The sequence below is a fragment of the Atractosteus spatula genome, chromosome 7 (assembly GCF_055471065.1).
Source record: "Atractosteus spatula isolate fAtrSpa1 chromosome 7, fAtrSpa1.hap1, whole genome shotgun sequence".
Taxonomy (NCBI): Eukaryota; Metazoa; Chordata; class Actinopteri; order Semionotiformes; family Lepisosteidae; genus Atractosteus; species Atractosteus spatula.
This window is the reverse complement of record NC_142712.1, coordinates 33,102,185-33,245,108: the sequence shown is the minus strand read 5'-3', so window position 1 is coordinate 33,245,108 and position 142,924 is coordinate 33,102,185. Positions and strand designations below refer to the sequence as shown.

Here is a 142,924-nt window from a genome sequence, read left to right as displayed (position 1 = left end):
GAAATGATCTTTTCGCATACCCCAGCTTGCTCTCCATGAGACACACAGACAGGGAGAGAAGCTTGGGGTCAGAGCGCAGGGTCAGCCATTTATACAGCACTCCTGGAACAGTTGGGGTTAAGGGTCTTGCTCAGGGGCCCAACGGAGTAGGATTCCTCTGCCAGCTGCGGGATTTGAACAGGCAACCTTCCAGTCACAGATCCTTAGCCACAGAGCCACTGCTCTGCCCCGAATGATAATAGGTTTGAAGAGTTAGTAGAATTCATCTGATGTGAAATGAGGAAAGGGATTGGAAAATCATCCTGCTTTTGAAGATCTTAACATATTAATGCAAAAGTATCTGTAAATTATCTGCAGGAGTGCTGAGTTTTCTGGTTTTTAAGCCCGGATCTAAATTACTTGATTACGAAGACAGTTTACCTTAATTAATCAAGGTTATTACAATCTGGGTGAGGTCTGTAAAACCATTTTAAAATGACTCTGTTTTACAACAGTATGGTATCGAGACTGTTTGTACTAGCTAAAAAAAAGTGCACACTATTGCTTGTGAATTAAAAATTGGAAAAGGGTTGTTTATTTAAGAATGAACTCAAAAATATTCAAAATAAAAAGACACACTTATCGCTCATCTGAAGAGCAGCGCCTACCTGGGTGACACACAGCAGACATTCAGCGCCAGCAGCCCCACTACCCAGCAGATCAGGCAGAAGAGTAAGACACTCCTTCACCAACTGAAGCAAGACTGGAATTTAGCCAGGTGAGCGCTCCAGCTCATACTGACCTTGACCTTACCCATGCTCACATTAAGAAAGTGTTTTGGTGCCTCGGCGGTAGACACTTATACCATTTACTTTGAGTTCTTGCGGAGAGGAAGGTGAAGATATATCAGAAAAGTAAACCTTAAAAAATAAAACCAAAGAAACAAACTTTCTCACCTGCTAGTAGACAGACCATCAGAAACGCAGCTCTCATTTTCCGTTGCACTTGGACACGTACAATTTCACTGAGACTCGTCCTATCCAGGCTCCGTTTTGCTTTGTGAAAGGAAGTGACGCTGCTGCTTTTTATAAATTGAGTTTTGGTAGAGCTGCCTCGTCGAGAATAATTAGGGAAACGAGCAAATGCAAACTCTACCTTAGCATGCTTAGTTTCGGTCATCAAAAAAACTTCTTCGAACTCAAGAGGAGCTAAATCATATTTTAGGTTTTCAGATTTTTAATTTATGTTCGTAACCCAAGTTATCTTGTTAGATTATGTCTTGAAAATGTGCATAACTGTCATTAAAACACAGAGTCAATATTGTTCTGATACAAATATATAATATTATATATAATAAATAAATCACTATGCAATTTCATATCACAAAGCATTTACTAATGTTTGGCGTTTCCCAGTAGCTGAATTGGGGTGTACAGCTCGGAATGATAGAAAATAAATCACACTGCAGCAATATATAACAGCTGAAGTTGTCATAGTGCCAGTATTTGACATTTTAATTTAATTAAAATTTTAATTTAATTTTCTAGATGTCTCGACAGTTCAACCTTTTTCTGTTTTCCCTTTACACGATGCCCCAAATAGAGCGGTTAAGGGGATGTCCCGGCTGTCATGATTGACCCTACCCACTAGAGGGCGCCGTGAAAAGGCGCAGTCTGCTGTACACAATTGGAAGGTAATTGATGCGCATGACGAGATCTTCGAGAAATTCCGTGCCGAACCAGTAGGAGAGCAGTATTCGCCGAGGAAGACGTCGCTGAGTTATATGAAGTCGTGTAAAACACCTCGGTTAGGGTCTGCTGCAGAGAGAAGCAAGACTGCTTGTGGGTTTGCTTCACACTGTAGCCAGACTTCCAAGGAATGATCAATTATAAAGAGGCTAACCCCATCCAGAGGGAGCTAAGTAGGAGCGGAATGAGCAAATGTCCTGGGCAACACTGCCACCTACATCTACTCCTACACCTTTCACAACACAGACTGAGCAGGTGCAATTTCTGAAAACCCACTGCTGGTTTATGGCACGGGCTCTGATCTCAGGAGCTCAGCAATCCAGCAGGTCCTCCCATCTGAAAATCTTTGACAGCTGAAGGCTGAGGAAAGGAATACATCCATCCTGTTAAGGCTTAATTGGATCAGTTATTCACCCTTCTCCCAGGTGAAGAAGAGCTGTTTATAAATCAGCCAGCAGCTACAGTATGCAACTCACAACTGAAGCTCAGCTGGTGTGAGCCTGGCCACTACCTCGATGGGAGACCTCCTAGTAAAGCTAAGGTAGAGTCACGCAGGCTGGTGATCCTAATACACTGATAGTGCTGTTAACAGTATAGTGCCCATCCACGTGGCACCACAGTGGGTTTTGTTGTAGGATATGGTCACACTTTGAGTATGTGTGGGAGTCTCTGTTGTTTTTTAATTGTACCATGAATCTATCTGGGTCTGGCTCAGGGCTGAAGCAAACTGGGGTGCTTGCCCATAACCCTGCTTACCATATGGGTGTTACCCATAACCCTGCCACATTGAGATCATTCAATAGGTACAAAGTCCTTTTAAATGGAAAGGAGGCTGAAAGAAAATGAAACCAATTCTTAGATTGTTTGTTCTCTCTGTATTCACAAGGGTTTCCTCTCACAGTCCAAAGATACTGGTAGGTGAAAAGACATCAGGGAAAACTGGCCCTGGTGTCAGTGTGCGTGTATCTGTACTGAATGAAGTGTTTAGAAAATGGATGGAAGAGAGCATCTGAAAATCCGAAATTGTAGGCAGAGGAAGCAGAATGTGCTATAGCCTGAGCAATAGTGGCTTATTGGCCCATTTCTATCTACTTTTCACCTTAGATAACATTTTGTATTTTTTTTGTTCCATAATGAAAATAAACTATTTTTAAAATGACAGTACACGGTCTTATTTTAGGTCAAATTATTGAATGCGAAATATTAAATTAAAATATTGGATATTTTAAAATATCAGAATATAGGAACAAGTAATAGGTTTATTCCATGCTGAAAAGAGAAGAAAGAAAACAGCCTTCTTCAGGTCGAAATGTTGTTAAAAGGCCTCCTATAAGGAAAAAGACAAGATCCTCAAGTCAGGATATAGCAGTTGAAGGCCAGCTTGTCACAAACATGCACAGCACACCAGCAGGAGTAATAATGTGAATGAATGAGCCTTGACACACATGACTGATGATTCACTTAGAGACTGCAAATGTATTTGAGCCCTGATGGTATTAATACATTAACTATAACACTTGTAATGTAAATAGGTCTCCTATAATTAAGTAATGTCCGTTACTAGTCTCCTTGAAGACTAGTAAATATGGAGTTATAGATATGAGCTGAACTTTATCAATAATAGTTTAAATCTTGAGATTTCTAATGTGAACATTGAATTAATCCAAAGCAATGTGCTGGCCAGGCTGTTCCATGGAGAGTTGATAGCCCCATGGAGACCAAGAGGGAATAGACTGACTGATCCTCTTCCACTGGCTTAGCACCAAAAGACGTCCTGTCTGTGACTGAGATGGTTCCCCCTTTCAGGGCTGCAGACAGACGTAGTGAGTGTTGGGCACTCCATCACTGGAGGTGTCCCGATGGACCTAATTTTTGATGTCTTGCTTTGTGTTGCTGCTTATTAGTGAGGCCCATCTCACATTCCTGCAGGCGATTACAGCAGAGAAGTTGTACCAGGGTGATTGTCTATTCAAGGCAACAGTAAGAGACTCTTGAAAAGGTTTTTCACTAAACTCTAAGAAGAATGAAAAGCTTTGCTGCTACATCTTATTTAGACCCCAATAACTGCTGTGTGGAAGGACCCCAGTACACTGGTCAGTTTACACTGGTGTAAGCCGCAAACAAAGAACAGTGTGTATCCATGCTGGCAACTGCACTCTGAACTCTGGGATCACCGACCTATAAAAGAGAAAACCAGGGCTGAACCAACTGGGAGCCTGGAAATGAGGTGAGCAGAGCCCTGAGGTACATTTCACCAAGAGACAGAACTGGACAGACCAAAGCTAAACAAAAAGCAAATGTGTACTCTCTGCAGGAGGGGGTGGAGAAGCAGTATTTAAGTACATAACTGCTTTTCCACCAATGGTCAACCCAGGCAATGGCAGAGGCACCTCCACAACCACCACAATCACATTGCTGGGATTGCATGGAACAATGTCAAAACATGCAAAGATTCAGATTGAAGTCAATTATTGCAAGGTTTTTTTTGTGCAGCTTGTTATCAAAATGGGCTGGATCCTCACTGAAATTTGCTTGGGGCAAAAGCTCGCCCGCACTCCCTGAAATTGACCTTTGACGTTTGATGTTTGACCAAGACCAGACCTCCTTTCAAGTGTAAAACATTTGGTCAATAAAATATTTTGTAAATGTTGCTACAGCCCCATTGGGTAAGCCCATGTGTTATACTATGACTTAGGGCTGGCTGTTACTTTACTGCTGTACTTCTGTGAAATAGCTCCAGTAGATATAACTGAAAATGTAACTTTTCTACAGTCAAACGTGGTTTAGCTTTGCTCTGTCTAACGAAAGTACTCTTTCAGGACCCTATGCAGACGAAACAATCCGGGGAAGAGTGAGGAAAACATGGGGGGAAAAAAGCATGCAGGAGTCAGGAATGAAAACAGGGGACGTGTCCATGGTGCGCTGGTGTTCAGGGGAGGTGTGACCGAGGCAAACAGTCCAAAACTGAGTCCAAAGGGGAATCCGAGACAAGGCAAAAGTCCAGAGCCGGGCGGTCCAGCCGAGACGAAGACTAAAGGGGATTAAAAACGGGAACCGGGGCGGAACTGGCACAGAAACAGGAACTAAAAACTTGACGGGACCAGGCGCTCCAGGTCCCGGACTTGCCTGGTACAGGAACCAATGCAGAGCCCGGAACAGAGTGGGCGTCTGGCTTTTATAGGACAGGGGGGCAGGAACCGGAGGCAGGTGCAGGGAATGAGTACAGAACAAAGAAGGACTGGAGCATCCCTAAGAGGAGGGGTTTGCGATCGTGACACTCTGCTTGTTTTACCACTCTGAGACGTCAACTTCTTTCCTAAGAATCAAAGAGAGAACCGGTATAATTTAGATTGATGTATTAGTCACCAGGTGTACAAAGTTTGATTGATCATGAAACATTCATCTAAAATATGACCAAGTCTGTGTCTCCTACGATGACCCAGATCAGGAATTCCTCACTCCAGTCCTCAGGTTCTAGAATCCAGTGGGTTTTCTGGGATCTTTAAATCCTATGCAGTTTAAGGTGGCTCTGTACTCATATGTGAGGGGAATCCTTGTCCTTTTTTTCTAAAACATTTTTTTTCATTTCACGCTTCAATTGTAAACAAGTAACGCTGTTCTACCTGAAAAACATTGGCACCCTTCAAGATCCCATCAAAAACAATCAAACACATCTGAAAAATAACATTTATACTTTTTTTAGTTTAATTTTGTCTTAAGGAACTAATGTGTGTACTTTAGTGACTTCCTGTTTCCCTAGGGTATAAAAATGACCAAACACGCACAGAAGAACCTTTTGTCATCCATCAGCATGGGGAAGGTCAAAGAACTAACAAGAGAAATGAGGCGAACCATTGTTGATCTTCACAAAGCAAATGATGGGTACAAAAAATAAGTGAAACCTTAAAAACACCAATATCGACTTGTCGGAGCAACAATTTAAAAATTCTACACCGCTGCAACAGTGGTTAATTTGCCAGGAAAAGGACCCAAGCTCCATCTTGTCCCCATGCACAGTGAGAAGGATGGTGAGGGTGGCAAAGAAAAACAAGGACTGGTTGCATCGTGGGGTCATCCCATCTCAAAAATGTCTGTTAGATGACACCTCCATGCCAACAAGCTATTTGGAAGGGTTGCCAGAAGATAGCCCCTACTGTTGCAGAGGAACAAATTGAAGTGCAAATTGAAGTTTACCAAACGCTATTGGCACTTTGACTGGGAGCGGGTGCTGTGGTCAGGTGAGACCAGAATTGAACTTTTTGGCCATAGTCATCACAGGTTTGTTTGGCGTAAGCAGAGGAATGCGTATACCGAAAAGAACTTGTACCTACTGTAAAATATGGTGGGGGATCCTTGATGGTCTGGGCCTGCTTTGCTGCCAGTGGTCCTGGGGCCCTTGTTAAGATTGATGGCACCATGAATTCTCAAAATTACCAGGGTATTTTGGCCAAAAACCTAGTTGCCTCTGCCAGAAGGCTGCGTCTTGGCCGAAGATGGATCTTTCAACATGACAATGAACCAAAACACACTTCAAAATCAACAAAGCAATTGTTGACAGAAAAGACAAACAGTCTTTTGCCATGGCCGTCTCAGTCCCCTGACTTGAACCCTGTGGTCGGAGCCTGAAGAGGGCTGTCCATAAGCTCACACCTACAATACAAACCTCAAGGATCTGGAAAGGTTCTGCATGGAGGGATGGTCTAGGATTCCTCCCAATGTGTTCCCCAACCTGATAAAGCATTACAGGAAAAGACTTACTGCCATTATCCTTGCCCAGGGAGGCTCTACCAAGTACTAAAAACAGAGGTGCCAATAGTTGCGTTTCTTTTATTGTGGGGAAAATAATTTATAATGTGATAGTTTTTTGTCTTGGTAGATTCCATCGAATCACTAATTCAGGATAATGAATTCCTTATGTTGGAAATATATTTCAGTGCTTAATGAACTAAGTATTTGTTTTATACTTTTTTTTTTCTTCATATTTATCAAGGGGTGCCAACAATACCGGAGTCCACTGTTTATTTCAAATGAGCAATAACTATTTTCTGTGTTGTCTTGCTAAAGATTTTGAGTTCACCAAATGTATGACAAGTAAACTTAAATTTGTGGAAAAATGCACATATTAAATTCAAAACATTATAATACCCTGGTAATTATGAACATATTTTATAATTTAAAGTATTTTATACCATATATGAAATATTGATTGAACTATGGAATGAGATTTAGATTCTAATGTTTCATCTCTCCACCCTCCACTGTTCAAAGCAATTTTTTCAACCTCTGTCTTAATGTTTAAGAGGGAGACTCTTAGGGCACAACAGTAGGAAGTCAGGCTGAAGGCAGGTTTGCATTCAATGAGATGGAGGCTAGTGTTCCTGAAGGATCTGGTCCATCTCCTGCTCTTTAGGTTTGTTAAGTCTCTTACCTGGCCTTCTGATGCAGAGAACAACAGCTGCCAGCACAAAGATGCACACAACGACCGCAAGGCTTACTCCAAACACAACCTGTCCTGCAATAGAACAAGATATTATATAAGATATATTTTATATATAAGATATATAAAAAGGGATTATTTGTTTTTATTTATTTGGTATGGTTACAGAAATGGTGACATTTGCAGTGTCTTGAGGAATCTAGATACAATGTGTAACACCTGGCTAATATCAACATTATATCAGAACTTCTGGAGGAGATGTTTGCTGAGAATCAGCGATCAAAGCAATCGTCAAGAATACATTGATTTACCTTTATGTAGTTGAACCAAAGTTCAAAATTAAAGTTAATTAGGTTCCTGGTAAATGATGGAGAGTGTCATCAATATTCTAGAACACAGCATAAAAACACTCCAAAGCAGTTACAGAGAAAAAGACAGAAATGTCCTGAGATAGGAGGACACGGAGAATCAGGTGTGTGCCACATAAGAGGGCCTTGTCCAGATCAGCCAGGAAAACTATATTGGAGATAAATATTTGAAGCTTTTTAGAAGAGCTTGCCATTCTGTTGTTTTTAGGAAGCCTGGATTCCTGTTTAGAGAATCCCTCAGTTAAAAATCCAGAGTTGTAGAGAGAGATTTAACTATAGGTTGTATTCTGTTGGCTTGGAATGCATCTTTATCTTGTTTTGGCCTTTGAAAGTGGATTTGAGGTATGGTTGCAGTGTGGAGTTCTTGTGGGTGATCACGACATTGGCCAGTGGGACGCCTAATTGGTAGCGTACCTTGTGTGTTGTATGCTTATGTGGCATGTTGTTTAGTGGGTGTATTGTCATTAATTAATTTATTGAACTCAATGAGTCTGATTTATTACTCTTTTCGCCAAAGCTGTGCCAGAGAACAAAGAAGAAACATTACAAGTTGGGGGTAATGATTATTTAATTGACTAGCCGATATGGCCTATTCCTGATATTCTCTATTTTTGTAACCCTGTGTTTGTAACTATTTTTAAATTGTTTGCTGCTGTTTGGAGAATCCTGGTCCTGCTATAGCTTAAACCACACCTGGATAGCACTCACCGTGAACACTGCTACTGGCTGAGACACTGAGTCAGAAGCCTTCCATAAGGTTAAAATATATTTCACTCATTGTACTGCTGAGCAGCATTTTAACAGCCCAGATTAGAGGAACTGAGTCTCTTTAGTCATGGACAGAGGAGATCACAAGACAAAATTTTTAAAAGTCCTAAAATGTACTTGCAGGAGCATCTCAATGGACCTAACAGGAAACACAGACATAATGATGACTGAGAACAGGAGAATTTGTCTTTACACAAAGCATTGTGGGAGTAGGGAACAATACTTTGTACCGAGTCATTTTCTAAAACTTGCATTCAAATATTGCATTTTAAAGAGTGCATGAATAAGAATTATGCTGTTGCCATTATATTTCTCTGTCTTTGTGTATCAGATCTGCCACAGAAATGTCACACACTTGGGTGAGAGGATCTGAGAACTTCCTCAGTAGGCACTAACTAAAGGGAGTGTTTTTTGTGGTTACTGTTTTTGTTGCGTTTAATCAGTTTGTTTCCATTGTGTGCCAATCCTAGCCTTAGGGTGAGCACACGATTGGTAAGTGGATGTACAGTATGAACTTTACTAACAGATACACCCATGAGTGTTATACGCAAGCTTTATTTCCACTGTCAGAGGGACGCTTGAAACGAACTGAATACTCTAACTTTTTCCAGGAAGTGGTAATCGAGTGTTTGTTGTAAGTGGCAGCATTTTCCTTCAGCTGCTATTGTCCAAAAGATCTTTAACCTGATGATTAAACTACATGAGTAAGTAAATTATACTAGCTCTAAGTAAAAGTAAAGCATCTTTATAAGTTATGGTGACCCAGCCCAGAATGAGTATGAGTATTTCTTTCTGTATTCAAGTGTTTTTTTTCACTATAGATCCGATAGATGTTCTGTTTTATTAATACAGAAATCACAGCAATGTGAGTGCTGTTTAAAAAATGAGCCAAAATCAGTATTCATTTATTTTTCTGTTCTTAATTTTAATTTTTACACCATATTAACTTTTTGATAATAGTGGCACAGTGGTGGGACCCTGGGTTCAATTCCTGGGGTGCTATCTGGGGGGAGTTTGTATGTTCTCCCTGAGTTCACAAGAATTTCCTCCCAAAGACATATTGGTAGGTTAATTGGCTTCTGGGAAATTGGCCATGGTGTGTGTGTGCATTTATGTACTTTGCTATGAACTTGCTTCCCAACCAGAGTGTACATGGATAGGCTCTAGTCTCTGAACCAGTTAGAAAATGGGTGGATATTCATAACTAGGCAAAGGCTTAAATGAGTGATGCATGGTTGCTGAGCACTGACTTCAGGTCCTCAGTGCAGCAAAGACTCCCAGGTAGATCAGAGACCTGTACAGATTAACCCAGGTCACAGTGTGACAGGTGTGGTCCTGTACCTTTGCTGTCCCAGTTGGTCTGGTGCCCAGGTACACGTGATTTCACATTAGAGCCTGCAATACAGGATGAAGAGTTGGAAAATGTCAGAAATAAGACCCAGGAACTGTTGTAAGCAGATCTGAAGCTCAAATCAGGCGGCCCATCAGCACACAGTCCTGTGGCTTCATTATTCCAAAAAACTGTTTCCACAGGTTACACTGTTCCTTGATTTTAAGTCTCTCAGGACTATAATCACCAAAATACACGACTTCCAAAAAGTACCTCTTTACTTCAAGGGGTATAATTGTTTTCCCACAAGGGGGCAAAAAACAAGGTATCAATCAGCTTCGGAAGTGTTTTAGCAGGTCGACTCTTGATGCTGTGGTTCTGACTGCAGATGTCACATGACATCACTGGCCAGATGTTCAGATGCTATGAGGCAGCAGCAGTTACCAAGTCATTGCACTTATTTTAGTTTGATTAAAGTCATTAATGAAAGCTCTCATGCTAGGAAAGTTCACATTGTGATGCGAGAACCCTCGTGTCAGTCTCAGCGCTTGACAGGACAGATGTGACTATTCCAGGCCATTCTGGGGTGAGAACATGTTCCTCAGGGTGAGGTGTAGGAATCGAGCTGAGGTGTACAGTCACACACTCCCTGTGTCCATTTCAGGCAGAAAAGCCAGTGCTGTCACTCAAGATGGCAAAGAAGAAAAAAGAAAATCAGTATTTTTGGCCAGCAAGGTTGAAACTGCTTTTGTCTTATTTTCCAGAACAATCCTGCATTTTGGTGTAGCAATATACTGTAGACAGTCTAGACATCCGGTAAGTGAGTGTAGTGAAGACGTCTGAAGAGTTTAAGGTTTTCTGAAGGGGGTCAAAGTGCCGTTTGCAAGAGGTGTAACAATACGGTTCTTGGAGCCGCGGCAAACACCGATTCAGTCGATGTCTTTCTGAGACAGGAGTAAAGGGCTGCTCTGAAATGCGCTCAGGAGAGAGCAAGTTACAAAACATTACAAAAAATGCATTGAGAACGAAGAAGAAAAAAATAAAAATAAAGATGCGTTTGAAAGCGCGTGTATGAGCAGACGGTCAGAAAGTAAAGAGAAAAAGAAAAGCAAAAGTAAGGCAAAATAATGCGCTCCGGGGACGGAAAGAAAAAAGTTAAAAGCACTGTGTAAGCGAGGAGAAAAAAAGTGCGCTTTTTGTATTTTGTGAGTTTTTGTATTTTAGAGCGAAATAATGCTCTCGGGGGTGCGAGAAAGGCGCTTTGGCTCTAAGACTCTTGACAAGGTTCTGACTGAACACCAGTGCAGTCACATGAGGAGCAGTTGTAGCTGAGCCGAGACTGGTACCACATTCTCAGGCGGCGGAAAGGTAGAAAAAAATTGATAGTGGTCTACAGTGGGAGTTTTAGAAAAAAGAAAATCCGTTGTGCCACAGTGTTAAAGTAACAGCTGTAATTTTTTGTCTGTTTCTATATATGTGTACAAAAAATTAAAATATATATACTGTTATTCAATGTGCACAGCAAGCAGAAGACCCATTGATGTAGAATTTTATGAACTTTCAGCAATGAAGTTACAAGTGTCTGTTTGCTGTCTTGCGGCTGGCTGAACAGTTTTAAACGTGACACACCCCCACTTGGACTTTTTCACCTTTTATTGTGTTACAGCATGGAACCATGATGTATATAACTGAGAATTTTTGCCACTCATCAACACAAAATACTCTATAATGTCAAAGTGAAAAAAAAATCCAGACATTTTGCTAAATTTAATTAAAAATAAAAAACAGAAAATAATTGAATGCATAAGTATTCGCCAACCCCAGCGTTAATACTTGGTAGGACCACCTTTGGCAGCAATTACAGCTGTGTCTCTTTGGGTAAATCTCTGTCAGCGTTGCACATCTTGACACTGGAATTTTTGCCCATTCTTCTGGGTAAAATTTGGATCAAGTTGGATGGAGACCGTCTGTGAACAGCAATTTTTAAGTCATTCCAAAGATGCTCAATTGGATTGAGGTCTGGGCTTTAACTGGGCCACTCCAGGACATTTTTGGTTCAAAGCTACTCCAGTGTGGCTTTTGCTGTATGTTTCAGGTCATTGTCCTGCTGGAAAATGAATAGTCTTCCAAGTCCCAGTGCTCTTGCGGATTGCAGCATGTTTTCCTCCAGGATTTCTCTGTGCTTAGCTCCATCCATTTTTCCTTCAATCGTCATGAGTTTTCCAGTCCCTGCTGCAGAGAAGCATCCCCAAAGCATGATGCTGCTATCACCATGCTTCACTGTAGGGATGGTGTTCTCGGTGTGATGTGCTGTGTTAGGTTTGCGCCAAACATAAAGTTCAATTTTGGTCTCATCAGACCATAGAATCTTCCTCCAAATTGTTGAGTCTCTCACATGTCTTTGGGCAAACTCCAGCTGAGATGTGATATGATTTTTTTTCAACAAAGGCTTTCTTCTTGCCCTCCTTACGTACAAGCCAGGTTTATGAAGTGTGCGTGCTATTGATGTCTCACGCACAGTTTCTCCCATCACTGTCATGGAGGACTGTAACTCCTTTAGAGTTGGCGTAGGCCTCTTGGTGGCCTCCCTTACTAGAGCTCTTCTTGCCCTGACACTCAGTTTTGGAGGATGGCCAGTTCTGGGCAGATTCACAGTTGTTACATAATTTCTCACCTTTTTAATGATGGACTTCACTTTGAGGTATATTCAATGCCTTGGAAATTTTCTTAAATCTTTGCCCGGTATTTTTCAAGAACTTTGACTCGGATCTGCTTGGAATGTTCCTTGGTCTTTCTTTTCCTTGGAATGCACTCACTAAGTGGGGAAGCTCCCAGACACAGGTGTATTACTTCTGAAATAATGTGAAACACCTCAACTGCACTCCAGTCAAATAATTATGTGACTTGGAGAAGAAAGTTGGTTACTTCAGAGGTAATTTAGGTGTGTCAAAGCAAGGGGGTGAATACTTATGGATTCAATTATTTTCTGTTTTTTATTTTTAATTAATGTAGTAAAAAGTCTGGATTTTTTTTCACTTTAACATTATAGAGTACTTTGTGTTGATGAGTGGCAAAAATTCTCGGTTAAATACATCATGGTTCCATGCTGTAACACAATAAAATGTGAAAATGTCCATAGGGGTTGAATACTTTTGCAAGGCACTGTAGACTTTATCTTCTCTACTGGACTGGATCCAGACAGTAAGATCAACAACAGTTTTATGAGAGTAAAGCCCCACAGCGTGTCTTGGGCTGGTGCACAATACACACACAACACAGAGAAGGAACTGTGGGCCTGTACCTCTGACAAACTGCCCTCTCTTCTGCAGATCCTTACAGACACCTCTATCCACTCACCTCCGGCCAACTGGGTGGAACTGTCCATGGGTGCTGTCTCAGTAATGTCCATCAGTACAGACACAGGCATGGAGGTGGACAGGTTGGACACTGTCATTGCTGGACAGACAAAGACACATCAGTATTGAGGTCTGAGCTGGGAAGCAAGTCACAGAACAATTCAGTGTAGTTTTGAAACAGCTAATAATGTATCTTGGAAAGGGAAGAGGGACTGTCTGAAGAAACCCTAAAGCAGTGATGTTATCTGGCTTGTTCTGTAAGCATATTTGTTGGTAGATGCCAAGACACGAGAAAACTGAGTATCAAGGAACTAATACTATATACAATCAAGTTCTTAACATACTCCAGAAACTGATATGACATTTAGAATTTCTTGGTCCCCTTAAATCCTGAGCCTGAGGAGCCATATTTGCTGGGAATCAGACAGCAGTGGGTCTGTGTATTCATATTCCTCATTTGGTTTTACATTCAATCCACACATCAAATCACAAACTGGTCATTTAAAAGACAGGGCAAAATCTTACATTGATTTATACCTTGTGTATGTTTCCTGACCCTCAGATGTATTTCTGAGAGTCTGTCAGTCCCCCATTGCTCCAGTCCACAGTAATACACCCCAGTGTCCTGCAGGGTCAGTCTGCTCATGGTCACAGTGAAGGTCCTGATTGAGACGTTGTCATAGAGAGAGAATCTCCCCACAGAGACCACAGTGTCCGTCTTGCCAGTTTTAATGAGAACATCCTTATTCCCACAGGGATGCCGACACCAGTACTTCTTCTTGTACTGATACCCATCTGGATAGTCGCACTGAATCTCTACACTTCCTCCTTCAGATCCACTCACTCTCCTCTCTGCTGACGTTACACAGCCTAGAACTTCAGAGAAAGAAAGTGTCAGGAAAAGACAACAGCAGACCAGAGCCACAGTCTCCCAGGAGAGAGTCAGATTTTCAGAGTTCAACAAAAGTACCAGGAGGAGAGCAAAAAGCCGATATATGAAATATCCAGCCATCTTCGAACTGTTTCTTCCACTACAGGGTCGTGGGGCAGCCAGAGCGTATCCTGGCATTCAACAGGCGCAAGGTGGGATACACCCTGGACAGGATGCCAGTCCATCACATGGCCAACTTATACAAACACTGAAATGCACAACCCACACCACGACCACTTTTTCTCAAAATCCAATTAACCGATCAGTATGTTTTTGGACTGTAGGAGGAAAACCGGAGCACCCAGAAACCCACACAAGTATGGGCAGAACATACAAACTCCACACAGATAGCACCCCAGGTCCACAATTGAACCCAGGGCTCCAGCGCTGTTAGACAGCAATGCTAACCATTGCACCAATGTACAGCCATCTATATAGAAATAAGAGTATTTAAAATTCTATATTTAACAATATTTTTCTTTTCCATTATGGTTCTTATAGAATTGATTTTCTTTCTAATATTCCCTTTTATATTACATTTTTCTAACTGTACCACTCTCTATGTTTAACTGTAGAAAAGCTGCACATACTGTATACTACGTTTCTAGACAATATACCATTGTTAGCCCCAAGCTTTTCAAGGCAGTGGCAGAGAAGACAAAGGCTGCTGATGATTTCAAGCACTCAAGAACTGGAGATGCCCACCACTCATATACAGAAGTATGTGCACGTTTTAAATGAAAACTTGGTTTTCAGAACAGAACAGAACAGATACAGAGCTCAGGAAATTCACTGCGCACACAGATCAGGCTAAAGATCACCCAGCAGACATGGTTTTGAAGAGTACTTTCTGTAAAATAACCTCTAGGCACCTGGGGTGCTCAGTAAGTAATTTTCAAGGAGATCTTCAATATTTTTTAAGCATACCATGAGATCGAGGATCCTTTGTGATTCTCTCATCTCTTAGTCTGTTGCACAAACTACTTGATTTCACAGTTCAACTCTTTCACCAGGTCTGGAGTAGGAGCTTCTTGAAGGAGCCCCATGAACAACCCCTGGACTGGGGCGCTGGGGCATCAGAGTGGAGGAACAGGGGCGCAGATCTACAGTGGCAGGAGAGAGCAGCACGTGGAACAGAGACACAAACATGGCACTTCTCTTCTTGGCAATGGGTTTGAAGAGTTAGTTGTTCATTTGAAGCTCATCCTGTTTTTGAAGATCTTAAATTAACGTTTTGAGGTGAGTCTGTAAATTATCCCCAGGAGAGCTGAGTCTTCAAGTTTTTAATCCCGGATCTAAATTACTTTATTCCGAAGACAGTTTTGCATTAAGTATTCAAGGTTATTACAGACTGAGGTCTGTAAAATAATTTTAGAAGGGTATTGTTTAACAACAGTATGGCATTGAGACTGTAATAGCTAAAAAAAGTGTACACTATTGCTTGTGTATTAAAATAAGAAAAGGATTGTTTTACAAATGTATATAAAATAAGACACTCTTCGCACAATTGAAGAGCAGCGCCTACCTGGGTGACACACAGCAGATCAGGCAGAAGAGTAAGACACTCCTTCACCAACTGAAGCAAGACTGGAATTTAACCAGGTGAGCGCTCCAGCTCATACTGACCTTGACCTTACCGATGCTAACATTAAGAAAGTGTTTTGGTGCCTCGGTTAGACACTTCTGCCATTTACTTTGAGCTCTTGCGGAGAGGTCGGTGAAGATATAGCGGAAAAATAAACCTTAAAAAATAAAACCAAAGAAACAAACCCTCTCACCTGTCAGGAGACAGACCGTAGAAACCGTAACTCTCATTTCCCACTGCATTGGATATCTTACATTTCCACTGAGTCTCGTCCCAGTCAGGCTTCCTCTTCCTTTGTGAAAGCAAGTGACGCTGCAGCTTTTTATAAATTGAGCTGTGGCATAATTGCCGCACCGAGATAAATTAGAGAAACGAACATACTGTATGCAATCTGTACCTCGCCATGCTTAGATCAGCCCACCCAAAAATGTTTTCACTTCTTTGAGCTCAAGAGGAACTAAATCATGTTTTAGGTTTCAAGATTATTAATTTATGTCTCGTAACCCGTGTTGTTAGATTATGTTTTGAACAACCACCATTAAAAACGCAGAGCCAATGTTGCTCTGAAACAAAAAAAAACGTTTTGGAAAATTCTGCTTGTGCGCAGCAATGAGTCTGAAGGAAGAATAACTAATAATTATATTTAATGATAATTATATTTGTATACTCTAACCTTGTTTACGAAAACTGGGGGCATTGAGATTGCACATTTTTGCACACACACGGTTTATGTTGTACATTTCTAATGAGAATAAGAACTGGTGCAGTTCACAGCATGCTGGCGCTTTGGGTGGTGTCTCTAGAAAATCGCTCTTCTAATAAAGGAAACGATGAAAACCGGACTGGAGATGAGAACCCCGGGTTTATAGGAATATTAAAATTCTCAATGGTTAAAGTTGGATAATGTCTTTTAGACCAATTACATTCCCACATCCAATGAGGAATGAGGGTGAGTGTATTACCACAGCTCTGCTGTGTCGCCTACACTTCCCTGTTTTCTGACTACTTCACCCTGACAATCACTGAAACCAACGGAAACCCCCAAACATATCGCCCGTAATTCAATTTACAATTATGTATGAGTCGAATCCTTTTCTGGCATTTTTACGTACTGTGTTTTCCCCTTTAGCAACCTTTTGTTCTTCTAATGCTGCCAATTGCAACGACTTTTACACAGATCGCTTGCTCGCCACAGTTCGATTTTCAACTTGGCGAAAGCCGAGACGGGTATCAGCGGTTTCCGTTTCAAATATGGGTTAGGTTTAACCTTGAGGTAATTTGGTAAACCATTTTGTCGGAATGTGGTGACTTTAGTTTTCAAGACATCAGCAATGTTAAAGATGCCTTAGCAAAAACACTCCGGTATTGTAGGTATAGGTTTTGTTTCTCGTAAGCACATTTCATTCACTCCTTCAATTCGTCTCCATGCGTGGCACCTGATCCGCATGTCCGTGGTGTTTAAGAGCCTTTCTTTCGAAATGTGTGCGGGATGGTATCAGGTGGACTGGCTGGTGATTCGAGCTGCCGAGTGCGAAACTGTGCCACCGGCTGGACTCTGCTCATATGGTCACTGGAGACCCGGGGCAGCGCCGGCCGTCAGTCACTAATCTCAGTGGAGCGCTGTCGCCCTTTAGTGGTCATTGACCAGACTGAGGTCTTCCACCTGTGGTGGCAGAGGGAGAGTTCAGTACAATTCTCTAGACACGACAGACTTTCCAAGTAAAACTGCTACTTCTAATGACAAGGACCATTGTAAAACTATAATGAAATCTGTTTTTAAAACTTCAAGTGCATTGGGATTTTGGAAGTGTATCGCAAAGCCAGGGCAAATTTTTTGCACTGTAGCAGGTTAAGGCAATACGCCGTCCAGAGCTGGGCTAAGCCAGGCAGGGACGAGATGGATGTTGGAGTGACCTCTGCTGGTAGGAAGAGGAACCGCACCTACGAGAACTGTAATGCTGTATTAGCAAGACGCAACTTCTCAGTCACAACTGGCGAATTGTCACAAAAGGCTTTAATTGAAGACCACAGAGATCCGTTCTCCAAGCCCTCATTTTTACCTTTGAAGCTGCTCAAGAGTTCACTCAAAAGTCTCTTTCACCTGTGGACTGTAGCAGTTGTCATTCTCTGTACTGTATAATGGCAGAAATCCATGTCTTTGTCTTGATCCTATCCTGCCTGTCCCAGCACCTCCTCTGCCTCTACACCTGTGGGGCTCCTAGATTTAAATCAACATGTTGACTCACAGTTCCCTGATCACCCGATCCCAGCAGGTGTCCTGTCTGTCCAGTGACAGCTTCACTGCAGCAGCTCACAGTCACAGAGGAGGGGTCAGTCACAGGCTACTGAGTCTGGAGAGAGCAGCTCTGCTGCAGCTCTGTCCAGCACAGCCCGGCCCTGGGCAGCAGTGCTCTGCTGAGCTTCACTGATGGGCCTGCTGGAGGAGACTTACCCAGGGAACATGTGGCTCTCTTCTGTCTCTGTCTCACAAGAATGAAAATGGCCACCAGGAGCAAAAGTGCCATTTCCAAGTGTTGCTTCTAAAACAGCATGAGCAAACTGGGTTGCTGTCTTCCTGCTACAGATCATTCATTGTTTATGAACTTATTTTAAATATAAAGGAGGTTGAAACAAAACGAGGAAGAATTTGAGCATTTACCTTTTTTTAAAGTGTATAAGATAGTGACAAGTTGGCTTTGAAAAATGCCTTTTACCTAGCAACAGTATGAGAGAACAATTGCAAGTATATTAGTTGATGGTTTGATGCTAATGCTAGAAATGCAGAATGTCTAGCTAAATTTTACACCTTTTATTTATATACTTCCTTTTGTCTGTAGACAAGGTGAAATGGCTTCTTAAGAATAATGTGGTCAATTACAAGGAAATGTTTGTAGAGGGAAAAATAAGTCCTAATTTAGAATGAGCTTTCCTGTGTGAATTTGCTGTATAAACCTTTGCATTTACCATCTCGTTGGAGAGGTTACTCCCAGATCTGTATGAGAGACCGAGAGACCTGCATGATTATATCCTCCCCAAGCGCATGAATAGAGGACTCTGCTTGACCACACCTCACCTGAGTGAAGAGTTTTCTTCGACAATAATTAAATGGATTTTTCCAGATTGTTATTCTCTATGAAGTTCAAACACCAGAATATGCATTTGCAGATTTGCGTGTGCGTGCATGCGTGCATGTGTGTGCTCCCAGCAGTGAACTGGCATCTACCGTGCAAAACACTACTGACTTAAATAAAAAAAATAAAAGCCTTTTTATTTATTTCTTTTTTAAATGTTATACTTATACTGATAGTGCCAAATCATTTATGTTATGAAGTCATGGCAAAGCCAATACCATCAGAAAATAAAGAGTGATGTTTGTGCTTTTATAATAATAATAATAATAATAATAATAATTGCTTACACTTATATAGCGCTTTTCTGGACACTCCACTCAAAGCGCTTTACAGGTAATGAGGACTCCCCTCCACCACCACCAATGTGCAGCCCCACCTGGATGATGCGACAGCAGCCATAGTGTGCCAGAACACTCACCACACATCAGCTATCAGTGGGGAGGAGAGCAGAGTAATGAAGCCAGTTCAGAGATGGGGATTATTAGGAGAACATGATTGGTAAGGGCCAATGGGAAATTTGGCCAGGACGTTATTGAGTCTATGTTTTTTATTTTCCTGTCTGCAGCCCAGTTAAGCTCCTGTAAATGGTTTCATTAGCATGAAGGAGCCACGTCCCTGGTGTGGCTCCTTAGAATATGAGCAGAAACTATCAAGAGATACAGTTACAGCAAAACATTGTTTCAGTTTCTTTTATTTTGAATAGGTATCAAACGCACAGTATTTTGACAGGTGCATTCAAATCCAACATGACAAAAACTTAATTAATCCATTTTGCTGCATTATACAAAAAGACACCATATTTATTCAAAACACTTAAGTGTGTTATTGATTCCTATAGGTATTTACTATAAGTGCCCAACTGATATGAACAGATGGTCCACTGGTTAATTATAAATGTAATGATGAAATGTATCATGTTAAATAGAAAGAGGATATGATGCCTCATACCTCTAACTATTTTGATTGTCTTTGCACCACACTGGTACTTTTTATTTTAATCACAGCATCACAATGCAAATGTAAAAATGGTGCAATATAAGAGATAAGATAAGATCAGATCACTTTATTGGCCATATACAATTTCTGGTATTAGGAATTTATCTTTTTCAAATACCCCAACTTGCTCTCCATGACACACACAGACAGGGAGAGAAGCCTGGGGTCAGAGCTCAGGGTCAGTCATTTATACGGCACCCCAATATCATCTTGTTACAAAAAACACTTCTGTTCTGTAATCAGTCCAAAGAAAGGAGAGTGACAACGTGTACTCTCAGGTTTAATTAGTGTCTCCTGCTGAGAAATAGAAAAAAAACACATCTCATGAGAACAAAAAAAGAAAAGATTAGGAAAATCCCCAAAGGTGTAGCCAAAGACAGCCCAGTGGGTCTTGTGGCGATGTGATGGTTTGGATTTGCTAGAACAATCAGAACTCAGATCAGTGAATTGTGAGAGTAAGTTTATTACTGACAGGACTCAATTAGAGAATTTAAAAACCAGCATCTGCACAGTGATTCAAAATAAACAATACACAACTTATTAACAGAACAACGTTTTGACGAGGTGGACCGATACTTTCACCAGAAGCCACAAGAGAGAGCCCATGTCCTCTTAATTCCAACCTTAAATCCTTTACCTTTATATAATCCGCGAGAGAGTGATGGACTCACATGGATATTCTAAGCTGATCTCTATTTTCTAACGAATTAAAAAGGACAGCTGTAGAGCAGAAGGCGAGTTACTTTTGAGACTTTAGCAGAAGCAGTTGTATTGCTTAAAAACAGAGGAGAAGAGCATATAGAGTAAATCATTTCTTACTTGTTGTTTTGGATCAGGCATCTGAACAACCAAGAGAAAAGAGTGGGAGGGTGGGACCTTTTGTATGTTGTGGGTACAGTATGTGCGTAAGCCAGTTAAAAGGTCTCTCATAATGTCTTGTAAGATCCTCAAGTCAGGATATAGCAGTTGAAGGCCATTTTGTCACAAACATGCACAGCAAAGCAGCAAGAGTAATAATGTGAATGAATGAGCCTTGACACACATGACTGATGATTCACTTAGAGACTGCAAAGATATTAATACAGTACCAATAGGGCTCAGACACATTAACTGCAACACTTGTAATTTAAATAGATCTCCTATTATTAAGTAATATCAGTTGCTGGTCTTCTTGAAAACTAGTAAATATGGACATATAGGCATGAGCCGAACTTTATCAATAATAGTTTATTAATTCTTGAGACTTCTAACATGAACAATTAATTAATCTAAAGCAACACGCTGGCCAGGCTGTTCCATGGAGAGTTGATAACCCCATGGAGAGAGAGAGAGAATAGATCCTCAAGTCACACTCTCATCCTGGTGGTTCTTAAACTGACGTTTAAGAAGCTCAGACAGAGTGGCCGCAGTCAGGAGGTTGATTATCTTGTCCGAGTGCCAGGGTTCAACTGAGAGAGCAAGCCGGTTGTGCTCTACCTTTCAAGTCCAATAATCGCACATAATTAATAATAATAATTGCTTACATTTATATAGCGCTTTTTTTCTGGACACTTCACTCAAAGCGCTTTACAGGTAATGGGGACTCCCCTCCACCACCACCAATGGATGATGCGACTGCAGTCATAGTGCGCCAGAACACTCACCACACATCAGCTATTAGTGATTAGTGATTGTAATTTAAATAGATCTCCTATTATTAAGTAATATCAGTTGCTGGTCTAGTTAGTGGGGAGGAGAGCTGAGTAATGAAGCCAATTCATAGACAGGGATTATTAGGAGGCCATGATTGGTAAGGGCCAATGGGAAATTTTGGCCAGGACGCCGGGGTTACACCCCTACTCTTCTCGAGAAACGCCCTGGGATTTTTAATGACCACAGAGAGCCAGGACCTCGGTTTTATGTCTCATCCGAAGGACGGCACCTGTTTACAGTATAGTGTCCCCGTCACTATACTGGGGCATTAGGACCCACATAGACCGCAGGATGAGCGCCCCCTGCTGGCCCCACTAACACCTCTTCCAGCAGCAACCTTAGTTTTTCCCAAGAGGTCTCCCATCCAGGTACTGACCAGGCTCACACCTGCTGAGCTTCAGTGGGCTGCCAGTTGTGAGTTGCAGGGTGATATGGCTGCTGGCATGTGATTGCGATTGACTGGCTTCAGGTGTCGGGTCTTTCCCCAGCCTTCAGGTTCCTCATTGGCTGGTCATCTTTGGGTCAGTAATAGGTGACCTCCAGCTAGTGTCACCCTCCAGATCGCTTCGCTCATTCAGGGCTGCAGACAGAGGTACTGAGTGTTGAGCACTTCATCCCTGGAGACATCGCAAGAGACCTAGTTTTTGATGTCTTGCTTTGTGTTGCTTTGTGAGGACTTGCTGCTTATTAGAGTGGCCCATCTCAATTCCATTCCTCAGGCGAGTACAGCAGAAATAACCTGTACTAGGGTGATTGTCTATTCAAGGCAGCAGTAAGAGATTCCTGAAAAAGTTTTTCACTAAACACTAAACTCTAAGAGGAATAATAGTTTTGCTGCATCAGCCTTTATGAACCTCAACAGCTGCTGTGTGGAAGGACCCCAGTACACTGGTCAGTTTATATTGGCGTAAACTGGAAACAAGGAGCTGGGTGGATCCATGAAACTGTGTACTCTCTGTGGGGAAAAAAGTCATATTAATATTGGTCAACAGCAGAACCTGCCACAGTACTCATGTTCTAGATTTCAGTTTGCACCTGCGCTGTGGAGAGTTTTTTTAAGGTCTCTGTCAGACTGACGCCACTGCCAGTTAGTTTGTGGGCAGCACTTCTCGCCAACAGGGCTGTGGTGCAGGTCACAGCTAGAGCTGACATCTTCACCACTGGGCAACCCAGGCACCGAGAAGTATTGACAACCTACTGATTGATCGGCTCATCACATTGCTGGGATTGCATGGAAGCACCAAAACAGTCTCTAAATATGCGGATAACCGATCCACATTTCCGATGCTAAAAAGTGACCACAATAAAGAGCAAAAGTCCTAGAAAGTCCAAGATTCCAATAGAGTCCACTGTTGTAATGTTCACTGGGGGGCTTGTTATCAATATGGCTGGCTTCTCGTGGAACTTCACCTGGGGCTCGAGGATCACTAAAAACACACCTGGGTCAGGTAGAGAGCAGCCTGAGACATGCCCAGTATGTCCTGCGCTGACTGCAAGCTGACCAGCTTGAGTTTGAGCGCTGTGGACTCTCCAGAAGTGTCAGGACATAAAATGAGAAGCCTTCATTGCAAGATGTGGGCATGGATATTCTTTCTGTAAACCATGCTACTGGCTTCACCAGGGATAACAAAAGTGAAATTGGTGCTTCCCCAAACAGAACTTTGAACTTGGACCTTCGACCTGTACCAGAACTCCTTTCGAATGTCTTTGTAGACTGAAACACAGATATTTTATTGACCACAAAACAATTTTGCCGCAGTTGACATAGCTTACCTTTGCTGTGCTTGTGTTCTCAGCCAGAGAAGTCAACTTCTTTCCTAGGAATCAAAGTGAGTACTTGTATAATTCAGAAAGATATATTAGTCACAAGGGGTTAATTTCAATGGCCTTTTGGATTTTGCATGTACCTGCACACTAAGTTGTGGATTAGTTGATATGGTGCTATTTGGAGAGCATCTCCAGCTTTGAGCTCAAGTGCAACAAAAAACATGCTGAACAAAGTTGGAGAACAGCTGAACTTGTGCTTAGTGCTCAGTTCAGCTCAGTGCTGAGGGCTCAGAAATGCTGTTGTTCTAATTAGAACAAACTGCAGGGTCTCTGGATCAAAACATTTCAATTAATCTGATCAGTAAGGATTAGTATGGTGCTGAGGACTAATTTTAGAGGCCACATTTGCTGCAACTGGTCTTCGGGTAGTGCCCTAGTTTAGCACAGGGCTGTGTGCTAACCATAGGTTGAGCTCCAGATAGTACCCTGCTTTCAGTTCGTTGCAATTGACTCAAGGTGTACAGTTCAAAATCATACAAAATATAAGAAACACTGTTTCTTCTACAATGATCCAGACCAGGAATCCCCCTCTCCAGTTCTGTTTCTAGAACCCAGCTGGCTTTCTGGGCTCTTTAAGTCCTCAGCAGCTGAAGACTGTAAAGACTTGGTTCAGTTGAACCCTTCTCACAGGTGAAGAGTTGTTTGTAACTGAGGAGACACAGAAAGCCTGGCATCTGAATCGTGAGTACCAGTGCTGGGAACCTCTGCCACAAACACTAGACACCTTCTGTCTGAACAGAAATGCACTTCATATACAGAGTTGAAAGACTTGGGCTGTACGGACTGAGCACCTAACCTTGAACTCGCAGAAGCTCAGGACACTTACAAGCAAGGGACAGACTTACTAACAAGGAGCACATGAGATGCACAGGAAGGGAAAAACAAAGGAGTATAATCAGGAGGCAGAGTACAGAATGTAATTGACTTGGTTCCTGATATAAAGGATAGGAAACACATCTATTGGAATTAACAGTCTTTTGGAAAATGAAGAGCTTTGTGATGCACATAAGGTGTACATAAGCAGCTGTGTCTGCACCAGATTTTCGAGATTGTTCATATGATGGCGGACTTTGTCACTGTACAATCTCCCTTCCTGCAGATCCAATAAAGGCAGATCTATTGAACTCCTTCTCTCACGTTGCTGATTCTTGGTTTGGATTCAAACAGAGCAAATATATTTCAAATGAGCAACAACTATTTCTTGTCTTGTACAGTGCTCAGGGTTACGGGTTCTGTACACCAAATGCATGAGCAAACTTAACTTTGGGGGAAAATGTAAATATTAAATACATAAATATAATATTTTATATTCAATTATTTTCATAATTATTAGGATATTTTCTACCACGAAAGAATATTAAATATTCATTAAACTTTTAAATTACATTCTAATGTTTTATTATTCCATCCTCAACAGTTCAAACATTTTTTTTTTCAGTTTCTGTCCTAATGTTTAAGAGGGAAGAAGTCAGGCTGAAGGCAGGTTTGCATTCAATGAGATGGAGGTCAGTATCCCTGAAGGATCTGGTCCATCTCCTGCTCTTTAGGTTTGTTATGTCTCTTACCTGGCCTTTTGATCCAGAGAATGACAGCTGCCAGCACAAAGACACACAAAACCACTGCAAGGCTTACTCCAAACACAACCTGTCCTGCAATAGAACAAGATATTATATAAGATATATTTTATATATAAGAGATATAAAAAGGGATTATTTGTTTTTGTTTATTTGGTATGGTTACAGCTATGGTGACATTTGCAGTGTCTTGAGGAATCTAGACACAATGTGTAACACCTGGCCTGTGTCAACATTTCCAGTTCTCTGGAGCTTCAAAGTTTGCTGAGAATCAGTGATCAAAGATTACCTTGGTTTACCCTTGGTAGTAGTTAATTAAGATCTAGGTAATGTTAGGGGTTCGGTAATAGGGACCGAACCAGTGAATGAACCCACTTGCAGGAGCGAACAAATCCAAGTCGTAATCCGAAAGCAAACCGTAATCGTAGGAACGAGCCGAGAGTCCAGGGGAAGCAAGATATCCGAAGGGAACGAGTACCGAAGCCGAAGCGTGATCCGAAGTCGTAGTCCGTAAAGCAATCCGAGAATCCAGAGGTAGCCAGTGATCCAAAATAGGGCGAAAGTACCAATCCAAGCCTAGATCCGAAAAGCCGAAGTCCGAAGGGAAAAACCGCAAACCGAAATCCAAGACAAACACAGAGTAGATGAAGCGCAACCAGGAAGCTCGAAAGGGAAAACCAATACTGAGCAACGAGGTAGGGAAGGACAGGTGTTTAAGTAGGATGAGACGGGGGTGTGGTGGTGAATGGGAAAACTGATAGGTGAACTGATGGATAGGGGCTACGCCTACTTCTGCCTCCTCCGTTGCCGAGAGGCAGGGATCGTAACATTACCCCCCCCTCTACGGGCGGCTCCTGACGCCCTAACTGGACGATCCGGGAAGTTAAGGTGGAAGTCTTGGATGAGGTTGGGATCCAGAATATCCTTCTCCGAAACCCACGAGCGCTCCTCCGGACCGTAGCCTTCCCAATCGACGAGATATTGTAGGGCTCCACGAGACCATCGGGAATCCAGGATTTTATTGACCGTGAAAGCTGGGAGTCCATCAATTACTCGAGGCGGTGGGGGTTTTTGTTGCGGTTTAGACAGGGTGGATCTTCGAAAGGGTTTAAGGAGGGAAACATGGAAAGTAGGATGGATCCGAAGGGTAGGAGGCAAGGCCAGTCTGTAAGTTACAGGGGTGATCTGGGCGAGGACACGAAAAGGACCAATGTACCTGGGAGCAAGCTTGCCAGATGGTTGCTTAAGAGGGAGGTTACGAGTAGATAACCAAACAAACTGACCACGTCGAAGTCTGGGTGGGATACGACGGCACCGATCAGTCACCTTCTTCTGCTGAGCGGAGGTGCGAAGAAGGGTGGCTTTGGCCTTCCTCCAGAAGGTCTTCAGGTTAGAGATGTAGTCCTGAACCGAAGGTACCTCTGTGTTGGGATGGGAGTCAGGGATAAGAGGAGGCTGATAACCTAAAGCACACTTAAAGGGAGACATGCCAGTAGATGTGGTATACAAAGAATTGTGTGCATACTCTGCCCATGGGAGCAAGGACAGGTGTTTAAGTAGGATGAGACGGGGGTGTGGTGGTGAATGGGAAAACTGATAGGTGAACTGATGGATAGGGGCTACGCCTACTTCTGCCTCCTCCGTTGCCGAGAGGCAGGGATCGTAACAGGTAAATGATGAAGAGTGTCATCAACAGTCTAGGACGCTGCAAAAAATCTCTCAAAAGCAGGTAAAAGAAAAACAGACAGAAATGCACAGAGGAGATGGGAGGACACAGAAAATAAAACGTGTGCCAGGTAAGAGGTCCTTGTCAAGTTCATCTAGAAAGACCAGAAAGGAGTTATATACAGTATTTGAACCTCGTTAAGAGAGCTTGCCATTCTTATGTTTTTATTAAACTCGGGTTCCTGTTTATACAATCTCTTGGTTAAAAATAGCCTCTCCTCTCTGCATCTTGATTTATAGAGAAATTTAACAGTAGGTTTTTCTGTTGGTTTAGAAGGCAGCTTTACATTAATTTGGCCTTCGCAGGTGTAATGGAGCATTTGAACACTCGGGAGCAGTCTAGGGCTTTCCTAGGTGTGTTCAGGACATAGACCTCTGAGATGCTCTGTCTGTAGGTTTGTACATTGTGTAGCTCGTATGTTGTATGTTTATGTTTGTTATGTGTTGTTTAGTGTGTGCATTGTCATTATTAAAAAATATTTGTTTAACCCAGCGTGCCTTAATTAGTCCTCTTTTCACCAAAGCTGTGCCAGAGAACAAAGAACTCAGGTGCCTCCAATTATACCAACCACTTGGGCATACTCATGACATACAGTATCTTTACATGGTTATTTAATTGACTTATTGACTAACCCACTTGGCCTTTTTCTGATATTCTCTATTTTTGCAACTCTATCCGTAACTATTTTGAAATTGTGTGCTTTTGTTTGGAGAATCCTGGCCCGTCTATAGCTTAAGCCACACCTGGACAACAGGACTGAAATCATTCACTGTGAGAGCTGCTACTGGCTGCGACACTGAGCCAGAAGCCTTCCGTAACATTCAAATATATTTCAATTATTGTGCTGCTGAGCAGCATTTCAACAGCCCAGATTAGAGGAACTGAATCTCTTTAGTAATGGATAGCAGAGATCACAAGACAACATATTTAAAAGTATTTGCAGGGGCATCCCAATAGATCTAATAGGAAACACAGACCTAAGGAATTGTTGAGACTGAGAGCAGGAGGATTTGTCTTAACACAAAGAATTGTATGAGTAGAGAAAAAAGACTTTCTTTAAATTGAGGCATTGAGTCAATTTCTAAACCTTGCATTCAAATATTGCACTTTAAAGAGTACATGAATAACTATTCATGGGGCGGAGCAGTGGCACTGTGGCTAAGGATCTGCACCTGTGGCTGGAAGGTTGCCAGTTCAAATCCTGTGGCCAGCAGAGGAATCCTACTCTGTTGGACGCCTGAGAAAGGCCCTTAACCCCAACTGCTCCAGGAGTACCATATAAATGGCTGACCCTGTGCTCTGACCCCAAGCTTCTCTCCCTGTCCGTGTGTCTCATGGAGAGCAAGTTGGGGTATGTGAAAAGACAAATTCCTAAGGCATGAAATTGTATATGGCCAATAAAGTGATCTTATTATGCTTTTGCTATTACTGTATGTCTGTCTCAAGGTGTCAGATTTGCCACAGAAGTGTCACACACTTGAGTGAGAGGATCTGAGAACATCTTCTGTAAGCATCTTGTTGCAGTTTAGATCAGTTACTAAAGGGAGTGTTTTTTGTGGTTATTGTTTTTGTGTTTAATTGCACTGTTTCCATTGTGTGCCAATCCTAGCCTTAGGGTGAGCACACGATGGGTAAAGTGGATGTATGACCTTTACTAATACTAATATCCAGGTACACCTATGAGTGTTATATGCAAGCTTTATTTACACTGTCAGAGGGACCCTTGAAAACAACTGAATACTCTGTAACCAGGATGTGGTTATGGGTGTTTGTTGTAAGTGGCACTGTCTTCCTTCAGCTTCTGTTTTACAAAAGATCTTTATTAAACTACATGAGTAAGTCTTCTAGCTCTAAGTAAAAGTGAAGGATCCTTATAAGTTATGGTGACCCAGCCTGCTATTGATGAGTATGAGTAGTTCTTTCTTTATTCAATTGATTTATTCACTATAGATATATCAGTTGTTTTTTTTTAATTAATACAGAAATCACAGCAATGTAAATGCAGTTCAAAAATGTTCCAAAATCAGAAATCATTTGTTTTCCTGTTCTTCATTTTCACACCATATTAGCTCTTTGATATTTAATGGTAGGTAGCAGCATGTTGGCACTGTGGTGGCACCCTGGGTTCAATGCCTGGGGTGCTGTCTGTGTGAGGTTTGTATGTTCTCCCCAAGTTCATATGGGTTTCCTCTGGGTGCTCTGGTTTCCTCCCACAGTCCAAAGACATACTGGGAGGTTAATTGGCTTCTGGGAGAACTGGCCCTTATGGGAATGTGTGCTTGTTTGTGTCTGCGTGTGCCCTGCCATGGACTAGTGCACCAGGATAGGCTCTGGGCCCCCTGAGACCTTGAACCGGTTAGAAGATGGATGGATATTTGTAACTAGGTTAAGGGTTAAATGAGTGATGCATGGCTTTTGAGCACCGACTCCAGGTCCTCAGTGCAGCGATGACTCCCAGGTAGATCAGAGGACTGAGCAGATAAACCCAGGTCACAGTGTGACAGGTGTGGTCCTGTACCTTTGCTGTCCTGGCTGATCTGGACCTCCGGTACAAGTGATGTGGCATTTGAGCCTGCAATACAGGATGAAGAGTTTGACAATGTCAGAAATAAAACCGATGAACTGCTGATGGCACAGCATGCACTGAATATACCGTTCTTAGATTTTAGTCTCACAAGACTGAAAACACCAAAATACACATGATTTCCCATAAGTGTCTCTCCATTTTATGGGGTATAATTGTGTTTTTCACAAGGGGGCAAAAACAGCATTAATCACTCACGATGGCAGAGAAAAAAAACAACCAAAATCGTTATTTCTTTCCAGCAAGGATGAAATAGTTTTTGTCTCCATTTCCAGATTCTAATCATTAGGTAAAATAAGATGAGATAAGATCACTTTATTGGCCATATACAATTTCATGCCTTAGGAATTTGTCTTTTCACATACCCCAACTTGCTCTCCATGAGACACACAGACAGGGAGAGAAGCTTGGGGTCAGAGCGCAGGGTCAGTCATTTATAGGGCACCCCTGGAGCAGTTGGGGTTAAGGGCCTTGCCCAGGGGCCCAACGGAGTGTGTAAACCTATTCTTTAGTGAAGACGTCTGGAGAGTTTAAGGTTTCCTAAAGGGAATGAAATTGCAGTTTGCAAGCTGCAATTTGTGAGAGCTGTTAAGGAAACAGCTGTCAAATTTTTCTGTGTCTTCTATACATAAATGTGTACAGGAAGCAGAAGACACATTGAGATGGACTTTGATGAACTGTCAGTAATGTATTTAGAAGCAGTGTCTGCTTGCTGCCTTGTGGCTGATAAAACAGTTTTAAAAATGACAGAAACTTTCTGTTCTTTTTATTCCTTTGTGCTCTGGCTGATACTTCCCTGCAGCTGAAGTATTGTGCTTCTCAGACTGTTTGTTTTTCTGCCCTCTGTCAGTAAAGTCTTAAATCTGGATTCTCTCTCTTTCATTTCTGAGGCTGAATCTAGACTTTATCTTCTCTACTGGACTGGATCCAGACAGTAAGATCAACAGCAGTTTTATGAGAGTAAAGCCCCACAGCGTATCTTGGGCTGGTGCACAATACACGCACAACACAGAGAAGGAACTCTGGCCCTGTACCTCTGACAAACCCCCCTCTCTTCTGCAGATCCTCACAGACACCTCTTTCCACTCACCTCCGGCCAACTGGGTGGAACTGTCCATGGCTGCTTTCTCAGTAATGTCCATCAGTACAGTCACAGGCATGGAGGTGGACAAGATGGACACTGTCATTGCTGGACAGACAAAGACACATCAGTATTGAGGTCTGATCCGGGATGCAAGTCACAGAACAATTCAGTGTAGTTTTGAATCAAGTTTATGATGACAGGCCTTCCTGAGAGACCAGCATGCTCCCTTTCCCTGAGCTCTAAACCACAGGAACGTCTGAGTGCTGTTACAGCTCAGACACAGCCTGAAGAGCCTCCTGAGATACCATGAGTGTCATGTTAGGTAGAAGCACACACTGGAGTGAATGTATTTAAACCTCAACACAGAGTTGAAATCCCACACAATGACTGTCCCTGGTAGCGTACATAAAGACTCTTCACTACCACAGAGCCACACAGTAGGCAGACTGTCTGCTTTCTGAAACATGAAAGGAAGTAAATTTATACTGATCTACATCTCAACAAGAGCATCTGTTTCACTGCTGAAGTGTGTAACAACTACAGTAGCTTCTCTAAACTGTTGAAATCATTCTTATTGTTTCTGGCTGAATCAAAGTCCTACTTTAGAATGGATCCAAACATCTAATTAGGTGTCTTTGAAAAGAAAGGACTGCCTGCAGAAACCATGAGGCAGTGATATCATCTGACTTGTTCCGCAAGACATTGTGATTGAATATGCTGAGAGTCTTATTTTCATCATGTTTAACTATGCAGAACTGAGTATCAGAAAGCTAATAAAACTTACAATCAAGTTTTTAACACACTGCATTAACTGATATGACATGTAGAATTTCTTATATGGCATGAGAATTTCTACTGCATGAGGAGCCATAATCACAAACAGCAGTGTGTCAGTTTATTCAAATTCCTCATACGGCTTTTCCTTCAATCCAAGCATCAAATCACAAACTGGTAATTAAAATGCAAAGTAAAATCTTACATTGGTTTTTACCTTGTGTACGTTCTGTGACCCTCAGAAGTATTTCTATGTATTTATCAGGTCCCCATTGCTCCAGTCCACAGTAATACACCCCAGTGTCCTGCAGGGTCAGTCTGCTCATGGCCACAGTGAAGGTCCTGACTGAAGTGTTGTCATAGAGAGAGAATCTCCCCACAGAGACCACAGTGTCCGTCTTGCCAGTTTTAATGAGAACATCCTTATTCCAACAGGGATGCCGACACCAGTACTTCTCCTTGTACAGATACCCATCTGGATAGTCGCACTGAATCTCTACACTTCCTCCTTCAGATCCACTCACTCTCCTCTCTGCTGACGTCACACAGCCTAGAACTTCAGAGAAAGAAAGTGTCAGGAAAAGACAGCAGCAGTCCAGGGCCCAAGACTGCAAGAAATTGTCAGTCACATAGTGCAGACTCAAAAGGACAAGGAGGACAGCAACCTACAAAGGAAAAGCTGTAGATTGTTACTTTAACAATATCACATTACAGGTAATCAGCTACTGCAATACTGTCATCATACTCCAAAGAGATGTGATCCCTTTTGACATGTCATAAACTGTATATGTATTACACTGTGAAAGGTGTTTGTCATATTTGTTCCTGCTATATTTCTCCACTTTTCTGTATTGTGGTTCAGTGGGGCATTTTTTAGAGGCAAAAGTTGATTGGCTTCTGGGAAAAACTGGGAAAAGCCAATTATTTTTTGCCTCTAGTCTTTGGACTATGGGAGGACACCGGAGAACCTGCAGGAAACCCACACAAACACAGGGTGAACAGAAACTCCACACAGATAGCATGCTAGGTCAGGAATTGAACCCAGGGCTCCAGCGGAATGCGGCAGCAACACTAACCACTGCATCAACATACAGCCCTCTATATGGAAATAAGAATGCACAGTATATAAGAAATGGATGGAAGTATATATACATTTAATCTCTCATTTTTCTAAATGTATCTAAATAGTATCAAGTATCTAAATATTCCCTTGTCCTTTGACAGCCATTCAAGGCAGAGAGGACGAAGGGTGCTGATGATTCAAGTGCTCAAGATATACAGAAATATGTGCACATTTGAAGTGATAACTTAGTTTGGAAAAAGGAAGCACATTTCAATATGAATGCTAATTTCAGACATTATACTAATTGCTTTAGGAGAATTCATTTGACATGAAATGAGGAAATGGCTTTGAAACTCATCCTGCTTTTGAACATCTTAATGTTTTAAGGCGAAAGAATCCGTAAATTATCTGCAGGAGAGTTGAGTCTTCTGGTTTTTAATCCCAGATCTAAATTACTTTATTATGAAGACGGTTTACCTTAATTGATCAAGGTTATTACGATCTGAGTGAGGTCTGTAAAACCATTTTAGAAGGAGACTTTTTCACGACAGAATGGTATCGAGCCTCTTTGTACACTATTGCTTGTGGATTCAAACCAGAAAAAAATATATTTTGAGCGTGATCTCAGCGTTCAAAGCAAGGATTTATCGCATACTTGTCGAAGAGCAGCGCCTAACTGGGTGACACACAGCAGACATTCAGCGCCAGCAGCCCCACTACCCAGCAGATCAGGCGGAAGAGTAAGACACTCCTTCACCAACTGAAGCAAGACTGGAATTTAACCAGGTGAGCGCTCCAGCTCATACTGACCTTGACCTTACCGATGCTCACATTAAGAAAGTGTTTTGGTGCCTCGGCGGTAGACACTTATACCATTTACTTTGAGTTCTTGCGGAGAGGAAGGTGAAAACATCGCAGACAAGTAAACGTTAAAAAATGAAACTAAAGAAACAAACTTCCTCACCTGCCAGGAGACAGACTGTGGGAAGCGCAGCTCTCATTTTCCGCTGCACTTGGGAATGTACATTTCCACTGAGACGTGTCCCGTCTTAGGCACAGTCTTGCTTTGTGATAGGAAATGACGCGGCAGCTTTTTATAAATTGATCCTCGATCGAGTTGACTCATTGAGATGAGAGAAACGAGCAGATGCAATCTGTACCTCGCCATGCTTAGTTCCGCGCACGTCACTCTTCGAACTCAAGATGAGCTACGTCGTACATTAGGTTTCCAGGGCATTAATTTATGTCTCGTAACACGAGTTGTTTTTATCAGATTATGTCTTGAAAATGTGCACAGCTATCATTAAAACCACAGAAGCCAATATTGCTCTTAAACAAACAAAAAAAATCTTCGGGAACTCTGAAGGAAGAATAACATGCCACGTTTAACTATAATTGCATTTATTAATAATTATATTGTTATGATATGATCGATTGCTTTAGAAAAGAAGGACATTGGGGTTGTATCTTTTATACGCCTGTGCCTACATTTATAATTGGTCCTGCAATACTACTAAAGTTTAAATCACAAGAGCATGCGATTTTATTTTAGAAGCAAAGCGTTTAGTAAGGTCTGGTGTTTCTCAGATGCCTTCTTCGGGGTATACGATGATTTACAACATCGTATAATCTATCCAAAAGCCTAGGGCAGAGGGCGAGGAAAGCGATTGGCGCTTATCAGCCTGATTCCCAAGTTTGTGAAGGAGAAATGTTAATAAAAAAGAGTGAAGGAATGAATTTTCCAGTTCTCCATGCAACATGTCATTTCCGTCTCTTCCTTGAGACATTGATGCGTATTGTCCAGAGCTGAAAGTTTTGCAGTCCATCCGTTCATTTTCAGTAATAGCTGTATCCTTAGACAGCTGCAATGAGCTCAAGACTACTCCAGCAACAAAAAATAAAACAATTTTGTGAAGAACAGAGAACTCTCCGCCAGAAGTATCCAGACTGAGAAAGAAAGAGCATCAGATTTCAAGCCTCTAATTCTGTAAAATACTGTAACGCTTACGGCCGACCGGTACTGTGTAAGAGCCGCGTCACCGCCCTTCCCTGTGATAGCAGGACTACAGCTACTGGGCTGCGGAGAGAGATCTCTCTTTAGCTCACCGGGCTCACCTGTTGAGTGACGCGGGAGTCCCGGGTTCGAGCCCCCGACGGTGCAGGGCCGACCTAATGCGGCAAGGGCGCCCACCTGAACCCTGTTGCGTTACAATATGTACTGGCAACGGATGATAGAAAATAAATCATACTGCTGCACTATATATAAACTGAAATTGTTAAATGACTAAGATTTTATACCAGTTTTCTAGATGACTCAACATTTCAATATTTTTCTTTTCTCTTTACACGATGTGTTAGGTTAAACAGATCGGGGAGGTTCCGGCATTTCAGGATAGCTGTCATGCTTGATTCCACCCACACGAGGGCGCCAGTAACCATGAAATGGGCAGTCCGCTGTACACAATGGGAAGGTAATAAGCGCACAGGAAGAAATCCCTGAGAAACTTCGTGCAGAAAGAGTAGGGAAGCAGAGTCTGTTGAGGGAGAAGGGCAAGAAGACGACGCCGAGGTGTCTGAAGTCCTGTAAACGGCCTCAGTTAGGGCCTGCTGCAGAGAGAAGCAGGACTCTGATGATCAGTGAGTAGGAGGCTAACCCATCCAGAAGGAGCCAAGCGGGGACGGAATTAGCACAGGAATTTCTCAGTTCCGTTCAGTTTATTGTCATATGCACAAGTGGAATGAACCGCTAATTTGCAGGTATGCTCCAATACAAAGACATTACAGGAAAAAAAACAAACACAGAACAGCAGCAACAACAACAAGGTAAATAACATACAACTTAAAAAAACAACATCACTGTGAGTCAGTGGTAGGGGTTCAGTAATCTGCTTGTGGGGAGAAACTGTCTCTGAATCTGGACGTTCATGCCTTTATGCTCGTGTAACGTTTACCAAAGGGAAACCAGGATGACTGGTATCCTTAGCGATACTTCCAGCCTTCGTGAGGCAGCGAGTTGTAAAAATGTCTGAAATAGAGGGGAGCTGTACTGCAGTGATGGACTGGGCTGATCTGATCACCCCCTGTAACACCTTCCGGTCAGACAACGAGCTGCTGCCAAACCACACTGTCATCCCACACGCGAGCACACTGGAAAATGTGGTGGGGACAGCTGAAGACAGACCAATTTTTTTCAGCCGTCCTGTTGAGGCGTAATTGGATCCGTTTATTAACCCTCCTCCCAAGTGAAGAGGTGCTTTCAATTAAAATAGACAATGAAATCCAGGTTCATGGATGGATGTCCGTGGTTTTCATGGACGGGAATTTAGAAACCCGGGTTTATAGGAACATTAAAATCCTCAATGGTTAAAGAGTTGGAAAATTTGCAGGTCCAAAATAAATTTCCAGATCCAGAAATGAGGATCATTGTATTATCATATCATTACTCACTTGTTTCGCCTACACTTAACTTTTCTTTACATACTTAACCCTGACAATCACTGAAACCAATGGGCGAACCACACAAAAAGTGAATTTACAAGTATACAAGAGTCGAATGCTTTTACCTAGTCTGATCCTCCTTTGATGATGGTTGGTTATTAAATAACGCACCGAAGCCACACTTGAGTAACCTTTTTCTTCACTCTTCATTGCTGTAAAAAGAATTGCAACGAGTTCCACAGTTCGCTGCAAGGATTGTGGCTTTGCCGAGCGCGTCGATTTTCAACCTGCCGAAAGTAGATACGTTAGCAGTTTCCTTTTCAGCTGTGTGGTTAGATTTTTGACTTCAGGTAACTTGGTAAACCCTTTCATCTGAGAATGTGGTGACTTTAGTTTTCAAAACCGATCAGCAATGTTTAAAGATGCCTTAGCAAAAATACTCCGGTATTGTAGGTATAGGTTTTGTTTCTCGTAAGCACATTTCATTCACTCCTTCAATTCGTTTCCATGCGTGGCACCTGATCCGCATGTCCGTGGTGTTTAAGAGCCTTTCTTTCGAAATGTGTGCGGGATGGTATCAGGTGGACTGGCTGGTGATTCGAGCTGCCGAGTGCGAAACTGTGCCACCGGCTGGACTCTGCTCATGTGGTCACTGGAGACCCGGGGCAGCGCCGGCCGTCAGTCACTGATCTCAGTGGAGCGCTGTCGCCCTCTAGTGGTCATTGACCAGACTGAGGTCTTCCACCTGTGGTGGCAGAGGGAGAGTTCAGTGCAATTCTCTAGACACGACAGACTTTACAAGTAAAACTGCTGCTTCTAATGGGAAGGACGCTTTTCTCTACATCCCAGTTTTATACTACATTATATACATGCCTCGCCAGTATTTTATGTGCAAATCAATATCTGTTCATTTTCAATAACTGCTTCGTCTTTTACCAGGTTGCTGTGAGCCAGGGTCGAGCCCAGGCAGGGTACACTCTGGAGGAGACACCAGTCCTTCACAGGGCTCACACACACATACAGGAGATAATCTAGACATGTCACGTAACCAGCTTACACAGACAGTGTTGTGTTTGTATTCCTGGAGGGAGACACCCGGAGAAAACCCACATGCCTGCATAGAGAAGACACCTAGGGGACCCGGGACAGAGAGTCCTCACCTGTAGGAGTGTGTGTCCACAGTGCAGGCCCAGCTCAGTGGGCTGTGATGAAGGAGTAAACCTCACTGTCCTCGGGTGTGTCCCCAGGCAGCTGTGCGAGGGAGTAGAGTCCCTGGCTGTCCTCCTCCTGATGGTACGACACGCTGTAGTACACTGAGGACAGGGGCCTGGCGCCTCCTGCGTCGATCTCTTCATACACCCCCGGGGCCACGTCTTCACTCTGCGTCAGAGGGGCACACTGTTGGTTTCCAGAGAGCGAGCGGACCCACGGGCTGCAGCTGTTGGGCCTCTGCTGCTTGTTTTGTGTGCGATGCTCTGTCGCCAGCAAGGAGGCCTGCAGCTGTTCCTGCTTTTTTTTTCATGAACACATACTGCTAAATCCAGGAACAGGTAAAGGGTTATTCCACGCTCAAAAGAAAAGAAAATGTTTCGGCTGTGGCGTCTTCTTCAGGAGTCCACATTGGTGTCCGGCCAAAACATTGTGTTTCTTTTCTGCATGGCATAAACCTTCACCTGTTCCTTTGCAGCCTCTGCATGCTGACGCAGCTCCCTACTTGAACTTCTGACAAACCCAGGCTGATCAGAGCTCTGCAATTCTATTCTTGTATTTTATTGGTTATTTGCTTGGTTTGTCCTAGTCCCTGTGAGTGGTACAGTATGCGGCTGCTGTAATTTCCTGTTTGAAAAAGAATGGCCCTTCCTGTCCCCGGCTTTGTGTGATGTTTCGCTGGTCAGCTTGAGCAAGGTGAGAATACCATTGTTTACCATCATAAAATCATAATGGAATCAGTTTTTAAAACTGAAATTGCTTTAGGATTTTGGAAGTGTATCGCAAAGCCAGCGCAAAGTTTCTGCACTGTAACAGGTAAAGGCAATAAGCCGTCCAGAGCTGGGCTAAGCCAGGCAGGGACGAGATGGATGTTGGAGTGACCTCTGCTGGTAGGAAGAGGAACCGCACCTACGAGAATTGTATATGTGCTGTATAAGCAAGACGCAACTTCTCAGTCACAACTGGCGAATTGTCACCCAAGGGTTTAATTGAAGACTACAGGGATCCGTTCTCCAAGCCTTCACCTTTACCTTTGAAGCTGCTCAGGAGTTCACTCAAAAGTCTCTTTCACCTGCAGACTATAGCAGCTGTCATTGTTTGTATGGTATAGTGGTAAAAATCCATGTCTTTGTGTTGTTTTCCTGTGCTGTCTGTCCCAGCACCTCCTCTGCCTCTACACCTGTGGGGCTCCTAGATTTAAATCAACATGTTGACTCACAGTTCCCTGATCACCCGATCCCAGCAGGTGTCCTGTCAGTCCAGTGACAGCTTCACTGCAGCAGCTCACAGTCACAGAGGAGGGGTCAGTCACAGGCTCTGCTGCAGCTCCCTAGTTGAACTTCTGACAAACCCAGGCTGACTAGAAGTCTGCAATTCTCGTTTTTCACCCTTTTGTTAGATTTCATTGTTCATTTCACTGCTTTTTCCTAATACCTTTGAGTGGCCCTTTGAAAGGTACAATATGCGGCTGCTGTAATTTCCTGCTTGAGAAAGAAAGGCTCTTCCTGTCACTGGCTTTGTGTGATGTTTCACTGGTCAGCCTGTGAGAAAACAGGAGCTCAGCTGCTGTCCTCACACGTTACAGAGCACAAGGGCCCAGCTTTGTGTGAGACAGGTGGAGGCAAGATTCTGCTTACCTGCTCTGTACCTGTAGCTCCATTCCTGACAGTGGGTTTCTTATCTAGTGAGAAAGAGGAGGCTCGTCATCAATAGGATCAAAGGCAATTGAGAATAGCCTTGCTTACTATCATCAAAGTACAGTGAAATTTGTTTTTTTAATTCTTAAAGTATTAAATAATTAAAGTTTTTAGGGAATGATTTTGTGCACGAGGTCTGTAAATATCTGCTGGAAGCATTTTGAAGAACTCCAACAATATCAGTGGGGATTATGAACTCCACTGTAGTGAGCAAAGGCAATGTGCTTTCCAGAGCTCAGCTAAGCCCGGCAGAGACGAGATGGAGCGTTAGAGTGACCTCTGCTGGTAGGAAGAGGAAGCGCACCTACGAGTAATGCTGTATAAGCAAGACGGAGCTTCTCAGTCACAACTGGCGAATTACTGAAGAAGCTCACACCTGAAGAAGGCTCCACGGCCGAAACGCTGTGTTTTCTTTCTTCTTTTTTTCAGCATGGAATACTGAAAAAATTACTTGTTCCTTTGCAGCCTACACATGCTGACGCAGCTAACCACCTGAACTACTGGCGAGTTTTGTCACCCAAGACTTTAATTAAGGACTTCAGAGATCCTTTCTCCAAGCCCTCACCTTTACCCTTTACACAGCTCAGGAGTTCCCCCAAAAGCATCTCTTTCACCTGCGGGCTGTAGCAGTTGTCATTCTCTGTACTGTATAATGGCAGAAATCCATGTCTCTGATTGTCTTGTGATCCTATCCTGCCTGTCCCAGCACCTCCTCTGCCTCTACACCTGTGGGGCTCCTAGATTTAAATCAACATGTTGACTCACAGTTCCCCGATCACCCGATCCCAGCAGGTGTCCTGTCTGTCCAGTGACAGCTTCACTGCAGCAGCTCACAGTCACAGAGGAGGGGTCAGTCACAGGCTACTGAGTCTGGAGAGAGCAGCTCTGCTGCAGCTCTGTCCAGCACAGCCCGGCCCTGGGCAGCAGTGCTCTGCTGAGCTTCACTGATGGGCCTGCTGGAGGAGACTTACCCAGGGAGCGTGTGGCTCTCTTCTGTCTCTGTCTCACAAGAATGAAAACGGCCACCAGGAGCAAAAGTGCCATTACTCCAAGAGCTGCTCCAATCAGAGACTTTGCATCTAAAAATAAATAAACAGGCCTTTTAAACACCAGAATATGCATTTGCTGATACTGAATATGTCCAAAATTCACTCCAGGTCACTGTGCCTTCCATTCATTGAAGAATATGGGAATCATTTTTAGGTGGTGCAGTGATATAGCAGTTTGCTATTGGTTCACACTTCTTGGGTCCTGGGTTCGATTCTAGACAGGGGAGCCTTTTGTAGGGAGTTTGCATGTTCTCATCGTGTTAATATGGGTTTTTTCTGGGTGCTCTGGTCTCCTCCCACATTCCAAAGACGTGCTGGTGAGGTTAACTGGTGTCTCTCGGTTGTTCCTGTGTGTGTGTGCTCCTTATAACGGACTGACATCTCAACAAGGGTGCAGTATGGGGATCGGCTACAGATTGTCATGACCCTTACTGGGGCTAAGCAGCTTTCAGATGACGGTTGACATATTTTTAAAGGAGAGTAACACTTTCTTTTAAGAACTCGTGCTCTCTTGTGGTACTAAGGCAGCAAAATCCAAGGTTTCAGTTAAACTCAGTTTTACATAGCCATTCAGTCTTATTTTGCCATTTCTCCCCAGGGTTAAAAAGAAGAAGGAAGGGGTTTTGTGTTTAAGTTCACAGGGGACAAATGACATCATACAGGCTGGAAATAAGACCGTTATTCCTGACGAGCAACAGGAAGTTCAGCTGAGGTCAGCACAGCTGCTGAAGTGCTTATTATTCATGAGGCTTCTTTCTGTCCTGTGTGTCTGTTCCTGTTTTAGTTCAGAATTGGATTAGGAATCCAGAATGCGCTTGCTTTCTAGTTCTTACCAGAGCTTACAAAAGAAAAACAAAGAATTTGTGGTTCCAAAATATTACCGTTATGGTCTTGCTTCGAGATGTCCGTGTGGTTTGTAGCTGCCGTATTGAGAGAGTCATTTTTGCCACCTTAGAGAAATATGAGGAAAAATTAAAATGTTGCCCCAGACGTCTTTCTCGGTTTTTAAGATATGCATACCTCAGTAGCCACCTCCCATTTTATACTGGATGATGATGAAGGCATTAGGGGCATACACTTGGTCTTCTTTTGTCTGTGAAGTTGTTGGAAAATGGTAGCACTTTATAAGCCACCTCTTCAATTTTCTAATGAAGAAGCAGCGGACCTCAGTCTGTTAAACAGCAGGTTTGTCAATGACAATAAAATGGAAACCAATCTACTCCTGTGCAGCTGAACAGTGCTGGAATTCTTAAAACAGGACTGAGGAGATATTGTTCTTTCAGTGTTCAAACACAGGTCACACTCCATCTAAATTAGCTAAACCAGTGGTTCTCAAACTTTTTGGACAAGTACCACCCCTAATCCAACCAAAGCATCCAAGTACCACCTACAAGTCATCATCTCATAGGAACCCCAGAAATTCTCAATGACCAACATGAGCGCCTGTGCACACACACTCACACATACATATAATAAATATTATAATAATAAACTTTGATATAAAAAATGTGGCTTCTCAAAGTGTTTTACAGAAAAAAAAACAACAAATAAAAATAAAAAAGCACCATTTCAGTGAGAGGGGTGAGCCTGTTTAGTCGAGCAAAGCAGATGTGAATTAATTTTTCGAGCCTTGATACAATTCACAACAGTCTTACAGATTTTAAATCGTCAGGCATTTTCTTGACGGCAAAGGTCTCGCGGTGGATGTTGCAATGCATCCATTCATTTCTGGAGCAACCTCTCTATATCGTGCAACTACACCGCTGTGTCGGCTTGTCATCGCTCTAGCACAGTCTGTACAAACTCCGACACATTTTATCCAGTCGATGCCATTCTCTTCGATAAATTCATTCAGAAGCTGAAATACGTGCTCTCCTGTAGTTCCTGTTGGTAGCGGCTTACAGAACAGAAAGTCCTCACGGGACGTACCCTCAAACTCGTATCGAACGTAAACGAGCAAATTGGCCAAATCGACTACAGACTCATCTAATTGCAGTGAAAAACATCTGCTCATCTTAACGCGCGCTGTCAGCGTACTTTTGATATAATCTTTCATTTCAATAATTCTATGAATGACTCTTGTCTTTCAGGGGGGGCAGCAGGTTGAGCTGTTCAGCAGCTTTTTCTCCACACATAATAGTGTGGGGCTTACCTGCTTTAGCAATCCGCAAGCTTGCATTTTTCCACGTTTCCGTTTTTATTTCAGTGTTTATTTTAAGTTTTTATTTCATGCGCATGGGAGAGAAACACAGAGACGCTCGGTGTATTTTTCTCAAATTAACTTAGAACAGTTCTTAAATATTTTTCTGTTATTTTTCACGCTTTCCTGTGCTCACAAGATTACCAGCGTTCGTAGCACGCATTTCTATGCATTCCTGTGTTTACAACGTTGGCATTGTTCCAAAATCACGCACATTCTCCTTCCTCCCTATTTGCTGGAGATCCAGTAGCTTTTTTTAAATACAATTGGTCACTTGCGTCCGTAGCACGCATTCCTATAGAGTGGTATAGAATTACAGAGTATCTCTTGTGTCCACTGAAGTATTACTGTATAAAATAAAAATAAATATAAAAATACAAAATATGAAAACCCGTCCAGATTTTTCAGCGCACAGAACACAGTTCCAGGGTCATTTGGCGTACCACCTGGCGGCACGGCGCGTACCACTGCAGGTACGCGTACCACAGTTTGAGAACCACTGAGCTAAACTGTATTCACTATCACACAGTGATATCTGTTATCAGTATAAGGTCATATTGAGGCATCGTCTTTAAAAATAGCCCCTTCCTGTGGGTGTCCTGGCTCTTGAGCTGAGTGCTGTAAGCAAGTATTTGTAGAAGTCTAAGGGGGAAGCACAGATTTTGGGCTAGATAGTAGAGCTCTTGTTTCAGTGATTTTGGTTGTGGTTTTAATATAATTTCTTAGGTTTTCTTTTAGAGACATCCATCAATCAATTTTCTAACTGCTTTCTAACTTGCAGGGGAGCCAGAACCTATCCCAGCAAGCAGTGGGTGCAAGTCAGAGTACACTCTGGACAGGACACCAGTCCAAGTCCATCGCAGACATGAATAGACTCACACCAGGTTTTCCCCATGAGCCAATTAACCTAACGATATGTCTTTGGACTGTGGGAGGAAACCCACGCAAAATGCCAAGCAATTCTAAACACTGTTCTACCAAGCTGCTCAATGATATATATAAAATATTTATAAAACATCTACTGTAGTCCATGTTGTGGCAAAACTGGAAAATACTTGGGAACCCTCAGGAACCTGCACATGTGTAATGAAGGTACTTAACATGCAATAGGAAGAATTAAGAAAAATCTATTAGAGTTCAATCCTTTGTAAGACTAGTAGATGCTGCATGACTGGTACTGTATCTGTAATGTCAGGGAGAGTCTGGCTATACATAGGTCATGAACAGGAAATGATGTTAAGAGACCTATGGTCTGTCTCTTTACCAGCAGTGTGCTGTTGTGGGTCAGAAGTACCGACGAAACCACAGACCTCAAAACACAGTTTCACACCTCTGCTCCCTATGTGTCAAGACAGACCTGTGGTGCTGCTGGCTGTGTCCTGGCTGGAGATGGCTGTCAGCGCTGTGGCAGTGACCTCCTCTGTCACAGTCCCTGGAGCTGAGGGGGTCACTGTGGGGACTGTAGGAGCTGAGGAGACAGACGGAGGCATCAGAGTGGGAGTCCAGACCAGGGTTTCCCAGTCCTGGTCCTGGAGGCCCAGACACCTTAAATAAGTTGATTTTACTGCAACATTTCCATGTTTTATTTTCTCCTAAAAAGTTTGGAATTTTATTTAAATGCAATAGTCAAAAGGCACCAATTCAAATTAATCATGTTATTAAATCAGTGAAGGATTCAATTGCTTAACTGAGAGCTGGGCAGGAACAAAACCCAGGAGATGTGGGCCAGCACTGGGACCCCTGGACCAGAGAGACTCAACGAGACAGAATCAGAGGACTCCAGGAGATATTTTTAATGTAATGCTGTGAAAAGGTGGTACTTGACTTCCTGATGTTCCCCCAAAATGCAACTGGGAATGACCAGTTGTCCAGTCACATGATCATATGGTGGAAGACAATTGGTAAAGTGGCATTCAAAACCAGGAAGCGAAGCCTTCCAGGGGCTTAGTGACCTCTACTAGCGGGGATGTTAGCAGAGATTCTGTTATGTGTTGCACCTGGTATAGAAGGGAGCAGAGAAGGATGAGCTAGTGAAGATTTTTTTGGGAAGAGACCCAGAGAAAGCCGATAAAAGCAGTTTAGCTGTCCAGCTGTGTTTTAAAGGGAGGCTGAAGCAGTACAGTTAGAGCTCAAAAGACTTTCTCTACTGCTGTCCTGTGTGCATCAGATCATGAGGCTCTCTGGCAGGCACTGTTCAACTAATTACACGCAGTTATCAAAGAATGTAGACATTAGTCCATAGTTTTGACCTTGACCTACATAAAATGTGCAGATTGACATTAAACACAACATGAGAAAAGCTCAAATCAGGGGTTTCAAATGCTGGTTCCAGAGAGCTGCAACCGAGCACGTATGTAGATCACTATCAAATCACTGATATATGAAGATATGGAATAATTACAACATATTGCAATCAAACAGGAGATTTTTTTCAAATTAAGTGAAGTCATGTAGATCTAAAATCAACATACTCTTTAGCCTTCAATGACAGAGTACTCTTTGAACAGATTCATTGCTTGATTTGTCAATAGCTTACATTATTAACTGTTCCCTTTCCTAATGTTTCAAATGATTGTATCAATCATTCCAATACTCATCTCTATCTAAGGTTTTAGAACATGTGGTACCATGTCAGTAATAGGTTCCAATGATAGCTAATGATCTGTTTGAACCTTTCCCCTCTGTTTTTCATTCTAATCATGGCACCAACACTGCTCTTGTCAGGGTTTTGAATGATTTGCTTGTTGCGCCTGACTTGAGGAGCTATAAGTAATCTTATGCTCTGTGCTCTTAGTCCTGTTTTTTTTCTACAGCAAATCTTTCAGTGTTGCCCAAGTGCTTATAGACACTCTCTTCAATTGCACTGTTTTTAACTGCTCGTGCTCATTTAGATTGGCAGGCAGCATTTTTAAATTCAGAAATCCCCCCTTGGCCCCAGTCAGGCATGGTGTGCTGCAGGGTTCAGTCTTTGGCCCATTGCTTTTTATTTGTAGTCTACCTCTGGGTCAGATTATACACAAACACGGTTTTCAGTTTCATTGTTTTACGGATGATACTCAGATGTATGTTAAAACCTCTTCCCACCTCTGATCTCCCACCTCTGTCACTTATCTCTAAATCTGTGAACCATCAAGCTCTGGTTGTCATCAAGGTCTTTGAAGCTAAATGGTGACGAAACAGAAATTTTATTGGTGGGCAGCAAAGGTCAGTTGGAAAAGCTGGAGAGTTTCACAGTAATGGTGGATGGCTTCCCCATTCAAGAGTCAGCCATAGTCGGGAATCTGGGATTCACCCTTGATCCTCTCCTGTCTTTTGAGCCCCACATGGAATTGGACCTACAGGACCAGCTCTAATGGTTTTGCTCTTGATAAACATTTGTGAAGGAACAGGAGTCAAAAACTCTAGGAAGCTGACAGCATCTAATCCAAAGATGTAAAACAAGATTGGGTGAAATAATTGCAACCAAAGAAATATGAAGTATTAATCCAATGTTGTTGATTATTTTTGTGCAAGTCATTTTTCTCTTCTAGTGCAATTACTAAATATTGTTTCAATTTTAATATGTATTTATACTTCTTTGGTTTTGGTGCTATGGTACAATCTGATATACTGTAAGAATATTATTATTTTATTATTAGGTTAAGACTGAAAATGTCACAGCACAGTAGATCTTGGATTTAACCATAGCTTTAGTTTAGTAGGTTGATGTTTTAGTCAAATCATTTGTGAATAAAAATTAGATATGATTTAATTTCTGTTTTTATAGTTAAAGTGTAATAGGTTGCAAAGGAGGACCTACCTTTCCTGACTCTCAGATGTATTTTTGAGAGTCTGTCAGTCCCCCATTGCTCCAGTCCACAGTAATACACCCCAGTGTCCTGCAGGGTCAGTCTGCTCATGGTCACAGTGAATGTCCTGAATGAGACGTTGTCATAGAGAGAGAATCTCCCCACAGTGACCACAGTGTCCGTCTTGCCAGTTTTAATGAGAACATCCTTATTCCAACAGGGATCCCGACACCAGTACTTCTCCTTGTACAGATACCCATCTGGATAGTCGCACTGAATCTCTACACTTCCTTCTTCAGATCCATTCACTCTCCTCTCTGCTGACATCACACAGCCTAGAACTTCAGAGAAAGAAAGTGTCAGAAAAAAAACAGCAGACCAGAGTCACAGTCTCCCAGGAGACAAGGTCAGATTGTCAGAATAACCTCTAGGAATCTCAGCCAAACAGTCAGCAACTTGACCCTCCCAATAAAATGGTCTCTGGATAATAAAATGATGGGAGTGTATTTGGAATCATGGGAACTTAGAAAACTAAGGATGCCCATTCATTTTTATAATGACAATTCTACCAGATACCGCAGTGTATAGGGGAGGTCAAATCAGAATTCATTTTTTAATGTAGTTGTGCTCTTTAAAGCACACTAATATTGTGTAAAGAGACCCAACAAAATTGGTGCAGTATGTTACCAAGGAAACGTGTCAGAGAAACAGAACTGAAAATATCATTTCACTGTGATAGGACTGGAGGTAGCGATTGTGAAAATCTGTAAAGTTTAAGTAGACACGGTCTGCATATTTACTGTTCTGTAATTATGATGATCATAAGTATGATATTTTACGGTGGGAGCTGCCAGTTCTCCACATCATTTGCTTTAAGAAGGCATACAGTGCCTTGCAAAAGTATTCAGACTCTTCCTATGGTGCCTCTTTTTGTGAAATTACAAAATAATGCAACATCTCTTAATGCACAAACTGAAGACCTCTAGGGGTAAGATGAGATCACAGTTAATATAGGCAAAAATATATATACAGTATATTAATATAAAGAAAAAAATAATATTTATGAAATGTATTCAAAACATGAACAAATCCTAATTTAAAGTGTCATGACTGCAAGCATTGAAGCTTCTTCAAGGAACTGTAAGTCACTTTAAAGCCAATTGACAAACTGTATAGCCTGCGAAGATTCTGGCAAGTGACACTCAGATAGTTCCCTCCTTACTTTTCTATTTGTAAATGTATGTCATTTAAAAGTGAAAATAAAATCCATTTCAGTAGGTACACAGCTTTTTAGATACACCTGACAATGAGGCATGCCAGCCTCAGAAACCTAGAATTACATGTATTTGATACTATACACCTCTGACTGTTCTTCTCAGACTGCTTTCCTCCGTTTATATACGAATTAAGTATGCATTTGTCCTTACTTATATAAACCATTTTGATGTATAATTCAGTTGCTTAAAGTTTTAAACTGAAGATTTAAGTGTCCCTGAGATCATCCAGCATTTGCTTTGTTCTCCAGATTTCTGCAAACATAATCGTAAACTTCTTCGACCTTTTTGTTAATACGATTTAAAAGGAGCACTGCACACCACACTGTGAGCTGCTATTCTGATTAGTGTTGGATTTAGTGCTTATCAAAAAAACCCACAATATTTAACAAGCTACCACAGCAGGCTGCAGCTGCGATCAGAGGGTTGCATCCAGAAACTACAAGAGTTGCATCAGTAAGCCTCAGTTGCTATTTTCTACTTGTCCCTTTTTTCAATCAGTGGAAAGAAATGAGGTCAGTTAGTTATGGAAATCTGTGCTGATGTAGAAGGACAGTGAAGTTGGACTCACCAGTGAAGAGAGTGAGAATATGCATAGAAGATTTCATGTTCAGCTTTTCGGTAACAGAGTCTCCTCAGCTGTTTTCTGTCGGAGTGAAGCTTCCTTTCAGTTCAGACTAGGAAATGAGCTCATGCTTTTTTAAGAGACTCCGCACTGGTGTGTCTCACACTGTCTCACTCGGAGAAGCTGCCCAACATAATGAACCAGCCACATGTACTGTAAGCGGAAAACACTCCAAATCTGACTCGATCTGCTGTTTGACCTGTACTGCCCTCAATACCGTTAAACCACCCAAAACACTTTTTAAATTTTTTTTCTGGGGTAAACAAAATCTTGCAAGATCTTTTCCCACCTCTTTGTCCTGTGATGCTCACAGCACAAGAATAAACTGCCCTTCTGATTGATTGAGTGTAAAGTGTTATTTTAAACATTTGACTGGCATTTCTCTTTAATTTTTAATTCTCTACCATCCTTTCATCTAGACATTTCAAAAACAATCTACATTTGAGCCCAAATTGCCCCTAGGTCTGCTAGCCTCATTCTGAAATTTCCCCTAGTTGAACTCTAATTTCTTCAGTATAGATCCTCATGATAGAAACTCATCTACTGAACAGCCTTTGTTATTCCTCAGACTTTACCCTCTCGGTCTCCAGTATGTTGCCTCTGTTCACCACAAGAGAGATCCACTTCCTTTTTGCAAAAGGCTTGCAGAAGAAGCCAGCTCTCTTTCAGCATGCAGTGTAAGAGAATATGCATGAACATAGTTCCTAAAACTTTAAATAAGGGAACTTATTACATTGTGTAATTTTTTTAATAAATAGCTCTTGCCTTACTAATATGCACCATTTGTCACTATCATATTTTGTCCAATCATGAGCATACTGGGAGTACTTACACCCAGTGCTGAGCACCAATCTACATGATTCTGGTGTTTTGTGCCTCCTCTGTTGTGTGCTTGGTGTTGTACAGTATGGCTTTTACTTTGCAGTGTCAAAGAGGTGCATTGCACTGAAGCTGGGTTCTGCATGTATAACCTACAGTACATAACAGAATAGACCACAGGAAAAAGTACAAGACTAAATCTCCTTATTATGTATTTTATGTATTGATTACTTTTTTAGTGCTGAAGCATATTATATTCTCCCCGTGATTTTATATGTGGACAGCAGAAACTGCAGGGTGGCTTGAGTACAAAAAAAAGAGGGGGAAACGAAAACTCCGGTCGGGAATTCAAGGAAGGAAGGAAACTGATCAGACAATGGAGACACAGTCTGGAAACAGCCTTGCCCTCGAGATGAAGTGGAAGAAATCTCAATGCCACAGCCGCATAAAAGACAGACCACAGGCTCTGCATCAGCTCAGCAATTAAGGGTGTAGGATTTTGACAGCCCAGACATCTTCTTTAAAATCAAATGTATAAAGATTCCTCTTGCTGGATGGTGCTTTTGTATGGGAGTGAGGATGCCATGGGCTTTGTTTTTTAGTCTTAGATACTGGAAGCACATACTGTACATGTGAATATGAGAAGAATATGAGCGACAAATGCTCTCCAGCTGTAGAACACTGACCATTTCTGAGGGGGTGGGGGAATTATTTCTGTGCTTTTGCATCTGGGTTTCCTTTTTGAATCTTCAGAGTTTATTTTGCTGGCTTTGGAAAACAGGAACAGGAAAAAAAACACTTTTTTTAGTTGCTTCTGGTATTTTGGGGGGTTGGTACTCGGCAGAGGGGCAGGGCAGGGCTGGTTAGCGCTACTGCCTCACAGATCTGGGTACTCCACTTTCCCCCCTCCTATGAAAGACATGCTGGATAGGTTAACTGGTCTCTCTCCATTGACCCTGTGTGTGAACTCTCTGCAGAGGAGCAGTACCCTCTACAGAGTCTAGTCCCGGCTTGCTGTAACCCTTAGTAGGAATAAGCAAGAAAGAAAGAATATTAAAACATTTTTTAAAAATCCCAGCATGCTTTATCCAAGATGGACTTGCCATTTAACAGCGTGGCTGCAGGGACAGTGCAGAATCTTGTTTTCTCAAAAGGAATGAAAAGAAGTCAGGAGATACATATTGTAATGCTCCAGGGTTCACATGGGTATGCACCCTCACCTCTGCCATCTCAGGTCAGCCCCCCACCATCAGGGACTCAAACCCGGGCCTCCGGCATGACTCAACAGGGATCCAGCCACTTGAGCCAAAGGGAAATCTCCCATCAGCCCAGTGGCTGTGGTCCCTGCTATTCATAGGGAAGGGCGGTGACGTCACTGCACTGGTAAGCCGGCTCTCACAACCAATGGAGGCCGTGTGCGTTACAATATGTAATGATTTCTATGGAATCACTAAGTTAAGGGGAATTGGCCAAATACCCATTTGGGTATTTTGACAGTATCTTCGAGTATCTTTTTTCAGGTATCGTTTTGAGTATCGTTCGAGGATACTAAGGTCAGGAAGTTCACAGGACAGATGAGCAGTTTATTGTCCTGCTGTCTATGTTAGCTTTCTCTTTTTTTTAACAGACCTGAACTAATCTGTATTTGCAGGTATCATTATCCAGTGCACAGTGCAGCTCTGATTTACTCTCCACTCCCAGAGCAGCACAGATTGGAACAAGGATACATTTGGAACAAGGAACTGTAGGGCTGGGCAAAATTTTCATCAGTAATGGAAATGTACTCACAGATTTACCCACTTCCACTTTAAAACATTATTTTCTTGGAATTGTCAACAATTTTTAGTTGTCTTGGAAACATTTTTGTATTTTGTTTTATTTATGTGCTGCTTTTTGTTTAGTTTAGAGGATCTAACTCTCCATTACTGAAGCAATACTCCATTTTTAAATACATTTCCTACCTCTTCCTTCTTTATCTACATTTCGACTTCTCATTTTCAGTTCGCCCTCTATAATTTTAGCTTTTGATTTTCCATCTCTTCCCACAAAAATCTATTTGAAAAAAAGACAAAAATCGAGAATCTCTGATCTTCCTGTGCGGCCTTTTCTGTGTGAGAAGAGGGAGAGGGCGTACTGCTTTCATACAAGGAATAAATTGAGAATTATTTCAGGGACTGATGTTTGTTACAGTAGTGGGTCATTGAAACTGCCCTTTTAAGGGTGTCCTATTGCCCCTCTTAACCCAGGGGTGCCCAGTTCTTGTCCTGGAGGGTCTGTGTATCCAATGGCTGTTAATCTGTTAACCATGTCCAATTAAGTCAATAGTGAGCTGATTCAGGTTATTAATTGCCTGCATGGACAGAAAACGTATAGACACAATGTCTCTCCTTGACCAGTTTTGGGGACTTTTGCTTGGTCCATTTAGTGGTATAGCTTAGTTTGTAGTTTGTAGACTTACACGGATACAGCATTTTCAAAAAGAAAACATTTTTATTTTCCACCTTTTGTCATGCTGGTTTAATCAAAGCTGTGACAAAATACTGAGATAAGTAAACCACGGGAACATTCATGGTTTACTTATGTGCTTAAATACTGACAGTGCTTAAATACCGAAGGTCAATCTGTGAGTTAGATACATACATGATGAAAATAAAATCAGTTTCTTGTTCCAATTGAGAAGGTCCACAATGGGAATAAAAGAATCTACTTATACTGGACATAGTGTAATTAGTATTATAGTTGACATAATATAGTATTATAGTTGACAGCACTCCAGGCAGGTGACAAGGAGGAGCTGAAGCGAGCACAGAGAGCTGAAGGTGAGAGTTAGGGAGAGCAAGGTGGCTTATGGGAGGAAAATGGAGGACAGGCTGAGGGAGAGCAATGTGAGAGAAGTGTGGAATGGCATGAGGAAGATCTCCGGATACAAGTTGTCCGGCGGCCAGCAGAGTGATGGAGGCCTGGAGAGGGCCAATGAGCTGAATCTTTTCTTTAACAGATTCGATACAGGGTCCACTGTCCATTCACCTCACAGGCCTTCACCCCAGACACCCTCTTCATGTCCTCAGTCACCTCATAATGAGATCCCTCCTACACCTACTCCATCTTCCCCTGCCCTCCTCGGCCTATCCATCACAGCTGACCAGGTCAGAAGGGAGTTGAGGAGACTCCATGCAGGGAAGGCAGCAGGTCCTGATGGTGTCAGCTCCAGGGTGCTAAAGATCTGTGCGGACCAACTGGGTTCAGTGCTACAGTACATCTTCAACCTCAGCCTGAGATTAGAAAAGGTTCCGATGCTCTGGAAGACATCTTTCCTGGTGCCAGTACCCAAAAAGGGGCACCCTAAAGTCTTGAATGACTACAGAACAGTGGCACTTACATCACACCTAATGAAAACTCTGGAAAGGCTTGTACTGGACCACCTCAGAATCCTGGTGAGTACAGCACTGGACCCCCTGCAGTTCGCCTACCGGTCACACTTGGGAATGGAGGATGCAGTCATCTATCTGCTACACAGAGCTAACTCTCACCTGGAGAAGACGGGGAGCATTGTGAGAGTTATGTTCTTTGACTTCTCCAGTGCCTTTAACACCATCCATCCACCTTTACTGAGAGATAAGCTAAGGGCGGCGCAGATGGACACTCCCCTGCTGTCCTGGATTATAGACTATCTGACCTGCAGGCCACAGTATGTACGGCTACAGAGCTGTGTGTCCGAACAGGTTGTTAGCAGTACTGGGGCTCCACAGGGGACTGTCCTTGCTCCATTCCTGTTCACCTTTTACACCTCTGACTTCAGGTACAACTCTGAGACATGTCATCTGCAGAAGTTTTCGGATGACTCTGCAATTGTGGGGTGTATTAGAGAGGAGAAGGAGGAGGAATATAGGAGGTTGATTACCAACTTTGTGGAGTGGTGTCATCTTAACCATCTCCAGCTTAACACCAGCAAGACCAAAGAAATGATCTTCGACTTTCGAAGGAATAAGTCTCCGCTGAACCCTGTTTCCATCCAGGGTGAGGACATAGAGGGCGTACATTCCTACAAGTACTTAGGGGTACACCTGGATGATAAGCTGGAGTGGTCTGGTAACACTGACGCCCTGTACAAGAAAGGTCAGAGCCAACTCTATTTTCTTAGGAGACTCAGGTCCTTTGGTGTGTGTGGAACACTGCTACACATTTTTTATAAATCAGTGGTGGCGGTGGCCATCTTCTACGCTGTGGTGTGCTGGGGCAGCAGCATCATGACAAAAGATGCAAATAGGCTCAATAAACTTATCAAGAAGGCTGGCACTGTGTTGGGGATGAGCCTTGACCCCCTGGAGGTGGTGGCGGAGAGGAGATTGCTGACCAAGCTCACAGCCATCATGAACAACACCTCTCATCCGCTTCATGGGACTGTTACTGGGCAGCGGAGCACTTTTAGCAACAGACTGTTCCAGCTATGGTGTTCAAGGGAACATTTCCGCAGGTCTTTCCTCCCGGCGGCTGTCAGGGTGTATAACGCTGCCCTAGGCTAGGACAGCTAGCCCTTCATTCACTCGTCTATAGACAGCATGTTTGCTCCATTGTACTTTTTGGACAATCAGTCTGTATAAACCTATGCACATTTTGCACATATTTTATTGTTTTTACAGTGACTATGATCAGCACATTTTGCACACACCTATGTATTTATTTATTTTTATTTATTTTGTTGTCTTTTGTTTTATAACTATTCTGATGTCTGTTTTGCTTGTCTTGGGCTGGACTACTGTAACACATTAATTTCCCTACGGGACTAATAAAGTATTATCTATCTATTCAGAACATTCAGAATGCAATATCGCATATTTAATACACTCCAGCGATACGGTTGTATTAAAGAGAATGAAGTGCAAAGACTTGGTAGTCTGGTCTACCCTGCCGATACTGTTACCACCACAACGCTCACCAGGAGTAAGCGGTTAGAAGATGATGATGATAATGATGGTGGTGTTGGTGGTGTGCACATAACTGTGTCATCTGTGGCTCTGTAATGGCGCGGCGAGGAGAAAAAGCTGCGTTTGACTGAGAGCTCACAAGCAGGTCTCAGGCAACAGCGAGGTGGGGAACACCGCAACAAAAGGGGGGAAAAAGGGAGCCAAAAGGAAAGATAAAAAAAGAACCCAACACTAATGGCTGCCGAGCGGTAGTCGCAAAGAACAAAGAAAGCGCTGAATATAATTAAGTAAGCGGGAAACTGGAGAGGAAAAAAGAAAAGTGGCGAAAAGAAGCTACAAAGCAGCAGTCGCGCTCGTGAACGGCGAGGGACGTATTTAAAGACATTTGGAACTTAAACAAGAAATTAATTAACTGCCTGCTGGGAAAGTCTGCCCCAGCGTGTTCTAACAGCGCCGGGGGGGGGGGTCACCTGCGCTTGCTCCGGCATGTCAGGGTCTTGTTGCCTTGACATTGTGTGTCTGCCCAGAGAACACGTACACTATTACTTTTAAAAGGGGTCGTCAAACTGACATTCCAAAACTACATTTCATTTGAAAAACAAATTTTCCCTAATCTTTCCACTTTGTTTGGATATGCAACTTAAACATGAAATTCAAACACAGCATTTTGAAGTCCAAATCCTGGCTAATTTCGAGAAACAGCTGAATGAAATCCTGGGATCAATTAACTACTGTCTATCTAACTGGCTAGATGGGCCAATTGGTCTTTTCTCATCTGTGACCTTTATTAGGTTATTGAAGGTGCAGGGCACAGTTTGTCTGGACACAAATGCTGCTCTTAATTCTTTAAGATGAGATAAGATCACTTTATTGGCCATATACAATTTCTTGTATTAGGAATTTGTCTTTTCACATACCCCAACTTGCTCTCCATGAGACACACAGACAGGAGAGAGGAGAGGAGAGAAGCTTGGGGTCAGAGCGCAGGGTCAGCCATTTATACAGCACCCCTGGAGCAGTTCAGGTTAAGGGCCTTGCTCAGGGACCTGACGGAGTAGGATTCCTCTGCCAGCCACGGGATTTGAGCCAGCAACCTTCCAGCCACAGGCACAGATCCTTAGCCACAGAGCCACCGCACCACCCCGGTAAAGATATGCTCTTCATTGTCCTATTGTATAATCAAATTCTGAGTTAACTGGTGTTTGATTAAACGATTAGGGACAACTGCCCTTAACAAGGGTGTTTTTATTAATATTTAAAACAGTTTTCAGCCTCTTTTTAAATTAAGTTACACCTCAGTTTTCATTTTACCTTCTCTCGCAGTTATCAGACATGGGGGCCACCTCAAGCGCCAAGCCTGAAAACAATGTGGTTGCCTGTGCTTTTAAGGTGTTCGCACGTTTGACGAAACACTTAAAAATGTGAACGTGAAAGGTCACAAATGAGAGGAGGCCATTTGGCATTGAAAATGCAATACAATGTGTCATTTACTGAGCCCAAACAGGTTTAATTACTGTACTTTGAACTTCCTGTAGGCCGAATGTGTGCTTTGAGGATATATGTAACACAAAACAGAGGACCGGGGGGGGGGGGGGGGCTATGTGGAAGGCTGAGGACAGGAGACACTTGTTTGCACAAAAAGTCTGGAGCAAGCTACCCAGCCATGATATTGAAGTCTATGCCATGAGCTTCTTTCAAATGACTGGATGAGATCTAACAAACAGGCTCGATGGGCCAATTAGCCGCCTCTTGTTTGTAGCTTTATGTTGTTATTTTTACAATGTTGAGAACTAACTCCTGTATTCCAGATGTGGTCTAACTGGGACATTGCAGTCTCAAGGGGATGTTTGTTGAAACAGTGTTCTTCCTGGATTAATGGCTGCCAGGTGTGTTTCCTCTTCATCAGGATCTTGACAGTGGATAGCGACTGCATTGAGTACAACACAGTGCCTGAAGTGTCTTCCCCACCCCTTTACTGGAGATTTTAGAATTTGGTTGGTCTTTCATTTGCCCCTGCAAAATGAGATATTCACCCATAATGTTAATGTGGCACCTATTCCTTCCCTCCTGCATCTTATCTAGACAGGTTTGTGCTGTCAGTTACAAAAAGTGCATGCATTTTCTCCTGGCTTCATCTCGCCCCAATATTGGGGTGGCTGGATTACTGTGCCAAAATGTATGCTTATTTAAGCTGTTTAAATGTTTCCTGTTGTACTTGTATACAGTATCTCTTTTAGATAATCTCTCTAACATCTTGTTAGGTTACAGTTCTTGTAGATGAGGCACCCTGGAAGCTTTTCATCTGTTCACTCCAGCTAACTCCAGCTAAAAAAACAAATTTTTTCTCCGAAAAATATTTTAAAGATGAAAATGGAGTTACTGATTCCTTGTTTACATACCAGCTTTGTTGTCCGCTTCATTCTGCAGTCGAAAATGTTGTCATCCAAAATGCAAGATCTCTGGCCTGCAGTTAAAAAGCCTTGAAAATAATTGGTATAGTGTTAGTATCCACCTAGGATAGTTCTTATGAACTTTGAAATGTCCTTCAATTGGAAAACTTGCAGGATGACTTCTAAAGCATTTCCCTTCCATCCACAACTCTCCTTGTCATTTTTACAGAATCCTCTTTTAAAGGAACAATGAAATCCATTTCACTTCTGTTCATATCCTAAACATCCTCAGGTAGATCTGCACTTTCTTCATTTGGGCAGGGACTATGGATCTGGGAAAACCAGACATTGCTTATTGCTTTCTGGTGTATATCACCCTTTTACCCATCAATCCATTTTTTATTCGCTTAATCTAATTCAGGGTCTTGGGGGAGCCAGAGCGTATCCCAGCAAGCCACGGGCACAAGGCAGGGACTCCAGTTCATTGCACTCACGCCAATGTACCTACCAACATGTCTTTGGACTTTGGGAGGACAGTGGAGCACCTAGAGGAAACCCATGTGAACACAGAGAGAACATACAGACCACACAGATAGCACCCCAAATTCAGAATTGAACCCAGGGCCCCAGCGCATTACAGTAGCAATGCTAACTATCTGATTCTCAAAATGAAGGCACTGTTCAACATTGAATAAAAACCCATCTGTCAGAAGGGAGAAAATACAAATAAAATATTTTGTTTTCAGCAGTTCATTTGCAAAAAAAAAACAGTTGACTGTCTTTGCAGCTTTGGAAAAGTATAAAAGTATGTAATTAATACATTTGATGCAGTCGGACAGAATTGCTGCTCTCTGCACAAACTGGAAGAAAGACCTTGTGCTCAGAAACTGACTAGCCCGTGTCTTATTTCTTACTCAGCAGAGGCTATGCCAAAGGTGACATTTACATGAAAAGCGCACAGTTTTTTTATTTCTTCCAAAGCTGCACGGGTGTTAAACAGGCCAAAATTCAACATCAATAGTGTCACGATTATAGTCCCTCCTCCTTAAGGGTGCTCCGGCCCTTTCACCTCAGACTTGATTATGTGCACCTGAGCCCTGTTCCCAGTCCACCTTAAAAACAAGGCGCTGACGTTCATCCTGGCTTTGCATCTGGTTTCCGCACCGTGCGAGTCCGGGACCTGGAAGCGCCTGGCCCCGTTCCCCGTTCCCCGTTCCGGTTCGTGTTTTAACTCCTTGTTGGATGGATCACCTGGCTATGGACTTATTCTTGTGTTTTTTGGACTCCCCTTCTGGATTACTTTTGGATTGTTTGCCTCGGCCACACCTCCCCCGTGCACTAGCGTACTTTGGACACGCCCCCCTGTTTTCATCCACGTATTCCTGCATAACTTTTTCCTAGTGTTTCCTCACGATTCTGGATTGTGTTGTCCGCATAGTGTCCGGAAAGAACTGTTCGTTACAAATAGTGTGACGCAGGTAAACAGAAGGAAGGCAGCTATTGCCTACGGATGAAAATTATTTCAAGAAGATAATCCTTCGGTAATTGTTTTAGGCACAAAGTTGTCTCTCTCATCCCGAATTATAAAAAAGTGAAGAATTAGACAGGCAGCCTTCCTACGATTTAATCTGTTTTTGAACTGGTGCACCATTCCTGCCTTCCTGAAAAATATTGGTAATGGTAACTCCTTCACCAGCTGGAAAGAGGCAGAGATGTTCTACCCACTTCTGTGGCCTCTCACCTCATTCCTAGCTACTCCCTGTGAGCCCGAACATCTGAAAAACAAACCCAGTGGATTCCAGCTGACTCTCGCATGTCTATCTGAGCATATCACCCCAGTCCTCACACCCCTACAACTTGGGACATCTGTTGGGTAACTGGTTTCTAATAGGTTGCTTATGGCCAACCTGCGGTGTATGTCTTTTGGTTTTGTGTTTTATGTATGCGCTTTAGGTATTGAGTGGTCAGTGTTTAATGCTTTTAACCACTATAAAATAAAAAAGGAATGTAGTCATACTAGTGTCTGTTGCTGGTTTGTGCAGGCACTGGTGTTGTGGGAGACAGAAAAAACAAGAATAAATGTTGTCTTAAGGGGTCACTGTAAAACACTGCAAAGCACATTACACTGCTTGCTCAGAATACCCTTTTGTGACACCCTTGCGGGCGTGTCACAACAAGAATCTTTAATCTACTGATGATGCTGTATCCCTCGGCCTTCACCTTGCCCTGTCCCATCTGGATAAGAGGGACACTTATGTAAGAATGCTGATCATTGACTTCAGTTCAGCCTTCAACACAATCATCCCCCAGAAACTGATAGAAAAACTGAGCTTGCTGAATCTCAATGCCTACCTCTGCAACTGGATTCTGGACTTTCTGACCGAGAGACCTCAGACAGTCCGCATTGGAAACAACATCTGTAGTACCACGATACTGAACACTGGAACTCCCCAGGGGTGTGTACTCAGCCCACTCCTCTTCACGCTGATGAGTCATGACTGCACTGATAAACACTGCTAAGCACAGTGCAAATTACATCGTCAACTTTACTGATAACACGACAGTGGTTGGCCTCATTAGTAACAACGATGAGGCACCTTTCAGAGCGGAGGTGGAGCAATTAGCGGATTGGTGCTTAAACAATCTGTCTCTGAATGTAGATAAGGCATAAGAGATGATAATTGACTTCAGGACGGCCCGCACTGATCGCTCCCCACTGCACATCAACAGCTCCCCTGTGGAGACAGCTAGAAGTACTAAGTTTCTTGGTGTGCATATCACAGATGACCTCACTTGGACCATCAACACCACCTCCCTAGCTAAAAAAGCACAACAATGTCTCCACTTCCTTAGGTGACTGAGAAGGGCAAACCTCCCCCCCCCATCCACATTCTATAGAGGCACCATCGAGAGCATCTTGACAAACTGCATCATTGTTTGGTTTGGGAATTGTAAGGTCTCAGACCGCAAGTCCCTGCAACGAATTGTCAGTACAGCAGGAAACATCATTGGAGCCTCCCTTCCGTCCATTCAGGACATCTACCACAAACGCTGAACATAGAAAGCCTACAGTATTGTGGACAACCCCTCCCACCCCTCCTGCAACCTCTTTGCCCTCCTACCATCTGGCAAAAGGTATTGCACTATATGGTCCAGCTCCACCAGACTCCGTAACAGCGTTTTTCCACAGGCTGTCAGGCTCCTCAACAAGCTCCTGGTAACTACTGCACCTATTCCAAATCTAGAAATTTAGTTATTTTTTGCCTAATGTCAGGCATACTGTCTGATGTATTCTATGCAAAATCCTGTAAGGTAAATTGCACTGTGCACATTGCACATGTACCCTGTTCTCTGTCAGCAATGTCTGTGTCTGCATTGTCTTGTCAGTGTCTGTCTGTATTCTCACTGTAGACCTGGGGAACGATATCTTGCTCCTCTGTATGCTTGTATATGGCTGGAATGACAAATAAACTTGAACTTAAACTTAAAATAGGCTGCTCCAGGCCAACAAACATACAGCTGTAAGATTTAAACACCCTAGTGTGTTTTATCTTTACAGTACATGGAATTCACAACACCACAACCATAACAAAAGCTTAAGGTCTCCTTTGAGCTTCTACCTGAACTTCTTCACAAAGTCCCTCTCTACAGCATCATGGCCCAGCAGGTACCCTGTTTACTGGCCACCAAAAAAAAACAACAAAGACCCTGCCAGACTTTCCTCAAAACTCTTCACATTCCACAAAATGTTGCCAAACTCACAGTCCCTTATCCTCGGTCAGTCCTCCTCCCTCCAGTGGACAACACACTAACCACTTGGCTTCCTGCAATTAGTCAGGTGACAGGGCAGCAGCTCGTTCACTTTCACACTATTAACTTGAACTTCTATTTAAAAAAAGATTCTTTATGCCGGCAGAATTTTGATTTCCCCTCTCTTTTGAACAGGTCTCACTGCACTGTTTTCTCCTAGCAAAAGTACACAAACATACGCGGGTAAGGTTTGCTTTGATTTGTTTTTAATTTGGCTTCATCTGAAGCCTCGTCTATGAGTGTCTCAATTCTTTTTTCAAATGTAGAATAAATTGACCTTTGTCCTGGTTTCTATTGAATTTCATTTTAAGTTAATTTGCTTTCAGTAGATATTTAACCAAAATACAGTACACAACACTGTATAAAAAGGTCACATCTTGAGTATCTCTTCCCCATTCCAACACCAAGAACAGTCTTTGGACAGGACCAAATTGAACATGAGTGCATCTAGACAGTGAAACAGTTATACCGCAGACCTGGGTTCCTGCTGCTCATTCTCTGAAAACATTTCAACAGTACTGTTTTGCTCATCTCCAGCATGCATCACTCATACCGTGTCTTAGCACAGTTTCCCTGTTATGCAGACATAGGTTTATTTAAAATAGTTTAGATTTAACAATGCCAAATCAAATTCTTGTACTGCAGTAATTACTGATCACATTTTCCTGTGCTGCACAGTGATGCGTAACTGAGGGATGACATATTGATCGGTGTTTAATCCACTAACAGGGATCTGAGAACAGACCCCTGGAGGGACAGTACAGGGCTGCCATGTCTTTGGGAGGTTGGAAGAAACCAGAACAGCCAGAGAACAGTCACACAAACATAGACATTACATGCAGACTCCTCACGAAGGTGCTCCAGAGCAGAATGGAGCCCAGGACCCAAGAGTTGAGAGACACCAGTCATACCAACTGCATCATCCTGTCTGTTGCTGTGTGCTAAATTAGTCTACAGTTCTATTTTTATGTCTTGTATTATATTTATTTGATGTTGGTGTGACTTTCAGAAAAGCTGTAATCAGTGGTGAATTAGCCAAACATAATGTTTTGGGTTATTCTTTTCTAGCATAACCTTAATTCTGACTGTGTATAAACTGCAGGACTGACCTGATGTCAATTGTCCACAGTGGACTTGAATAGATGCAGCATTGTCCTCAGACTGTCCATTGGGCTACCCTGTGTCTTCATTCTGACCTCCATTGTCATTGCTGTGGAAATCGTCTCAAGACTGGACAGGTCAACTGAACATCACTGTTGCAGATCAATAGAGATCTAAGCCATCTGTGTGAAGTAGTCAGCTTAGGACTCCACCTATACCTAGGTAATTCAGTCTTTCATGGTGTTTTCCAATCTGCAGTTTGCCAATTGTTTTTGCAAAGAAAGTACAAAATTAATTCTTTGTAAATGCTAAAGTTTTTTTAGATTTTTTTTTGAGAGTTTGAAATAAATCAATACAGTAGTCATGACCATGGCCATCAGGTAGACGAATGATATTGCTCATTACAGTCATTTATTATATACTGTACGCTAAAAGCTCACCACATTGTTGTCATAGTCTGCTGATATTTCTGAGCAGGTTATGTCACCTTTGCACTGAAGTCTGTCAAGAAAGTCTAAACCTGTGTCAGTGTGTCTGGGACTCCCATCCTCAGATCTCTGGGTGTCAGTGCTCCTGTGTTCAATATTGGGCTCAGGGATGGAGAGAATGAGGGTTTATCAGCCTTGGTTGTAGTGTCTCAATGGGGTTGCAGTGAGAGATTAGGAGCTGACTGTATCTGAAACCTGTGTCTTCTCCCTGTAGCTGTAGAGGGAAGCACTCTGCTGCAGAGTCTGATGGCCAGAGAGAAGTTACTGGAGACACAGCCATGAAGATGGCAGAGGCTGCAGGCAGCAGGGCTTGAGTATAATGGACCTCAATGAACCACTTGACCAGGGCTGTCCATTCCAGGTCCCGAAGGGCTTCTTCTGTGTCTATCCATCCTTCATCCATTTTCTAATCGCTTTATCCGGTACAGGGTCATGGGGGAACTAGATCCTATTCCAGCAAGCAACAGGCGCAAGTCAGGATACACACTGGACAGGGCACCAGTCCATCACAGAGCAAACAGACACACAGGTACACACTCACACCAGCAGGGCTGGCCCATACACTACTATTATCAGCTCCCACCCCAAACGTATTTAATTGTTTTGAACACTTAAATAAATGAATTATATAACTAGAAAACTTTGATTAAGCAGATTTAAAGATCACATACTGTAATACATAACTTAAATACAAAAACAAGAAGTACACATTTTACAAAGATAATATAGATTTTAACATAGAAAGTAATAAAGTGAAATTTGAACTAACTTCTAGCAAAACACCTGAAGTAGTCTACGTGTCTAGCTAGAAAATGTGGCTTGTTTACCATTTGCTAGTTACAGTACACGGATCTGACAGACTCAAAACCAAATGAAATACAAGTGCATTATTACAGGGACTGGATTTGGTGAACCCCTGGTGTGAGATTGCTTATCCTGCTCTTCTTTATTGTGCTGCGTTTTCTCAGCACCCGATAGGTACGTGCTTTTGGAAGATGGTGTGCGTTTCTACCAGTTTGAACTACGTGATTTTAATTTTAAACCATTACAGCATAGTTTGCAACGCGAGTAAAAGCTCAATTGTAATAATGCCTTATTTGGTAGATGCAGTGAAAGCTTGGTCAAATTGACCACAACATTTACTACTTTCTGAAATTAAACAGCATTTGGTGTAGCAGCAACTAAAAAGTCTGCACTGATATTGTCATCTCACAGTGATGATGAAAGTCATTTACTACATCGACAGTGAAATAAACCACTATACTTACTTTCCCAACTAATAATATTATATTTTAGAACTAAAAAACTTTTATAGCCTAGATTAGCACCGCGGCAACAGAAACAGCCACTAGAGGGAACCTTCACTCGCATTTGTCGATTAAAAAATATGTTTCATTGCACACTGAGGGGTCCCCTGGTAGCCTCGGGGCCCTCGGCAGTCTCCTAGTTCGCCTAAACCAAGGACCAGCCCTGCACACCACAGCCAGTTTTCCCAGGAGCCAACTAACCTACCAGTAGGACTGTGGGAGGAAACCGAAGCACCTGGAGGAAACTGAACCCAGGGCCACAGTGCTGTGAGGCAGCATGATAATCATTGCATTGCTGTGTCTCTTTTACCCTAATAATTAGCTCATTTATACTGATAAGAGCTGAGTTAGCATGGTAGACTGCTAATAATGATTTAGATAATGATTAATTGTTTTTGATTGTTTTTATGTTATGTTGATTAATTGGTCTTAGTGACCTCAAGTGATTTTGTTGCATAAATATTAAATGACCTTATTAAAAAGCTGATTGTGTCCAAATGGTGAAGCAATTTAACCTTTTGAATGTAAATATCAAGGAAGAAAAACAACAGGTACTGTATACATCTGCCTCACTGCCATCCTTCACCAAGACTGGTAAAAGCACCATCACAGAAACAGTGCAGTACATCTTGTGTTTATTGTATTGTGGTAATATACAGTACAATATGGTGGAAGGCTGGAAAATGTGTTTCCACAAGACAAGCTGCCACAGCACAGGACACTGTCTTCTGGCACGGCGGAGATATCTGCTGTCTAGGGAGTGGCGCTGTAAACTCCTTGAGCCCACAAGTAATTGGAATCGAATCCTGGCAGGAACAGTGAGAGCTGCACTTGTCACTAGTGCACACAGGCTACCAGACAGACCATTATACTGTCGAACAGGTAGCAATATTTATAGCATTCAATGAAAGGAGGGTGTGAGAGCACAGCCCTGGTAGGGAAGACTGTCCCCCAGAGGAATCTGGGGGAATGAGCTGCTGCTCAGTCACCTGACCAGCTACAGGAAGCCAATTGGTCAGGTGACTCTTTAAAAGAGCAGGAAGACGAAGCTTCCAGTGTCAGTGTGTGAAAGTGGATGGCTGCTGTCTGAGGAGATGAGTCCAGAACCCCTGTGTTCACCACTGACCAGAGGTAGGACTGACCAGTGTTTTTTAATTTAAAAAAAAACTTTTATTTATAAAGCGCCTTTCAAAACCCAAGGACAATAAAAGTAAATGAGGAGGTTAAATACAGGTTGTTACAAACTGACTGTAGGCAATCAAACATAGACATTGGTAAAAAAAGGTAAGTTTTAAGTTTAGAGTTGAAGAGTGTTAAAGAAGTTGTCTCTTGTAAAGTCATTCCAAAACACCGGAGCAGCGATAGAGGAGGCACGGTCACCAAAATCTGTGACTTTATCCTGAGAACAGTGAGTAGAGAACTGGCGTCAACTGAATGGAGCCTACAGGAAAGAGTGTAAACATGGAGGAGTTCAGAGATGTATCATGGATCCAGGTTGTGCAGAGCCCTGATATCAGCAAAAAGATCTTGCATTGAATTCATGACTTTATAAGCTACCGATATAGAGACTTAAGTATAGGAGTGATATGCTGCCAGGGTCTGGTGTGAGTAAATACTCTAGCTGTGGAGTTTTGAACACATTGCATGTTGTTGAGAAGAGAGTTTGGGAGCCCATACAGTAAAGAGTTGGAGAAATCAAGCCGTGATTTTATAAACGTATGAATCAGGCAGTTGGCATCTGACATTGATAAAAACTGTCAAATGAGGGCAATTTCACTCTAAGGTGAAAGAAAGATGTCTTGATCAAATTTTTCACATTGCTCAAAAGGCAGGAGAGGATCAAGGGTGACTCCCAGGTTCCTGACGATGGCTGACGTGTGAATGGGGAAGCCAACCACCGATGTGAAACCCTTGAATTTATTTGCTGCCCACCAGTAAAATTGTTTTGTCACTAGTTTCAGGGAATTTGATGACAACCAGAACTTGATGTCACACAAACAAGAGATAAGTGATGGACAGGGGAAACCTGATGGGGAATAGGTTTCAACATAAATCTCGGTATCATCTGCATAGCAGTGCAACTGAAGACCTTGTTTGCAGATAATTTCCCTGGGAGGTAGCATACAAATAATAAAAAGTAATGGGCCCATGAATGAACCCTGAGGCACACCATGATTGACTGGGTCCATGGGGGATTTATGAGGACCAAAATGCTACCTACAGTACCAGCCAGATAAGAGCAAAACCAGTTAGACAGTACAACTGATAGACAAGAATGTCTACAAGCGACTGAGCAACACTGCAACTGAGCAATGATTTACATATCACAAACAGCACTAAAATTGAGGAGCAAAAGGATACTTATAGCCCCCCCAGTCAGAGGCAATAAGTAAATCATTCACAACCCTGACAAGAGCAGTCTCAGTGTTCCGATTTAAGCGGAAGCCAGACTGAAATGGCTCAAACAAGTCATTAACTGTCATATGTGCCTGTAAATGATGTGCAACTACACTTTCGATAGAAATGGTAAATTAGAGATTGGTATGTAGTTCATTATATCAGAGTCCAAGCCAGGTTTCTTCAGTACAGGAGTGACAGATGCAGCCTTTAAGGCAGACAAGCTTTCAATAAAGAAGAAGGGATGGGATCCAGGCAACAAGAAGCTGTTTTACAGGTGGTAATAATTTTTGTAAATTGATCGGAGTTAAGCTAAATTCAGAAAAATCTGGTACAAAGGGAAGGTCAATGGAAAAACTGGGGCTCAAGTAGTTGAATTGTTGTCTGAATTCATTGCAAGGTTGATGCTTGATTCAGATAACTGCAGTTGTATTAGCATCAATCTTAGATTGAAAAATTGCAAATATTTAAGACCGAGGTCAGGGGTGGCAGAGAGAGCAGAGCTGTCAGGGAGTTTAATGAGCTTGTAGATGACAGAGAAGGATTGTATCAGAGATATAGGAGGATCTGGCAGAAGGTAGAGCAGCTCTGTAGACTTGTAGGTGTTCGAGTGTGAACCACTAGAATAGATTTTTTGCTCAAGCATTCCAGGCACCATCCAGCTAGGTTCAGGTTCCGGAGTTCAGGTATGCACCATACAGAGGAGTGCGTGAAGGAAATCGAGTGATTTTTAAGGAGTGCGAGATTATCCAAATCTCAGTGTTTAGATTACAGACTAGGTCAGCTGTTGTAGATGACCAGTTTTGTAAAAGGGGAGAACAAAGTATTGCCATTAGAGAAATCAGAGTGGTTCAGAGATTTCGGATTTCTAGAAAAAACTGTGTACATCTCACTGAACAAAGAGGGACGCCAACATCAAATAATACAGATTTGTATACAGTTAATGTCATGAATGTTGGAAATTTTAGAGGCATTCAGGGCTTCTGGCCAGAAGCGCAAACAAGATCAAGGTTGTGACCACAGACATGGGTGGGAAAATTCACCTACTGAGAGAGGTCAAAGCAGTCCAGGGTGGATAAAAAAAAACCTGAAGCAAATTTACAGTTTAAGGAGTCAACATGAACGTTAAAGTCGCCAGGCTGAGACTGGACAGGTCCTAGTGCTTAGTGCTGTCAGCGGTTCAGATAGTTCAGAGAGAAAGACTGGGCAGGACTTAAGAGGACGATAAACAAGTAGAATCAACAATGGAGTGGGGCCGCAGAGTTCAAGGGCAAGGTATTCAAAGGATGTGACAGAGTAAATAGAGAGCTCCTTGATAATTACATCTTGCCTGTAAGCCACCACGACCACCAGGGTGTGGTTTGCCTACATAATTAAATCATGGCGGGACAGTTTTCTTTACTAAAAGAAACTAATTTGGATTCTGCCAGGTCTCAGTTATGCACAGAATGTCAACGCATCTATCAGTGATTAAGTCATTTAGCGTTTCAGTCTTTCGATGTAGAGAGCGGGTGTTTACGAGTGCAAATTTGATGTCCCGTTGATTTACCGGAGTGAAAGAGGATTCCGAAGATGTAACAGCCATAGGTACTGGTGTTTATTCCGGGATGAAGGGGCAGCTTGTGATTTCTGTGGTTACGACAATCCAACCACATGCTATCTATGCGAGTAGCGTGAAGTGAAGCCAGTGACATTGAACAACGCGCATGATCCGCAAGTGTTTAATAGCCGAATTTCAATCAAAGTAAAAGACCATCATCCACTACAGTAATGCAGAAAGAGAGTATAGCAACATTATGCGAAATGACAAGAAAATAAAGCACCTCCTTTGGTTTCTTATTTCTGCATGGTAACTTGTAATTGCTTGAACATTCTGCTGAATTTATTATGGGCATTTTTTAAATTGTAGATCACCTTCACTAATCCCCAAATTTGAAAATTTAAGATTTTTATTAATTTTACAGCATATTTCCTCCATTGGTACTCCTGTAGATTATTATTCCTATAATTGTTTTCTGATAAATGTTTTTCCCATTCAATGAAAAGCATTCTGAGATGGACGCTTTTAAGGGGGTTGCATCAAATATTTGTTTATTGTAATTAAAAACAAATCATTTTTTGATTTGTACAAAAGTGGCATATGACATACTGTTGAGACACAAAGTCAATAGCAAATCACCTTTCTTCATTCACTTTTAAATCTTTACTAATATTGTTGGTCTGTGTGGATCACCTCTAGAAAAACTGCAGTGCAGAATTGGACAAGGAAAGGTCTAATTCCCAACCCAAGCAAAATTTGTGCCTCTCCGAAAGTAGCTGAAATCTATCATACAGACCCACAGCTCATAGTAAATAACCATGATTTGGTCAGATAAGTGTATTTGTTAATGGTAGTGGGGTTTATAGAACACTTCTTTGGAGTGGGACAATGCAAAGCTGAACAGTCTCTCAGTCTCACTCCTGACGAAACAATTTGTGCCTCTCCCACAGTAGCTGAAATCATACAGACCAACAGCTAATAGAAAATCAGCATGGTTTTGTCAGATAAGTGTCTCTGGCAATGTTGCTGGGGTTTAAAGACTATCCACTGAGTAAGTGTATGATGTACTCCCATATCCTAAGGCTTCCCTACCACCCTGTTTGCCTGAACAGTGTTAAATGCCGAACAAAAAGTATGCATACATAGGCTGATGGAGTTTTAAGTGCTTGTACACTGCACTATACTGCATTTAATTGTTCTAAGTAGCAAAATAAGGTTGCATTGGGAACTAACAATAGTCATTTGTGAAAATCATGAGCTTGAGGGGTCCCTTTCCAAGATCTTGCATTGGGCCCCTAAAAAGGTAGAGGGCTGGCCCTGGCTGCAGTCTTCCATAACTCACTCTCTTATAAATGAGCTAATTATTGTATTAATTGACATGTACCCTGCAGGCATTCTGGCCAGGCAGCACATTTCCACAGTGCTTAGCTTTCCTGCCTCGTTGTGCTGCTACCATTGGATCAATGTGCACTGGTTTCCTCCCACAGTCCAAAGACATACTGCAGGTTAATTGACTTCTGGGAAAATTGGCTCTGGTGTGAGTATGTGTCCGTCTGCCCTGGGATGGACTGGTGTCCTAACCGGAAAGTATCGTGTCTTGAGTCTATTGGGACAGCCTCCACTTCCCCTGTGATCTTGTACTGATAAAGCAATTAGAAAAAGGATGAAGGATGGTCACAGTGGCCCTTCAGGACCTGGACTGGACAGCCCTGGTCAAGTAGTTGAAGATGAGGTCCATTATATTCAAGCCCTGCTGCCTCTGCCATCTTCATGGCTCCAGTAACTTCTCTCTGGCCATCAGACTCTGCAGCAGAGTGCTTCCCTCTACAGCTACAGGGAGAAGACACAGGCTTCAGATACAGTCGGCTCCTAATGTCTCACTGCAACCCCATTGAGACACTACAACCAAGGCTGATCATTCTCTCCATCCCTGAGCAAACAAACACGGGAGCACTGACACCCAGAGAGCTGAAGATGGGAGTCCCAGACACACCAACAGAGCTTTAGACTTTCTTGACAGACCTCAGTGCAAAGCTGATATAACCCGCTCAGAAATATCAGCAGCCAATGACAACAATGTGCCAAACTTTTTGAGAAGATAATAAGCAAATACCAAACATGTCTACCCGATGGCCATGGTCATGACCATGGTATTGACCTTTTCACAGATTGTAACAGAAGAGGTTGGTTGAGTGACCATAATGTGGGTTATTTTCATACACTGGACTCCCTTGTCTAACTTAGAACTGAATTTAGCTTTGTAAGAATATGGAGCTTAATAACATTTTCACTTCATCCTTGCTTTAAGCATTCTCCTTCTTCAGCATAGAATTTAATCACAAAACAATGTTGTAGCTCATTCACACCAACTGAATGAGCTCCAATACTTATACTGGTCATGGTATATACTGAACCATGACTGAGCATCATAGTGACACTCAGGAAGCTTGCAGGTGGATGACAGATTACTGGATGTGAAGTCGGCTAAGATTTCTCAATATTCTAGATGAGCAGATTCATATTTCCTCTCCCTTATAACATGGTAAGATGCAATGATACTTCAGTATCTTACATCCTCATAACGGATGCCAGCACAGATGAGCCTTCTATCCAAAAACAATTGAGAATCTACATTTGGAAGATGCCATTCATGACTAAATTTCTTCAGCTGTATAGATGGACACCTAGTCTGACTACTTCACATGAATGGCTTAGATCTGCAACAGTGATGTTCAGCTGACCTGTTCAGTCTTGTGACGATTTCCACAGCGATGACAATGGAGGTCAGAATGAAGACAACAGGGCAGCCCAATGGACAGTCTGAGGACACTTCTGCGTTTGTCCAAGTCCACTGTGGACAACTGACATCAGGTCAGTGCTGCACTTTATACACAGTCAGAATTAAGGTTAATGCTAGAAAATAAATAAATAAATATATATATATATAATCCACCACTGCTTACAGTTTTCCCCAAAGTCACACCACAGTCATTTTAATGGATGGTTCATGCATTCATGTGCTTTATAAATAAAATACAAGATCTAAAAACAGAATTGGAGAGTAATGTTGAACACAGCAAGAGACAAGATGATATCATTGCCCCTGCCTGTCATGTCTTGGATCCTGGTTCAGTTCTGCTCGGGAGCACTTTCTGTGTGGAGTTTGCATGTAACACCTATGTTTGTGCGACTGTTCTCTGGGTGTTCTGGTTTCTTCTAACCTAACAAAGATGTGACGACCCAGTCCTGTCCCTCTATTCTCAGATCCCTTCAGCTGACCAAACACTGAGGGATATGCTTTCTCATATTCATGCATCAGTGTACTGCATAAGAAAATGTGATCGCTTATTACAGCCATACAGGAAGATTTGACAATGCTAACTTTAAACCATTTAAATTAATCAGTTTTGTAATGGCAAGGAAACTGTGCTAAGGCATGTTAGGACTGGAGCACACTGGAGATTAGCAAAACAGTGTAGAAATACTCAGAGGATGAGCACCAGGAACCTCGGTCTGTGATATTACAGTATATCTGTCCCATGATGCACTCTGCAGACACTCACGTTGAGTTTGGTCCCTTCCAAAGACTGTTCTTATTGTCAATTTGGAAACGCAGAGAAGTTTTCATGACCTTTCTATACCATGTTTTTGTAACCAGAACAAGGGAAAAAATAATTTATATTGAAAGTTATGCAGAATTGAGACCCCCAGAGGAAACTTTGTATAAAGTTAAATAAATCAAATTAAAATACATTAAAGCGACATTTAGCTGCATTTGTGTGAAATTGTGCTGGGAGCTTCTGAATACACGAAGTTTTTCTCTAAAGAAAAGGTCAAGTTAAAATTGAATTATTGAGCATGCAGTGTAATGTGCATTGCAGTATTTTTGCCCATCATGAGACTGAGTTCGAATTATTTTTTAAAGCTAAAATGATGCACTTTGTTTGTTTGAATAAGCAATATGCTGTCATTTCTATGAAGAAAACAGGACACTAAAGACTCTTTGAAATTTAGAGTAACTGAACTGCTTCAAAATAGTCAAATTCAAAGTTCTTTTTATGATGGAAATACATCACTCTCATGAGAGTATTACTCTGGATAAGTTGTGTAACAGAGCTTTAGCTCAGGCATAAGCCAGCCAGTGTCAAGAGGTTCCAGAACTAGGGAAATGGGAAATGAAAAACTCAGTTGAAAATGTTACCCTTGTGGTCTTGCATCAGCGTGGCTGTTTGGTCCGGTAGTGACCTGCTAAGGGACTCGTTTCCGTCTCCTTAAAAATGATTAAAAAACAAGACTGAGTTGACCTTTTTAAAAAGCAGACTTTCCTCATTTGTGCAATGAACCCATTAACTAAAAAAAATAATTGAACGGCAAACAAAATTATATTCAACATGATTTGGACATTAGATTCCAGTATCTGATTACATACTGTAAACCCCAGACTTTAAAGCAGAGAGCAGTGGGAAATATTCAGATGTGTCAGACAGACCTGTGGTGCTGCTGGCTGTGTCCTGGCTGGAGCTGGCTGTCAGCGCTGTGGCAGTGACCTCCTCTGTCACAGTCCCTGGAGCTGAGGGGGTCACTGTGGAGACTGTAGGAGCTGAGGAGACAGACGGAGGTATCGGAGTGGGAGTCCAGACCAGGGTTTCCCAGTCCTGGTCCTGGAGGCCCAGACACCTTAAATAAGATTAATTACTTAATTGAAGCCTTGATTGAACTAAGTTATTTGATTGAAATTTTTGCAAGAACGAGTAGAGGTTCCATTGCTCCTGAACTCCCAATCAGCATAATGCTTCAGTTCCATAATTAATTGTACGTGCTTATGGCTCCTTTCCGGAGCTCCTTAAGCAGAAGCATGCAGGGATATTTTAGTTTTGTACTTTTAATAGTAATAATTCTTTACATTTATGTATAGAATCTTTCTGGACACTCAGTAAAGTGCTTTACAAGTAATGGGGACTCCCCTCCACCACCACCAGTGTGCAGCCTCATCTGGATGATGTGATAGCAGTCAGTGCACCAGTACGCTCGCCACACACCAGCTATTGGGCCCCACTAACACCTCTTCCAGCATTAACCTCAGATCCCCTCGGAGGTATCCCATCCAGGTACCAGCCAGGCTTACATCTGCTCAGTTTCAGTGGGTTGACAGGTGTGAATTGCAAAGTTCTCGCAGTTTGTGCTGATGTTTAAATCCTCCCTCAGTCATCAGTGTTCAGTCTGATGAAGTCTAATGTGTTATACTGTGATGCACGCCGAGTCCTTCACTTTCGGATCAATGACCAACTAGCAACCGAATGTGCAAGATAAACTGAAAGGCCTCCTCTCATTTGGAACCTTTATTTAGATCTTGATTGAAGCACTTTTGTGAAAAATTTAAAAGTGCTTAAATCTTGTCTTATGACTGTGGTCTCCAGCTAAGCCCTCTTCACTAAGCATCCAGAGTACGGTAATAACCCTATAGTGTGTTTATTACACAACGTAGGATGGAATTAAGGAGCCTTATATTAACAAGAAAAATCAAAGCAGAAGGTACTTGATTTTCTTCTGCAGACAGAGTGCAGCATAAACAATTAGTCAATAGATATTAAGTGAAATATAACAACTGCTGTTGCAAACAGAGAAAGCACAAGAGTCTGCACATGATGACTTGCCTTTCCTGACCCTCAGATGTATTTCTGAGAGTCTGTCAGCCCCCCATCGCTGCAGTCCACAGTAATACACCCCAGTGTCCTGCAGAGTCAGTCTGCTCATGGTCACAGTGAAGGTCCTGAATGAGACGTTGTCATAGAGTGAGAATCTCCCAACAGTGACCACAGTGTCCATCTTGCCAGTTTTAATGAGAACATCCTTATTCCCACAGGGATCCCGACACCAGTACTTCTTCTTGTACGGATACCCATCTGGATAGCGGCACTGAATCTCTACACTTCCTCCTTCAGATCCACTCACTCTCCTCTCTGCTGACATCACACAGCCTAGAACTTGACAAGGAAAACATAATTGGTCAGGTCCTCTTGTCACAGAAGAACACATTCATTTTGATCAATGTAAAAATACGTCATCTGTGCCTTTTCCTCATAAGAACATAAAATACATACATTGCAATTCCAAATATTAAACAACTTTGAAAGCAAATACTGCGACTCAAAATATTGAATAACCTATTCAATTAAAGACTGGATTTCTAAATGTATCCAGAGCTCAGAACAGAAATGTGGGACATTGTACCTGTCCCTTAAAATCTATTTCACCAACTTTTTTAAAGGCACATCTCTTGTTCTCTGTCACAGCCTGTATGGAATGATCTCTCTATGTCTAGTCCATCTTGGCCGGCAGTACTGCACATTTCCCAAAATTAAGGATTCTTGTTTTAAATAGTTGCACATACAGTAGTTCATTGATGTAGTCATGTAGATAAGTCACTAACTTTATAACTTAAGTTTTAGATGTATAAATTACCCAAGTTGATTTTCTTTTTAACCTCTCATAATCCATTTATAAGAAGTACCCACTAAGAGAAAGGAAGAGGTAGCTACTGTAGCTCTTGTGTGGTGCAGTGTTTCTTACGTGTTGGAAGAGTTATACATCATTACTGAACAAGCAAGCACTATTGCTTATTGCTGCCAGAAATTTGTTTTCAAGTCTGTTTCAGGCCAACAGTAGCTTAACTCTTTCTTCATTGGTTCTATATTTTTCTTATGTGCAAGTCTTTATTGGACAGTTGAGTCATTACATTTGTCTACCAATACAACAGGGCAATGAGACTCACCTGTGAAGAGAGTGAATATGTGAAGAGAGGATTTCATGTTCAGCTGTTCAGCAGAAACTCTTCAGCTCTGCTGTCAAAGTAGAGCTTCCTTTCAGTTCCGACTAGGAAATGACCTCATTCTTTTTTAATAGACTAGACACTGACGTGTCTCATATGGTCTCCCTCAGAGAAGCTGGCCAAGGAGCTCACAGCCAGAGCTAGTGAACAGGCAGACAGTTGTACACAGGCACTGCTTGTCCATATTCTGTTTCCAATGTCTTGTAGTTTACAAATTGCTAACAATAAGCACATGGTATCTTTGTAATTCATTAAAGAAGTGTTATTTTAATAGTGTGTAGTTATATTAGTCCTCATATCTATTCTTTAATATCCTATTACTCAATTTATTTTAAGAAAAAAGTTTCTTAAAACCAAGACCATATACATCTCATTAGAACTAACCAAAAATAAGCAAAATGTAAATATGTACCCTTATGCAGCCTTTAGACCAAGACAAATTCTTCATTTTCCCTCTTGTGACATACCTATGGGGGTGTCATAACAGGATCTTTAAAAGTAGAGGTGCAGGTCAACAGACACACCAAACATACAGCTGTAAAGTAGAAAACACCAGTGTAGTTTATTTCTACACTGCAAGGATCTAAAACTACAAACCAAGCACCAAAACAAAAAGCCTATGCTCTCTCAGAGATACTAACTAAACTTCTTCTTGAAGTCCCTCATTAAAGTGGCCAAGCAGCTCAACTGCTTACCATCTACCAAAATCTCTTCCAGTCTCTTCAAAACAAAACAGTCTCTTGAGATTCTTCACAAAGTTTTCAAAAACTCAGTTCCTTTGTCTTGAGTCACAGGTCAGTTTACCTTCTGCTGAGTGGTGAACACAGAGACTCTGCACCCCTCAGACAGCAGCCATCCAGTCACACACACGCCAACACTAGAAGCGTCGTCTTCCTGCTCTTTTAAAGAGTCACCTGACCAATTGGCTTCTTGTAACTGGTCAGGTGACTGAGCAGCAGCTCATTCCCCCAGAGGAATCTGGGGAGTGTCTTCCCTACCAGGGCTATGCTCTCACACCCTCCGTTCATTGAAAAGTGGAAACAGCGATGCATGTCCTGGGACTGGGGATCTGATCTCAATTTCCCTTCTGGATCAATAAAAGTCTTATCTTATCTCTCTCTTATCTCTTGGTGTAATATCGCTGCACAAACAGCCCTTGTACCTACAGTATTTGACATCATTTACAGCCGTCACTCCTGCCACTGGCTCAGTGCACTCACCCCTGTTACACACACATATACTGTAAAAAGCACAAGTTACCACCACACTAGGGGGCACAGGCCTTTCAGCCTTCCACCATATTGTACTGTATAATATGACAATAATAAGTACAATGCTGTAGAGATGTACTGTACTGTTACTTTGACTGTGATGGTGCTTTTACTGCTGCTGTGGTGTTTCTGTGACAAGTCTTAGAGAAGGATGCCAGTGAGGCAGTTGTGTTCCTATCCGAGTTTTTCTTTCTTGATTTTGACATTCAACAAGTTAAATTGCCTTGTCATTCAGACCCAATTGACTCTTTCAAAAGGTCATTTAGTATTTATGCAACAAAGCCAGTTGAGTGCATCACGGTGTAGGAGATGGGGCTTTTAAATATACAGTGGTGTGAAAAAGTGTTTGCCCCCTTCCTGATTTCTTATTTTTTTTGCATGTTTGTCACACTGAAATGTTTCAGATCATCATACAAATTGAAATATTAGACAAAGATAACACAAGTAAACACAAAATGCAGTTTTTAAATGAAGGTTTTTATTATTAAGGGAAAAAAAAATCCAAACCTACATGGCCCTGTGTGAAAAAGTGATTGCCCCCCCCTGTTAAAACATAAATCAACTGTGGTTTATCACATCTTTGGAAAGCTGAGTTCAATTTCTCTAGCCACACCCAGGCCTGATTACTGCCACACCTGTTCTCAATCAAGAAATCACTTAAATAGGACCTGCCTGACAAAGTGAAGTAGACCAAAAGATCCTCAAAAGCTAGACATCATGCTGCGATCCAAAGAAATTCAGGAACAAATGAGAAACGGAGTAATTGAGATTTATCAGTCTGGAAAAGGTTATAAAGTTATTTCTAAAGCTTTGGGACTCCAGTGAACCACAGTGAGAGCCATTATCCACAAATGGTGAAAACATGGAACAGTGGTAAACCTTCCCAGGAGTGGCCGGCCGACCAAAATTACCCCAAGAGCGCAGTGACGACTCATCCAAGAGGTCAGAAAAAACCCCACAACAACATCCAAAGAACTGCAGGCTTCACTTGCCTCAGTTAAGGTCAGTGTTCATGACTCCACCATAAGAAAGAGACTGGGCAAAAATGGCCTGCATGGCAGATTTCCAAGACGTGGTGGTAGTGTGATGGTCTGGGGCTGTTTTGCTGCTTCAGGACCTGGAAGACTTGCTGTGGTAAATGGAACCATGAATTCTGCTGTCTACCAAAAAATCCTGAAGGAGAATGTCCGGCCATCTGTTTGTGACCTCAAGCTGAAGCGCACTTGGGTTCTGCAGCAGGACAATGATCCAAAACACACCAGCAAGTCCACCTCTGAATGGCTTAAGAAAAACAAAATGAAGACTTTGGAGTGGCCTACTCAAAGTCCTGACCTGAATCCAATTGAGATGTTGTGGCATGACCTTAAAAAAGCGGTTAAGGCTCGAAAACCCTCCAATGTGGCTGAATTACAACAATTCTGCAAAGATGAGTGGGCCAAAATTCCTCCACAGCGCTGTAAAAGACTCATTGCCAGTTATTGCAAACACTTGATTGCAGTTGGTGCTGCTAAGGGTGGCCCAACCAGTTATTAGGTTTAGGGGGCAATCACTTTTTCACACAGGGCCATGTAGGTTTGGATTTTTTTTTTCCCTTAATAATAAAAACCTTCATTTAAAAACTGCATTTTGTGTTTACATGTGTTATCTTTGTCTAATATTTCAATTTGTTTGAGGTTCTGAAACAATTCAGTGTGACAAACATGCAAAAAAAAATAAGAATTCAGGAAGGGGGCAAACACTTTTTCACACCACTGTATCTGTAACTATCAGAAATTGCAGTATATTGCAAGAGTACATGACAACTTTTAGGATGCAATCAAACATAATCCATAGTCTCGCACACAGATCCTAAATACACAACATACAATTTATTGAAAAGAAAACATGCATAACAAGCAACAAATGTAATAGAATATATTTGTGAAAATGATCTGCTGTGATATGAATGGCTGATCAATCACTCAGGGATCTGAATTAATCATTGCAGAGTTAAAATGCGCATCAGCTATAACATAACAGTCTAGCACAGACAGTAACGTTACAGTCTACAGTCAGGAAGAATGTCTTGGGCCGAATTAGCTACTGTAAATTCCTGTACCATCATACGAAAAGCACAAGCCTGCTTGGGAAAGGCACAGAAAGATTATTAGAAATCTTTCATAACACTTAATTCTGAGTGAAATAACAGGCTTTGTCATAGATGATCAATTAATCAAAATGACACAAAAAGACACTCAAAAATCAATATCTTACATAAGAATACTTTATTTTTTTACATAGAATCTTGCACAAAGAGATACATTTTTGGACAAGGGCAAGTGTGTCTGCAGTCTTCCATTCTAATGCAGCTCTTGGCAGTGTAAATGAGCTTATTATTGGCTTAAAAAAACCCACAAACCCTGTAGGGACTCTGGCTGGGCAGCACATTTCCACAGTGCATAGCTTTGCTGCCTCGTTCTGTGGTGGCTGGGCAGCAGAATGATGCAATGGTTAGCAGTGCTGCTTCACAATACTAGGGCCCTGTGGTTTCCTCCCACAGTCCAAAGGCTTACTGGTAGGTTAACTGACTTCAGGCACAATTAGCCCTGGTGTGAGTGTGTCTGCCCTGTGATGGGCTTGTGTGGACTTGTGCACAGTGTGATGGCCCTGTGCACTGTCCAGGGTGTATCCTACCTTGTGCTCGTTGCTTGCTGGGATTGGCTCCAGCTCAAATGCGACTGTATGGATACAGTGGTTAGAAAATGGATGAAAGATGGATGGACACAGTGGCCCTTCAGGACCCGGACAGTCCCTTCAGCACTTCATTGGTATAGTGGAAGATGAGGTCCATTATATTCAAGCCCTGCTGCCTGCGGCCTCTGCCATCTTCACTGCTGTGTCTCCAAGAGCTTCTCTCTGGCCATCAGACTCAGGGACTTACCACAGAGCACTACCTTCTAGAGCTACAGGGAGAAGACACAGGCATCAGACACTGTCAGCTCCTGATGTATACAATTTTAATTTAGTCTGTTTCGGTAATTAAAAACATATTTACATCATACTTTTAGATCTTTTAACCAGTGATTTATGAATCTCTAATGAAGTCAAAGTTTGGAGTCATCAATTGTAAAAGACCTAAGGAAACTCTTGTATGTCTAAGCAGTTAGTTCTTTTAAAACAATTAACCACTCAGTTTGGAAAAATCACCAGAAGGCACCAGGCCTGCCAGGAATTGAATCAGAGACCTACTGTATGCTTTAGTCATAATGAATAAGGTAATGCATTCCAATAACAAATAGTATTAGTAAAACATTTAACTATAAAATAACTGGGTTTTGAAAATTACGCAAAAATGAATAAATGACCTACTGTACAGTTGTCAAAAATGCCATACCTTTCCTGACCCTCAGATGTATTTTTGTGTTTTTATTAGGTCCCCTTTCCTCCAGTCCACAGTAATACACCCCAGTGTCCCGCAGGGTCAGTCTGCTCATGGTCACACTGAAGGTCCTGAATGAGACATGGTCATAGAGAGAGAATCTCCCCACAGTGACCACAGTGTCCATCTTGCCATTTGTAATGAGCACGTCCTTTTCCTTACATGAATCCCAACAAAAGTACTTTGTGCCCTGATTGCCCCTATCCAAATGAGTCTCAGTCCTTATACTTCTACCCACTATTCCGTTCACATCTCTAGCATCTCAATGCACACAGCGTTTGACAAGGAAGTTAAAAATCAGTCAGGTTCTTTTGTCCGAGATCAATATTGATCAAAGCAAAAATCAATACATGTCATCTGAGCTGTTTTCTCATAAGAACACAAAATAACATCCATCCTGATTCCCAGTGTTAAAATAGCCTTTCAAAAACAAATACCAGATTTCTAAATGTACCCGGAAGTAAGTAATGGCCTTTCTTTATTAGTTATAGATTTGTTTCTTATGCACAAGTCTTTATTGAACAATTAAGTTATTTGTCTACTGATGCAACAGAGCAATGAGACTCCCCTGAGAAGAGATTGAGAATGCAAAGAGAGGATTTCATGTTCAGCTGCTCAGCATCAGAGTCTCCTCAAGTCTGGTGGGTCGGAGAAGAGTTTCCTTTCAGTTCAGACTAGGAAATGACCTTTTAATAGACTTCACACTATCAGACACTCTCAAAGTGTCTCACTCAGAGAAGCTGCCAAAGGAGCTCAACCAGCTCCATGCAGTGAGCAATGAAAACAAAGGTAGATTTTGCACCAGAAACTGCCAGTTTCAAAGTTGGGGGGAGCATTTCAATGCATATTATGTATAATTGCTGAACAGTCTTTTCTACTGTACATTGCTTTCACTCTTGTTTGGCAGGGCAGCGCTGATTTTTAGCAGGTGACCCCCACAGCATGTATACAATTATGGGAAAAGTGAATCAGTTAACGTCTAATAAAACACCTCCAGTAGTCTACTTTAGTTGAAAATATGGCTTGTCTATCATTTGATAGTTACATGGATCTGACAGACCCAAAACCAAATGAAATCTAAGTGCATTACAGGGACTTGATTTGGCATACCTTGCTTATCCATATTGTGGTGTCTGTTTCTAGTGTTAGTACAGTAAATTGTAAACTACATGACAACAAGCAACTGGTATCTTTATTTGAAATATCATCTATTAAATCGGTGTTCTTTTAATGGGATTGTTACAGTTATTGGAAGTGTCTATTGAGGCGTCTCAAGAAGCAAGAGACAATAATTAACACCTGGTGTAAACATTTGAAGTTGAAGGCGACTTCGAAACAAGAATGTTGAGGGGAAGAAGGTGTGAGATGCACTGATTAACCTTGTTTAATCAGGTTCTGGGTAAATGAATCATAATGAGTCATAAACAGGCAAGAGAGAAGGGCCAGAGAGAGGACAAGAGACAGTGGAGGCAGAAGGTTCTTGTTGCGATCAGTCTCCATGACCAGATTTGAGAAGTGTTAGAACCTCGTTAAGAGAGCTTGGCACTTGGTTGTTTTTAGGAAACTAATATCCTGTACAGAGAATCCCTAGATTAAAAATGGCCTCTCCTGGTTTGGTGATGCATTTTTGGAATAGGAAGATTGGTCTCCTTTCTTTTTGTAGTATAGCAATTTGAAGAGAGAGAGGTTTAACTGTAGGTTGTATTGTGCTTGGTGGAGAAGGCAGGTTTTTCTCTATTTGTAGGCCTGTTCAGCATGTCTGGCCCTGGCTTTTTGAAGGTCCTAGGCAAGATCTTAGTACGTAGACCCTCCAAATCATGATTCACACATACCGTACATACTATTATTTTCAGCTCCCTCACCACCCTAATTTTACTACTTAGAACAATTAAATAAATTAATTATATAACTAGAAAATGTATTAAATAGCTTTGAAGAACACATAATAAATAGGTTACAAAGAAGAACAAGAAACACAGATTTTACAAGGATAACATTTTAACATTGAAAGTAATAAGCAGGAACATTAAATCATAATAAATAGAATGTCTGTTACTTCCATATTACAGCAAATCATAACTTACAAATTACTGCACTGAAACCTTTATAGAAAGGAATTGTAGAAATAAATATGCAATTAAGTAAGAAATCAGTGCGCTCAACAAGGGAGGTGAGATCAGTAAGGCTGAACAGATGGCAACGTTTTCTAAAAAAATGTTCTGTATATATATGTCTCAATTCACCTAGATTTTCAGGAGGCAAAATCAATTACATCTTCATAGGAGAGTAATCAACCCAATGGATGATTGATGCACATGATGGCCAGTCCACTGAGACTGTCCTGTGCCGTGGTTGACCTCAGGTATGTTTTAAAGAACTAGAGCTTCCAAAAGATCCTCTCTGCTCCTGCCACTGTCACTGGGAGTGCAACTGCAATCCCAGTGAACTACAGATTAAGGTAAATTGTTGGGGAGCCTATAGTTAGAATAGGAGGATCCTTCTGCATAACCTTGAATCCTGCAGAATGTGGAGCAGCACAGGGACAATCCAAAACATGGAATCCTGGGGCTTGGTCGATTGGAGAAGCAATGAGTCCAGTGAGCAGGGAAATCCAAGAAAGACAATCCAAAACACAAAATCCAAATCATATGGTCAAAAGACGCACACGCACACGCACACGCACACGCACACGCACACGCACACGCACCAGGAGGCTTGTCAATAGTGAGCATGGGTTGGTGTGAGGGAACTTTAAATACTGAAGGGAGAGGGACATGGTTGGATAATTGGCCTGGGAGTGAGAATTTGTGGAATCTGCTGCATGGGGGAATGTCAAAGGTTCAATTAGGAATGAGATTGTGAAACTGCGGGTTTGGGAATGTAACGGTGTTTGCGAGGGAGAGTGTGGGGCATGACAACAAATACCCCCATTTAATAATATACAGGAGAAATGGGGGGGGGGGAGAAGCATTTCAATGCATATTATGTATAATTGCTGAACAGTCTTTTCTACTGTACATTGCTTTCACTCTTCTTCTTTAGTTGAAAATATGGCGTGTCTACCATTTGATAGTTACATGGATCTGACAGACCCAAAACCAAATGAAATTGAAGTGCATTACAGGGACTTGATTTGGCATACCTCGCTTATCCCGCTTTTGTTCTCCGAGTTCCAGAAACTCTACGTACAGTACTTGATTAGGACGGGTCACTTGTTGACCAGGCTTCCATTAGGATAATTCACAGCAGCAACAGAAAGAGCCGCTTCAGGGAATTTTTCTATAACGTATTCCGAGGGAAAAAAAGTAGGGAAAAGACCCTGTGCACCGAGTCTGAGAGAGAAAACTGAATTCCAAGGCGAACGTAATCCAAATCGGAAGCCTAGAGCGAGGTTGAAGAGCAGAAGCGTTAGGTCAGAAATCCAGGGGGTCACAGGAATGAACGAGAAGTCAGAGTAAATCGCACACTAGATACGTAGCTCGGGCTGAGGAAACTTCAATAGTGAGCGAGGATACGTTGCAGTGGAAGTTTAAATAGACCAGGTGAGTGACGTTAATTAGTGGGTGCTTGTGGGAATGCAATGGCGTCTGCGTGCCTGCGTGCGGTTTGTGACATTTTCGCTCGGATTTGAACATGCTGATTAAACATATGCAGTGTCACACATTCGCCTATTTCGCAAAAACTTCAATTACATCTTCGTACAATAGCATGAAGAAAACCAGAAATGACTGAGTGGGACAATCAGTAATAAAACTAATCATAACCCCCAAATTGTCAAGATTTTTCCAAGAATATACCCAAGTGGCTGGTATATTTAGAAGCACCTGGGCTCTTTGTTTTCTGGCATAGCTTTGGTGAAAAGACCAATAAATCTGGCACACTGAGTTAACCAAATATTTATTAATAATGAGACGACAGAAACTAAACAACATGACACATTAAACATACACCATACAAGTTACACTATTTACAACAGGGTCTCAAAGATCTCAAAACCCTGTTCTGACCAACCAGAACGACCCCAGACAGCTACCAAGGACATGCAGGAAATCAAAGTTTCCTAAACATAACCGAATGGCAAGCTCTCTCAAAAAGTTTAAATACTCCAATCTACTCCTAAAGGACGACTGTAACAAGGGCCCCTGCTCCACTGTCTCTTTTACTTTCTCCTGGCTCTTTTTATCCTATGTTCCTCAACTGTTTGACTCTTAATCATTGACCCAGAACCTAATTAACCAACTTAACATTGATTTAACAAAAGATATTTCAGATAAAGATACCAGGTCCTAATTGTTAGCAAATTGTAAATGAAATGACATTGGAAACAGAAATCAGAATATGGACAAGCAGTGCCTGTGTGCACAACTGTCTGCCTGTTCAGTAGCTCTGGCTGTGAGCTCCTTGACCAGCTTCTCTGAGTGAGACCATGTGAGACACGTCAGTGTCTAGTCTATTAAAGAAGAATGAGGTCATTTCCTAGCCTTGAACTGAAAGGAAGCTCTACTCTGACCCAGCAGACCTGAGGAGACTCTGATGCTGAACAGCTGAACATGAAATCCTCTCTTCACGTACTCACTCTCTTCACAGGTGAGTCTCATTGCTCTGTTGCATCAGTGGACACATGTAATGACTCAACTGTCCAATAAAGATTTAAAGAGAAATAATAGAACTAACGAAGAAAGGCCAACAATAGCTTAACTCTGAAACAGTCTTGAAAACAGTAAATTACTGGCAGCAGTAAGATGAGCTTTCCTCTGCCTGCAGTGCTTATTTGTTCAGTAATGATGTATAACTCTGCCAACATGTAGGAAACACTCAACACACGAGAGCATTCTACCTTCTCCTTTATCTTTTAGTGGGTACCGTTTAGAAATGGATTATGACAGGACAAAAAGAAACCCAAAAAGTTAAAGGATTTAAGTATTTAATTTATAATTTATCTAAAATGTAAGTTATAAAATGATAGATTGCTGAAAAGTTAATGGCTTATTACCTACTTGACTAGACATCAGTGAACTATGTGCAACCCTTTAAAAGAAATCTCACAGAGATGGATCAGACAGAGAGAGATCATTCCATACAGGCTGTGAAAGAGAACAGGAAATAGATTCCATGGGATCTGTAGCCTCTTTACACGCTTTCTTAAAAACTGTGCAACAGTACACTGTCCCACAACGTTTCTGTTCTGAACTCTGGGTATATTTACGAATTCAGCATTTGTTGTTCTATATTTGGAATCGAGATGGATGTATTTTATGTTATTATGAGGAAAAGGCACAAATGACTGGTATTGCTTTTTGCGTTGATCAAAATGAATGTGTTCTTCTGTGACAAGAGGACCTGACCGATTATATTTTCCTTGTCAAGTTCTAGGCTGTGTGATGTCAGCAGAGAGGAGAGTGAGTGGATCTGAAGGAGGAAGTGAGGAGATTCAGTGCCGCTATCCAGATGGGTATCAGTACAAGAAGAAGTACTGGTGTCGGCATCCCTGTGGGAATAAGGATGTTCTCATTAAAACTGGCAAGATAGACACTGTGGTCACTGTGGGGAGATTCTCTCTCTATGACCACATCTCATTCAGGACCTTCACTGTGACCATGAGCAGACTGACCCTGCAGGACACTGGGGTGTATTACTGTGGACTGGAGCAATGGGGGACTGACAGACTCTCAAAAATACATCTGAGAGTCAGGAAAGGCAAGTCATCATGTGCAGTCTCAAGCGATTTCTTTATTTGTAAAGTCAGTTGTTGTATTTCTGTCATGTAATAAACACACAATAGGGTTCTTACTGTACTGTTGACTCCTAGTGAAGAGAGCTCAGCTGGAGACCACAGTCACAGGACAAGATTTAAGCACTTTTCCACATTTTCACAAATGTGCTTCAATGTCTTTTGCTTTCAGGAGTTAACACTGCATTAGAAAAGTCAAGATGATTTTACACAGTTTACAACTGATCTGAAAGCACATAAAAGGGCACACTGCAAATGAACTCAAGGTCTAAATAAAGGTTATGAATAGGTGGGGAGGCCTTTTGGCTTATCTTGCTCATTTCCTTGCTAGTGGGTCATTAATCAGAAACTGCAGGACCCTGAGCACAGTCCAGCAGGACACACACAACAGTAACTTGCCTTCCAGGAAATTCTCCTTGTTGTTGAATTACAAATGAGGTATGCATGTTTAAGTAAATATTTTAATTAGAACTTGAATGTATCAGAATGAAACGATGATAGAATTTAAATATCAGCACAAACTGCAAAGAAAAGACCAAAATATCCCAGGTTCCCAGTCCTGGTTATATAGGCCACCCATCCCCTTGAAAGCTCTGTTACACAATAGAACCCTTAATTGATTTAATTAAAATCTTACTTTGAGCTGATTTCAACTCTCAGACATGGTGACAGTTACCTTTTAACTGTTGTATTTCACTAGTAACAAAATTCTAAGCTTCTGAGTTAGCAAAAAAAAAATTCTTGCAAATGTTCCAAACATGCAGCTTTAGATAATTGAAGGCTTGAATGAACTAAGTATTGTTGGGGATGGGGAAACCCTGGTCTGGACTCCCACTCTGATGCCTCCGTCTGTCTCCTCAGCTCCTACAGTCCCCACAGTGACCCCCTCAGCTCCAGGGACTGTGACACAGGAGGTCACTGCCACAGCGCTGACAGCCAGCTCCAGCCAGGACACAGTCAGCAGCACCACAGGTCTGTCTGACACATCTGACTATTTCCTGTTCCTCTTTGCTTTAAATTCTTCAGTTTATGCAAACTTAATCAGATATTGGAATCTAATTCATGTCCAAAACATGTTGAATAAATTTTGTTTGCTGCTCAATGATTTTTTTTTCAGAAGACAACGCTTTCATGAAACCCACTTTTTACAGTTTTTCAGAATCATTTACATTATCTGAAATTGTACTCCATGTACTCAAAACTATAAACGCAAAAGGCAAAACCCACACCCAGCTGGGCAAATCAAAGAAGTCTCACACAAAATGAATATTTTTTTGTATTTTATACAAGAGGCAAACACACCCCATAAATAAATAGACCCTACAGAGTACTTCCTAAACTAGTTTAAAAAAAGACAAAATTAGCTTTTACAGTATTGCAAGTACAAAATCTGTAGAGGCAACAGTATACTACTGTAATGTGTAAACCATATTATATACAAAACACACAGAAACAGATGACATTCACAAACAAACAAAGGCAGCACAAGCTGCACCAGTTCTGTACAGTACACAACACTACTTGTATGGCAATCTTTGCTGTAAGAATTATACAGAAACAAACAAAAAGAAAGTTTATGCTGTCCCAGCCTCCTGCCTCTGACCTGGGTTAGGCCAGAGGTTTTTGTTAACTTGCCAGGCAGTAGGTGAAGTGAGTCCTGATATGGCTCATCCATGCCTGGTCATTCTCATCCAGCGCTGGCAGGACTCTTCAGCCATGTCCTCACAAGCCACATGGCCTGTAGAAGATATTCTCGCTCATAGGGATTTCAGTCATATACCTTCCACCTCCATGCCGAGAAAAATTCCTCTATGGGCTTTAGGAATGGGGAATATGGGGGAAAACTGGGGGTTATCAAGAAACCAGTTGCAGACTAGAACAGCTCAGTTGAGGCTGACATTGATTACAATGTACACGAGCTGCTCTGGCTTACCTGGCTGTTGGGGTATAATAATAACATCACTTTATTAACCCTATACAATTTCTTGCATTAAGAATTTGTCTTTTCACATACCCTAGCTTGCTCTCCATGAGACACACAGACAGGGAGAGAGCCTGGGGTCAGAGTGCAGGGTCAGCCATTGTACAGCACCCCTGGAGCAGTTGGGGTTAAGGGCCTTGCTCATGGGCCCAACAGAGTCTTCTGCAGGCTGTGGGATTTGAACCAGCAACCTTCTAACCACAAGCACAGATCCTTAGCCACAGAGCCACCGCTCCGCTTGAGTGTTCCAGCGATTGTGAAGAAAAGGGATTAGATGGGCAGTGTTGTAGGGAACTGGGGTGGCATGACGGTGGAGCCCCCCATGCGGACTGATTGCTGCACACAGTGGACTGTTTCCCCTGCGCTGGCCAGGAACCTGCACAAAGGCCTGCTGGCCAATCATATTTCTTCCGCCTCTCCTCCACTTTGTCGGGATGAACCCAGCCTCATCATTGGAGATGAATTCTCCTGGGGTTTCACTTGCATCAAGTTCAAATAGTCTCTAAAAATACAATAGAGGTATCAGTCACAGACTGCTGAAAATTGTACAGTAATGTTATAGTATAAAATAAGTTGCACCGATCTCAATGAACAATTAAGGATTTCTGTGTTTTCATATGCAGGATTGAGTGCTGTTGATTGATGATCAGAGATCATTGTTTTGAATGACAGTGCTTTCCACATGGATTCTTTGATGACAATTGTGCTCAATGAGAGGACATGCACACAGTGTTTTGCAAAAAGGTCCTAAAATGTAATTTGTGCATAAAACAAGTGAACTGCGCTGAGAATTTTCTTGGAAAAGTATTTCTTTTGAGACATGTACTTTCAGTTTTGTCAACTTGGTTTCAGTTTGTAAATGATTGTACAAAACATGTTAAAAGGTCACACCAAACTTATTTCTCATCATTTTTAAGGCAAAGGAAACGAGTCCCTTAGTACATCACCACCAGACCACACAACCAGCCTGAAAGAAGACCGCAAAGGTGAGTTTTTAGTTTAGTTTTATTCCCATTAAGTTCTGACAGAGACATGTTTTATTTTGTATACAATAAGTATTGGGGGCACGGAAGTGGTTAGAATTCCTGCCTTGCTTGGCTGGGGCCCTGGGTTCAAATCCTGGGGTGCTATCTGTGTGGAGTTTGTATGTTCTCCCTTTGTTCGTGGGTGTTTCCTCCGGGTGCTCCAGCTTCTTCCCGCAGTCTAAAGACGTTGGTAGTTAAATGGCTTCTGGGAAATTTGGCCCTGGTGTGAGTGTGTGCATGTTTGTGTCTGTGTGTGTCCTATGATGGACTGGTGTCCCATTCAGGGTGTGTCCTTCCTTTTGCCTGTTGGGACAGGATTAGGCTTCCCTGTTGGATAAAACAATGAATGTATGGAATAGTCTTGCACTGCTATGACACATCACAAAAGATAATGACTCTTGATTTGATTCCCTAATATATGTATTAAACTAGTAAACCATCGTATCAACCTGACAGTAATACAACTTTAAGAATACTTTCCTACCTGAAACAAATTGGAATGATTATCATGCTGAGGGCTGGTTGTTTCTGCAGTCATTTTCAAACTGGAAACTGAGTATCAATTCAGTTAAACTCCCACTGTCTGTGCTTTCCCCCTTCTTTCAATAAACAAAAAATATCCAAGTAGAGTCCTTCTTTTATTGGGTAAGACTTCAACCTCTTGTGGAAGATAAGTCAGCCTCATCTTTTATTGCCGCACTACATTTATTTCTGTGTTTCTAAGAAAGAGATTTGGTGGTCAGAAACACACAAGTATTGACACATGCTAAAGCTGAGGGTTTGTATGCCACATCTGAACAACAGGAAATGTAGTCCAGGTCAGCCCAGCCACTGTGGTGATATGTTTTTAACCGAGTGGCTTTTCAAATATAACATTTCTGCCTCTCTGCCCTTTTGCTTCCATTTCTACCCATATCAATATGCCTTTGTTCTTATTCAGTATCTAGCTTGGCAACAAAGGTTGATAAAAATATAATTAATGAGCAATTTGTGCTATTCTCCTCTTGAAAGGTAGGAGAAGAGAGAAGACAGCCTGAATGAGAGGAGACTAGCACTGGGAAAAGTTACTTTTACAAAGCTACCCATTACAGTTACATGTTACTTGTGTAAGCGATTACTTTTTTAAATTAACAAGAAACTGGGAGACCAGAATTGTAAAAGCACATCACTTACTGTGGAGTGCGTGTTACCATGTAAAGCAAACCTTGAGCTTTTAAAAGCATTTTCCAACTTCCACACAAATTCCACACAGACAGCACCCCAGGAATTGAATCCTATTGTGATGCCACTGTGGGCACGAGCAGGTGCATCCATCACTCCAGACACACCCCTCACAGCCTGTTGGGAAACTTTGTCGCTCTCTTTTTCTCCTTTACATGCACTCTCCTCCAAGAGTGATGATGAACATGTTAGAGCGACCGGGACAGGTGGCACGCACATTTGGGAATCATCTACAGCACTGTCCTACTGTATATGATCTCCTCCAAGATCATTCCTCAGGTCCCTCGCAGCACAGAGCCCAAGCTCGACAATTTCTCCCACAACTCTTGCCCTGTGGGAGTAGCGGAGGAAAGCCCTCGACTGGTTCGATCCACTTTGGCTGGACCTGCTCTACTGCCTTCGCCTTAACAGCAGGTCGACATGGCAATGACCGGGGCTGCTTCTCTTCCCGACCTTCCCTGCAGATCAATGACACTGTCACTCTACAATGACTACTGGTTTTAACCCTGCACCAGTCAAGCCACAGACGTGCAGTTCCACCTCCAGCTCTCCCTGACGTCTCACACCCTCGTTACACAGCTGAGCCTCCACCGCCTCACATTCACACTCAGACTCCAATACACTCTCGCCTTAAACCCACACAGTCTCTCTCGTGTTCTGGCTTTGCGCTCACAGCTTCCGGCGTACCTTTTCTGCTCTCTCACTAGGAGCTGCCAACTCCTTCACTAGCACAACCGCCAGGAGAGCTCTTTCCTTAACTCGACGCTTCAACATCTCTGTGGGTGAGGGCTCCTCTACTGCGCCCTGCTCTCTGGCAACCTCACTAACAATTGACACTGCGCTATTGCCCACACTAATCTCACATAAACTCTAACTCCCACTGGGCAGCCCTGTTCTCACTCTCAAAACAGGCCTCCAGCCCTTTCACTCTCCCCTCTCTCATTTGCACAGTCACCTCTGGAGCTTCTGGGATTCCTGCACTGTTCCTAACACACAGTTTTTCCCATAACTCCACAGTCATTCACATAGCTCTCTCCCCTTATCGGGGTTTTCTACAGCTGTAGCCATTAGTCTGCTCTCTCTGTCTCTCCCTCACGCTAGCAGTGTCTCAGAGTCATTGCTAACTGTACTTCAGCCCAGCCCTCTCACCACTGGGCCTCAGGAAATTGGAGAGATCCCGTCTGTTCTTGTCAGCTGCTAGCACAGGAGTGAGGTCCTAGCTTTGTCACCTCTCTGGAAGTAGCCCGCTTATTCTTGAAGGCTGAGTCTCAGTCAGGTGAATAGAGTTTACACATGACAGCAATCATATTTTTGCAAACCATGTGATTTATAAGCACAGTGTGTGTTTTTCAGTAGACACCCACATCGTGACTGGGGCAGTCCTCGCAGTGATAGCCTGTGGGCTCCTGGTGGCAGCTGTCATTCTCTTCACACAGAGGAGAGCCATACGCTCCCTGGGTAAGTCTCCTCCAGCTGGCCCATCAGTGAAGCTCAGCAGAGCACTGCTGCCCAGGGCCGGGCTGTGCTGGACAGAGCTGCAGCAGAGCTGCTCTCTCCAGACTCAGTAGCCTGTGACTGACCCCTCCTCTGTGACTGTGAGCTGCTGCAGTGAAGCTGTCACTGGACAGACAGGACACCTGCTGATGCTGATGACTGGATCGGGTGTGTTGAAACACAGGCTGCAGTGGAGAGGGCCAGTCACGCCACAACACGGGCAAGGTTGGGGACATTCTTATATTACGATTTGTACTAAAGAATTGAAAATTACCATCCATTCATCTGTTGCAATTTACAAATCCAGTTCAAGATTTGATGAGATAGTTATATGATAATATGTTAATGATCAGCCTCCTGTTCAGCTATTTCCACTGGGACACTTATTAAATGCAGACTTGCCATTACAGTATATTTTGACCTAAATGCATTTCCTAATTATCCAGATGTGTCCCTGTGATTATTTGATTAACTTTGCCAGTATGTGTCAGCATTTTGCATCACATTCCCTTGTGAGTAAAGAGTTTGAGTTCCTTTAGAGCAAGAATATCCCTGTTGTGTCTTTCCTTGGACTGTAGCAGCTAAATTATATTCTAAAATAAAGTCTTACTAATACATTATATATTTCAGCATAACTGCCCCTTAAGCAGTTAAATCAGTTTAACAAACACACTGTTATTTCAGTAAATGCTGAAGTAGTTTCTGAAGAGGATATTTGCAATGGGCACTCTACAGAGCTTTGTGGTTAGCCACATGCCTCACAGACCTGAAAGGCAACAGCGCTGTCAATATCCTATCGATGTGCAATCTGGTGCGTCTGCAGAAACCTTAATCCTCACTGACTGATGATTGTTCACAAGAGTCTCAGACAGTCTGGGTGAGAGGAGGAATTTTACACAAAATAAACACAAAATAAATGACACAAAATAAAATGTCAAAAATGGCTACAGGCTGTGGTGTGGACAGTCTATCACTCCGCTCACAAAACTTTCCCCTGCTGTTTATTACAGAGTTGAAAAATAGGGTCTGGTGAATTTTATATCCATATGACATTTCAAGAGTCAACACCCATCATATTAGTTCCAAGCATAACTGTTGCACTTACAGAAGAACTTAACAGGGTATGCTGACTCTGGTGAGATTTTTAGAATCCACAGTGATTGTCAGCCAGAGTAAAAGTGTTGCTGTCTGCTGTTGAATAAATGTTCTGTCGGTCCCGGTCATCTGTGGATCACAGACATAGCCCAGCTGCATGTACTAATGCAAAACAGCTCTAGTAATTCCGCCTCTTGTGTATTTTTATTATTGAATCTGCAGTACAAGCATTTATATCCCAGCCGCAAATTCATTTATTGAAACCAAGCTACATTATTTAAAACTTTGCTTTTAAACATTAACCACCAACTTTGTTTTGCACTAGATAAGAAACCCACTGTTGGGAACGGACCTACAGGCACAGAACAGGTAAACTGAATCTCCTCTCCATGTGTCTTACGCAGCGCTGGGCATGTATTGCCTTATAGCCTGATGTGACAGGGCAGCGCCCCTGCTTTCCCTCGAGCTGAGTGGCTACATCCTGTGCACAGCTCATTCTGGAGTGAGCGGTTGTAAAAGCAGGAAGAGACACCTCTGTTTCTATGGAAACTGCCATAATGTTGTCAACACCGTTGGTAGTGTTGATCAAAAGATAGAAATAACCCCTAAAATAAAGTGAAAGGAGGACACAGGTGTAGACTAATAAACCATATAGGAGGAAGAATGTTAGCTGCTCACAACTACGAACCTAAAATGCGTAAGAATGACTGTGGACTGCAGTTGTCCTTTGTTTCTCTAAATCTAGAAATGTCTGTTCCAAGTTTGGCCTAAGGCCCAAGTTTGGCCTGTCTAGGGTCTGGTCTGTTACTGTAAGTTAACGGTATCCTCTTCTGACGCAGGCTGAAGATGTTGCGCCAGGAGTTTGTTACGAGGAGATTGGTGCAGGAGTTCCCAGGCTCAATGTGTTCAGTGTTTATTACCTTCAGGAGCAGGAGAACCAGCAGGTCTACTCCACAGCACAGCTCCCTGGGCCTCTGTCCACACCAGAGTCCTGTGGGGTCTACTCTCTGGCAGCCAGCCCTCTGAGCTGAGTACGCACTTGCTTAGAGGTGAGTACAGTGATCTCACTTTGAAATCCCAGACACTACTGCTGCCCCTCAGACTGGGTTCATTCTCTAAAGTGTACAGTGGCCGCACACATTACTAGCCTGTGACTTTCACAGGAAACAATAGTCTGTACTGGGATGTGTTTGAATCCATATCCTAAAGAGATGATGACCATCTTGGTGCAGGATGCAGGTGAAACAGACTGTAGGACATAAAATTAAAACCCAAGATGAAGTGCACTGAGATACGATGATTAATCTCCCGTCTAAATTTTAGCCATGGAAATTCTAAGCTTATTTATATCCCGTATATGTTATAGGTTCTTTACTTGTTACAGTCGATTACTCGTCTAATAATGGCAACCACATTAAAACAAAGACAAAGGGAAAGAACAGTGTGGTATTCTGGGATGCAAGTAAAACTGCAAAGATATGTCCATATTTAAGGCTATAAAAAGCTTAAAGTTGCAAATGAGAGGCCATGCGGCCCATCTCGTTAGTTTGGTTTTTCAGTAGCTGATTAATCCAAGGATCTCACCCAGACAGTTCTATAAAGAAGCCAGAGAATTGGCTTCAACATCATGGCTGGGCAGCTTGTTCCACACTCCCACATCCCTCTGAGGAAAGATCTGCCTCTTGTTATCTGTTTTCATTTAGCCTGTCAGCGTAGGACATTCCTTCAAGCACAAGATTGTGTCTGCCTGTTGTTTGTTAACATGTTGTTTGTTCCACAAGAGGAAGATCCGTGATTGACCGGGCTGCGGTGACAGGGTCCCGGCTGAAGTACTGAAGCACAGCTGGCCGGTCAGCAGCCTCAAACACCAGCCATTACCAGCTTATACCATCTGGTGGAGATTGTAAAAGCAAGAAACTTAAATTGGACATCAGCAAGACTCTCCGCTCCGTCTGACCTGAAGTTCTGTGTTTTAATATACGGATGGCAGCGCAGCAGAATATGTTAGCTGCAGTGTGCAGTGTTAGGAATTGAGATTTCAATTTCTTGGAAGAAAGCTCATAACTATAGAAATCTCGAATACCTGTAACCAAGTAACGCTGAAAATCATTGAGATTCTTAAGCAAAGCACAGTCACAGCGGTAATAAGGGCAGGAAAACCATCTTGCATATTTAACCCCACATCAATGGTTTTCAATGCTTCCACATATACTTGTGCTGATAAAACAGCAATCTTCAGAATGAAAGAAAAGGGAGCTATGTCAAAACCCTTTCGATCTTTTTTACATTAAAGGTTAATGACTTTTTTCTCTCGGACATAAAACTCTGAAAGCAGCTTCTACACTTGAATGAACTGCAGCATGAGTTGATCAGCACCCAGACCAACACCCAGATACAATATGTTGGAAATCAATGTGAATCCTTCTACGTGGAGTTTGCATGTTTTCTTTGTGCTCACAATGGTTTTCACTCGATGCTCCTTTTTCCTCTCTCCCCCCCAATTAATCACTGAGACTAAATGCCTGCGGGCTTGTGTGTATGCACCAAGGTTGCAATGACACCCTAATCAAGAAATAGTCTCACCGTGTGCCCTGTGCGTCCAGGATAGGTTTTAGTTAGCTGCAGCCTCAGCAGGGATAAATGGCTTTCTAATATTGTGCAAATAAAGCCAAGTGTGTGACCACAGTGGACCATCATGCCATAGAAAGCCACTATTAGCATCAACCATCTGTCTGTTAAATGCCTGTGTTAGGAGAGAATTAGCCACTGGGTCAATGTACAGTAGCTCAACTTGTGTATAAAAAATATCTAAAATATATGTACAAGGTTTGTTTTTGTAAAGTGAGACACATCAGTTTTTCATGAAAAATTAAAAGCATTCTTGCAAACAGTGCAGAACGGTTTCAGAAGTATTTATTTCAAATGCTCTAATAATAATTCCTTACAGTTACAGAAACCTCTCAGATGATTAAGACAATGAAAATACTTTTTTAAATGGTTGAATGCACAAACACATCTGTGGAAAATGCAGAGTTTATCTGAATAAACTTTTTGTTCCATTGGAGAGGAGAAAATGTTGGTAATTTATTTCAGGATTGTAACAATGCAGTGTTTTTTATCCATGCATTATTTATTTTATTATTATTTTAAAAAGATCGTAATGATCGACCTTATTTTATATAACAGCTTTAGAAGAAGCATCTAAAAGTGGTTTACAGAACCACTTTTAGAGTATAAGTGTAAAAGTTTAAAAAGCATTAAAGAGAGAATTTTAGTTATCGTTTATTTTCAGATGCTTATTTTCTTGTGCGATGGTTTCTACTGTCAAACCTCAAGCATTCAGTAGTCATTCTGCTAGTCTGCTCAACCACAGCCTGTCTTTAAACCACAGTTTTCACAACACTGTTCGCAGGAAGTACACATGTTGTGATGTCATGCCTCATTCTAAGTATGGGACAGCAGTTGGGAGTCCAGGCTCCAGTCCAAGGGGCTCATGGGTTCTAACCCCAGAGGAATACAACTGTCCATGTCTCAATTTGGTCCAGTCAGATTGTCTCTACGTACTTATACACTCAACGTTGTTCTGTGTGAATGGGGACAATATATTTTAAATGTTCTTGATTGACTCATGTGCTTAAATTAAATATCTGTTTGCTACTGGACCACCAAGGGCAGCATAACTGACCTTGATTATGTACCCATGTCAGACACTTCCTAAGTGTAGATCAACAAAAGCTCACCAGAACTGGTCATCAACATTACAGTCAAAGTATTCTTCACAAGTAAACTTTGTAACTCACTCTGCAGTTGCAGTTGAAACACATTTTGAGAAGCTAACAGCACTCAGACTTTCCTGTGCTTTAGAGGTCAGGGAAGGGGAGCATGCTGGTCTCTCAGGAAGGCCTTTCATCATAAACTTGATTCAAAACGTCACTGAATTGTTCTGTGACTTGCATCCCGGATCAGACCTCAATACTGATGTGTCTTTGTCTGTCCAGCAATAACAGTGTCCACCTCCATGCCTGTGACTGTTCCAATGGACGTTACTGAGACAGCAGCCATGGACAGTTCCACCCAGTCAGCCGGAGGTGAGTGGAAAGAGGTGTCTGTGAGGATCTGCAGATGAGAGGGGACTTTGTCAGAGGTACAGGCCCACAGTTCCTTCTTTGTGTTGTGGGTGTATTGTGCACCAGCCCAAGACACGCTGTGGGGCTTTACTCTCATAAAACTCCTGTTGATCTTACTGTCTGGATCCAGTGCAGTAGAGAAGATAAAGCCTAAATTCAGCCTCAGAAATGAAAGAGAGATAATCCAGATTTAAGACTTTACGGACAGACTCCACAAGGGCAGGGCTCCTTCTGGGGAAAAACAAACAGTCTGAGAAGTACAATACTTCAGCTGCAGGGAGGTATCAGCCAAAGCACAAAGAGGAAACAAGGAAGAAAGAGAGAGTCTCTGTCATGTTTAATACTGTTCAGATAGCCTCAAGAAAGAAAACAATGCTAACTACTTTGCTGACAGTTCACGAAAGAATACAGTTTGTCTGCATCCTATCATCCTCCTTGCTGTGCACATTTCTACAAAGATAGACAAAAAAATGACAGCAGTTCCTTTGATACATCTTTCTCAGAATCATCAGGTCTTTGACTCTCAAAACCACACACAGCAACATCATCATTAATCAGCTACTTATAGCTTTTACAGACACTGTCATCCTCTACTGTAAATGAGTTTCTCAGTTCGGATGAACAGTCGTACATTGATTTTACTCAGACACACCTGAAGCTTAACAGTTACTGAAGTTTAACAACCAATGATCATCCCTCTTAACAAATTAGCAAATAACATTTTCAGTGTAGGGTTTTTAACCTGGTATTCTGGTTTACTTTCAGTCTTTGTGTAGTTCTGGTTGTAGGCTTAGCCTATCCTTTTCTGCGTGTTGTTTCAAAACTCCCAGTAGAGAATTTTCTGTACAGTTTATGAATACTTTTTGTTTTCCTTTTCTTTTATAAAAAGTACCGAGTCACGGACATTTGTTTTGCACTTCAGTTTGGTTTCCTGTGCAGTTTTAATGCCTTCTGACCCAGGAATGACCTCTGACTTACAGAAAGCTGATTCAGTCACAGTAGAAGTGATGACATAAAAGACTTAACATATTTTAGCATGAGTGTCACTGACTAATATGGAAATCACACCCATAAGGATCAAGTGAACTTGATCAGCAGCAGCGAATGTTGTGTTATTTGCAGGCCAGAATCTTCATAGTCCCCATGGAATTGTTGGCTCAGCTGTGACAAAAGCATGACCAAATTGCATTTAAAAGCAGAACTCCACAGCTCTGACTACAATAAGTTCTGCTGCGTGTTCTTTCCTTTCCTCTGACACGTGCCATTTCTGTGGTGATGAAGATCCAGTGAACGGCATTTTGTAATAACTTGTATATTTATTTATTAATGACATTTTCTACTCTACGATAGGGTAAAAGATTGGGAGTTGCACTTAAGTGGTGTCATTGATCAGAATCCCAGCGCAAGGAATAGGAGAGTCACAGAGAAGTCCGTAGAGACCTGAATGTAAGGGGATAGAGCACTCCGGAACAACCGAGGGAAAAACCAAAGGGAAAAAGGTGATAAATAAATAAGTTCTGGCTGACAGCAAGGGAAAAAAAGCCTAGATCACAACAGTCCAGGGAGAGGCCAGCTCACTGCATCTTGGGAGGAGAATGGAGGGTGACACAGCACAGCTCCAACCTTAAGCAAACCTGTCCGCCAAAGTCCACCGACCGAACTGAGGGAGCTTGGGCCACCAGGTGTCACTCTATTGGCTTCTGAGCGGATCGCTACGCTGGTCTGGGCTGGGCAACCCAGGGAAAAGGAGACTGCCCCGACCTGCATGCTAGATTGCCCGGTTAAACCGGCAGACTGAAGCACTTCTGACCCATCTTAAATACTGGGATCCTCCGGACAGCGCAGCCGCAGGCAGAGATTCCCAGACGCAGCTCAGGAGAACCAGAAGCCAGCAATCCAGCTGGTAGGGGGCTCTGGAGTGAAGAGAAAAAATGAAAAAAAAGAAACGAAGGCGGAAGAGCCCCCCAGACTAGAACTGGGCTGAGCCCCAGGGTGCAGTTCAGGGTGGAAAGGTCTGCCCAGGAGGCCGGGCGGGACACTCTTGCCAGGACGGTCCGAGTGAGGCCCCCCAGACCAGGCCAGCGCACCGTACAGGCTCCGCAGTTTAAGACCGAGCTGGGAGTGTCAACCGCTGAGACCAGGACCAAAACGGGGGTCTCGCGACAGCCTGAGAGCTCCCTGGCCAGCACAGTCATGGACAGAGCTTCCAGACGGAGCCCAGGGCAGGGGACTCCTGGAATCTGTGAATCAGGAAAGGCTCCACTGGAAGGCAGCCCTGGAAAGAAACAAACGAGAAAAAACAGGGTGAGCGGTGCTCTGGAAGTTGGTTAGGCCAACGTTAGCCAGAGGTGAGATCTGCAGATGCAGTGAGCGCCGGGAAGGACTGCTTGCAGTGAAGGCTTACTTGAGTGGCAGGGCAGAGACAGTCTGAGTTGAGCCCCGGATGCCAGGTGGGAACAGCAGGTGGAGCGAAGGAAGTCCGCATTGAGCGCTGGGAAGGACTGCTTGGAGTGCTCCAGCAGCAGGGCAGAGACAGTCCGAGACGAGCTCTGGATATCCGAGTGCAGAAAGCTGCTCAGGAGTGGTGCCTGGTGGACAGCGAGAGGCAAGAAATAGGTCGGAGGTTCTAGGCGGGAGTGGAGTGCGGCAGGAAAAAAACACTTTGGCAGCGGAGTGAGGGCAGTGAAGCCAGATTCACCGTGAGAGTGAGACAGCTGGAGAAACATCTGGGGTTTTGGGGAAAAGTGGATAGCTCAGGAAAAAGCCGCTGAAAAGTCTGCCGAGAGAAACAAAAGGGTGGTTTTGGCAGTACTGCTGGTGAATAGTAATGACGAAACGCCGCTGGAGAGGCACGTCTGGAGAATAATGGGAAAAGAGATACTGTAACAGCTTAACTGGTGTTCTGATTAGTGCTTAAGGAGGCCCAGTCACAGCCATGGAAACAAACAATGAGCCCTCCTGAGAGTGATCTGGTTTCCCTGGGCAACCGTGGGCCTGGGGCCTGGGACCGAGAGACGCCACAGGAAGGCAGGAGTAACCGAAGGTGGATGATATGGATCCCCTCCTTGATGTACGGAGCTTAGGGATCCTTAGGGGTGAAAAGTTTTATATAAATGCAAGTAATTATTAATTCCATCCAACCATTTTCTAACCTCTACTTCTAGTACAGGGCCACAGGGGATCCAAGGTGCAACAGGCTACACCTGTATTGGTTCGCTTGTAGTCTCCTTTTGCTCCGAACTGAAAAGGTTCTATTCCTCCAGCCTGTCAGTGTGGCACACTCCTTTAAGACCCAGAATGTATGTTGCTCTTCTCTCAACAGATTTCAGAGCTGCAATACCCTTTCTATCATGTGGCGGCCACAATTGTACAATATCATAAATCAAGCCTTACTGGTGTATTATACAATTTTAACAAGATCCCTTGATTTCAATTCTATACTGGAAATCAAGGACACAAAACTGCAAAAAAATGCAAACTTCTTACATTCTTTCTGCTTTTCTGGTTTCTTGCAACTCCTCCTTGAGCTTCTCAATGGCTTCCGATCCCGGCTTGTGTCCAGCTCATGTTCCTTATCGCTCTCTTCATTGCCTTACAGCCTCCTGCGCCCAGTGTCTCGTCTCTCCTCTCACCCTCTTCTCGTGTCCTGTTGACTAACCATGCTTTCACCCCAGACATCTAGAACCACTAATTCTCCTTTGATGCTCCCTGGTGGCCACACTTCAGGACTGCACTGTCTCCCACCGCTGTCCTGCACCTCCATCACAGCTCAGTTCATTGCAACATATCTGTAGACTCCTTTCCTTTATTGGGCAATGTTCTGTAGCTGTTCCACTTTGCCACACTTTGTATTGTGTTGATATATTACACATTCATGAATTACAACACCGCACAAGGAACCACATGATAAGTGGCCTGATCACAAATGTCATAAAACAAGGAGATATGACCAATCATCACGACAGAGAGACACTAAGTTTCCCTGAGTCTGACTGTTCTAAACTGAATTGTTTGATGTGACAAAAGGATCTTTACACACTGGATTCTTCATAGCAAATCTGAAAACGTATTGCACTTATTGCACTTGGTATGGGAGTACAGAGGTAGGTGAGTGCTTTTGCAGGTGTAGGAGGACAAGGCCTTGAAGGAAATGATGTGTGCTCCACCTGAACTCTCAGCTAAACACTTGGTTTCATTCTTTAAATAACAGCATCATTGGTGACGCTTCTAACCAGGCTTGAAGGTGTTTTGGACTGAGAGAGGGGGAACTGCTGGCTTAGACAGATCATTGATCCACAGTGTGATCCACACCAGAGGCGTGAACCCGGGTCTCCGGCGTAACGCAACAGGGCACCAACCGCGTGAGCTAAAGGAGACCTCCCTCAGCCCAGGCAGCTGAGGACCCTGCTACGTGCAGTGAGGGCGCTGACGTCACCACACTAGCTCCGCTACACCAGCAGTATGGCATGAAACAGTCTGAAACAGTCAGCCAGTCTTCTTCCTGTCTCGCCAATGTAAATGGTGAGGTATTTCCTGCAAGACTAATAGGAAATAAGAGAAATCAGGCCAGTGGTACAGTGGTTAGCATTGGTGCCTTGCACCGTTGGGCTCCTGGGTTCAATTCTGTACCTGGGGTACTGTCTGTGTGGAGTTTGCGTGTGCCCCTCCCACAGTCCAAAGACTTTCTGGTAGGTAAATTGGCTTCTGAAAAAACTGACCCTGATGTGAGTGTGCATGGCTGTGTGTCTGCCCTGCGATGGACTGGGGTCCTACCCAGGGTGTCCACTGCCTTGTGCCTGTTGCTAACTGGGATAGGCTCTGACTCCCCCACAACCCACTATTAGACAGAGCAGTAAGAAAATGGAAGAGAAATGAGATTACTCGTGTTCTCTGGGTGATTCTGAAATGGCCAAGAGCCCATGTGTACGTGTGTAACTAGATAGATATGTGCAGGTGATGCAGTGGCTTCTGTGACAGGAAAAGATGCCTGATGTGGATGGTTTCTGTGAGTGGTAACAGGATCTGTGGACGAGAAGGTTGTGCTGTTTAGGTGGTGGGCACAGTGGGATGATACGAATATCTGGGAAAAAAGTTTCTATGGGTCACCCTGTAAAATGAATGTCACGGATGTCGGAAGGGACAGACCGTGGAATGGCAGGAGAGCGGAAAAAGACCCATATGCGTAGCGGCGGAAGGGAGGATTAGCCCCGGCTCAGCAGCTCAGGAGTCATATAGAAACCAAAGCCCTCAGGCAGCGGACGTGGGGTGACCTGGTGCTAGGCGGGTCTCAGGACGTCAATGCTGAGCGAAGGTGAATGAGAGACCCGGAAATATATTGCCCCAGAGAGGGAGACACCGGAAGGACAGCAAAGCACAGGAAACTAGGGACAGGACAGAATAGGAGCGCCCTCTGGCTGAAGAGGGCATGACAATGAAGAGGTTATCTCTGATGATCATAGGATCCCAGCGAGGATCATTTCCATAATTAATTCTTCTACACACAACTTTAAACATATGAGAGACCATATTTCCACGTTACAAATTTGACCCTCCACACTGATGTCATTCATTAAACCGAAATAAACTGTAAAAATTGTCGATGGTTGGGACATTGCTCTAAAGAAGAAGCAAATATCGATTATAAGATCCACATCATATCATGTTCAGTATTCCTGCTGTAAAGATTGTTTGTATTTAATTCGGTTAGTTTTAACCACAAGATGAAAGTTCTGCATCATCTAGATCCTGGTCATCTTACCTTTTACTCAGTTATGCATGCATGTTGCTCGTTTGTAAAGTTCCTGTTAGGACTACAGCACACTTCCAGTAAAATTAAGAAAGTCACGAGGTCATTGTTTTCCAGACATGAGTGAACTGTTTGTGTGCTTGCGTGTGCTGTGTGTGCTTTTGTGCGGTGTCTCTTGTGCAATTGTGGGCAGGTCTGTCCTGTGCATGTACGATTGTTGAAAGCTGCTGTAGTTCAGTCATTTTCACTGGCTCAGGCTCAAGTACACTTCCTGCCCATCAGGAAGGAAAAACCGAGAGGGAATGCATCAGAAAATTAGATCCTGCGTGTCAATTCTATTTCTCCTCGGAGGTAAGTCTTCAGATATTGTAACTGATAGATTAGGCCAGATATACTCATTCCTAGTCCTGGGGGACACATGCTTCAGCTTTAGTATGTACCTTAGAAACAATGAGTACTGACCTGGAAACAGTGGTAATATAGCCTAAGTCAGTGGTTCTCAAACTATGGTATGCGTACCACTGATGGTACATGGAGTGCCCCCAGGTGGTACGCCAGATGACCCTGGAAATTTGTTTTTGTGTGCACTGAAAAATTGGGAATTAAAAATTGAATAATTAAAAATTATGTAAATCTTTCATCTGTGATTTACTTAATCGGTTTCAGAAAGCTTGAGACGGGTTTTCGTATCTTCTATTTTAATAAAATTAGTTTATGTGTCAAATACGCAGCCTACGTACTTCGCTACGTCGATACAGCACGCACTAATGCTTGAGTGTTCATACTCCTCTCGAGCTTTCAGAGACCCAGTTTAGCGCCACATTTGCCAACAGAACAAGTGATCGAAAAGGAATACCTCGCAAAAATCAAGTATTATGTCATGGCTGAAAGGAATAGATGCCAAGAGTACTGATGCAAGCTCTGATAGATCACACACACCCGTTGAGAATGAGGAGGATAATACACTGGCCACTGGGGTTTGACCATATTTCAACATAGAAAAAAAGAGAGCACCCTGAGGAACTTTCTTATTGCCTTATCTGGGAAGGGGGTTGGGATGAAGAGAGGGTTTTCAAAATATGCCAAGTTTTATGTTCATTGGTAAAGTAACTGTGATGATGTTTAACTGTGTCAAATGCAGAGTCCCCTCTGCTGCAATAACAGTATCTTCTGATTTAATGCCAGATTTTACAAAATAATCTGTTAATTTGGTTGACGAACTCTCTCCTCGAACTGCCTTTTTGTGTTTGAGTCAACATGAGCTTGCAAGTCAAGTACACCTTTATTTGCCATGGAGACAAAAGTACCAGGATTACACACCAAACATTCAGCTTCCCAGTCTTTTCTGCCTCTTCAAAAACCCGGAAATGTATTTATTAGTTCTGCTGTGTATTTACACTTTCGCTTTGGCATTGTGTTTGAGCGTAGGAAAACAAGAAACAAAATAGGTTTCTCGTTGAGAAACGAAATAGTCACACCCCTGAGTCTGCTGGTGTCAGGGATGTCGGAAAGGACGAACCGTGGAATGGCAGGAGAGCGAAAATAGACCCTATGCGTAGCGGCGAGACGGGGGTTAGCCTGGGCTCAGCTGTTCTGGAAATGCTGTATAGAAACCTATGCCCTCAGGCCATGGACAGGGGTGACCTGGTGCTAGGCAGGTCTCAGGACATCTGAACCTCAATGCTGAGTGAGGAGCAGAGCAATAGCAGGAAGTAAATAGGCTACACAATAAGACACACCAGAAAGACATTAATAATCACAGGGAACTAGGAACAGGAGAGAAGTAGAGCGCCCTCTAGGTGTACTGAGCATGACAGCTGGGTTGTGCTCCACCCTGTGCTCAATCACAGGCTAAGCTGACTGAGGTTTGTAATTGGGATGACCCTTGTGCTAATGAAGATAAGATAAGATCACTTTATTGGCTATATACAATTTTCTTGTAATAGGAATCTGTCTTTTCGCATACCCCCAACTGGCTCTCCATGAGACACACAGACAGGGAGAGAAGCTTGGGGTCAGAAATGATTAATTTACAGAACTGTCCTCAGTTGAGCCAGTTCGGCCTTAAGCAGAAGGAAAATGTGGGAGTATCGGATGCAGTGTCATTCCCTCCAGTGTCTTTTCATCATCACTTGCTAACTTTTCAAGAGCTGTTTAGTTAGAAATAAGGGAACAAATTCCTAATTAGCGTGTTCAGGAGAGAGTGCATCGGTGTGCTGACATTGTTGAAATAATGAATCCAGGGCCTGAGTGCAGAAAAAACATCGAAACCAGCACGTAGATCAATTAGCACTGGTGATTAAGGGTTTAGTAGGAACCAAAAAAAACGGCAGATACTGTACATGGTTCCTGGGACCAAGAGTGAGAAGCATTGAAGTTGAGTGCTGGACTCTTTTGGTTTTGGCAGTAAATGCCCCCAGGTGACTTCTGCTCTGCTTCAGCTCATGTATACTGACAGCCTGTTCCTGTGCACTGACAGCCTGGTCAGTCAGTACACAGTTCTGAAAATCTAATGCATTTTTCTTCCCCACACTCTAGGCTTTGTGAAGTCCAAAGAAATATCTGGAGCTCATGGCGTAAGAGGTGGACTCGTAGAGATTCAGTGCGACTATCCAGATGGGTATCGGGACAATAAGAAGTACTGGTGTCGGGATCCCTGTTGGAATACGAAGGATGTTCTCATTAAAACTGGCAAGAGGGAAACTATGGTCACTGTAGGGAGATTCTCTCTGTTTGACAACCAGAAAGTTAGGACCTTCACTGTGACCATGAATAATCTCACCCTGCAGGACACTGGGGTGTATTACTGTGGACTGGAGCAATGGGGACCTGATAAATACACAGAAATGAAAGTGAGCGTCAGTCCAGGTACATAATCATCGCTCAATTTAAGATTCGATTATTTGTATTTTTACTGTACTTAATTGTTTATAATGGAATGTAATTTAATTCAGGGTTCAGCAATAGTCTGAAATACTGTACACACTGAATGAGCCAGTAACAGTGAACAGCCTGAGAATCCTCATCCAAAGTCTGATTTGTTTTATTGTTATTTTTCTGCTTGTAGGGACTGTATATGTAAGAAGAAATCAAGCCATTGACCACTGGGTCTGTCATTTAAATCTCAAGATTAGGCCTGAAAGCTGATGATGTTAGTCAGGTCTGGGACTGCAAATTACTTGTGCAAATGTAACTATGCAAATCTGCTTTCTTATTGCAAATGGAAATGAGGCTTATGACACAAATGACACAAAGTCACGTAAATCTGTTTGTTCAAGGGTGAGACATTACAACGCTGCACTTTACTGGGCAAAACCGATACGTTTGACCAATGCCTGCATATGGAGTAGTAAATTTGTGCTTCAAAATAAAGGATGTTCTAGTTCCTTCACTGTCCTTGTGTGACACAGTGGCCTTGATGAGGGAAATCAGTGAGTTCTTTAGAGCTCACATTCTAGATGTGTGAACATTATAGCACAGACCATGTGACTAAAAGAGTCTTCAATACCCATGGTGTGATGACCCTCCTATAACCATGGCTTCCTGTTTGTACATTGCCCTGTTTGTAATGTGCAAATATCTCCCATAGCGTCATTAGGTGGCTGAAATTATCTTCTGCTGCTAGGGCTTCCTGCCATCTGTAGAGCAACCTCTTATTGCGCTTCCTGCAGAAAGAGCTCTGCTGTTTACATTGGAGAAACAGGAAGAACACTGGTCGACAATTTCAAGAAACTTGTCAGAGCAGAGAGGATCAAAGATCCCTCCACGTTGACAAGCCGTTAGTTCTCATTCCACTTCTTCCAGCCATGATTACACGGGCTTTTCTGTCTGCATCCTTTTACAGGGCTTCCGAGACTCTTATTCCAGAGGGACATCAGAAGCCATGATTTTCCTAGATCCTGGATTACTTTTTTCCCCCAGCTCTCGGTGATCAACACGTTTCTAGAACCTCTCCATTCATTGACTTCACAAAATCCTTGCAGATTTCAGCTTTTCACACCTCGGCCCCAGATCTCCCTTCGTCTGGACAACTCTTTCTCACCTGTGTGCCCGTTCGCACCTGTGCCCTGTCTCTCTCTCTTCACACCTGGAGAAGGCTCCACAGTCAACAAGTTCCGTTCCTTCTTTCCACTTTTCTGCAGCCTTGAACTCCCTTCTACTTGTTCCTGTGCTGACACAGCTCCTCTCTCAGATCTGTGGTGGAGACGGTGCAGAAGCTTAGGGGGGTTGGTGGGGGGGGGGGTGGATATAGACCTGAGCTCTGCCAGCCAACTCCAGGATTTGAAAAGCAGCCTTGATTTCAGAGTATGAGAGAGTCACTTCAGCAGGGCTGTCTGACAGTACAAGCGTCATGAGTGCTCAGTGAGGATTGCACAGTGTAAGGAGGAATTGAATGGCAGTGCTGTATTGCAGTGGATTCAGAGATTAGCTGACTGACTGGTCATCCCTTGTTTTGTCTCCCTTACTGATGCCTCCACTTGCTCTCCATGCCCAGCAGGGAAGGAACCTCCTGGACTTGACTCCGGCGCACAGACCAGTGGCAGTGCCCTTGCAGGTGAGCTCGTTTACCTGTACAGTAACCTCTTGTGATTGGTGGAAAGCAGGTCTTCAAGAGGTGATGGAGATCTCTGGGGGTCTTCAAGAAACCTAAAGCTTTAAATTTGGGGTAGTACCAAATGATCAACATGTGCTGAATATCCATTACAATATATCATGTCATGTCATTTGTCAAACCGCTTTATACCACACAGTGTCGCGGGAAGCCGGAGCCTACCCGGCAAGCAACGAGCGCAAGGCAGGGTACACCCTGGACAGGGCGCCAGTCCATCGCAGGGCAAGTGCAAGGGGACAATTTGGAGGCCACGGTAAAGGCCGAATGGTGACTTTTGGTCCAGACACCGGGATAACTCCCTACTCTTATTGAGAAATGCCCGGGCATCTTTAATGGCCACTGAGAGTCAGGACCTCGGTTTAACGTCTCATCCGAAAGATGGCGCCCATTACAGCATAGTGTCCCCGCCACTATACTGGGGCATTAGGACCCAGACAAACCGCAGGGTGGGCGCCCCCCGCTGGTCCATTACAATATATTGGGTAGTTAATCCCAAGGGCAATAAGAAACTACAAAAAAAGATCAGGAGGCATCCTTTGTATTCTTCTAGAGATAAAGTGCACCTCTGCTGGAGACAGGGTGGATATGATTCTGGGACATCTTGTCAAAGATAATGGCCTCCAACATTCCATACGTTCTGTGTTAGTGAAAAGAAGTCATGGACAAACCATGTAAATTAAGATGAATCATAACTGCTGCTTGCTCACTTACCAGCTGGAAACAGAAAGAGCAGAGTAGCCTCACCAGATTGAGAACTATGTGGAAATGAGACGGGTGCAGTTTGTACACCTCTGGGTTCAAAATCTTTCTTAAAATTTGGAATTATTCCAGTCTTTTCCAGGGATTACAGGGATTATGGACAGGATAAGCATCATTGAGATGTTTCCAGTATCTATTGACTATTGTATCAGTATATTCTGCTTTGTGAGTGTGGTTGCCTTCATTTATAGTCAGGTAAATAGAGTTTACCCATAACAACAATCCCATTAGTGCAAACCATGTGATTTATGAGCACTGTGTGTGTTTTTCTGTAGACGCCCATGTTGTGATTCTGGCAGTCCTTGCAGTGATAATCTGTGGGCTCCTGGTGGCAGCTGTCATTCTCTTCACACAGAGGAGAGCCATACGCTCCCTGGGTAAGTCTCCTCCAGCTGGCCCATCAGTGAAGCTCAGCAGAGCACTGCTGCCCAGGGCCGGGCTGTGCTGGACAGAGCTGCAGCAGAGCTGCTCTCTCCAGACTCAGTAGCCTGTGACTGACCCCTCCTCTGTGACTGTGAGCTGCTGCAGTGAAGCTGTCACTGGACAGACAGGACACCTGCTGATGCTGATGACTGGATCGGGTGAATTGAAACAAGGGCTGCAGTGGAGACGGCCAGTCACTCCACAACACGGGAAAGCAGGAGGACCTTCCAAAATGAACAGTGAAAGATTAGAAGCACATGAGAAAATACAGTCATTGAAAATAAGAAAGTTTAATTTTCTGTTTGTATATCTTTTTGGGAGACAGCATGTGAAGAAAGAAAAACAGCACACACAGTTTGCACAGTAGCAACAAGCTTTTATTTGTCCATGTGTGTATCAGTTCCTAGTTGTAGCTTTATGCATTCTGCCAATAATCAGAAAGACATTTTTCTTTGTTTTGTTTTACCAGTTAAGAATCTCCTCAACATGGAACTTCCCAAGGCAAACGTGCAGGTAATGACATCCTTCAACCACAGCTTATTCACAATTCTTTGACTGTGCTAATAAGGGCTGAATAAGGAGTGAGAAAATGTTATAGTATAGTATTATTCAGCTTTGTTCTGAAAGTGACATTTTTCTCTTTTCAAGTTGTGCTTCTTGAGTATAATGTACATTAATATTTAAGGTGGTAAAGGAAAATTATCGGCATTTTGGTCGGATCAAGTTCTGCAGCTCGCAGTGAAGTGCACAGTTAGAGAAGTCAGAGAGACACACAACCACTTATGGTGCATCCAGAGCAATGTGAGCTACGATGCCAAATGCCACATCAGACACAACTCTGAAATAATCCGAAACACTTCAAGTAAACACATAGCCCTACCCATACTTTTTTATTTGATGTAATCTACAGTAAGGGCTGCAGCCATTGGTATGTTTTCACAAAAAGGCTTGCTGTTGCTAGAAGTGATGTCATCCCTTTGGAATTTATATGGCTGGAGGCCTGGCCCTTTGGAGTAGGGAAATTCTCTGCGCTTTGGGAGTGATGCTCTGTGGCTCTGTAGCAGGAGGTACCCATGATTGCCAATGTGTGAACTCCTGTGGAGGCAGAGGCAAACTGGTTACAACCATATTTTTCTGTGTTGACCAGCTTTTCAGCAGCTATCAGTGACAACATAGGATGTAGTCTGGCAATATTTCTAAGATGGAAGAATGATGCACATGTGGATCAAATTTCAAGCTTGAACCAAGTACCAACCCCCCAAGTTCTTCAATTTAGATTCAAGTACAGTGCTTTCCACAGATAAGGGTACTGCATTGCCTTTACATAGTTGTTGGAAGGTGCTTGAGAGCATGATTTCAGTCTTGTTGCAGTTTAAATAAAGGAAAATGATGTCAATGATGATTATGTCACTGATGCAATTTGATAGAGCAGAGACAGTCAGTTCAATGTCAGGTTTAGTATGGACGTAAATTTGAGTATGGTGTCCAACTTCAGAACTGAAACCGCCAAGAGAGACAAAGTGTCAGCACCCAGAAACATGTCAGAAACTCCAAATAAAGTGTCAAGGCAAAAAAGTAGACATCGCAGTTAACAGTGTCAAAAGGAGCACAGATGTCAGTCAAGTGCTCCTTCCAAGACTGAAAATGAATGTTCAGGCCAGAAAGACAACACCTACTTTATAGTTTGCGGGCCACTGCCTTCCTTGAGTACAACTGGTCAGTGTACCATAGGGCAGAGCCAGTAAAGTATACCATAGGGATACTTTAGTCTCAGTCTCACCTATAAGGCTCTGCATGACTTGGCACCTCAGTACCTGTCTGAACTATTATCGCCCTACTCCCCACCTTGCAACCTTTGCTCTTCTAATTCTGCTCTCCTTACTGTCCCCCAAGCCCGTCTACATTCTATGGGTGACAGGGCCTTCTCCTGTTATGCCCCCAAGCTCTGGAACTCTCTCCCCAAGGATATCAGAGAGTCACCTTCTCTAAACTCCTTCAAATCCAGACTCAAAACCTTCTTCTTTAGAAGAGCCTTTACTTAACTGGTTCCATTATTCTAACACGGTCTCCTCTATATATTGTAATTGTGTTTTATCTTGTGTATTCTTCTTATTTATTGTTGTTGTCATCCTGTAAAGCGCTTTGAGAAGCCACCTTTAAAGGCGCTATATAAAATAAAGTTTATTATTATAATTATTATTGGAGAAAGTTTGATTTTTAAGAGGAGCTATGGTGTCAAGAGTAATCAAGAAAGAAAGAGCTATTAAACACTTGTACCCTGTCTTCTAGAGTAACAGAGTCTAGAGTAGCAAAACTAAGTCTGGTCAACTGACCACAGAGTGTGAGGGTGAAAAGTATGAAACGGGAAATTCTAAATCAAAGAGAATAGCTAAGTGGTCTTGGCTAAAAGAGAGAAAAGCTACGAGAGGCCTAGTGTGCGATAAGTGAGAAACAAAAGAGGCATTTGCAGTTACTAAATCCAACGTGTGACCTTTGTCATGACGTGGGCTGAGAACGAACTGGTTGAAAGGAACGCATTCCAGCAAAGCTAGGAAATCCTTGGCTAAACTGGAAGACCTTGAATCAACATTGATGTTAAAATCACCAAGAATAAGGATCCTCTGAAACCTGAAACATAAAAAAGAAAGTAAATCAGTAAACTCACCTAAAAAGGCATATTAAGCTTCGGGGTCTATAGACAGTGACATTAATAGTAGAGTGTGGAACAGAGACATTTTAAACAAGACAGTCAAAAGGGGTGGTATGGTGGCTCTGTGGCTAAGGATCTGAGCCTGTGGCTGGAAGGTTGCCGGTTTGTATCCTGGGTCTGGCTCCGTTGGGCCCCTTAGCAAGGCCCTTACTCCCAACTGCTCCAGGGGTGCCGTATAAACGGCTGATCCTGTGCTCTGACCCCCAGCTTCTCTCCCTCTCTGTATGTCCCATGGAGAGCAAGTTGGGGTATGTGAAAAGACAAATTCCTAATACAAGACATTGTATCTGGCTAATAAAGTGATCTTATAAAAAGAAGACCTATACATGAATGCAGTCTGATTCTGATCGTGATTGTGTGTAGTTCCTGACCAGGCTGACACAGTGGCCTGACAAACCCACAAGAGGTTTCACATATAGCTTATCTTCCTTTGATAAGCATAGATTAAGCCTGGTTATCCATTTTCACCAAACAGAAATGTTACTAATCTGTTGTTTATGCAGCAGAAAAACAACAGAAATGCAGCAATACGATATGTGGCCTACATAACAGCAGCATAAAGCATCAAAGACAATCCTACATTCTGTGTCATAACCTTCTCTGATCAGATTGTACACCCAGTCAAACTTTTATATAGTTAATCATCAAAATTCATTATGCTTATTATGGTCTTTGTTATAATGTGAGTGGCACAACACCAGTGCTATTAACTTAAATGTGCTATTTGCAGAAGAGGTAAGATTTTGAAAATTATTGTATGGTGTCTCAAGGGTGCCATGTGAATAAAATTGTGTCGATTCGAATAAACTCACCAGGAATGCATCTACTTATCTAAGTATATAGATTATAGTGCCTTGCAAAATGGGATCCTTCCTATAATGTCCCATTTTGTGAAATGACAAAATAACGCATACATATTTTTAATCTGAATATTTCATCTGAAACCTGAATTCTCCTTGGTCTTCATGGTTGAATCCTTTCTTAAAATTCACTACCTGACTGAGGAACCTTACAGAGACAGATGTATTTATTCTAAAATCATAAGAAATACTATTATTACACACAGACAGGGGACACTTAACTAATTGTGTTGCTCATTATAATACATTTATGGCCTTAAATTAATTTATGTATGCCACCATAAAGGGTTTGAATATTTAAAGCAATCATGACTTCCCAGTTTTTATTTCTTTTAACTATTTACTTCTTTCTTTTGCTTTGAGTGTGTGGAGAAGATTATGTATATGAAAAATATTAGTTGATACTTCTAAGTTTCTTGACTGTAAGCTTTAAAGCAACAAATGTTAAAAATGTCTGAATACTTTTTGCAAGGCACTGTAGGGATGCAGGATAATGAGTAATGAACCCAGATCTCTTTCCTTCTGCTCAGTAACTTGATCTCTGCTTTCCCAGTGTTGCTAACTGTAAGGATACAACATCACAAATGTAAATATTAATTGGGACAGATCCTGATGCAAGATGAACAACTAAGCATCTATTGCATCATACCTATGGCATTCCTTAGCTGCATGATATCTGAAGGTTTCTAGGCCAGCTCCACTAAATTCATTGTATCTCTCTCCTGTTCAGAATGATGATGTTCCTCTGGCTGTGTATGAAGAGATCAACGCAGGAGGCGCCAGACCCCTGTCCTCAGTGTACTCCTGCGTGTCGAACCTTCAGGAGAAGAGCCAGGGACTGTACTCCTTCGCACAGCTGCCTGGACCCCAGCTCACACCCGAAGACAGGGGTGTTTACTCTTTGGTGACAGCCCGCTGAGCAGGGCCTGCACTGTGGGCACACACTCCTACAGGTGACAGTGTAAGGGCACGAGGAAATGTCTGCCTGTCCTTTGTTTTAAATGAAACATGTTTCCATCCTTCATCCAAAACAAGGGGTGGGGCAGTCCTGGACCTGAGGGGCCAGTGTGTCTGCAGGTTTTCCAGGTCTCTTCAAAGCAGCAGAAGCTTTCGGAGACACCAGTTAACCTAGCAACCATATCCAAGGAAAGTGAGAGAGAACATTTGGAGAAAGCCCATACAGACATTATAGGGAACATGCAAACTCCACAGGGAAGGACCTCCACCTCAGAATCGAAGCCCGGGACCCAAGACTTGTGTGGCAACAGCATTTAACTACAAAGACACTGAAAAAGATCCTGTCATTCCTGAAAGTGTTTTACCACATCTTTTTCCTCCCATTTGCAGAAATAATAGTTTGTAAAAGAAGGCTGACCTACAATGTGTGGAGTTTTCATTGTTTTCACTGTTCATTGTTCACAATCTATTTTTTGAAATTAACAAAAATAACTTAATGTGAGTTCAGTAATGAGGAAGTTCTTCACCTGCTGGTCATTCAGTTCTCAGAGCACACAGAACACTTCTCCATCTTCTCTTCCTCGCTGTACAGCCTTGCACTCAGACAGACCACGGCTGCTTCTGCTTCTGGACAGAGCTGAATTGCTGCACTTGGCAATTTTGATTTTGACATACAAAAAAATATGTGATCACCTGGCAAGACTGCAACAGTCTTTTCGCTTTATTCGTTTACTGTCTTTGTCTTTGCTTGTTTACATATCCATTTTTTTAACCACTTCATCCAATTCAGGGTCACGGGGGAGCCAGAGCCTGTTCTGTCAAGGAACAAGTGCAGAGCAGGATAGACCCTTGACAGAATACCAGTCCATCACAGGGCAGATAGACACAGACACGCACCAGGGCCAATTTTCCCAGAGGCCACTTGTCACGCCCTCTGCAGCCAGAGGGCACTCCTATTCTGTCCTGTCCCTAGTTTCCCGTGCTTTGCTGTCCTTCCGGTGTCTCCCTCTCTGGGGCTATATATTTCCGGGTCACTCATTCACTTTCTCTCAGCATTTACGTTCGGATGTCCTGAGACCTGCCTAGCACCAGGTCGCCGCTCCGTCCGACTCCTGAACTGCTGAGCCCAGGCTAACTCCCCGTTCCGCCACTTCGCATAGGGTATTTTTCCACTCTCCTGCCATTCTACAGTTCGTCCCTTCCGACATCCGTCACACCAATTACCTTCCAGTACTGTATGTCTTTGGAATGTAGGAGGAAACCGGAGCACCCGGAGGAAACCCACGCGATCACTGGGAGAACATACAAACTCCACACAGATAGCAGCTCCAGCGCTGCAAGACAGCAATGCTAACCACTGGACCCCATTGTGTCGCCCTTGGTTACAGTGTCCAAAAATATTATTCCAAATCCTCATATGGCTTTTTCCAAATTCCTGCTGTATATAACCCCCCGAAAGCTAGCATTGGGAGTGATGCTTCTAAAGACATCACTTGCGCTCAATTGAAAGGCGTAGTTAGCACGGCGTGTTTTTTTGTTATTGTGTTTTCTAGCTGTTGTAAATGTGATTGTAGATTTGCTTTGTTCTTTTACTTCACAGAGTGGTGAATGTCCCCTAATGACCACTGGTATTCACTCTCACCACCGAGAGTCTCTATTTGTTCCGGGTTTCATATCACCCTGGACTCTGAATTACTTCATTTGAATCAATTGTTAATTAAATTGATCGGTTTCTGTATTACCACCTTTTCCTGGACTTCTCAGGTGGAGAGTTGGAAATTGTCTATCAATCCTGGTATGGCGATGTGAGAGGTGGGGAATGAGATTGGGGTTGTGAATTGACTCCTTTACATTAGATCAAATTTAGTCTTTTCTTTTGTTTCTTTAAGGCTTTTTGGGTTGCATGATCGAGAAGACACCCATAGGCATGAGGCCAAGTTCTGCTGCTGAGTCTTTTGTGTGTTTCCTGTGTGGCAAGTTTCACTTTCACAAACAGCATACTAATCTATCAGAGCACATTTATGTAGTAATGATAATGTTTTTGATGTGATTACACAGGTATTTAGGTCAATATACTGGGTCAATATACCAGAAATGATTTAATTTATTGATACCTTAATTGTAGATTCACGAATAATGTTGATATGAGGGTTGGAAAGGTAACTAAACTCAAATGTATAGTTGTATGCTAAAGTTTTGGCACCCCTGGTCATTATGAAAAATTGCATGTTTCATAATCTCTAAGTGAAAAGAAGTTAACATAACCTCTGCAGGGGACATCCTTAAGCTTGACATATTTCTGCACATTGTAATGCACAATTGCTATTCATTTGCTAAACTTAACAGATTGAAAAAAATAAAACAGTGAGTGGGGCATTTACACATTCATGCTGGATGGGTGCAGACCCAAAAACTGATTGCCCAAAGCCGACTAAAATAGACAGCATGTTTTCTTGGGGTGAGGGAGAGGAATCCGGGGCAAATGGAGGAAATGCCTGGAAATGAGTGGAACATGCAAACTCCGCACAGAAGGCACATCCATCCAAAGTCAGACACCTCACACACCAGACACCTCAACAGCTGGCTTGTTGCATCATAAGGCTGAACGTGCTTTTTTGTGGAGACCATGAACACAACTTCTTCCTGTTGTCTAGTGCTTGTCTGACCTCACATCCCCTTTGGCCGAAACTATGAGACTCTGTGGTTGCCTTAATTTAGATTATATTGAGCCTGTTCAGGCTGTACAAACCATATCTCTGAGTCTTTAAACATCAGTGGCCTGTCTTGCGCTACAGTGGAAAGCTCATTATTGATAATTTGATCTTTTTTTTAAAAAAATCGGAAGGGCTGCACTGATGCTTAGTTCCTTTCTGCCCTTCTGTTTCGACCACAGCTAGACTCACGAAAGAGCTTTTTGACCATTTTGTTTTATAAGGTAGCAGGAAGCTTGACAAGTAAGCCACACAGAAACCTTTACACTCGATCGGAGAAATATGAGACCGTCTGTGCAGATCCCTTCTTTCCTCGCAGGTGAGTCGAGGTATTTTAATTCATAACAACGACCAATTTTGTTGAGGTAAAAATCTGCTATTTTCTGGGTCTTTTTGTGGACCTTCAAAAGATAAGCTGGGACCTAAGGCACTGAGCTTCGCATACTGACTCTTCTGAGCAATTCAATTGGGGGGAGACAGAACCACTCCAGACAGCGGTACAGCCTCCTAGCTCTCGGGTTTTACACTGGACTGCGGCACCTTCTGTGTGGAGTTTGCATGCTTTACTGAACAGTATGTGCATGTGTGCCCAGTGAACTGATGTCCACTGTGCCCTGCTTTTGGTAAGGTCAAGACAAGCTTCCTCTTGCCTTGACCAAGCTCCTCCAGAACCTTGCAAAGAGTGTCTCAATCTAATCGGTTTCCACCAACTGATATTAATAATTCAATTAGCACTGAACGTCCAATGATTTAGCTATAAAACTGGGGCTGGATGTTGTCTTACAACCCATTGAGTACAGTGCTCAGGTGTAGCGGTCAAATCCCAAGAAAAAGGCAATGATTAAAGGCTTGTGCAGTAATAACCTTATAAACTTTAGTAACTGTACTACTAACTTATTCTACAAATTGATATAATACATTGGAATCATGAGAGGTTTTAAAAAATATTACTAACATTTTTATTAGTAATAAGATTTCTTTTAATCCTGACAGTCCGCTCACCCTGAGAAAGGTGTGTACAGGACAGGAAATGTTGTTTCAAATGATCATTTGATGATTTGTTAGAAAAGGATAAGTGCAATATTTTGTGGGAGTTTTTTACTTTTTTAACAAATGAAAAATGTGTTATAAAAATGACTGAACATATTTCTGTGTATTTCATTAATAAGTCTTTAAATCAAAAGATGTGGTTTGCAAGATGTGGTTTTATTGTCGCCTTCTTACAGAGCCGTCTGAACTCGAGCTGTGTTTGTCTGTTTTGCAGTGTAGGTCTGTCTTGAGCTCTGTGGTTGTCCTGAGCTGTGTGTCTGTCCTGAGCCGTATGTATCAGTACTCCAGTGTAGATGACTGTTCTGAGCTGTGTGTGTCTGCACTCCAGTTTAGATGACTGCACTGAGCTGTGTGTCTGTCCTGAGCTGTGTGTGTCTGTACAGCAGTGTCGATGACTGTTCTGAGCTGTGTGTGTCTGTCCAGTAGTGTAGGTTTCTGTATTGAGCTGTGTGTCTGTACTGCAGGGTTGGTGTCTGTTCTGAGCTGTGTGTGTCTGTACTGCAGTGTTGGTGTCTGTACTGAGCTGTGTGTGTCTGTACTCCAGTGTAGATATCTGTTCTGAGCTGTGTGTGTCTGCACTACAGTGTTGGTGTCTTTATTGAGTTCTGTGTGTCTGTACTGTGGTGTAGGTGTCTGTCCTGAGCTGTGTGTCTGTGCTGAGATGTGTGTGTCTGTATTGCAGTGTAGGTGTCTGTCCTGAGCTGTGTGTGACTATACTGCAGTGTAGGTGTCTGTCCTGAGCTGTGTGTGACTAGACTGCAGTGTAGGTGTCTGTCCTGAGCTGTGTGCGACTATACTGCAGTGTAGGTGTCTGTCCTGAGCTGTGTGTGACTATACTGCAGTGTAGGTGTCTGTCCAGAGCTGTGTGTCTGTGCTGAGCTGTGTGTGACTATACTGCAGTGTAGGTGTCTGTCCTGAGCTGTGTGTGACTATACTGCTGTGTAGGTGTCTGTCCTGAGCTGTGTGTGACTATACTGCAGTGTAGGTGTCTGTCCTGAGCTGTGTGTGACTATACTGCAGTGTAGGTGTCTGTCCAGAGCTGTGTGTCTGTGCCGAGATGTGTGTGACTATACTGCAGTGTAGGTGTCTGTCCAGAGCTGTGTGTCTGTGCTGAGATGTGTGTGTTTGTATTGCAGTGTAGGTGTCTGTCCTGAGCTGTGTGTGACTGTACTGCATTGTAGGTGTCTGTCCTGAGCTGTGTCTGACTGTACTGCAGTGTAGGCGTCTGTCCTGAGCTGTGTGTGACTATACTGCAGTGTAGGTGTCTGTCCTGAGCTGTGTGTAACTATACTGCAGTGTAGGTGTCTGTCCTGAGCTGTGTGTGACTATACTGCAGTGTAGGTGTCTGTCCAGAGCTGTGTGTCTGTGCTGAGATGTGTGTGACTATACTGCAGTGTAGGTGTCTGTCCTGAGCTGTGTGTGACTATACTGCTGTGTAGGTGTCTGTCCTGAGCTGTGTGTGACTATACTGCAGTGTAGGTGTCTGTCCAGAGCTGTGTGTCTGTGCTGAGATGTGTGTGTTTGTATTGCAGTGTAGATGTCTGTCCTGAGCTGTGTGTGACTGTACTGCAGTGTAGGTGTCTGTCCTGAGCTGTGTGTGACTGTACTGCAGTGTAGGCATCTGTCCTGAGCTGTGTGTCTGTGCTGAGATGTGTGTGTCTGTATTGCAGTGCAGTAAACAAAACCTGGAGAACTCAGTACAGAAGCTTGAAACCAGCAGTTCTCAATGCTGGACCTATAGCAACACTGTCTTCTGGTTTTTGCTCCTACCAAGGTCTTAACAGAGGCTCATCAATTTCAATTTTAGGTGTGTTTTTTAACAAAACAATTTTTACCTGTTAAAATGATTTATGGGGTTTGTAAGTGGTATTAACCATGTTTCAGAACTCTGTTCATTCAGATGTGTTAGCTGAAATGTAACCAATTGGACTTGAAAGAATTAGGTACATTGTCATGCCCTTCGATCTCTCTTCATCTTGAACAGACTGCCAATTAAGTGTCTGTGTCAGAGTAAGGGAAAGATCCGAGTGCACAAAAAAGCAAGCAGTTTCATTACCTGCATCAATTAACACAAGAGATTAAGGGTCCAGTTGGACCTACCTACAGCAGTTCCTCAGCACCAGGAGAACTTTGCTCTGATTGAACACTTAGATTTCTCTCAAAGGCAGAAACTTCTTTGTTTCTTTTTAAGAATCATTCCATCCCGATTGTTTTTTTGTCTTTTCCCAGTTCTCAGCTGTGTGACGTCAGCAGAGAGGAGAGTGAATGGATCTGAAGGAGGAAGTGTAGAGATTGAGTGCCGCTATCCAGATGGGTATCTGTACAAGGAGAAATACTGGTGTCGGCATCCCTGTGGGAATAAGGATGTTCTCATTAAAACTGGCAAGATGGACACTGTGGTCTCTGTGGGGAGATTCTCTCTGTTTGACAACACTTCAGTCAAGACCTTCACTGTGACCATGAATAATCTCACCCTGCAGGACACTGGGGTGTATTACTGTGGAGTGGAGCGATGGGGATTTGATAAATACACAGAAATAAACGTGAGCATTGATACACGAGGTACGCAGTCAATTTAATGTCAAATTTGACTTTGATAGATAATAGAAATATTTGAAGTAGTTAAGGCGGGTAGCTGCTCTAGCATGCGTAGTCTGCAAAGGAACAAGTAATAGGTTTATTCCATGCTGAAAAGAGAAGAGAGAAAACACAACATTTCGGCTGTGAAGCCTTCTGCAGGTGTGAGATAGACAGGGCAGACAGCAAAGATTAAATAGCACAAAAGCTGAGAGTGGGGAGGAGGCAGGAGGGGCAGAGAGGCAGAGAGGTCTCTCAGGAAGTGCAGTGAAGAAAGGTGTGAAGTCAAAACCTGCATGAGAATGAAGAAAATTACACCAAAATAAGTCAGTCATTGAGAGAAGGGGGATGGTGTGAACGTAGTTTCAGGGTGAGTTTTGTTTCTGTTGTTTTTCTGCGATGGGAGTTGAGAAACCCATCTTTGAGAACAGAGACAGAGAGATCAGTGTGATCATGGCCATCTGAGGTGAAATGAGAAACTATGGGCTTGGAGAAATCTTTAATCTTCACAGCCCGAACATGTTCTCTGAAGCGGTCTCCTAGTCTAGTTTCCCCAACGTGCATTTTTTGCAGGAGATACAGTAAATGAGGTTGCTGGAGGTACAGGATGTCGTCTGGGTGATCCGGAATTGTCCTGAGGGGCCCTGAACGAGCGTGTTGTTAGATATGTATTTGCAGGTGATGCAGCGAGTTCTGTTGCAGGGGAAGGTGCCTGGTGGGGATGATTGCCGAGTGTGGTCAAGGGTGCTGTGAACCAGACATTTACGTAGATTGGGTGGTTAGAAAAAGGGTACCGATGGAGGGACCTCCCTGTAAAATGGGGCAGTTGTTAATAACAGTCTGAAGCCTGAAGAAGGCTTCACAGCCGAAACATTGTGTTTTTTCTTTTCTCTTTTCAGCATGGAATAAACCTATTACCTGTTCCATTGAAATAGTTGTATTTACAGTATTTATGTGGTATATATAAGTTACATTAATAATACATACAATAATTAGTATGTAATTTTGTTAATTGAAATAAAAAGATGTACATTTGTCAGTTTACAATATTATGGGCAGGTTTGATATGATGTAAACTAGTGAGTCCTTTATTAATACTTACTGTGCTGTCATCACCTGGGCATGTTACTGTAGACTAGAAATTGTTTCACACAAAGACCACGGGCCCTAATCCAACTTCCTCTGCTCATAGTGTGTTGACTTCCCGTTCCTCATGTCGTCCTGTTTAAACATTGTCCTACTTAAAAGGTGTAACTATTTTGCACAGCTTCTGTTGGGAGCAAACGTGTGACACAACTGATAGCCGAAAACACTTTTGGTATTGAGGAGTTTGTAGCTGTATCCCACCAAGTCTGGAATCTCCAGCTGTGTCTTTACATGTTGGCTCATAGCCAAGAGGAGCTGTTTTTCCCTCTAAAGGGCTAACTGGTATACCAGGCCTGTAGGTCTGTGGCAAATACCAAGAGTTTTGGCAAAGCAGAACTCCTTATACCCACAATGGGATAACAAGGAGGGGCTCAAGGAGACAGGCTCTCCCACTGAGTCATTCATCTTATGTCACTCGACAAGCTCTGCAGAGGGGTACAGGAGGGTCAGCTCTGATTGGACAAGAGGTATGTCCCTCACTGGCAGCACCATGTTCTAATTTACTACTCTCTTCCATACAGTGTGAGCAAAAAAAATAAATAAAAGGGAATATAGTCCTGATCCCTGTGGCCCAGGTCCGTGATGACAATATTAATGCAGTCCTGCTCTCATATTTCCTAGATCAAGCAGTTTCATCAATCCCACCTCTCATTTAGCTCTACAGGGCTGTTTTAGGGTCATGTTAAGTTGTACTAGTATTGAATTGACAGACAATTGCTTAATTACTTAAAAGTGAAATGAATAATTTAATTCCCTTCTTTACCGTTTTTACTAGTCTCACTATTGCATTGTCTCATGTCCTGGGATGTTATTTCAACATTCATTTCCACCTGCTGGATGTTGAAATAGGAATTTCCCGTAGGAGTGAATTAGAAGTTTGGCCTGGTGAGTCTCTCCAGCCTGTAGCTCTGTAGCTCCGTACTGTTTTTCTCCTCACCTCCTACAGTCTCCACGCGGTCCCCCTCAAGTCCAGGGACTGTTACAGAGGAGGCCACTGCCACCCCACCGGGAGTCCACAACACCCAGACAGGAGGCAGGGAGTTCACAGGTGAGCTTGTTTGCTTGCACAGTCAGTTCCTCTCACTGGTGGCGATTTAGAGTGCAGGAATCTTCCAAACATTGTATTTTGTTGTAACGGATTTTTCTTTGAGCCGATACCCTGGAGATCCTTGTATCAGTTAACTACTAACTACCAAACAGGCAAGATGGGCTAATGGCCTCTTCTCTTCAGTCACCTTTCTTCCATTCAGACTGCTCTCACTTTCTTATGTCTTTTCAAGGTCGTTACAGAAACTCGCTCAGACTGCAGAAGCTGAGAGGGATATTAAAATATATTTTTGCCTATTAAAATATATCCATAACATTCTATATAAACAGTATATTATTAAGTGGGAACACTTGACAGAATGATAAGAAGAGTCTATATTAAGCATACTTCTAAGTATTCTTAATTACTACCAGAATATGTATCATAAACTGTACACTGCTATTCAAAAGGCTTAGATATTACTAAGAGTAATAATATATGTAATAACACAATGCGATGCAACACAATGCTATGTGTCCACAAATGTTTTCTACTATTACAGCAACTGTTATTAATACTTAGTTTGGTTCGCAAACTTTAATTCACGTTGAAAAAAGAACACAGACGGAGTGTTCTCAAAGACGGTTTTCCGAACTCATACATCAGAAAGACTACAGAAACCAAAATTATCCTGCAGCTACTATAGGATCACACCTTCCCCCTTCTCTTAACGACAGACTACTTTTCTTCTAAATTCTCTCTATTCATTGTAGGTTTCATTTCACACCTCTCTACACCTGTCCTGACTTCACACCTCTTGATTGGCCTCTCTGTCTGTCCCCTGCTCCCGCCTCTCACTCCTCCTCTCTCCCAGCTTTTGTTCTCCCGCTACATTACCTTTGCTTACTGCCCTGTCTTTCTCACACCTGAAGAAGGCTCCACAGCCGAAACGTTGTCTCTTCTTTCTTCTCTTTTCAGCATGGAATAAACCTATTACTTGTTCCTTTGCAGCCTACGCATGCTGACCCAGCTCCCCACCTGAATTAATTCACATTGATCAGAATTTTCAAAAACTTGATCACACCAACACTATACAACTACACAAAACTTCATCACACCAACACTATTCAACTATATAAAATTTGATCACATCAACACTATACAACTACACAAAACTTGATCACACCAACACTATACAACTACACAAAAGCTGATCACACCAACACCTTACAACTACATAAAACTTGATCACACCAACACCATACAACTACTGTATATAAAACTTGATCACACCAACACTATACATGAGCGTGCAAGATGAAGTGCTGTAGTAGCTCACCCATCACATTTATCCATCAAATCTAAACGACTCATTGGCAGGTGTCCCTCATCACTTCATTTGCTTCCCTCTACACATCCACACAAATAAAAGGCCCAAAAAATAAATAACGTAAATCCGTAGCACACAACAAAGGAAACAGCCATACCTTCTATAACAGACAATGTGTAACATGACATTTCTAGCTACAAATGCTGTGGAAAAGAACACAACCATGCTGATCAGATCTCCGCTCTTACTAAGCCAAAGAATGCTAACCCCACATGGTTCTTTCTTTAAGATTGTCCGAGACATCACAACCCCGAATGGACTCCAAGCTCGGCGTGATGAAGCAATTATTCATTCCAGTCTTTCGTCCGCAACAGTCAAAGATCATAAAGTAAAGTTTACAAATCCTGCTCCTGCTTTGCTAACTGCTGTCATGAAGTGATTTGTGGGTGGCTGAGATCCCCCGGCAAACCAGTTTGCACAGATTGCATAACAGAAGGGCTTTTTCCTCTAAGGCGCTAAGTTCTGTGGCAAACAGCTGGAGTTTTGCAAAGCAGCAGCAGTCCACATCCCCTGTGCCAGGTTATTTTCAAATAGCTTATTTAATTTCATGTCATATTAGGAAAGCAGCCTTGTGATATCCTTACAAGGCATCCCCTCCTGTAAATCGTACGAATTTAGGCATTCCTTCTGTTTTACAGACTGTGACACAACGGCTGCAAGAGTTGACATAAAGCATGATAGTGGAAGCCCAGGTTGTGTGCAGCTCTTACTTGAAGATTGTGTTTGGATTGGGAGTGCGGTGCTCTTTGACATTTTCTGCCACTGTGGTACTGTACGTGCTGCCAGGGGAAGCCACAAATAGTCTGTCCTGTAACCTTTGTTCCCCCTTCAGCTTTAAGTGCCTTCCAGTTTCCACTTCGCTTCCTTATTTCAAGAGATAATTTTAGTCCTGGTGTGCTAGAACAGTGAAAATAAAAAAACAAAATAGAAACCACAATTTTCTAACTGCATGAATAAACAGCTGCAAGCAGGAATGGCACTGGTTTATTCTGAAAAGTTCATTTTCATAAAGGCTGATAATCAGAGACAAGGACACTTTTTAATATAGCGTATATGCATTTCTAAAAATATTCTATAGTGTTGAGTTTTGAGTATGTTGAGCTTTGCACTGGCCCATTAGCAAGTATAAAGCCCTGTTGCCAAGACAGGAAGTGCATTAGTCTTACTGCATCTAGCCCATCTGTGTCTGTAGTTCAAGATAATTTTACATTTGACCACCAGGAGGCATTGCTGCATAGACTATATACGGATTTGTCTTCCAAGCATCTATCCAACTAGATTCTAATCCATTTCGTCCCATACAAAGGTCATGAGGGAGTCAGAGCCTATCTCAGCAAGCAACGGGTGCAAGGCAGGATCCACCCTGGACAGGATGCCAGTTCATCCCAGAACGGACACACAGATACTAATACAGACACACTCACACCACAGCCAATTTTCCCAGAAGTCATTTAACCTACCAGTATGTTTGTGGGCTTTGGGAGGAAACTGGGGCACCCAGAGGAACATGGAGAGAACATACAAACTCCACACAGATAGTACCCCTTGTCCAGGATTGAACCCAGGTCTCGGTGCAAGACAGCAATGATCCTGTAAGTTAGAAAATGGATGGGCGGATATTTTCTCTGTGCTACTTGCCTCCGATTTCAAAGACAGCCTTTCCAAGGTTGTGAGTGCAAATCGTGGCTGACAGACAACAGCAGGCAGTTCTTTACACAAAGGGTTGCAGGGGTCTGGAACAAGCTGCCACAGCATTTTGTTGAAGCTGGTGTTCAGGCTTCTTTCAAGAAACAGGTGGATGAGATTCCCTGCATTTGTGTCCGTTAAAAATAATGTAATCCAGTACTACCACCAAATCGTGTGACACATGGGCCTCATTTTCGTTCAGCTTCATACAATCGCAATCAATCAATCCTGTGACATTCCATTAGTTTTGTCAAATGGTTATGAATTTTACAATCGTTCGCAAATTTGGGGGGAATAAGGAAAAACAATAGTCTGAAAAGTAATACAACTCCCATAGCTTATTTTTGTGGACCTTTTCTTAAAGAGGAACTGCAGTCCCAATTTCTTTGACTGGTCATTAAATCTTGGTAACAAATTAAATTAACTGACGAAATTAAGCAGGAAATCATGAGCTTTGAGAAAGTACTGGAAGTCGCCCTGGTGTTGCAAAGCCCTGGTCTCCCCATGGGTGAGAGTGAGAATTCCCACAAACTGGGACAGGATGTGGCCCTTTCTGTTTCTTAGTCACCATAATGATTAATGTAATGTGATGTACGAGCAAATTAAGTAGAGGTTGCGCAGCATATATTTCACCACAGAAAGTTTCCAATGTGATCTGCATGCAGAGTTAACAAGTAAGTTCCATTTATCAGAAAAATGGTCTTGAAGTCAAGAGCAATATTTCTATTGGATTAAAAAAGATGTATTCACAAGCCTGTTTGTTTACAATGTTTTAGGGCTTCATATTAGCAGACATCTTGCTGCCTCATTCTGAATCACACAATTCGGTGCAGCACATAGCTGCAAAATGTTTTTCTATGTTGTGATGTAAATTGAAGGTTTTACAAGTTATTGTGTACATTTTACTTTTGTTGTGGTGTGAAATACACTGGTCAATGCTGATTCTTTTTGACTCCACAACATACAAATAGCATTACAGTTCCACTTTAAACTGCACAGGAGTTTTGAGAATTGTTTGAATTCTAGGTCACGTGAATAGTGTTTCACATAACAGCAATCACATTATTGAAAACCATGCGATTTATGAGCACTGTGTGTGTTTTTCAGTAGACACCCACGTCGTGACTGGGGCAGTCCTCGCAGTGATAGTATGTGGGCTCCTGGTGGCAGCTGTCATTCTTTTCACACAGAGGAGAGCCATACGCTCCCTGGGTAAGTCTCCTCCAGCTGGCCCATCAGTGAAGCTCAGCAGAGCACTGCTGCCCAGGGCCGGGCTGTGCTGGACAGAGCTGCAGCAGAGCTGCTCTCTCCAGACTCAGTAGCCTGTGACTGACCCCTCCTCTGAGACTGTGAGATGCTGCAGTGAAGCTGTCACTGGACAGACAGGACACCTGCTGATGCTGATGACTATACCTGTGCAGCAGGAGCTGCAGTGGCAGCTAGCTGTTCAGTGAAAGTAGTTGTAAGTGCCTGAATGTGCAACATGGAACTGTCTAACAACTGTACCGTGCATACACTTGTTCACCGAAGCTACTAGGAACTTTCATGAAAGACAATTAATGACAATGTATTTAACGGAATAGGACCATCCTTTAGCTTTTGTAATGGAAAGATACTGAAGAAAAGTGTTTTATCCTAAAAATGTCGTTTACGGGCAGAGCTGTGTTGTAAAAGCAGCTGGATTCTGTGAACAAAGTGTGATTGTACCCAGCGAGTCAAGGGCACGGGATGTTCTCAGAATATGTTTATCTCTGCCCCAGCAAAAAAGGCAGATACAAAACTGCACGTAGCCGTCTTCTCTGTCCTTCAAGGCTAAGATCTATAAGGACTGGAAAATTACTGTCTCGCCTGTCTTTGTATTACTAACCAACCATAATGAAGTAAACAAGATGAGGTGCTGCATCAGCTAAGTGTATAAAAAAGAGACCTTTCTCTATTTTACTTTGGAAATCAGCTCCCAGCAACGGTGGTTGCTGTTTTTCCATATTGCACAAAATGAATAAATGCCTTACTGAGTGAATGGGAACACCTTTCCTGGCTCTTCTTTGATAAAGTTTCCACGACACTTTGCAGAGGAATATTGTGCCTCCTGGATTGTAATTTGTAGCCCGGTTGGATTCTGCAGTCTTTTCCTGAACAGCTGCAGTTGATCCCAGGTGTGTTCTTTGGGATCCAGGTCAGGGCTCGGACCAGGTCAATTTTTAATGACCATTCTCCTTGAGTTACTCTAATTTCTCATTTCACTCTACACTGGCAGCACACAGTTGTTAATAAATGTGAAATATTTTTGTAATATGTTGTAGTTTAGGAGTTCATATGGATTTACATATAGCTACAGTGGCATAAAATCTGCATCCAGGAAAGACATTGTGCTGGAGTATTAGTATCCCATTTTAGAGGGGTATTTTTCCCCTACCATCTACTAGGTTGGATATAATTATGTTAACAGAGGATAAACACTGTTAACGAATAACAGTGTGAAACAAATCACACTGTAAAAATCAGTGGCTTTTGAGTTAACAGTTTTACTAATCCACGATTATACTGACAATGCTACAAGTTGCTTGATTGGCTGGTAACTCGTCGGAAAGTGTCACTCCTCCTCAAGGCCTACATAAGTGTAAGCAGAGATAGCAGGGCACAGTTTTCATGTTGAACAAAGTATTGCCACTAGTGGCCAGAAAATAAAGCAGAAGAAAAAGCCCCAAACTCTAACTCTGTTCCTTAGAGCACATTCCAGCTATGATAGGTAACAATGTCCTAGAGAGGGCTTATGCATACAGCATCATTTTAGATTTTGATTTCCATGTTCTTGTCATGAGAGACTTCCCAGGAGCAACAGCGTGTAAAAAAGAGGTAGGAGGACGCAAGATGGAAATTCTTCCTGATATGGTTCTGTGAATTCTTGGGAAGAGCCAAAGTTATGAATGAAAGACGGTTTTTGTTTTCTGAAAAGTGATTTCGGGATTTTGAAGCTGGCAGTTTAGTTGCCAATCTATTATTAGAGAGGGATTTTGTAAAAATAACGTGTAGCTCAAAGCTTAAAGAGGAGTTTAGGTTTAGGTTTGGTTCACACTGCACATATAGGAACCCTGTGCATCTGTTTCACTGAGACCCGCCTGTTCAAATGCTCTTACGACACCTTGCCCTGGTATGCCAGCAGTGGAACAAGTGGCCTTGTGCATCGTTCTGAAGGATAGCCTGATAACTAAGGACAGTGTAATACATCAATATAATGCTACTGTACATTGCAACATTTTTACACAAAAGCTGATTTGTATAATTTGCTCTGTTCGCCCACTTTGTTGCTGTAATTATTTTTATATGACTTACTGAATGTGGGCTTTTTTTCAGCCAAGGACCATCTAACCAGGAGAACTTTCACAGACGCTGCACAGGTAACGTTCATTTACTGTACAACAACCATTCACTGTTACAGCTGACTGAGCCGAACCCTAACAAGACGCTGCAAATGCTGACCGTTATCGATTGATTCAGTTTACCCCTGTCTTATTTAGACAGGATATGCAAATGTTGGCACCGCCGCTGGGATCAAGCCCCTGTCCTCAGTGTACTACAACGTGTCTTACCTTCAGGAGGAGGACAGCCAGGGACTCTACTCCCTCGCACAGCTGCCTGTGGACACACCCGGGGACAGTGAGGTTTACTTTCTGGTGACAGCCCGCTGAGCTGGGCCTGCACTGTGGACACGCACTCCTACAGGTGATGACACAGGCGCAAGGGAAGCCGGTCTTGCCTTCCCTGATACCGAAACATTCTTCGTCGTTTCAATGAAGTGGCATCATCCCAATACAAATGTATGCTGGAAAGATTTTAATAACATTTGTTTATAATTCTTATAATTGCTCCGTGCATTTATACAAGCATTTGAGAAGACAATTACATAGCAAATAACAGCAGCTCTAAATCAAAACTGAAATCTTTTAAACTATGAAGCACGCTGATGTTGTGAACAGAGCTATAGGGAGCATTGTAAACGCACATACCGATGAACACGCAGAGATTCATTCTACGCTGAGAGTAGAAGTGTAGAAAGAAGACAAAACAGAAGATTTCAGCTGTGCATTTTTTCTGCTCTTAAGCGTGGAAATAACTTCTTCTTATTCTTTTGTCATACCTACAGCAGCACAGCTCCCCACTCCAACTCACACAAAGTTTTACTATACTTTATACTTTATACCATGATGGATAACCTATATATGATTGAGCTATATCTATAATCATATATGATTGAGCATGGATCTCCAAACCCCTGAACTAATCAGTTCCTAAAAATAGGAATTCTCTGCATATGTGCTATTAGTTTTTAGGAGCTCTTAAGGTCTGGTCATGTGTCAGGAGAAGGATTGCCTCTGATTGGTTGATGTGAGAAGCCTTGCCTCTAATTGGCTGGCTATCTTTGCTTTGTTGAGAAGCTCTGTATTATACCTCTATAAATTCCAGTAATTATGCTTATGAGGCCAGTCTAAGTGCTCAAAGGGATGTATGTAATTTCTTTTGCATAAAATAAAACACATATTTTTAATTCTTCCCTTGCCTGTTTTCTTGACTGTGATGTCTTTCAGTCAGTCACAGAATTGCCATGATGTAGAAGGGTGGTTGGTCTTGTGCACAGACTTCAGGGACAGGCATAATGCCATCTCATGAGAGACTAAGATCCTTTCTGTGTGTTTATTTCTTAACATGTAACAGGTCACATGGCATCACAATCAGACAAAGCTGAAACATCTTGAAGGATCATAAATGACCACTTTAAACTCTAACAGAAACACTGTCCAGAACAGAAACCTTCTAAAAATAAAAAAATATATTAAATATCTGAGTATTAATTGTCCCAGCTGAGCAGTGGAGGAGGAGCTTTGTTTATTCTCCTGAATAAGTAGTGTAGATTGCGTTTTCCTTTAGCGTCTTCTGGGCATGTCACAGAGTGACAACACATCTTGCATATAGGGCCAGGACTGTGTCAGTGCAGGCGTGTTTGTCTTTCTCCTGTGTGTTTCCTCCTCCTCATCCAAATTTTAAAATGCAGTGAGGCAGGAAACAGTAAACAGGGATTGAAGAACACACTGTTTGCCCAGCCATAACGGCCAGCAGCTATATCGCTCTGCAACTCACAACTGGCAGCCCACTGAAGCTCAGCAGGTGTGAGCCTGGTCAGTACCTGATGGGAGACCTGGGAAAGCTAGAGTTGCTGCTGGAAGAGGTGTTAGTGTTACCAGTAGGTGGCGCTCACCCTGCGGTCTGTGTGGGTCCTAATGCCCCAGTATAGTGACGGGGACACTGTTCTGTAAAAAGGCACCATCCTTCGGATGAGACGCAAAACTGAGATCCTGACTCTGTGGTCATTAAAAATCCCAGGGTGTTTCTCCAAAAGAGTAAGTGTGTTTCCCTGGTGTCCTGGCCAAATTTTCCATTGGTCTTTACCAATCATGGCTTCCTAATAATCCTAGTCTCTGAACTGGCTTCATTACTCTGCTCTCCTCCCCACTGATAGCTGATGTGTGGTGAGGGTACTTGCAAACTGTGGCTGCTGTTGCATCATCCAGGTGGGGCTGCACATTGGTGGTGGTGGAGGGGAGTCCCCATTACCTGTAAAGCACTTTGAGTGGACTGTCCAGAAAAGTGCTATATAAGTGTAAGGAATTGTTATTATTAATATGAATATATTACTTGGTGATGTTTGTGTTTGTAGTATTGCTGGGTTGAACTCTGCTGCAAAAAAAAGTCTCCTAGAGGGTAATATTAAAGCTTGAATTGAAGTGTTTTAGGCTCATGTCAATGTTTTGAGCGAGGTACTGAAAAAAACAAAATGCCAACTGTATTTTTGGTTTATCGTGGCAGTACCCGGATCGATCTCAGCGCGGCGCTGTGAGATCGGCCTGTGGCGCTTTGCCTGTTTTCCACCAGGAGCAGCGCGTCATCTCGCTGGATTGTGGGATCAAGGCGGACTGTGTGGGAATGCTCGGGGTTTGACAGCTGAGTCACTTAGTCTCAGTACCCGGGCGGTGCCGGACAGACGTTGATCCAGGATTGCCTCCACGGAGTAACGATGGGATACAGCGTGGTAAGAGATCTTTTTTCTCAACGCTTGTAACGAGTTAATGGAAGATCTTCTCCAGCCAGCGGGGCAGAACGCAGCTTTGCCAGAGATACATGACTAACCCCAGTGTCTCAGTTCTTGCGTGATCTGGAGGGGAAATGCGTGAAACTGTAGGCAAAATACGGAGTTTCATCTTCTGCAACACAGGTTGCAACGCAGGGCGGCTGAAAATGGTAGTTTTTGCGAATTGTGTGCGTTTTTGTCGACGGTGGAGACTTTTGTGACATCCTAAACCATCCTAAACCTCCACGGAGCAGTTCAAAGCGGAGCTATTCTTGTACGTAGAATAGAATACGTAGCTATTCTTGTGCTTAATCGCGTTTTCTAAAGTAAATGTGCCTCACAGCTCACAGTAACGGATATATTTTTATTTTTTGACTTGTTGTTGCTAAGCTTTTTGCGAATTGCATGTCTAGATAACGCCCACAAATGCACAAATTATACAGTGAGTTGTTGTTGTTTTTTTTATAATATAATTAATGGATATGGGCATACACTCTCAGGGCGGTTTTTTTCTGAAATGTCCACGCACGGTGCTGGATTCCTCTTTAACTTTCTTTAAGGCGGATCCTGTGTTTTCAGTGTTGCCGTGTATTCAAACGGATGTCTATGCGGAGACGTTTTCCGCAGACGGGCGCAGTGCGTCCAATTAACTCGAGTGAAGGAAACTTTTTCCTTTGTTACAAACAACAGGCGATATGATGCAATTAAACATATTGCTGTGTAAAAGTGTTAATAATTTAATTTTCAATTGCTGGAGTTTTGCAAATTGCTTATTTTACTTTTCTATTGACGACAGCCCTGCATTATCCCAGTCTGGGATAAATTCGTTTTGATAAGGATGATTTTAAAGAGGTAAAGACACGGGTCTAATGAATTTTTAAGATTAAAGAAGGTCCTCACCTTCAGAGTTGACCTCTGAAGGACAGAGAGAGCATGTCACAATTAAAAAAAAATAGCTGTGCTGTTTTGTGTTTTTTTTAAACAAGTTGTGTGTATTTTCTTAAACGCACCTTGCAGAGAATCTTCACATTAGCACTGAACGCTGACAAAGTCAGTTAGTGAGGAAATGTGTGTACAGCAGGCTACTGTAATTGTTTAATACATAAGAAAAGGAACCTCTCCCTGCATTGTTTCTAATCCTGGCTCAGGTTGTTGTGATAACAGTGTTAACCCATAAGAACTATAATGTTATTGCAACAACCGGCTCATGTCTTGCAAGACACAACACATTGTCTTAGTGCATTCAAAAACTAAAAAAATAATACTTGGGCAGTTATTTCCTGAGGAATTGGTTCTCTTTTGTCATCGGGTATTTTCCTTTTAGATATATACCAGTCAGTCACCTGTTATTGGTCAGTCAGCAAGGTATCGATGACTCAAACAAGTAATCTGATCAATCAAGAGAACTCAGGTCCTCATGGATTCAACAGTGGACTGCATTTGTGGATGGAAATGTCTTGCCACAGATAGTAGCTGCTCTCTGCCCCCTTTTAACAGCTTCCAGTGTTCCTTAGGACAAGAGATTTGGATGTCAGTTCCCTGGAGTCCAGCATCAACCTTAGTGTCTCCATCGGTAGCTCAGTGCAGCTTTGTGTTTTATTTTTACATGCACTACAAGCATGCACCACATTCTCAGACGGATCAGGATGTTTGCACATGACATAACGTGCATAAGAGCTCATGACATTTGATTTAGCATCGTCATTGTACCAAGCACTAAAAACGATCCCCAGACATTCATGACCCCTTATGCTTTGTTATGTCTTTTGCGGTCCTATAGAGCATGTGATTGTAACGCCTTGTGCTACAGTTGTGAAGGGATTATGAAGCCGTTACGCAGCACTATTCAAACGAGCTTTACCCATTCTGCCTGGGGAACTGGCTGCAGTCTCATCTGCATCAAGTGCAAATCCAGTCTGTCCTGAAATAAGGGAAATGATGCCGCACAGTTTTCCACCAGCTTCCCTTTTGTGCGAGTGCCCTATGCAAGGCATCCTCCAGGTTTAAACAAGCAGTTCAAAAAAAGCGTTCGAAACCACTGTGCAAGTCAGAACAGAAACTGCCGAATTTGTTGTTGAGATGCAAGTAAAGTTGGAGACAAAACCATGCGTTTCCTCTTTCTATAAAGCAATATGCTGGCATATCAAGGGAAGCACCTTTAGAGAAAGAATTACTGCTTGTGTCGGCGTAGTGCAGCCCACCGAACTCTGAGATTCTGCACGTGCAGGGACGCTGGGTGTGGTCCTCAAAGGGAGCCAAGCTCCTGCCTGGGCGACAGGGTGCTGCGGGCTGTGTGTTTGCTCATTGTAGCTGGGTGTGGTGCCTCTGCTGAGTGGTAGACATAAAGTCTGGGATACATTTCTTCTCCTGGATTTTTGCATAAAGCTTATAAGTCTTTACTGGATGTATAGCAGGGGCTTCAAAGAGCTCAGTGCCTTTTGTTTTTTGGGTCTGCCATTACTTGATTTTGAGACTGTGATTTAAAGGAACAGGCTAGTTCCTGAGACTCTGTTAGAGCCTTTTTGACACTCAGTGTCTGTTACCAAGATAAAGGAATCCTGCTGCAGCCCTTGAGACCCACCTTCACAAAGCTTTACTGTACAGAGGTGTGCATCGATCCAATTTTAGGCTGTGCAGCCTGCTTTTTTTTCTTGAAAAGAACAGACCTTTTCAAGAAGTCCCAAAAGAACAAGAGTTTGGAGATGTGGAATTTTTCTGTGCGTGTTTTTAAGGAGTCCACAGTTGGAGCTGTACACCAGCACTAATGCAATGCTTTAACAGTGACACCCCTGTACCCAAAACATGCCTGATCATCTGCATCAGGCTCTGCAAAGATAAGATAAGATCACTTTATTAGCCATATACAGATTATTGTATTAAGAATTTGTCTTTTCGCGTACCCCAGCTTGCTCTTCATGAGACACACAGACAGGGAGAGAAGCTTGGGGTCAGAGCACAGGGTCAGTCATTTATACAGTGCCCCTGGAGCAGTTGGGGTTAAGGGCCTTGCTCAGGGGCCCAACAGAGTATGATTCCTCTGCCAACCGCAGGATACGAATCGGCAACCTTCCAGCCACAGGCGCAGATCCTTAGCCACAGAGCCACCGCACCACCAATGCACAAGACCAAGTTATGAGATACTGCGATGAAGGGTGCAGGGAGAGTCTCACTCCCTAGTTGTGCTTCACAACCTTTGGCTCGATTTCATCCCCTTCTGCTCTTCTTCTAGGAACCCCTTCGGCCGGACCAAATGTTTGTCAGCTCTGTTCTGTGCCTGGTGTTGTGTGGCATGCTTTTTGCCTCTGCCAGAGCCGTTACTTGTGCTGTGTGTGGGTTCTAGACGGAACGGAAAGGCACAGTGCAAGAGCGCTGTAGAGAAGCAGAGAGCTGCAGTGAACTGAGCAGCCTGATGCCCTCACACGAGAAACAGAAATAGAGCTGCGACAGAGCCAGCCAGCAGCTCGCATGTGAGTCACCCTTGAAGCTCACAGCTCGCCGCCCTGCAAAATGACCATATATAGCTGCTGAGCGAGTCTGTTTACAGCCTCCTGGCTGCTCAAGACTGAGGCTCAACAGCGTGATTTTGGCAATCACACTTCAAGGTGAAGCACAACCATCTGGTCATGGTTCAGAAGCCAAGCGGGGCTTCTTTCGTGGTCCAAAGTTACACTTGCAAACTGTAAGTGTTTCTGGCTTGTTTGAGCACTACCTGCTCTTTCGTGTGTTTCCAGGCTAAAGCTGGGGTGCTCCCCCAAGTTTACCAGATGTGAAATATATAAGAAGTGACGTTTAACAACACAGTACTTCGTTTGAAAGGTTGTCCTGCATTCCTGTAGTGTTGCCTTCTCAGAACCACCCAAAACGTCCAGTTTTCTCTTTATTTTAATGGCTTTGAGTGCATTTGGGGTGGCACGATGGTGCAGTGGCTAGCATTAGTGCCCCGCAGTACTAGAACCCTAAGATCAATTCCTGGTGAGCTATCTGCAGAGAGTTTGTATGTTCCCCCCAGTGTTTGAAAGGGTTTCCTCCAGGTGCTTCGATTTCCTCCCACAGTCCAAAGATATACTGGTAGGTTAATTGGCTAGTGTGTGAGTAGTTCAAGTAGGCAGCTGCATCAGCATGCGTAGGCTGCAAAGGAAGAAGTAAAAGGTTTATTCCATGCTGAAAAGAGAAGAAAGGAAACACAACGTTTTGGGCGTGCAGCCTTCTTCAGTATGTGCGTGTCTGTGTTTGTGTCTGCGTGTGTCCCGTGACGGACTGTCATTCCTTCCAGGGTCTATCCTGCCTTGTACCCATTAGTTCCAGAGATAGGCTCCAGCTCCCTTGCCTGGATTGGATTAAGCAGTTTAAAAATGGATGGATGGATTGGTATAAGTTAATTAAAATGACACTGGTTAACTAAAACAAACAACAGTAATCACAAACCTATAGTAATCAGCTAAAATCATTACCGTCACTGTGGACAGAGAACCGGGGCAATTGTTACATTACAAACACAAGACCACAGATGGTGGGTAGTAGGTACCTGGGCAGGGGGCAGGGAGAGACTCACTCACTAGTTGTGCTTGACAACCTTTGGCTCAATTTCATCCTCTTCTGCTTTTCTTCCAAGACCCCTTCGGCCAGACCAAATCACCAATAAGCGAATTCCTGAATGTTAAATTTGCAGATGTCCAGACCCTACTATACTGAATTGTCTGTCTCTCCAACATGGACTTTGTGTGTTCTTTGGTACCTTGGTAACAATACTAGAATCCTCTCTCCTCCCGGACAGCAGTGTAGTCATTTATTTGTCAAAATTACACTGCTGAAGTATATGAGCATACTTTTAGTATTTAGTTGGATTTTAGCTTCATATCTGTTCATACAATTTTACTTTACTTGGAACAAAGTAACAACTCTGGAAAAATCCAGGACCAACTGTTGCCTTCTAGACAGATGGAACCTTCAGCTGGCAAAACCTGAACAATACAATGTAGTCTGTTTTATTAATAGTAGGTAATATGAGCTCTGTTCTTGTTTGTGTTACGCTCATGGCTCCAGCGCAAACATTTTCACTCCAGTCTCTGGATTTCTGCCTCCACTTCTCTCTCTCTCTTTGTCCAGACCTCAGGGGTGCTGGTGGCAGTGGGGGTGGCCGTCCTCTCCACAGTGGGCTACTTCGTGGGCAGCTACCTGCTGGGCAGGAAGAAGAAGGCGCCGGTGACCCTGCTTGACCCCAACGTCAAGTACCAGCTGAGGCTCATTGACAAAGAGGTATTAGCCCGTACAGATGTCTTCAACCCTGACTTACAGGAAACCGACATGGAGGACTGGGAAATAATGGCACATGGTGTTTTGAAGGCTGTTGGCCTGTCGTTACGTATTAGAGTCAGGGCAGGGCACCCACCAAACTCGGCACACTCGACAAACTGACATGACTGTGTTTCCCAACAGTAAAACAGCACCACGAAGGTGAAACAATGTCGCATGGTCTTTTGAGACCATGACTTAAGGTTCCCTCCCGGCAATTTAAACTTTTGAATTCTATAATTCAATTCCATTGCACCCAAAGTACTGTATTCCCGCATTTTCAGGAAATCTGCTTGAGGGGACTGGTGTTTGGTTCGCTGGGTTTCTGGTGCTGCCATGGGGGAAGAGCGCAGCGGGCTCAGTGCGACGGTCCATAGTTTTTTTCCCAGGTGTCTGTGCTGCGGCTCCCCTCACTGTGGCTTTTCTCCGCAGGTGATCAGTCACGACACCAGGAAGTTCCGCTTCGCCCTGCCCACGCCGGACCACATCCTGGGCCTCCCCGTCGGTACGCCCTTCAGACGCCTCATGGCCCTGTTTCAGAGAGAGGCCCTAAGGGTCTAAAGCAAAACGGGGCTTGATGACGTAGCTCTGGAGCTTCACGTATATTCGCTAAATACATACTCGACATACACAGGGCACTTGTGACGTCAGCTGGCCTGGTCAGACGAGAGTATTGTGGATGCAGTAATGAAATATGGTACACGCATAAAAAGGAGAGTACCAGAATGCCACAGGGCACTAACGCCACAAAGACAGGACACATTAGGTGGCATAGAGACGTGACGCCTGTATGAGCTTGTGATTTGCATGTATCCTCCGGTGCCTACTCGTGTAGCATGAGCTGCCATTGTCTTTGCTTCGTGTTCCTCAACAGTCCGGCATATCGTGCGCTATGTGACGGTGTGCTGTTGCCTCTTCCAGGGAAGCATGTGTATCTGTCTGCTCGAATTGATGGCAACCTGGTGGTGCGTCCTTACACCCCCGTGTCCAGCGATGATGACAAGGGCTTTGTGGACCTGGTGGTGAAGGTACTGACCGCACCTTCAACAGGGGGCGCCAGCTGCTCACCCGCCCCTTTCCAAAGTCCGGCGGCCAGCTCCGCAGCTGTGGCAGCTGAAGCAGAGCTCCTGTGAATACGTCACGGTGCTCTTTTGATCAGACCCCTGTCCTCCACAGATCTACTTCAAGAATGTCAACCCCAAGTTCCCGGAAGGAGGCAAGATGTCTCAGTACCTGGAGAGCCTGCAGGTCGGAGACGTGGTGGACTTCAGGGGGCCAGGGGGGCTGCTGAAATACCAGGGCCACGGTACTGAGACCTCAATATCTCCCTCTCAGTACACCCCCTGTCTGTGAGGAAACACACAAGACCCCCATGGGGTCATTACGCCCACAGTAGACCTCTTTCTGGTGTGTGTGAGGTGCGGTGTTTATCAGTCATCTCTGAGAAGCGCTCACAGAGTTCACAGCTGTGATCAAGAGCTTGTGATCCAGCAGTACAGAGAGTACTGCTCTCTGTACTGCTGGTGGGTGGGTGGAGATAACTACTGTAACTTATAAATCCATAGATATTCTGTTAATCACCAGTGAAAAAATGGAGGTTCTGGCAAATTATAGTGCAGTAGTATTCATCCTGTCCCTAGCCTCATCACTACAGAAAGCATCAGTTGATACATTATCATTATCATTCCACAGTTTATCCCTAATTGATTTTTAGTAGAATATATATTATAACCTCATTTAGCGAACATAATCTAAAGCATTCTTCTCAGAGGTGAGTGCAAGACTTTATAACTACCTTGTAAGTAATTTCAGGCTCTTCATATTTCCTGTTTATTTTGTCACCCATGACTTTTAAATGATGTTTTTAATGAATGTTCAGGAGGGATATCGGCAACCGAGTTATTCTTCACTTCTACTGCTCTAGCTCCTAATCCTCTGTGACATCACTTCCTGTAAAGCTGTAAAGACCACAGGAAGCCCTTCTCTCTTCTTTCCATTGTCTTTTTGGATCCCTCCTTCACTCCATCTCCACCTGTACAGCTGCCACTGGTTAACTTCTCACTCTGTACAGGGGTCCCAGCCTCCACTTACAGGGTTTGATCCTTAGCCAAGCAGGTTAAGGCCAAGTTTTTTTTATGCCTGCCTTCTAAAAATAATTCCTAAACACACGTATAGTTACTGCTTGTGAAGGTGCAGTGCGGGGAAAAAAAAATACATTTGTGTTAGAAGACGTCTACTGCCCACATCTTGATTGAAAGTCTACAGACTACGCTGACGTACTGCAAAAACAAATATTTTAAAAGCTACCACCCTCTTGGATCCTGTTTATATAAAAATAAACATTGTAGGCTACAATTCCAGACTCCAGCCATTAAAATGAGAGTTCTGGAAAAGCAGTGGGAGTGTTTGCCTCTGGGGGGGGGGGGGGTTGTGTTACACACAGGGAATCTTCCTGGCTTTTACTGATGAGCACAGTCCCTGTGGCTCACAAATCTCCCTATTGTTCATTTCACAGGTCAGTTTGCAGTGCAGCCAGATAAGAAGTCCCAACCAGATATCAAGAACGCCAGCGCTGTGGGGCTGATTGCCGGGGGCACAGGTACTGTACCAGCGTGCCTGACAACGTGATCAATCCAGCTGCCGACAGCTCCTGTGTAAAAATATGACATATTACAGATCAGATTCATTTACAGGGTACAAATCTTGGAAAGCTTTCAAAATAGGCAGGTTCTTGAAACTATGTTTTTGGAAACTTTGTTAGAAACTTTATAGCCCTGGGTGTAAATGCTGTGTTCTGTTCAGATGTCCAGTTTTGTGGTGCGGTATGTTTTAAGGAGTCCCGTCGTTCTGATCTGGATATCACAGATTTTCTTATACAGTTACATGAAGCTCATGGCCTTCAAATATACTGAAGAAAAAATGTGGATCTTCGTCGTTTTTAATTAGGTTGATGTAATATAAACTTGAATTAAGATCTATTGCCTTTTTGTTTGCCAAGCTCAAGAAAGGATGATTGTGTAGGTCAGGGGTTCCCAGTCCTTGTCCTGGAGTTGGTTTTCATTCCAGCTGAGCTCAGTTACCTAATTGAATGAATAAGCCAGTTGATTTCAACATTTGGAAGTACTTTTTCAACTGCACTTTGGGATTTGTTTTTAATTAGGAAATTCAATAGTTAAAAGGCTCCCTCTCATAGGTTTACAATCTGAAAACATTCAGATTAATCCTGCTATTTAATCAATTTCAAAATCAATGGCGTAACTCACAACTTGGCTGGAAAAAAACCTGACAGGTGTCTGGGTCTCCAAGACCAGGGTTGGGGAACACCTGGTGTAGGTGGTAATATATAGGTAATATGTGTATGTGCGCTAAGTGTTCACAGGGGGTGGTAGTGGGGCAGTATGTGATGAATTCTGGGGAGCACCGTTCAGCAGCAGGTGAACTTTGCCCTCTGACCCCGGGTCTCTGTCTTTGTCGGTGTTCTGTGTGTGCTTGCAGTCTGCATGAAGTACCGTGTAGCAGTAAGCTGTTCTCTCAGATTAGATTGCTCTCCGTTTTTTTTCTCCGTGCAGGAATCACCCCGATGTTGCAGTTGATCCGTGCCATCATGAAGGACCCCACTGACAAAACTGTCTGCCACCTTCTCTTCGCCAACCAGGTCAGCACCCCCTGTCCCCCCCGTTACACCGTACCCCACTTTCATGCACATCTCCACCCACTCCTCCATGGCAGCAACCGCTGGCTTCCACAGAGACCCCCCCCCCGCAGCCACAGGGCTGTCTCGACACTGTGCAGAGGCACGGGCTCCTGCTGGGCCAGGCAGTGCTCAGTGGAAGCCAACACCTCCATTGCCAGCACTTAAAGATTTGGACTGGCCATTTGGCAGGTGTCAGCAGCTCTCAAGCTCGCTGGAGCTGACAAAGCAATGAGGAAGGGTTTGCCCTGAGCATTCCGACATGTCTCAGACTGCCGTACAAGTGCGTTCCTAATGGTGCTGTGTCACATTCTGCAAACAGGTCTGAGGGAGACATTGAAATGGTCAGTAAGGAAATGGCCAACCTTAGTGAAGGTGTAGCTCACCTGGCTCATGTAGTAAAACCCCCCACTGAGACTGTTAATAATTGCAGATTGGAGTCACCGATTATCTGTACTGCATGCATGAGCACAAGCTGTTACATTTGTGGAGGGGGTGTGAGGGATATTGTCAGTTTTTTTTGGGGGGGGGGGAGCTGTGGGATTTGCAGTAGAACAGCAGCTTCCTGTCAGTAGCCTCCAGAGCACTGCAGGGGGCAGCATGGGGCACTGGGGCACTTCTCGATGGCGTCTGACTGGTTGTGTGTCTGACCGGCAGACGGAGAAGGACATTCTGCTTCAGGACGAGCTGGAGGAGATCCAGGTCCGACACCCAGAGCGCTTCAAGCTCTGGTTCACTGTGGACAGGGCTCCTGAAGGTAGGCTGACCGACAGTGCAGGCAGGGCAGCGGGTCAGTGTTTGGAGTGTGGCTCAGAGACCATGACTGATGTTTTACAATGCACTGTTCAATACTAAATAATGAGTAATTAACATAATTTTCCCACACTGATAATGTTGGTGATTTTGGAAATGATCACAATTTGCTGTTATGTATTTTTCCTGTTTGTGTTTGTTTCAGGATCATTTGTGATTTAGTGTGCATTACAACAGGTGTTACTTTCCGGTATTGTTCCTAATCAATAATACTCTGCTGGCAGAGCAGCTAATATCTCTTACTGTCTCAGAGGCCTACAGCTCCCTCTGCTGTTCACTCCTGACATTGCTGTCCCATCATTTGAACAAAAAGACAGCAGGGCAGGACTCTGAAACAGTGAGAGTATGGCCTGCAATTCTCAAGAGGCTTTGAGATAAGATGGGATTGTAAAGTTGCAACAGGTAAATAGGTGCCCCACATTTGCTGAGATCAATGTTGATTCTACATCCCTGAGCAAACCGATCTAGTGTTCCTACAGCCAATGTGGACAGGCAAACAGCTCCCGAGCATTGCTGGTCTGAACTGCGAGGGTCAGTCATTTTACCATAATAGGGCACTGCAAAAAAATAAAACATTTAGGACATAAGATGCAAGATCTTGTTCACTAGAATCCTGTAATAAGCAGCATCAGGATCTGTGTGCTTAGCCTTTGACTGTGTATGCTGTTTTAGAGCTCGGCATCACAGTACCACTGTGGCACTGGATCCTGCAAGATAACTTGATGACCCAACCAATCACAGCACACCAGTACAGTCAGCTGTAGATTTTTCAAGTTAGCCTCAGCACACACAGTACAGTACTTCATTGCTTCAGTCTTGCCATTTTAATACAGTATTGTAAGTGCTCGCACTGGTTTTACACGTTTAGTTTACACACATTTTAACAATATTCAGCACAGGTTTTCATGGAGGAATTTTAACAATATTCAGCACAAGTTTTCATGGAGGGAGGCAGTGGCAGGAAACACAGCCCAGTGATTTCTTCCCATGCACAGACAATTGTCAGAAACGGGGTACGTGCTCCCTTCTGCAGTCACCAGGGGCTTTCAGGAATTGTCGTAATCTTATGCCGTGAAGGTCACTGGTATTAACAGTAAGCATCAAGGGCTTAATCACTGTACTCGTTCCATTCAAATCCCGTCCTTCCTCAAAGTGTCCTGAGGGCACACTGATGCCACCAGGGGTCGTCTCTCCGCCCGCTGAGCCGCGTCTCTCTGCTCCTCCCCCTCCTCTCAGTCTGGGACTTCAGCCAGGGCTTTATCAGCGCCGACATGATCCAGCAGCACCTCCCCCCTCCCAGCGACGACACCCTGGTGCTGATATGCGGCCCGCCGCCCATGATCCAGTTCGCCTGCAACCCCAGCCTGGACAAGCTGGGTTACCGGCAAGCTCAGCGCTTCACCTACTAGACTCCGGACCTTCGGGTCGGGCCCAGTACGCATCCACTAACCACAGCAGGGCATTTATCACGACACATCTGTAATGTTTACTATTAAAAGGGCCTTTTTTTTAAGTCTGGAGAAATGTGCTGGGGGGGATTTTCACCCGTTGGATGTTCTGTGGATTTTCAAACTCTATTCCGTGTTTTAAGCTGCAGCCATTCTACCCATCCCACCCCCACCCCCCACCATCTCTGCTGACTTTCTTCTGCTGCTCTGTCATCTTTTTAGCTGGATGGCGCCTGGCGTTAAGGGCAGCTCAAGCAGGGCGAAGCCTGCGCCTGTTGGTGATGGGTCATTTTTCTGTTTTACCGTTTTAATATTCCATAGTTCTGCGAAACCTTTCTGCGAAACCGCTCTGCTCTGGGGCTTGAACCCAAAGGTCCATGTGGTCATTCAAATCGGAGGCAGTCGTTTGGAGTTTCCCTGCATCCTCTGTAGTGTTGCACGGGGGGCAGCGCAGAGGAGAGACTGGAAGGTTGGGTACTCATTCACAAAATTCTGCTTTGGAACAAGACCACTTCCCGACGCGACACTAGATGTTAAAAGGCACATTGTTAGGAATCTGAGAAGAGTACCGGCACACAAGTGTTTCTAGATAGTGGGGCCCTCCTGTGGTGAGGTATGAGAGCATCACAGCCTCTTTCCTCTTGGTCAGAGCAGATTCTTCATCCCAGAGCTGTCGTAGTGTTTCCAGAAGCTTGTCTCAGTGATCTGGAGAGGTAATCGTAATAAAAGCTCTGCAAACATATATGCACCTGAAACTAAATAATACTGCCCAGAAATGTGTGCCCTGCACTCAGGACACGGGTTTCTGCTTTAGTTAAAACTGGCACGGTGTCTTGGGCATGATGGACTGAAGGTCAGTAACGTCTGTCTGTACATGTCTGAACTGCGCTGTGCTTGAGCTCTTTTTTTTCTTAGCACTCTAGTGTGAGCAAGGGATCCTGTTGTGGATGTGGCTCATTAGAAGGTACACGAGTCGTGCTTGGAGTCGTTTCTCGAGGAGTGCAAAAGCATGATAGGCTTCTCATCCTGCCAGCTGGACACTTTTTCTTAAATTGTTTGCCGCCGCTCACAAAACATGGGTCAGTACTAAGAATGAGTTATAGGATGAGAAAATGACATGCGCACTGATGTTTTTTGTTGCTCTGGGTGGATAATAGTAATCTACCTGCATAATTTACCTAATGTGTAAGCCTCTCACTGAGCTCAGTGCTTTGACTATCCCGTTTATTGATCGACTATGCACCTTCTCTTCAGTTCCTTAAAACTGCTGTGTTAATCCCGCACATTTTCAAATCCTGGTGTTTCTGGATATTGGTTCTGTGCTGTCTGAGGTGTGGATCTACAGAATAAATGTTGTAAGGATATTTTTTTTTAAAGAAACCAGCACTTTCATGAACACTGCGGTCACTAGTGATTGATCTGAGTGGCTCGCTGTCTTACTGGTAAAACTAGGTGGTATAGTGCTTTTGGAAATCTGTTTCAATAGTAGTCGTGGCTCTAATTTCTAAAACCGATTGAGATGGCAGCTAGGTGATTGATCTCAGCCTGGCAATGGAAGCTGCCGTCAAGGCTGTGCCTCAGTGATGACAAAGGTGCCTTTTGTTTTTCTGGCGTCATGCCATAATAAAATGTTTGAATGCTCAAATGTGGTTGGTTTTGTTGTGATTTCTTTGTACTGTTCAGTACTTTTCACATGTCTACGCTTGGAGCAGAACAGTAACATATAAGAAGGACAGGGGACAGGAGAGTGTTTGGCTAGTGTAGCCTGATTGCTAGTTAGATCACAGGATTGATCTCCGGATCTCATTCAGACGTTGCTTGAAAGGGGTATCGGCGGCTCAGCCGATTCATACTCCCTCAACTCTCTGTGTAAAGACCACCTGTCGACTCATTCATAATGTTGACTCAGTAGAAAATTAATAACTCAGCCTAGACCTTAACCTGATCTCAACTCTGCTAAATTTCCACAGATGCTTATTCTACAGAACTGTAATTTATTGCAAAACTGATCAATAAAATATGTATAAAGCCTTCATTACAGTATGCAACTTAATCTGGAGAGCGACCAAACGCACACGTTTGTGCCCCATAGCTGTGAGCTTGGCATGATGGATCATATATCAGGATAAGTTCAAACAGGGAGCTGCGTCTGCATGCGTAGGCTGCAAAGGAACAAGTAAAGGTTTATTCCATGCTGAAAAGAGAAGATAACATTTTGGCTGGGGGGTCTTCCTCCCCTTCTTGTCTTCTCTTTTCAGCATGGAATAAACTATTACATATATCAGGATAATTGTCAATTGCATTGGGCACAGTGAGGAATGGGCCAGTTCTGTTATTTTGGGAGCCGGTGTGTTGTAGCATTGTAGAGCTGTCTGCTTAGAAGGTGTCCTAACCCTTGCTCTTGCACCTCAGCCTCTCAAACATAAGATCACCTTTCTAATACTACGGTCAGGCACTAAGGTTTATAACTGTACAGTACGAGACTTACATTGTATCGTCGTGTTTAATTTACTGTGGACTGTGCAGAGGTTGGCTCAGTTAATAATGATCATAATCGTCATAATGAGCAAGAGGCCTTACACATAACCTATGACGTGTTATTATTCCACAACAGGAGGAAGTGTGGTGGAATATGTCACTACTATTAACAGTTGTAGGCTAATTGAAAATTTGAGCACACCAGGGAAGTCCTATTAAAATGGAGCAGGAGGTACAACTTAACACAAAGAGTGATGGGAGAGTGGAACAAGCTACCCAGCCGTACAGTTGACAGTGATACCTTTGTTTTTTTGAGAAAAAGACTGGATTAATTCTGGGTTCAATTAGCTTCAAGAATAAAACAAATGCTTCCCTTTATTTTTGTAGAATTGTTGATGTTCTTATAATTGTACATCTGAAAACTGCAGATACGTCTTTACCAAAATTAATTAAGGGCAAATAAATAAATAACCATTGCAGGACATGATTTTAAGCTTACAGTGACACCGGGACATCAGAAGTACATTTAACACCTTATAAACTCCATTAATAATCAACATCTTTCAGAATAAATACATCCGTCTCTATGAGGTCCCCCGGTCAGGTAGTGAATTTCAAGCAAAGGTTCAAACATTAAAACAAAGCAGCTTTTTAGACCATCTTGGGGATAAAGTTTTAGAAAGGAAAAAGATTAGAAATATTTGAATACTCTTCAAAAGCGTTTGCTGACGATACATCTGAGCACGGTGAAGTTTGTTACTGAGTGAAAGTTGTATTGCACTACCCAGACACTGCCTAGATCAGATCATCCCTCCTACCTGAGCAACTGAGCAAGGAGGAATCAGGGGAGGGAGAGTACTGTGAGGCCAACTTTGAAAGAGCTGCAGAGTTCAATGTCTCAGATGGCAATAAATATCCAAAAGCCAACAAAATCCCCATCTACACAAAACTGACCTCTGTTAAGCGGCAAACCCATCCATAACCCTGGAGTCTGCCACAACAAGTGGAGATGCTGCGAACATGTGGCCAAAGTTGTTGTGGTCAGACGAGACACAAATTGTTCTTTTTGGTTTAATAATAATTGCCTACACTTATATAGAGCTTTTCTGGACACTCCACTCAAAGCGTTTTACAGGTAATGGGGACTCCCCTCCACCACCACCAGTGTGCAGCCCCTCCTGGATGATGCGACGGCAGCCATAGTGTGCCAGCACGCTCACTA

The 142,924-nt window shown here is 43.0% G+C and overlaps 8 protein-coding genes across 10 annotated transcripts in view; 4 read left to right on the top strand and 4 right to left on the bottom strand.

The window, feature by feature from the left end:
• Nucleotides 1–997, bottom strand: part of LOC148830815 (CMRF35-like molecule 5) — a 4,602-nt gene extending 3,605 nt beyond the window's left edge. The window contains exon 1 of the mRNA XM_088919981.1: nt 936–997. Coding sequence (XP_088776107.1) covers nt 936–972 — 37 coding nt within the window. The 5' untranslated portion in view covers nt 973–997. The remainder of the gene's footprint in view (nt 1–935) is intronic.
• Nucleotides 998–6,427: 5,430 nt separating this feature from the next.
• LOC148830814 (CMRF35-like molecule 5) lies at nt 6,428–15,744 on the bottom strand. Its single transcript, XM_088919980.1, has 6 exons — nt 15,696–15,744; nt 13,512–13,862; nt 12,988–13,086; nt 9,642–9,695; nt 7,156–7,239; nt 6,428–6,456 (listed from the first exon to the last, which is right to left on the bottom strand). Exons 1-6 carry the CDS (start codon nt 15,742–15,744, stop codon nt 6,428–6,430), a joined length of 666 nt encoding a protein of 221 aa, XP_088776106.1.
• A 5,097-nt stretch (nt 15,745–20,841) lies between these two features.
• LOC148830813 (CMRF35-like molecule 5) lies at nt 20,842–32,970 on the bottom strand. The gene is made up of 7 exons (XM_088921687.1): nt 32,918–32,970; nt 31,108–31,446; nt 30,123–30,221; nt 28,967–29,020; nt 24,714–24,797; nt 23,095–23,138; nt 20,842–22,276 (listed from the first exon to the last, which is right to left on the bottom strand). The coding sequence occupies exons 1-7, from the start codon at nt 32,952–32,954 to the stop codon at nt 22,214–22,216; spliced, it is 720 nt and encodes a 239-aa protein (XP_088777813.1). The 5' UTR covers nt 32,955–32,970; the 3' UTR covers nt 20,842–22,213.
• Nucleotides 32,971–36,065: 3,095 nt separating this feature from the next.
• LOC148830812 (CMRF35-like molecule 8) lies at nt 36,066–47,260 on the bottom strand. Its single transcript, XM_088921423.1, has 8 exons — nt 47,180–47,260; nt 45,346–45,675; nt 42,904–43,014; nt 40,228–40,296; nt 39,269–39,376; nt 38,238–38,281; nt 36,552–36,771; nt 36,066–36,136 (listed from the first exon to the last, which is right to left on the bottom strand). The coding sequence occupies exons 1-7, from the start codon at nt 47,214–47,216 to the stop codon at nt 36,586–36,588; spliced, it is 885 nt and encodes a 294-aa protein (XP_088777549.1). The 5' UTR covers nt 47,217–47,260; the 3' UTR covers nt 36,066–36,136; nt 36,552–36,585.
• A 34,818-nt stretch (nt 47,261–82,078) lies between these two features.
• Nucleotides 82,079–91,106, top strand: LOC148830811 (uncharacterized). Its single transcript, XM_088919979.1, has 7 exons — nt 82,079–82,115; nt 82,896–83,225; nt 84,121–84,231; nt 86,158–86,226; nt 88,843–88,944; nt 90,401–90,444; nt 90,915–91,106. The coding sequence occupies exons 1-7, from the start codon at nt 82,079–82,081 to the stop codon at nt 91,104–91,106; spliced, it is 885 nt and encodes a 294-aa protein (XP_088776105.1).
• A 9,144-nt stretch (nt 91,107–100,250) lies between these two features.
• Nucleotides 100,251–110,247, top strand: LOC148830810 (uncharacterized). 3 transcript variants are annotated; one of them, XM_088920377.1, is made up of 6 exons: nt 100,251–100,299; nt 102,487–102,816; nt 104,444–104,503; nt 105,595–105,696; nt 106,212–106,255; nt 110,043–110,247. In XM_088920377.1, the coding sequence occupies exons 1-6, from the start codon at nt 100,251–100,253 to the stop codon at nt 110,229–110,231; spliced, it is 774 nt and encodes a 257-aa protein (XP_088776503.1). In that variant the 3' UTR covers nt 110,232–110,247. The 3 variants fall into 3 exon arrangements, with proteins under 3 accessions (XP_088776503.1, XP_088776505.1, XP_088776504.1); XM_088920379.1 differs by lacking the exon at nt 100,251–100,299 and adding an exon at nt 104,700–104,813 and having other exon boundaries at nt 102,580–102,816; nt 104,447–104,503; XM_088920378.1 differs by lacking the exon at nt 100,251–100,299 and adding an exon at nt 104,700–104,813 and having other exon boundaries at nt 102,580–102,816.
• Nucleotides 110,248–113,262: 3,015 nt separating this feature from the next.
• LOC148830809 (uncharacterized) lies at nt 113,263–125,545 on the top strand. The gene is made up of 6 exons (XM_088919978.1): nt 113,263–113,299; nt 116,260–116,592; nt 118,691–118,801; nt 122,964–123,068; nt 125,211–125,254; nt 125,375–125,545. Exons 1-6 carry the CDS (start codon nt 113,263–113,265, stop codon nt 125,543–125,545), a joined length of 801 nt encoding a protein of 266 aa, XP_088776104.1.
• Nucleotides 125,546–127,758: 2,213 nt separating this feature from the next.
• Nucleotides 127,759–140,869, top strand: cyb5r1 (cytochrome b5 reductase 1). The gene is made up of 9 exons (XM_088920376.1): nt 127,759–127,941; nt 133,087–133,236; nt 133,705–133,777; nt 134,194–134,300; nt 134,449–134,578; nt 135,788–135,871; nt 136,842–136,927; nt 137,621–137,720; nt 139,013–140,869. Exons 1-9 carry the CDS (start codon nt 127,927–127,929, stop codon nt 139,183–139,185), a joined length of 918 nt encoding a protein of 305 aa, XP_088776502.1. The 5' UTR covers nt 127,759–127,926; the 3' UTR covers nt 139,186–140,869.
• Nucleotides 140,870–142,924: the final 2,055 nt, after the last annotated feature.

Bases quoted from the DNA above. Each gene is read 5' to 3' on its own strand.
- LOC148830814 (XM_088919980.1), bottom strand. From the start codon at position 15,744: ATGCAGTGGGAAATGAGAGTTACGGTTTCTACGGTCTGTCTCCTGACA. The intron at 13,863-15,695 runs GTGAGAGGGTTT...CTTTCTCTGAAG, and splicing joins TACGGTCTGTCTCCTGACAG to TTCTAGGCTGTGTAACGTCA. The intron at 6,457-7,155 runs GTAAGAGACTTA...ATGCTTTATCAG, and splicing joins TCTCTGCATCAGAAGGCCAG to GTTGGGGAACACATTGGGAG.
- LOC148830813 (XM_088921687.1), bottom strand. From the start codon at position 32,954: ATGAGAGCTGCGCTTCCCACAGTCTGTCTCCTGGCAG. The intron at 30,222-31,107 runs GTAAAAACCAAT...TTGTCTGTCCAG, and splicing joins GGTCACAGAACGTACACAAG to CAATGACAGTGTCCATCTTG. The intron at 23,139-24,713 runs GTAAGAGACATA...TTTGATTCCTAG, and splicing joins TCTCTGGATCAAAAGGCCAG to GAAAGAAGTTGACTTCTCTG.
- LOC148830812 (XM_088921423.1), bottom strand. From the start codon at position 47,216: ATGAAATCTTCTATGCATATTCTCACTCTCTTCACTG. The intron at 43,015-45,345 runs GTAGGTCCTCCT...CTGTCTCCTCAG, and splicing joins ACATCTGAGAGTCAGGAAAG to CTCCTACAGTCCCCACAGTG. The intron at 40,297-42,903 runs GTCTGTCTTGAC...TATTTCTCTAAG, and splicing joins CACAGCCAGCAGCACCACAG to GTGGCAAAAATGACTCTCTC.
- LOC148830811 (XM_088919979.1), top strand. From the start codon at position 82,079: ATGAAATCCTCTCTTCACGTACTCACTCTCTTCACAG. The intron at 84,232-86,157 runs GTCTGTCTGACA...ATCATTTTTAAG, and splicing joins CACAGTCAGCAGCACCACAG to GCAAAGGAAACGAGTCCCTT. The intron at 90,445-90,914 runs GTAAACTGAATC...CTTCTGACGCAG, and splicing joins GACCTACAGGCACAGAACAG to GCTGAAGATGTTGCGCCAGG.
- LOC148830810 (XM_088920377.1), top strand. From the start codon at position 100,251: ATGCATCAGAAAATTAGATCCTGCGTGTCAATTCTATTTCTCCTCGGA. The intron at 100,300-102,486 runs GTAAGTCTTCAG...CCCACACTCTAG, and splicing joins AATTCTATTTCTCCTCGGAG to GCTTTGTGAAGTCCAAAGAA. The intron at 102,817-104,443 runs GTACATAATCAT...CTCCATGCCCAG, and splicing joins GAAAGTGAGCGTCAGTCCAG to CAGGGAAGGAACCTCCTGGA.
- LOC148830809 (XM_088919978.1), top strand. From the start codon at position 113,263: ATGAGACCGTCTGTGCAGATCCCTTCTTTCCTCGCAG. The intron at 118,802-122,963 runs GTGAGCTTGTTT...TGTGTTTTTCAG, and splicing joins AGGAGGCAGGGAGTTCACAG to TAGACACCCACGTCGTGACT. The intron at 123,069-125,210 runs GTAAGTCTCCTC...GCTTTTTTTCAG, and splicing joins GAGAGCCATACGCTCCCTGG to CCAAGGACCATCTAACCAGG.
- cyb5r1 (XM_088920376.1), top strand. The intron at 133,237-133,704 runs GTATTAGCCCGT...TTTTCTCCGCAG, and splicing joins TGAGGCTCATTGACAAAGAG to GTGATCAGTCACGACACCAG. The intron at 134,579-135,787 runs GTACTGAGACCT...TTCATTTCACAG, and splicing joins GCTGAAATACCAGGGCCACG to GTCAGTTTGCAGTGCAGCCA.